General features: G+C 46.9%; 1 protein-coding gene across 1 annotated transcript; it reads left to right on the top strand.

Annotated features, from left to right (window-relative positions):
• The first annotated feature begins 57,082 nt into the window (after positions 1–57,082).
• On the top strand, positions 57,083–135,543 carry ZNF618 (zinc finger protein 618). Its single transcript, XM_086475920.1, has 19 exons — positions 57,083–57,189; positions 58,176–58,261; positions 59,346–59,436; positions 63,155–63,411; positions 67,646–67,741; positions 70,456–70,533; positions 78,815–78,853; positions 91,723–91,806; positions 96,934–97,023; positions 98,443–98,478; positions 99,235–99,312; positions 100,356–100,445; positions 107,600–107,788; positions 111,327–111,410; positions 112,522–112,578; positions 119,931–119,975; positions 127,801–127,878; positions 132,822–132,923; positions 134,030–135,543. Exons 1-19 carry the CDS (start codon positions 57,083–57,085, stop codon positions 135,541–135,543), a joined length of 3,201 nt encoding a protein of 1,066 aa, XP_086332046.1.
• Positions 135,544–142,349: the final 6,806 nt, after the last annotated feature.

Below are 142,349 nucleotides of genomic sequence, written 5' to 3'. Positions count from 1 at the left end.
GGAGATCCTCCTGCCATGCTCCTGGCTACGCTCTTGTGTCTTTTGGCATCCATCGGCAGGACCGTGGCTTTGGCCGGCACTTCAGCCTCATTCCCTGCTTGGCTGCTGCTGCTGGAGCAGCGTAACAACGTGGTGTCAGACTACCAGATCCAACCCATTGACTCGTTGGCTTAACGTACCTTTGCGGCTGCCTGCTGCGTTCATGGTCAGAAGCATCCAGGATTTCCTTTAAAAATAGCTATGTGCTTTTTATGAGAGGTGTTTTCCAAGTGCAATCTGAAGGCAGACCAGCACGTTCAGTCTCCTTAAGTTTGCCGGCAGTGTTACTGAATAACTCGAGGTGTGAACTCCCTTAGCCCTTGTTTGTTGGATGTTGATGACACTGCTAGTCATCCCGTGGAAGGGAGTGGGTGGCAAGCAGAGACTGCGAGATGGGGAAGGAAGCCTGGCCAAGAGCATGCTGTTGCCAAAAGACGGAGGTGCTGGTCCTCTGCCTTCTGTCCATGCTCTTCTGCTGCCTATCTCGTGGGCTAGTGTTTGCTGGAGCCTTCTGTTAGTTGATTTATCTCCCTAACCCAGGAAAAGCACATTAAAAAAAAAAAGCCGTGGAGAGGAGGAAAAGGCAGGGCTTCCTGCCAGGTTGGTGAGTAAGTTGGCTTATGGAGAGGAGCAGTGAGTGGGGAGCATGCACAGGGAGAGGAGGAGGATGGGTGGGAGGAGGAAGACAGCACACTGTACCATTAGACCAGCCACCACAGGCTCACCTCCGGTGTGGTGTAAGGGAGGATTGTGACATTAAAAATAAAGAGAGGATTGAAGTTCAGCAATGGTGTGGATGTGAAGGGAGAAGTTTCCTTCAGCAGCTTTCTCTGCAGTGATCAGCAGATCATGTGGACATGGTTGAACCTACTGTAACGCAGCTCGTGAGATTGCTGTGACCTGACCAGGGATGTCGCCGCAATGTCCTTCAGCAAAAGCCAACGTCTTGTGTCTTAATTATCCTGTTCTCAGGCAGGCTCTGCTGTCCTTGGACTCACTGTCTCTAGGTATGCTGCTGTCAGTGCCTGCAGCCGTTTGGGGATGGCTGCCCTGCCTGCAGCCCGTCCCAGCTGCTATGGCCATGGCCGTGGCCATGGTGCAGAGCAGAGGGCTCAGCTCAATTCCCACCACGTGCTTTAAGGCATGGCATGGTTCAGGCTTGGCACCAAATCTGGAGTCGTCATCCCTCTGTGGTCACACCACTAGGGGTCTGACACCATTTTCTGACATGACTTGATAGCAGTGGCTCTTTAGCTTGTGTTACATCAGCTCCTCAGGGTTGCTGGCTGAGGTCAGGTCTCATGGAGTTGAGCACCGTAGAGTCACACAGTTTCTAATCTGATTACAAATGGTTGAAGAATAGACCATTCCCTGGGTTGCCAGAGCCATGGACAGGAGCAGGACCTGGGTTTCTGAGCCGTGGAGCAGTGCCGCGTTTCTCAGGTCACGGTGCTGCCCTGCCGTGCCCCGCCTCCACCAGGCTTGGACCAGACCCTGTGCAAGTTCCCATCACGCCACATGAATCCTGGGACAAAAACACCTCCAAGCAACACAGTCACCCTTCCAGCTGCTGCTAGGCCTCCACTGGATTTTTAGCGCATTAACTGTTTTTTATGCCCGCAGGCTTCCCCACAGAGTTTGGTAAGCTGCTGCATTGCAGACAGTCAGCTGTAGCCATGCAGTGGCCATTGGAGTCCTTGTTTTACAAAAAGCTGGTGGATCTTACTCTTAAGATGAAGTCAAATGGAGAATTTCAGTTTAGCATGTGCTATGTAAAAATATTTGTGTTTCAGTATCTTCCTGCTCCCTGCAGTCATTCATGTGCCAGGTCTTGACCTGAGCTCCTTTGCAGCCCCAAGCCTGTCCTAGAAGACTCTGAGAAGACACGTGGAAACCCTCAGACTTGCTCACATCGCCCTTTCCAGCCCTCTGCCCTCTCCAGAAATCTTGCAGCCCTGCTGCACCCTTCGGATGTTGGCTTTGAGCAGTTGCACTCGCTTGTGGAAGTGGTTCGTGGGCAGGTTCCTTCAGATGCACCAGCCAGTGTGGTTCACACAGAGCAGAGCTATGGGGTTGGGGGTAAGAGCGGTGGCTTGTGCCGGGCAGCCTGTCCCCGCGGGCAGGAGCCCAGCACCCTTGTGCTCTGGTGGTGGATGCTTGTCCCACAGGGTGATTGCTCTTGGGATGTCACCCACTAACTCGAAGCCCATGGGATGAGGGGGACCTTCTTGTCCTGTGGTCTGACCCATCCTCTCCCAAGGGACTGGGAGACGAGGTGTGCTCTGGGCAGCTCCAGCTCTGCTGATGGTAGAGTATTTCTGTTTCTTCCAACATTGGCAATGATTTCCCAAGCTGTAGCTCGCCAGGGTGTATGAAAGGTTGGTAACAAGAAATGAGGTGAAAACAACCTTCTGTTCCTGACTTCAGAGGAGGCTGGTGCGCTGGACCGTGCTTTCAGTCAGCACCATACCTCAGGAAAAAGGGTAAAATCCCAGAATCGGGGAAATCCAGCAGTTTTCCTGAGACGCTGTTGTTCTTTATGCAAAACCTCTTTATCAGGAGAGTGTCAATGGAGAGCAGCACCTAATTTCACCAGGGACCAAACCCATTTCTGAGCAAACTCTGCTCTGTTTGCTGGTGATACCGCAGGGATGGACGTGAATGAAACAGCTGCGTTTTTCTGTTACGGTAAGAATTTATTACAGTGTTTTACTTAGCCTGGCTTGCAGTGTCAGTATCTGCCTTCCCCTTTCCCCGTAATTCTGGCTGTGCCATGGGGATGGGGACTTCTGATCCCCGAGCGATGGAGACGAAGGTAAAGGGCCTTTTGCCTCCTGAATTTTGAAGTAAGGCACACTCTACTTCTATATTTTAGGGATGTTTTCCCATAAAATGCTGGTAGCCAGAGCTACACATAGCTACCGTAAGCATACGCTCCCTGGAGTGTTGTGTCTGATGGTTTATCGAGACACATTGCACTGCTTAAATTTACATTAAGATTTCACCCTGTTGCTGGGATTCTTTTGAGCGAAACTGAAAAATGTGAAGATAGGTTTTATTGGTTTAAAGTGTTACTATGTAAAAAACCTGTCTTTTTAAAAGTTAAAGAACAAGCTTGAATATTTAAGAACATATATATTGTACTTATGTACCCCATTTCCCAAGTAACATATAATTAAAGCTTCTGCCTGATATGCCATCGCCATGTCCTCCCCTGCCTCTGCACCGGTACCGGCAGAAATCTTGGCACCACAACCGGCAGCGCCGGAGTGATGAAGTAGTGAAACTTGATGGATTTCCGTTCCTGAGGTCAAACAACGCATAATTCATCCCCCACTTCCTTTCCCTCTAACTCAAAGGACATTCCCCAGTGAGCCGTAATGGGGCTGAGTGGTACAAAATACTATGTACCTCCCTCCAAGTGAAACGTCTGCGTGCTGCACGGGGGTCTGCATGGGTGCCGTGGTGCTGGTGCTGCCGTGGGCTCTGCCGTGCACACCAGCTTGGATCTTTGCCATCTTGGTGGTGTCCAGACTGGAGCATGGGAGCGGTGCAACCCTAACCCTCCCGTGCCATCCCGTGCTCACACCTGCAGTGCTGGAGGATGCATTTGAGCATCTTTCACCCATTTGAGGGGTCCCATCTCCTTTCCCCTGTTGCTCCTCTCAGCTGAAAGGTTTTTGTTCTTTTTAGTTCTGCTGCTGATCGTCTTACTCTCTGCCTTCCCCAGAGGTAGCCTTTTTTCGGGACAGGATGGCCAAATCTGCAGGCTGTGTTCAGAATGCAGGTGTGGTAGGGGTGTGTACATGGCACGGTTATGTTTTCTGTTTATTTTCCCTTTCTAAATAATTCCTTACTGTCTCTTTTCCTCTTTGACTGCTAACAAGCACTGAGCTGATGTTTTCCCTGCACATCTAAGACATAAAGGCCACCTGAGGTCAGGTTCGACCCTTTCCTAACGTAAAGCATAGATCTGTTGCTTTTTTTGTAATTCTACTCTGATTTGAGTGGTTTGGTTTTTTCTAGTGGTTTCTGGCCATTCTTGCACTGGTGGTCTTCAGTCCCCCACATCACCACCTGTAGAGCTGTGAGAAGGTCCTCGGGTGGGGTTTGCACCTCCTGTCCTCCCTGTTGGAGCCTGGTCAGCACAGGGGATGCTTCAGCCATTTCATATTTGCCTTCCCTGAGAGGTTTTGTTCAGTCCCATCTGGTCTTGGCAATTTCTTACCTCTCAGTTTATCCAGTTCACTCTGAAACCTTCTCAGCCATGTCATGAAGATCTTTGCTGGTATTTTCATGGGCAAATGTGGTTAATTGTATGTGGGGTTGAGGGGGCAGACGGGGAATGAGCCAGGGGAGCATGAGCCCCAGGAAGACCGAGACCATCAATTCATGGGATGGTTGGGAGGCTGATTTAGTTACGCCCAGGAGAGGTTTGGCTTTCAGACCCTGAAGAGGGCCATGCCTGTGTGGGAAGGAAGCATTTCGTACCTCTTAATGTGGTAATTAGAAATGCCTTTGGAGATTTAAAGTCTGTATCGTGAGCGTGGTCTCCATCCACAGTGGCAATGGCACAGGAGGTGCTCGGTACCCACTGGATGCTCCATGTCACTGCCAGCTGGGAGAGGAGAAACTATGTGTGTGTCCTGGGCACTGCTGGAGGTTCTGCTCACTGCGGCTGTGTTTGGGCTAAGGGAAGATCTGTATGGTGTATTGGAGCCTGTCCCATCATTGAGCTATTGGTGGCTTCTGGGCTGGTAATGACCATATCATGTTGATTAGACAGCACGTGTGGCTGCACATGCTGGCAGCTACTTTGTCAGCTAATAAATTTTTTAAAGGTGGACTCCTCCTGCAGCCCCAGGAGACTAGAGAACCCCCCTATTGATTTTCTGCTCATCCCTGCGTGGCTCAACAAGCTCTAGTTGCAGCCTTCAAAGCTGTTGCTCTCCAGTAACTTGCTGGCTTTGCTCTGTTTAAAGGTGTGGATCATGGGTGATTGCATCAGGTGACATTAAAAATAAAGAGAGAGGATCCATGCCTGTTGGGGAGTTGGTGAGTTTTACTACAGACAAATAGACCATCAGCTTCTTGAAAACCATGTGGCTCCTGGAGTTGTTATTTGGATTTTTGTGAAGTGTTTCTCTTTGAGCAAGCAAGAGGTGGTGTTGGTGTCCTGCTGCCTGAGGACCTGTTCCGTGGGGGTGCAGCCCTGCAGATGTTCCCTGTTTGACTTTTCCCACTTTTGGCACCTCTTGAGTGGGTTTTGAGGCAGCAGCTCACATAGGGTAGGGGATGAAAGCTGGCCTTGGCTGCTGCCTTCATTGCTAGCTGAAGCCACTGAGGCTGTGGATGGACACCTTTCTGGAAGGAGCACTGCTGGAGGAAGAGCTTACTTCACTGAATTTGAGCAAAGTCACCCAGGTTAGCATTTGTGTTTGATTTCTGGTCTAGGCAATTGCATTTTGTTCCCCAGAGCGATTGGGTATGCTGCTGTGGCCATGGTTGGGGTTCAGTGTGACAGTCACCGCTCTGCTCATGTGTGCCTCGAGGACCTTTGGAGGGGGACGCATTGCACATGTCACGTCACAGCCTCGTAGGGCTGAGCTGGCAGGGTCGGTGTTAACCACAGCACAGTGGGAGCAGGAGCTGCTGGCTTGTCCTGCGTGAAATGGGAATGAGCATCCAAAGGAGAAAGCTTACACCAGGTCATCAAACTGCTTCCCCCAGTAACCCCATGGTCCTCTTCCCTGGGCCCTTCTGCTGGTCACGGAGCTGCGGGAGGAGGCAGCAAGCGAGCTCCACAGCATCCCCTATGCAGAAGGGGCTTGTTTGCCCCGTGATGGTCCCACGGCATCCAGAGCTGCTGGCAGCCGTCCGGCTGTGCTTGGCAGACATGGTGGTGTGCGCAACTGCCTTCACGTTAAGCATTAACAGAAAGGCAGCCTTGCCCCCAGCTGCGCGGGTGAGGCAGCGCGAGGCTATTCCTGTTTTCTTGGAAAAGCGGATGCCTGTGCCCGCTCCCCTGCGCTGCCCATGGTTATGTTGCTGCTTGTGGTCTCGTGTTTGCCGGGGCTGGGATGCAGCTTGCGCTGTTCGTAGCTAATGCACCTCTGGTTGCACTCTTCTGCTCGCCTGTAGTGCAGAAAGTGGCTCCTCTGATCTTAGACATCCCCCAGCTGAGAGGAAGGATGGTCTGCCCTGTTGACCAAGACTGGACACGTTGCTCCAGCCGTGCCAGCGCAGCTCGCTGTGTGGCACTGCAACCACTCTCACTTGAGATACAGGAGTCTCAGCTCTGGTCCTGCTGGTGCCAGTGCAGGCAATGGGATGCCGGCAGCGGCCATGGGGCTGGGGGAACCTTTCCCGGTGGGAACCAGGCGCCCATCCTCAATTTGTGCATATACTTTGCAACCCACCCTTTAGCCGTGAGCTCACAGAGGGATTTTTCTTATCTCCTGCTTGCACAGAGGGGCAGTTGATTAGAAATGTGTGGTGGCTGTCTATAGGAACCACCTCTATAGGAACCAGCTTGGGTAGTGGCTGAAAGGCGGCGAATGGGGCAGGGATGCGGGCAGGGGATGCAGGCAGGGAGAGGAGGTGTCTGGCTTTGAGTGGCCGCTGTTTATTTAGGAAGGGAAATGCTCCACATCGGGTCATACCCTTTAGGAGCGTATCCCTGTCTGCATGAAGGAAACTGGTTCAAAGGTTGGATTTTTCTGGGCTGCGCTGTAAGTGGTTTGAAACTGTTCTTGAAGTTTTATTTGACTGGAAAGCATTTAGGAAGTGATTTTGAATCCATTTGGTTGATTCGCTGCTATTCCTGCAGTAGGATGCAGAGCAGTGATTCTGTAATTAATTTAATTGCATGCTTATTCAATCTTTCCTAAACTAGTAAAATTTCAGAATGCTTTTGAATTCAATGAAATGTGATTTTCAGGGACAAGAGGAAGGGAAGGCAGGGAAATTTCAAGTTACAATTTTTTTCTCTTGCTTGGTGTGCCAGCGCTCCCTCCCCAACGTCGCTGCAGCCCCGTGGACCCGCAGCGCCTGCTGCAGTCGCCTCTGCCCCCCGCAGCGATGGGCACCCCCAGCACATTTTGGTTGTTTACCAAATTCCTGCCTCTGCTTGGTGCTTCCCTGCCGAAGGGAAACCTTTTAGAGAAGCTTCATGGATAAAATCATAAAAAGCCTTTTCTTTTTCTCCTGTCCCCCACCTCTTCCATCTTTGCCGTTACCTAACGTTCATTTCTCTCGCTGCTTTTATTGCCTTTGAATTTGGCCAAAACAATCTATTATGTAATTGGGCTAATGAGTTCCAACCCCCTCTCCATCTTCCCATTGCAGCGCAGCAAGCAGCTAATCTCTTCCCAGTTTACCTTTCTCCCCTTTTCGGTTGTTAATTTAAAAGTATCATTTCCAAATCTGCCACTCCTCCTCACTAAGTCTCATTTTTATTTTTTTTTAAACTCTGCAGAAGGCCTTGAATGAATAACCAAATATCTCCTGGGCTCTGGAATTTAACAGTCTTTGCCCTTTGTTCAGCTGGGTCAATGCATGAATTCACAAGTTACTAAATTAAAAAGGAGAAAAAAAGACAAATATCTGATTGTGGATTGGATTCGTATTTTTTTCCCTGAAGAAATGAAATACAAAGAGGAACTAGTATTTTCAAATAGTTTAAAAAGTAGAAGTTTATTTTAAAATCTAGTTCTACCAAGGCTAATTTTGAATACAGAAGTAAACATTGAACTGTTTTTCTAAAGGCAAAGTAGTAAAATCCAACTTCCTATATTTAAGAAGCTAGAAAATTTAAATCTGCTTACAGGATAAGCACAGGTAGACTGGACAAAAGTTTGATAGACACATGTTGTAGCTGGAGCATAAAATTACCACCATGCCAAGATGGTTTCCTTAATTTTGCCTGCTTGAAGAAGAAAATAATGTCAGGCGTGCTGTATAAAAAGTCAGTGTAAAGCAGCAGAGCACCCAGTGCACACAGGTCCTGTTTGCAAGGACACACTGTGACAGCCAGGGCAGCTTGCTGCCTGGTAAGCCTGAACAGACCTCCATTCAAATTTTATGAGTGTGTCTTTATTAAAAGAAAAAAAAAAAAAAAAGCGCGATGTTTCCATTAATAAAAGAATTGAGGGCAGCAGCACTGGCTGGTGTGAGTGGGTCTGGTTTAGACCAGCTGAAGGTTTGACCTGGGCTGTAGCTTTATTCCTCAACTGGAAGCCATTCCCTGGCCAGTATGGCTCCCGATGTGGGAAGCAGTCTAGGCTGATGACCGTGGCAGGAAAACGGGTGTTGGGGTTGCTCCGTCTTTGTGGCTGCTCTTTGTAAATGCGAGGATGCTTTTCCTACGTTTTGATGAAGAGCTGCCCAAGCAGAGCTTCCTTGAGAGGGACGGGAGGGGCTTCAAGGTTTTTGCAGGGATCCTGCAGTTGCACGAGGCGGGCTTTATAGTGCTGTAAATCTCCACAAATGACTTATTTACAAATAACAGGCCTCGTAAATCTCAGCAAGTTGATCATGGGGTTTGGTATTTTTTGGGAGGGATTGCTTGAACTTGGCTTATCTTCTTGCTCGCGTATGGCCACGCAAGGTGGCTGAGCTTTCTGTTTGGGCCATCACGAAGGCTCTGAGTGCTAGTCCGTGCTTTACGGCTTTGCAATATTTTCCGGCTTTGTGGGAGACACCTCCCACCCTCCTCCTGATGGCCTTTGAGTCAATTCTGAAACATGCCTTCCTCTGCTCCAGCTGCTCAAGATGACTTCCATGCTGCTGCCTCCTCCTTCTCCTTGTCTTCATCATCATCTCTCAGTGGTTTTAAATTCTGAATGGAGGATCTCCAGGAGTTGAGCTGGCTGGTGGTGGCAAGCAGAGCTGGTGGTGTTAGTGCCTGGTGCCAGTGTGAGCTCAGATGAGTGGCAGTATGACTTGAGGACTGTTGGGTCTGCCATGGGAGATGGTTCAACTCCGAATTTTAGTTTGTCTTTGTTTCATGGAGCAATGGCCATTGATGTCTGGCAACATGTGGCAAGAAGAGACTTGAAGCTTAGGTTCTCTTAAATGGAAGTGCATTTTACTGTATTAAAATTGGCAGCCATCCCAGATTTGGCTGACTTTGGCTGTTGGCTCCCTCAGCATTGCCTTTGCCTTTGAGAACTTTTTGCATTCAAAGTGCTAAATGCAACTAGAGACCTTAAGTGACCTTAATTTCTCCAAATCAGATGCCTCATACCCAATGTGACAGCCTTAGAGTTAAAATTAATATAAATTTTGTAAATCAGTAGACTGACCTTTTGTTGAACTGGAAAGAAATGTCAAATTTCTGATTTTTCCCCCCCTGTAATCAGCAGTCTGTAATGAATGAATTATTCCTAATTTCAAGATTGTAGCTCAAAAGGGCACTCAAATGGCTGAAATCCCATAAGAAAGGCTGACCTTTTGGTTGTCTCTGATGAAAATTCAAGATTTTCCCCAAACTTAGCAGTCTGTAATGGACTGCACGTGATGCTGCTGTAGCTAGGTGGGAGCAGCTCCCCGTGTCTTTTCTTAATATATTTATGGTAACACTGTATGATCCCTGAAAATGCCTTCACAGTCTCATAGGAGCATTCAAGGCGTGGTTAAGATTCAGTGCCAAAGCTGCTCTTTAGGTACAAAGCAACTGTGAAATAAATGATTCCCCTCCTACTCCATGAAGAATTGATTGTTTGTCATTCCCTGCGTTGGACACAGCGACTGTATTTTCCCTGTCTGCTCCAAGTCACTACTGCAAGTTTGGAGATGCTGGGTACTTCAGCTCTCTTGCTTGAGATGAGAGGACTTTGAGGTCTACAAGGAGCAATAAACCTGTGTTACCTGCAAGATGTTACCAATGACCATAGATCTGTCTTTGCTCAGAAACTGCTGGAGAGAGTTCTGGGTTTGGAAAACTTATTTATGTGATGGTAACTTCATGTACTAGCAGGACCCTGGACCAGCAACCATGTGTTTGGATGCTTCTTGCCAGAGGGAATTTTCTTTGGAGCAGCAGGTGGGAAATATCCATGGAGCTGGGTAATAAATTGTATTTGTATGCAGTATGGCTTACCTGGCTTTTTGGCTTCTGGGTGCTGGTCAGGTTGATGGATGATGGATAGATGAGGAATCACACATGCTTTGACTTCGTAGCTTTTTTCACTGTCTCTGTAGCACAGGCTTTCCTTTAGGTACAGAACCGTGTTTTGTAATAGAAAACAACTGAGTTGAATTTATGGAGAGAAAAAGTTTCATAAAACTCACCCATATTGTGAAATGCTCAGCCAGGCGGGGTTGGAGGAGCTGAGGGTTGGAGGAGCTGAGGGTTGGAGGAGCTGGCCGGCTCCACTGACATTGTCCCTGCGGCGGCGGCGGTCCTGCCGCTGTGTTTCAACACCCCTCAGCTGTGAAACGCCCCCCAGGGCTGAGCCCTCCCTGCAGAGCCCCAGGGCCGCACGCGGGTGTCTGCGCTGCCCAATTTTGGTCCTTCCCGGGTGCTTGGAGCCTGTCCCACGGGCTGGGGAAGCAGCGGGCAGCGCAGAGCCGGGGGCTGTCGTGGCTGGGCATCACTGAACCTTTAAAAAAAGGGATCCAAATTTATTTGGGAAAAAGTCAACAATAAAGTGGACTGGATAACTCCATCCTTATGTTGCTGGCAGAGACAAAGGTTCTTAAAACCCAGTGAAGCAACACAACCATCCTCTAAAACTCCTTTGCATCTTTGCTATCTTAGAGGTGAAAGAAGGCTGAGATCACTTTTGCTTTTCATTTTCTGGTTCTCCACCACAACTACAGCACAGTAGAATTTCAGAGGCAGCGATCTGAAAGCAATATTTAAACCTATGCCCAGTTTTCATTTTAATTTTATTAAATCGTGAAAATATTTGTAATTGTACTGCCAGCAGCCTTAAAGTAATAAATATCAAGTGTTAACTTATTTGGCACTGCTTCTCAGGTGTCCAAGTTCTGGATAATGGTTTAAAACCTGGTCTCCTGTCAGCCTTTTCAGCTCTCCTCTCAGATAATTGAGACTGTGAGCTGTTCAGCAAAGTATTTTGCTAGGTGAAGTGCTATCCCATTAGGATTTAAAAAATAATAGTAAAAAGAAAAAAAGAGCAGAAGGTTTACTGTCCTTAAGTTCGTGTAGTTCATTTAAAAATTAAAAAAAATTGAAGAAATTCTGATGTTACTTTTTTTTGAGCCTACGGTAAGTTGCAGGTGTGTAATAGCGTGAGTACAGGACTGGGACTGCTCAGTGCCTTGGCTTGCACTAAGGGCCGCCAGCCAGCTTGTAATAGTCTCTTGAATCTGAACATTTGGTTCAGAAATGTTGCTTAGCCCACCTTCTCGCACGTCAGGAATGTTTGGTAACAGTCAAGTGTGCCACAAAGTTTTTGTTCTGTTTTTCAAAATATATGCCCCTCTTGCACGGCAAAACAAAACCAAACCCAAACCTGAAGACACCCCTGGCCCTGCAGCGATCTGGCAGTGCAGCGTGTGGCTTGGGAGGTAAAAAAAAATCATCCCGAGATGTGACTGCAGCCTGTTTCTGGTGCTGAGTGTGAATTTAATCGGCGCAGCTGCACATCGTCCCCACAGTTCCCATGCCCCGGCGGAGCAGCGCTGCTGGTACTCGGCCATGCTCGCTGGCATGGCTTCTCACCCCACGCCCACGAACGGGGCCTCCTTGCTCTGCTACTGCTTAAAATTAGTTAATGCTTCTAATTATGGTCCCAACCAGGGGTGAGGGGCTCGTGTGTTGAGCGGGATTTGTCAAGTCATGCACCAAGAAGTGGATTTTGATGGCTCTGCTCTCTCCAAGTCACCTCTCAGTAACTCCTTCTCCGTTACTTATATGTGTGTGGTGTGTTGACACTTCAGTGAGCAAGGCATTTTAAATGGTTTTTATGGGAATACGTCAAGCTTCTTCCGTCCTGTCTGTTTTTGAGAGTCTGGCATTAGGTTTTATATTTATAAAATAGTAAAAAAGCAGCAACTGGATAAATTCATGAAAGAAATTTCTGCCAACAGCAGCCAAGCACAAAGGCAGCACCTCTTGCCCGTGACGCCCCTGAGCTGCAGCTCACTGGAGGATGGGAGACTATTCTGGAGATGTCCCACTTAGGCTTTTCCTGATCTTATATTCCAGAGACATCCCACTTAGGCTTTTCCCAATTTTATATGCTTTCCTAACCCAGCTGCTGTTGGGGACAGAATAGTGGCTTGTACGGACCCAAGGTCTGAGCCTGCTCAGTCTCCTCACATAGTCACTCTAACATAAGAGTGGTCCAGCTGCTTTTCAGACATTTTTTCAAGAGTCCAATAGTGCATGAAGCCGAGTGAGAAACAGGCCACAGGAGCCAGAGCGAGTTTTGCACTCGATGCACGAAGATGTGACAAGTCCGGAGCAAGGCCAGGACTGCTGGCATCTTGCAACGTCGCACTCTGAACCAGGATGTCTACCTGGGCTGTGTAAGCATGATAACAATGCTTTCCTTTCTGAGAAAGGCTCTTTTCTTCTAAAAATGCCTTAACAGCCAGAGAGGCGTTTTGCATTCAAGTGTGCTGGGACATGCAGCTCCCGTTGCTTTTGCTTGCTCCATTCACAGTACTTGGAGAGCACTGCTGGAATAAGGTAAAGAGCCCAAGTCTTCATCTGTATCCAGGAGAGCATAACGATGGGGCTGATGTGTCCACAATCTCAGCTGGGCCCAGCAGCTTTCGTTCTGATGCAGGGTGTCTCCCATTCATCGCAGTCATGAGAGTAAGGTTGGTTATGGATTCAATCCATACACAAAACTCTTTGGTGCTGGCTAGCTGGAAGATTGTATCTTCTTGGAAGTGTAGATGTGGCATAGAGGATGAGATGTGCTCAGAGAGCTGAAGAGGTGGGTGCTGTGCCGGTGGAGCTCTGAGCAGCGGCGGTGGCCTCCGTACACGTTTGGGATGCAGCGTGGCACCTCTCCTCTTCCCTTCCTTGAGATCCCGCTTGCTACAAAAGTAGGAGTTTTGAAAATGGTCTTAAGATGCCTTTATCTTTCGGTTAGTATTGGACGTCACATTTATTCATACATTCAAAATTTGTGTTTCCTTTTTCCGGTGCCTCACCAGGCACAGGGAAGCACGTGTCAGGAAGCTGTTGTTACTGGCAGCTTTCAGACCGATAGCATAAATTTGCAAAGGGAAAATATTCTGTTACCACCCCTGCTTCTCAAAACTTGGGCATGGGTTGGCATGGAAATGTTACTTTGAGCTGTCACCTACTCTGCTGTTCTCAGGTTTCACCAGGCACTGAAATCATCTGAGGACATGGCAGTGAGCGTGTGAATGCAGGATGAGCTCAGGGCTCTGGTTCCCATCCTCCAGGGCTGAATTAAGGGCAAAAAGTCCGAACAGTGTTACTGGTCTTAATGGGTAACTGGTCCTTCTGAGCCAGCGGTGATATGGATGGACCTTTGGCTGTTTCTCAGTTTGTAGCCCAGCAGCCCGGATCATCCATTGCAGGGACAGTGATGTTTGTGCTCTGAGTCCACCCATATCTGATGGGGAGGAAATGTAGTGTCAGCACTGGTTCTCACTGGGATGGGTGTAGGCACCCCTACGGGCTGTACATGGCTGGCAGGTTACCGGGAAAGCAAGCCTGTAGGAGTGCAAACACCTCTGAAATGTTTGAGAAGGCTGAAATACCAAAGATTAAAACCTGGTTGGTTGGAGCAAAGCTTTGTGCATTGAGCAGAGCAACCTGTGATGGGGCTGGGAGGAGCTCTTAGGAAGGAGCAGCCTTGATTTAGCAAGTCCTCCCCTGCCACCCAGCAGCTTTCTGGGCCTGTCTCTTTTGGCACTTCAGTTGGTGTAGTTCCCTCCTGTGCATCAGAAGCTCTCAGTTGGTCTCTATGGGAGGTCCAGGTGAAGCCCCTTGTTACATTACAGTCTCTGTTTCTGCAGAATTTGAGTTGCTAAAACGTCCCGTCCTGACTTTCTCCTACCTCCCGCCTGCCTCATCTCTGGTGTAAGATCCAACTGAAATAACTTGTGTGAGTATCTCAGACTTCTCAGGTATGCCTGAGAGTGATGAGGAGCACCTTCCAGGGACATCTGGAGATCGGGAGCTGAAGCTCTTGCCCTTTCCCGAGAGTGCTCGGCAGTGCAGGCTGGGGCTCTGCAAACGCATGGGTGCCTCCTTCAGATGTTGCTGAACTTTGCTCAGAGGCTTTCGTTCTCTGTAAAGGAGAGAGAATGTCCTGCAAAGCACATGTCCACGTGAGAGCAGGCTTTTCTTCTAAGTGCTGTGAAAGATGAAGGTGCTCCCACATCACACTTGTATTGTCTGTTCCATAAATGATAAAATGCCATTATTTGGTGTCTTCCAAATGTAGCTCCTCATATGGTAAAAAGCTTTTGCCATCCAGCACTTGTGCATAACTGCTGTAATATAGTCAGCCTCTAGTTTTCAAGAAGGCAAAGAACTTTGCCTGGTTGAGGGCCCTGTCTCTTGGCTCTGCAGCTCATCTGTGTATTCTTGCAAGGGGTGTCTGGGCAGTAACAAGGTTACTGGCAGGAGAGCGAGGACCACTGTTGTCCAACAGTCCAGATTCCTCATGGCGGCTGCAGGGTGATAGGTTTGAATGTCAAGAGAGCCAATAAAGGCAAAAGACCTTTGAATCAAAGTGTGCAATTCTGAAAGTACCTTCTGGTTACACAGTCTACGTTGGTGTTTGTAGGCAGCCTCATCGTAGAGTTCCTGGCGGTCTTCATCTGTGTGTCTTAAAATCAGCTGGGTTGGATAGTGTCTCAGCCACCTGAAGTAGGATTTTCTCATCTGATATTCAGAAGCTTTAAAGGCAGGAGCTGTGTAGTGCTAGAAGTTAAATACATAAAAATAAAACATGGAGTAAGTATTTGGCTCTGAAAATAAGTAGGCGGGTAAGATGTTAAAGAGTGCAGGTCTGTGTGGCATGTGTAGTTGCCCTTCAGCTTATTTTGCTTAATTTTTTGTACAGTTCCTTCAAAAATGAGTTAGTGCTCATTCAGACAGACATTACCAAGTGACACCCGGAGTTGTAGGCTCTCAAAGTTTTGAGTAGTCACAGTTAGTGGGAACTGTTTATGGTCTTTAGCAGTGTTTGCCAGTCAGCTCAAGTTAGCTATGGAAGATAGTCAGACAGAAGTAAATCTAGTATCCACTGAACATAAGTGGGTTGAAATTTATGCTTTGCATTCAGATTTCATATTTTCCAACACTTTGCTGGAGGAGAACAGTAGTTGCATTGGCTTTGCAAGGACATAGGTTAGAGCCTTGAGACCAGTAATTGATCTGGCAGTTTGCATACCAAGCCACGTACGTTGGCCAACACTATTTGGTGCCTAGCCATCATGTTTGGGTGCCCAGCCACCTCTGCAAATGTCATTGCCTGCTATTCCTGTAGGAGGTCTGTCACTGCTGGCCATAAAAGCTCTACAGTTGCATTGTATGGCTGGACAGGAATTGAGGAGACCTCCAGTTGCCTGAAGAGGAAATCCACTTGACTGATTACCAGATTGGGGTGGGAAGTGTCACTTCTGTCCCCAGAAGTTACTGTGTCGGGGTAATTTGGAACCTCTGCTCTGGCTGTTTGAAGATTGGGCCTCGGTGGAGAGACAGAGAGTGCTCGGTGGATGGGTTGTGGGGATAGAGTGAGGCCTGGACTCTTGTTTGATGGTTAACAAGGAGATGTCAGAACAGGGTTTTAGGTCTCAGCATTCATGTTTTTTTTTGCCAAGTCTCCAAATGCATGTTTGGGAGAAGCAGGAAGCTGTGGCAACGTTTCGATATTTCTGCTTGTTGTGTTTGTGTTTCTGCTCAGCAGCTGATCACAATGCCTGATTGTATTACCTGCCACACGGGATCGTTTCAGGAAACCTTCATTTTTTTTCTGAGAGAAAACTATCAGCAGACCCCAAAGAGCAGTACCTAGTTGTGTATCATAGTTGCTTGTGTGTCAGTCTGCATAAACGCTCTTTGGATAGTGTTCTCTATCATGGAGTTCACCACCTGGATCCCTCTATCCTGGAACACCCTTCTTAGCTTTGGAAAGCAATCAAATGGCCCTGTTTTCATTTAATAATAATTGCAGTAGCAATAAGGGCTTTGGAGTGCTCTTAATATTTTTCCTTCTACTGGCCAGGTTGTATCTATTGGCTTTTTGATGTTTTGACTACCCAGGAGAGGCTGGGGATGACCCTAGGCACTTATATAACCCCTTCAAAATGAAGGAATAATTTTGTGAATAAAATGCAAGACTGAAATTCAAGAGATAAGTCTCTGGTTCTCACAAAATCTTTTTCTGTGGCTCTGAGCAAATTGTGTAATCTGTCTTAGATTTCCCAGCACAAGAACTGAAGAGAAATTACTTAATCAGCTCACAGTGAAATTGTCAATATTAACTAGTGTTCGGGAGACATTGGGTTGTTTAGACATTTTGGTTGGTGTTTCTTGTAGCTTTGAATAATTAGAGTGATTGAGTGAGGTTTACTTGAGTCTCTGGAGCCCTCTTTGTGTAGAAGCTATCTTCATTTGCCTTGTCCTTGTCCTCTTCAGAGGTAGAAAAAATTACCATCTCATAGCTTCAAGGTGGCTGGTAGACGTGAGCAAATTTTTTGTGGGCCGCACATAAGCAACCAGTTGAGCACCAGCCAGTAGACTTAGCAGAGGTGCTGGGGATTTTATTTTACAAAGAGACCAATTGCTGTGTCATTATAAAGGTGGTTGTTTCCAGGTCAGAGTTGAGATACCCCAACAGTAAATTCCCAACACCTTGAGTGTATTATGCTCAGCCTGTGGATAAACTCCTTCTTTCTTGCTGTCAGTCTGCCATCTTTTGCTGGCATTGAATTTTCCTCCAAAGTAGCAGTAAATAATAATAAAAAAAAGTTGCTTCTATTTTGTTTTTTTGAGCACTGACAATAGCCTTTGGAAAAGTCCCGTTTTCCTTTCCGAGAAGGTCGCCATGGCTACTCTCCGTGCTGCGTTTAACAGCCGTGCTGGCTAATGCAGCAGAAACAGATTTGGCTTTTCCTTTTGGATGTAATGAATAGCAAACTGCTGTGTATTCATTAAGAGAAGCAACTTGCAGAGGTTAAGTGTTTCATTTCTGGAGCTGCTGTCTAGGGCAGTAATAAAAAATAAATTGGGCAGCCAAGGAGAAAAAGGGGTTTATAAGACATAAAATGGGAAGAAAATAATTGCTACCTCACTCCATGGTTCTTTCCTTGGGTTCTGCAACTGGAAGTCAGGATCTCCCAAGTTCAAACTATGGAGATTTTTGTTTGATGTGATCAAATTTGCTGGAGAGTTATCTTTGTTTTTGACAGGAACTCATCTGACTAATTCAGCAAAAATAAACCGGCTCTTGGATGGCAGTCATGTGGTCCAGGAAGGATTGAGGAAAATGGGGCTGGCTTTAATGTCTGAATGGCACTAGTGCGAGTCCAGACAAGGCCCTGTCCACCTTTGGTGGACTTGTAGCTTTCAAGGCTGGAAAGGCTCGTGGTCATCCAGCTGCAACTGCCCATAGCAGTAACTCCAGAGTCAAACCATGGGTTTTAGTTTATCTTTAGAAAAAGGTCTGTAATCCTGATTTCAAGGCTCTGGAAATGGTATTGGTCTCGCCCAGTTTTAGACGGCCATGTCCGTAGTCAACAAGGAGGGATGGGCACGTTTGAGATACCTGCTGTAGGATATGGGGAGTTGGGTGGTGGATGTGCCTCTTTCTCTCCCATCTCTTTTGTGATTGTTGCACAAGAAATGGAAATGGCACAAAATAATGATGTCACTGGTGGTGTTGGTACATTGCACAGCATCGTTACCCTCTTCTGAACACCCCATACCTCTTCCTTTGGTCACCACCGTGAGAACTAAGTGGTTTCCAGCCGTTCTTCCAGGACACTGTCCATCTGCTGCATGTTGTGTTGCGGGTTTTTTTCCTGGTTGTACAACCTTGTGTTTGACTGCTTAAAAATGCATCTTGTTTAAATGAGTCCAGCACACTCATCGATCCAGATGACATTGTATTAGTGACCTGTCCTCTTTAATTATGTGCAACTAATTTTTAATTTTATGTTCTCTGCAAACATGACTGGGAATGATTTTCTGGCTGCTTGTAAATCACTGATAGATATTGAACCCTTTCAGGGATTGCTTTCTCTTGGAAGAAATGAGGATTCCCTCATTACAGTTAGTTTTCAAAATTTATCAAATAGCTATTTTTTAATCCACTTAGTATGTGTTTACATTGATTTCTGTTGTAGGGCTGATTTTTTTTTTTTTTTTTTAAATCAACATATTGTGCAATAGTAAGCCTTGCAAAAATCTAAGTCTTTTATGCTAAAATAGTTATCTTTCTCAACCAAAGCCATAAATCTTACTGGGAAGTAATGCCAAGTCTGTTTGACAAAGCTGGTTTTCTGTCTTCTTTTCCATATGAAGACATACAGGCTGAACATCTTGCTAAGACATTTTTGGCCAGGTTGGTACAGGGTGTTCACACCTGCAGAAGTAGAATTTTGAATCCTTTCCCCATGTTGTTCTGTCTGAGGTGTGGTCGTTGTATCTGCCATGGGTACGGGAGGCTCTTTGGTCTGGCAGCATGACACGGTAACTACCATTTCTTCATAGGTATATTTTTTTCACCTCTTTTCTTAGGGAGGACAATATTACATGGTGCTTATAGAAACAGACTGAACTGTGAGCTGTTTTGAAGCTCCATCTATCTCAAACGTCCATGTTATTGTTTCCTTGTGACCTGACCTGTTGACATTTGATGTGGTAGGACATGGTAGGGATGTCCATCAAAAACCCAGTCCTTGTTTAGGAGTCTGAAAGGAGTCTAATGGGAAGGACCTGGACCTGGGAATAGTCCAAGAGGAATGAAGGGATGGGTGTCCCTCCACCCTGCTCGTGGTCATGGCCATGTTTTCACAGATGGGTCAGCCCCAACTGTTTATTGTCCATGAAATGCCTCGTCATGGCGGTGGCATTGCTGTCCCTAGGGCTCATGGCAGTGGGGATAATCAGAGCATTCACCTACAACTCCCAATTTGGATTGGGTTGAAAGTGGTGTGGAAAGTTTTAGGTGTCTTCATATCTCCTTCCTAGATCCATGTTTTGAAGACCTCTGTTTATAGCTCATCCGAAATGCTGCTGCCAGTGTTGTGGAGGGGACGGTGTGCGTGGGGGTCAGCACTGTGCCTCCGCACGGGTGTGTCTGGGGTGCTTGGTGACAGGGTTTTCGTGGCCGGGAATGAGCTGCCTACCTCCAGCCATGCTGGCAGCACCCACTGGTTGAATGGCTGTGAAAGGCATTAAATTACCTCCCCAATGAATTTTCCCCCCTTAGAGCTGGTGTTTGGGAGTCAGTTGCCTCTCTAGGTAGATCTTGTGGTATTTTCTTGGGGAAGAACCTGGTTGGTGTTGGTGGGTAACATCTGACCCATACAGGTGGAGTCATGCATCCCCCGTGTCAGTCTGCAGTGGACCATGCTTTCGGGCAGAGCTGCCCTGCTCTTGGACCAGCATGTTGTCTACAAAAGGTTTTGTTAGATGACAGCTACACGTGCTGTGGAGCATCATTAAGAGGCTCAGCAAGCCTTTTCCAAGGGCCATTGAAGTCAAATGAAAGACTTGATAAGCTCAAAAGCCTTGAGATGAGATTTAGAGGGGAATAAGAGTTTCTGAGTGTCTGTCTGAGTTTGGGATTGAACAGTGCTGGAGGCTGTGAGACCTATTTACCCTCTTTCCCGAGCTCTGGGGCAGGAGGCTGTGAAAACAGTGGAGGAGAGGGTGGGCAGTGGGGATCCCATGGATGTGGTTGGAAGATGAGAAGCTGAAGAGTGGAGGGACCATATCTATACTATCTGCCTCTTCTGGCATCAAGCTCCTTACTTAACCTGTTTCAGGTGTTTCTCTGATGGTGTTTTGGCAGGTACTATCTATCTGACTGCCCTTGACAAATACACAGCTATAGAAGGGATGGAGAGTTTGGGTCTGCTGGAGGTTTGTAATGTGATATGTGAGGGTTCATGTGCTGGAGCAGGGGTTTGGGTCCTGCGGGGTGTGTGTGTTGTAGGTCCATGGTGAGCAGCTGACCGTGCTGCACACGTTCGATACAGTGCCAGGAATCAGCCTGGGGGCTGATTTCTGGATTGACGTAGGACCCTAAGGCAGCAAAGGTCTTGGCAGCAGAGTGCCCTGCCTAAGCACAGGTCACTTTCTGTGAAGGTCTGTGAACAAACATTTATTTTTCGTGCATTGAGCTGAAATGCTGAGATGTTGCTTTTATGGGTAAAATTAAGTGTGGTGGTGAATCAGTCCTTTAAATTGACCCATAGAGCTGTAGATACGGAGCCTCTTGCTAGAAATCAGTGATGGTAAGAGTGTCAGAATTTTGAAACATCTGTATTTGGATACAGATACAGCCTCCGTGGTTAATACAGCTCGGGTATGAAGGTTTTTATTAGAGAGAGAAACCCCTGTAGTTTAGGGTAAAAGCTGGCCACCAGCTCATCGAATTAAGCAGAAGCATCCTCATGCATGGGACGGTCTGTAATTGCTCACTGCAGAATTTCTTCGCCTCTTTCTGCCCTTCAGCTGACGATGGCACTGCCACAGCCAGGGCATTGCTTCTGCCGCTGCGATTCATCCCGATGGCTGGTTTGTGCTAAGGGGGCAAAGTCTTGGGAAGTGAATTCTGGTGATGCTTTAAAGGAGAAGATAATTGACTCGTGGGCTGGAGAGATGTAACGAAAGAGAGGAGTTTGGGTCTGCGCAGACAAAACCAATGTGTGGTTTGAGGAGAGATACTGCACGCACCCTGAACGAGCTAACACAAAAGCTTAATTGGGCAAAACTTTTATGTGACTCTTCAGAAGGACCAACAGCTCAGAGAGCAGATCCATGTAGAGCAGGGTGCCGTCTCTGTAGAGGTACTGTGTGCTCCTTGGGACATTGCTGGAGAGATGGGCTAGAAGATGAGAAGCTGTGAGAAAGGCTGGAGAAGGCTTTAAAACCAGTCTTTGAGCATTTTGTTGACAAATCAGAGGGAGAAATGCAAAAGAATTTAGGAAAAGGAGAGTTGCAAAATTAGCACGGCATGGTGTGATGCAGGAGAGGGACAGTGGCCTCTTGTGGGGGGTGCTTGGGAAGATGCCGATGCTCAGCAATTTCCAAACTCACAGCTGACATCAGCAATGACGGAACCTGGGAGTCATCTGAACTTACCCATCTCCTACCCGGTCGCGATGGAGATCTGTGCAGACGCCAGTCGTGGTGCTCTTACCAGAGTTGTGAGCAATACTTATGCCCTGTTCAATTTTTACTTTGCTGAAATGAATATCATGGGCTTCTTAATAGTCATAGGAGCATAAAGATCTCAGTGTATCACAATTCATCATCCTTTAAAAATTGAATTTCTGTTGAATTATGCCTTGCTGCTGTACTGCTGTGGAAAAGCTCTTATTATTCATAACTATAAATACAATGATGTCGAGATTTAACTGGTGCCTGAAGGCTTTATGCTATGCTTTCGTATTGACAAAGCAAACAGTCTTATGGATCGGTTTTAAGTTTATGGGACTGGAGGCAGCTGAACCCTTCCCTGCTGTTGGAAGCAGCAATCCTCCTCTCTGGTCCTGAGCCATCTCTGAGTAGGCAGGAGAAGCTTGGGTCATTTTGGTCCTTCAGGACTGAGATAAACAGCCACCAAAAAAAAATAAAAAAAGAAATAAAATCTCCATTGGGTGGGTACTTTTCCTGTCAGGTAGCAGCTTGGTCAGGCTGCTGGAGGACATGTTTTGGGACCAGCACCAGCTTGGAGGGAGTGCTTGTGTTTGTGATAGCGGAGAGCAGGTTGCGTGGGCTGAAGGAGAAGGAGGAAGAGCCAGAGAATGAGATGGATCCCCAGAAACTGCCTGAATCACCCAGGTCTTCATCAGCACAGAGGATTGATTGGACCTTAATTAAAGAGACTTTCTGCAGGAAGGTTCTGACATGCTCTCCTTGGCGGGCATCAATAAATACTTTCTCCTCGTCCCAGCTGAATGTTTAAACAGGTATCGGCCCAATCAGGACAGACCTGGCTGGGCAGAATTTTGCTTGGGTTTATGTTTTGCTTTGTGAGCATCTAATTTGGGCCTGAAATGTGGAAAAGGCCCATAATTTGGTGCTCTGCTGAGGCTGAATTCGAGGCCTTTGCATGGATTTTACTGTAACACAAAAGAGAAGTCAGTTAATCTTTTACAGGAAATAATTAACATATGGAAACAGTTTTTAAAACCATGATTGGGTAAATTTGCTCCCTGGGGACAAGGTGGGAAAGATTCTGATTGGATTTGGAGGGATTTTTTTTTTGGTGTGGTTATAATTAGAAATTTACACATAGGGAAAGAAGTATTGCTGTTGGATGTTGGTTATCATGGCCTGTAGGTTGTTTGGAGTTTTGTTTGTTTTATGATCTCTTTTCTTAATATAGCGATTGGACCTTGCAGAAGTTTGGCAGTGGCATGTTTAACTTTTGACTTAGTTTGGACATTCAATATTTTTGTTACAAAATAACTCAGCTGCTTTTTTTATTTTATTTTTTTTTGTAAAAACAAAAATTAGTAATCTCTTGGGAACTGAAATTCTGTATTTGAGAAATTGCAAAGCCTCCATTTTGGGCTTTCTTCCACTGAAAGCAAGGCAACAAGATTGGTGATTTCACGGTAGTTGTATTTTCTGATGCATTTCAAAACTAGTTTCTGTGTAGGCATACAGAGAGATACAGAAAAGTGTTAAAAATCCGATGCCTAAATGTTTTGCCCTGTAGCAGGTGGAACCAACGGGCTGGCCATTGAGTGATGGTTGACATGTTAAGCTCCTACCAGTGAAGGGGCTCAACACCATTTGTTTGCCTTGGAATTACTTAAAAATCTTGCTGGGTGTGCTGGAGTGTTGCTGCTGTTACAGGACCTGTGAGATGTGGCACAGGGCTCGTCTCTTCATCCGTGTCTGATGTCCTGGGCTCAGTCCCTGCACAGGTCAGGGCTGTTGGGATGTGTTTAGAGTAGGATGAGGATCATGCCAATGGCTGGGCAGGAATTTCTCCCTTTGTTTTTGCAGAAACGTTGGGTTTTTTCATGGAAATGGCAGGTACGTGAACAGAAATCATTACCGTGGAGGAGTTGCTTTCCTAGTGAAGACCTTGAACCTGATGGGTGAAGCAGGAGCAAGGGGTGTCTGTGCCGATGTAATTCCCAATTTAATGTGATGCTGCTCAAACAGAAGGAGACTTGTGCATGTGGAAACCCAGCGTGGCTGAGCACAGCTCGCTGGGCTGGACTGGACCTCCTCTTCCTCTTCCTCCTCCTGCTCTTCCTTCCTGCTACTGCAGCGCTGCCAGGGAACAGCTCCAACCCCCTGCCCAGGAGGACCCTGGAGGGCTGCAGGCACCAATTTGGGGGGGCAACAGGCACTTCCCCAGGGGTGACAGGACATTGGGGCTCCTGGAAGCTGCCTATGTTTGTGTGGGGAGTTGAGGGCTGGCAGTGGCGGGTGCCAGTGGCTGCTCTGGTGTGCCCACTGCGTGGAGGGGAGAGGGAGGTACTGGCGCAGACCTGGAAATTTGGCATCCAGTGCTCCCAAAGGGCAATTTCTGCAGCATTTCCCGGTGCGAATACCCAGGAGATGCTCCACCACGCTGCACTGTGGCGCTTTTTACAAGCACCCAGTGCTGCTTTCCCTTTAGTGGAGACCATTAATTTGAAGGAAAACAGGAAAAACTGGTTCAGTGCACTTAGGAAACTTGAAAATGGGAGGACAAATGTACCCACACCTCTAGAAATGGATGTGGGGAGTGGCCGGGGGGGCCTGGACCTTCCCCGCTCCCCCCACGTTTGCACCCAGGATAATTTGGGCAGTATGTGCACACACTGTGTGCTTCAGCCCCGGGCTCGGCCAAGGCCGCATTTGTAAAATTGAGATCAGCTAAATAGGTATAAACACTGCTGAAAGAGGGGCTCTGGCTGCTCCCAAAACCTCATTCAGACCTTTTTAAAGTTTTTTTTTTTCAGTAACAGACATGGATTTTCTGATTTGCCAACCTTGGAGGACCCCAGAGCTGCAGGGTGCAAATACCAGCGCGGAGGAACAGAGGGTTGATTAATTGAATCCCTAATAAAAGAGGAGATGCAGCTTGTTGTTCTGTGAGCGCGGTTGGTGCTGGGGAAGCCGTGGAGGGGGAACACTCTGGTTCCTGTGGGCAAGACAGGGACAGCTGCTGAGACAGGGACACCTTGGTCACCTCGGTCATGGCAGCGCTCACTTCTTGCTTCCAGTGTGTCTTCTAAAGTTGGGGGAAGGCAACGGCTTTGTGTTTTGCATGCACTGAGCAGGAGTTTTCCATGGGAATGGGCACTTCATCACTAAATCGAAGCCTCTCCAGGATGGCAAGCGGTGCTGGTTCCTTAAGGGTGTTGTTTCACATGACTTTCCCCTGCAAAGCAGGTGCATGGACTCGGTGCCTGTTGGCCTCCCTGGTTAATGATTGCCCCGTGACTGCTCATAACTGGACTCGGTAAATGCCTGGAGCGAGCACGGAGCCGAACCTGGGCAAGGAGACCATGTCCTGGTGCTCCTCCTGCATCCCGACACAGTGAGCAGTGCTCGGGCAGGACCCACACATTTGGGTTTTATCTGGGTTCCTTCCAAAACCCATATAGCGGGTCCAGTGCTCTGCTCGGATTCAGAGAGTCTGAACGTGAAAGGAATTGGAGAAACGTTCCTGCTTTTGAGAGCTGAGCCTTGGGTGGTGGCACCCATGATGGTGCCCTGGTCCCCGGTGCATCTGCAGGCAGATGGAGGGAAGTGCGTGTACGCATTTCTTGCATGCTTCAGGTACTTCGACTTGCTGTACTTAATTTAAAGACAGACTTTACTCATTGCAAGTCTGCTTTTTGCAAGAGAGAGAAACTCTGGCTCGGAGGGCCAGGCCTCCAAACAAATTTTTTTACTTATTAAATAAAATGGTTATCTAAGGAGATGCTAATAATTGTGTCTTTCTCATATATCTGCATCCGTCCTGAGGCTCTCAGAGGGTGCAGATGCGTGTGGTGGGGACCCGGCGCATTGCAGGGCTGAAACTAAACCCGCGGAGCACCCAGCACTGCCTTCAAATTATGTTCACCAAAGGCGATTTTATTTTTATCGATTTACCAACAAACCAGTTATTTCAGAAATGACTGGCTGCTGCTGTTGGTCATTTCTGGATGACCAGTTGGCTCTGTGTCTCGTGGTTTAATGATTGCATACTTTGTGCTGGTTAAATAGGGCTCAACAAGGAAACAGGAGAAAAACCACACTGGGATAATCTAAGAAAAACAAGGATTATAAAAATGGCTCTGAGGCGCTGACTGCTGGAAGCGAAACCTATTTTGTGGGTTTGTTGCTGCACCTTTGCTTGGAAAAAAAAAAAATTGGAGCAGTTGTTCCACTCGTTTTCTCAGCAGATGGGCTACTCCATCGCCGGCACGTTCACCCGTCTGGAAAGTAATTATGTTGCTTGGCCCGGTCTTGATTTGCACTTCTGTTAGCGTGTGCTTAGCTATTACTGCCTTCGAAAGAAAACTTGATAGGTTAGTTCCCCTTTAAAACCAAAAAAGTGAAAACAAAACCAAGCCCATGGTGCACCATAGAAACATTTCTTTAAAAAAAGAAAAAAAAAAAAGAGAAAAAGCCATTTTGATTCAAAATGTTTCTAAAACTGTAGTAAGATGACCTTCAAATTCAGGTTATTGGTGCCAGTGTAAGAGGAAATTTAAAATAGTATTACTGCTTACTGTGCGCTATCCCCACTGCTTTTTTTTACAGCATCGACAGACATGGGAGATTCTCCTTGTGTAGGTCAGGAGATTCACCATTAGTGTTTTATGTTTAATGCTCCTCTCGTTGTAAGGAAGGACACGATTCATGACATTGGCATTCCCGTGCTGCCAGCTAGGGCTGGTGTAAAAAGCTCCGCTCTCAGCTTGCTCGGGGGTCTCCAAAACTGGCCTGGCCTGGGACAGGGGCAGGGACAAGACAGGGACCTCTCTGCTCCCCATCAGGCGGGGCATGCTTTTCTCTCCCAAACAACCCTGCGCTTTTATCTCTCTTGTCAGCCAAAAAGTCAGAATCTGGGTGGCTCAGTAGATGGGTGTACCATGGGAGTGAAGCTCCCAGTCACTTATTTTAGTATATTAGCTAAAACTCTAATAAGAACTACAAAAAAAAAGCCCATATAAAAATAAAAGCTACCAAAAAAAAGCCCATGTAAAGCCCTAAGTGTTTGGGTTGGTTTTTTTTTTTTTTATTTTTGAGTGCAAGACTTTATGAGCTTGAGGTATTAAAGGCTTTCCCAAAATTCAAATGCGCTGGCGTGTGGGATGGGATTTGCAAAGCACCTGCGTGGTGGCTGCCTGCAAGCAGAGCCGGTGCCCCTGGGCACGGCACGGTGGGATGGGCGCCTGCCAGGGTGTGGGTTTGCACTGGGACTGTTTGTTTAAATTCTTCCCTACTTCCTTATTGCCCAAACGTCTTTTCTTTTTGTTCTTCTGACAGTTGTGTGGAGAAGGACATGGGCTAGCGATGCTTTTATATTTATTTCCTAGTTCTCTTTGAAAAAGAAATGAGCAGGAGTTTCTGATGACTCCACAACGTCACCAGGCACATGATGTATTCATGATTCATTAATGTTATTTCTTCTTCACTTCATCAAAAAAAGGAAAAAAAATATACAAACAACCCTGAAAAGACCCTTTTGACCTCAGTTTGCCCGATCTGTGCCGTGTGGCGCCACCAGTTGTTTCGTCCTCACATCCTCGTGTTGCTCTTCCTAGTACAAGTAGTTAAAGTGATTGGAATTAACCTCTCATGTGTGCAGCCCCATTTTGGCGTTAGCTTTGTTTTCCTGGCTAAACTCAAGCGCAGGAGGAGGTGTGGACCAGACTGGGGCTTGGGCCGGGCGCGGGAGGGTCCGTCCTGGCGCTGGGTGCCTGCTGCATCAGGCTGCAGAGAGCCCTGAGCGGGCGGCTGGTGGTGGGAGGGCCCGTCTATTTTTGTGTATAATAAAAATACGACTTTGTTCGTTACTCGGGGAATATAGGCCGTGACTGACAGCCATTTTGCTCATCATTAATAACTCTACTTAATCTCGAAACAAGACTTTTCCTGTGATAGATCTGTACAACAAAGCAAAACAAAACAACCTTTCTTCCTTCACTATCTCTAACATGCCACCCCCCTCCCAAACAAACAAACAAAAAAATCCTGATTCCTCCTCTCCTCTGACGAACAATGAGTCATTCAGCTTTTTTTTTCCTTTTTTTTCCTTTTTTTTTTTTTCTTTTTCATTTTGGCCTTTGCTTCCCTAGGGTGGCTGCGTTGCAGGCGGAGCTGGCAGCGGCGCCGCCGGTGAGGATTGCTCAACTCCAACGAGCCCCTACATTCAACTCTTTATAACTCTGCCAAAACTTTTTAAATGTTTGGGCTGAAATTTTCCAAGCCAGGTGTCTGCCTAAGGGGGGAATTAGTTGGGAGATGTTGCAGGAAAAACTAGCGCTGCCCTGGCTGATGAATGGGTTCAGAGGAAGACGGGGTTGCCCACGGTGAGCCCAACAGTTTGCTGTGGGTGTGGGGGAAAGCACGTTGCGCTGAACCTGGGCAATTCTGAGTCCCTGCCCTTCGAGGGGGCTTTCACCTTTTGCTGATCTTTAGGAATTTTTTGTGAGTTTTGAGATCTTCGCTCCTAAACATGGTTAAATGACCTACTGGGCTGGGGTGGCCAGTTTGGGGCTAATGCAGTCACCAAGCGCTTGGTGCTGGGGAAGGAGGCAAAATCCGCTATTGGGTGATCAGTGGAAAATTGGGAGAACTTTTGTATTTTAGGCATGTGGCACTCATGGAAAAACACCCTGATCTGGCTGAATTATTAACCTTGGAAAGTACTTGAGCTGCAAACATGCAGCCGAGCCTTGAGAGGAAGGGGCAGCTGGGGTGGCATGCTGAGGGGCTGAGCAGAGCATCCCTCCTGCATCCTCGGTGCCCCAGCATTGCCTACACCCAGGTACGGAGGAAAGCACAAATACACAAAAAACAACAACAACAAAAAGGAAAATTCTGATTATTTCTAGAAAATATTCTAAAAATTTTAATTCTAGGTAAAAACAAGTGTTACTCTGTACAAACATTGCAGAATCAATGACCCGATCATCCAGCAGCAGCCCCGGCCAGGCCAGTCTGGCTGCTAGAAATTTTCTTTTTTCCCCCTTTATTTTTTCCTAAACAAAACAGTGCTGGAAGAGTTGAGGGTCCCGTGGAAGATGGGACGTCTGTTCAGGCATCTCGAGGTGGCGTCAGAGCCTGGGGCAGGCTGGCGGCATGTTGCACAGGGTGGATTCCACCAAAATTTTCGCATTTCTGCCTTTTGATTTTGCAACAGTGTTACTTTTCAATGTGGTTTTAATGTAATCCCTGCATGGGGTTAGGTTTTTAGTATGGGCTTTTAAACCTGGATTTTTTTGAAGGTGCTGTTCGTTGCTGCTCGGTGGCCGTGGTCAGTCAAACTTGCCATCGGACTCCCCAGGTTTTACAAGCCTCTCAGTTAATGCATCCCCTTGTTTACTTTCTTTCACTTTATCTGCTAATTTCCAAAGTCTTTCACATTTTTCCTTTCAACCTAATGTCTTAATTCTGGTACTTTATTAATCTATCTAATTATGTTGAGTTCAAGTTGTTTGAAATCCACTTATGTTGGTATAGGAAGTACTTACTGTATTAATCAAACGATTCAAGGTGGCTTCTTCTCTGAAGTCCTTAATTTGTGCTATACATATTCCTCCTAATAATATCGAACTTTGTAACAATACATGTTTCCTCTATGTTCCTAAGGAGACACTGAAATACATTAATTCTGTGATTTTCTTTGAGTTCACTGATAATTCATACAGGAATGTGATGTCAAGTGCCATCAGTCTCCAAAATCCCATCAACGGTCTCTTTGTGGGGTCTGCAAAAGGCTGTAGGGAAACAGCTGCTTATAACATAAAATAATTTTCTTAAAGATGTCAAATATAATAAAATTTGAAATAAAATATTGAGTATTGAGTATTTGAATAGTATAATAAACAAAAAGTTTTCATAAAGATTTCGAAATTTTATTTAAATAAACTTTTCAGAAGGACAGCCTAGGTGAGGGACTCTGGGAGGGCTCTCATTTTGGGTGGAAAGCATCTTTTTTGTGATCACCATTTTGTTTCTCTTTCTGGGAAAACAAGAAGATGGCGGCGCTTGGTTTTGCTCAGTGTGTATTTCTGAGCAAACGCTGTGGGTGAAGATTTGCTCCATCTCTGCAGGAGCAGAACGGTGTTTCCCACATGTATTTACTGAATTTTCATGAGCGTTTCCCCTTGCTGGGTCATATGGGCAATGAAACCTTGTAAAGGTGACGGTGGGGTTTTCCCCCAAATTTTGTGTCCCCCGTGTGCTCCGGCTTTGTGGTGAACGCTGGACAGGGGGAGGGTCATCAAAAACCTGCAGAAACCAAGTTTCTGAGTCAAACTGGAGGTTCAGAGTGGGGAAATTATCTCTGGGTTAGACCCGTACTTTAAATAAAGCAGTTGAGTCGGGGAAGGGAAGGCGGCACGGAGAAGTGCTGAGCTTAATTCTAGGTCTGACAAACCCCAGTGCTGTAGAAGCTACATCTATAGGGTTTACTTAGAGGAGCCCGAAAGTGCTCAAGAAACAGCATCTCTGTTGCTGAGACAGTGGAGATAATACCAGCCACGGCAACTCTCCACGGGAAGAGAGGAGAAACACAGAAATTAGAGTCATTTAGGACCATGAATGAAAAAAAATAACAGTTTTTGCTCATGCTCTCCATCCAGGGCTGTGTGATGCTGTTAGCGACACCAAGGAAGTGGTGGGACCATCGGCAACGCGCGGCTGGCTCTCCAGCCTCCCAAAGTGTCGCGCTGTGCTCTGTCAGCAGGCTTTGCCCTGTGCTTTTTTTGGGTCTGGCATAAAATTAGTTAAACAAGGCAGTGTAAACACAGAAAGCTTTGAAGATTTAGTTTAGTGTTTCTAAATAAATACAAAAGTGCGTGAGTCTGTGTGGCAGAGGATGGGCAGGCTCGTAGGGACAATGAGCATCCTCCTGCCTTTGCATATTGACACCAGTGACTTTTTTAGACCGCAGCTATCAGAATAAGGGCCGGGTACCAACTTTTTTCTCCCCTTGTTCTGTTTGTGCTCATCTGTCTGTGGAAAATGGTTGTTTGTCTGTTGGGTGATTTGGGAGCAAGAGTTTTCCCAGCAGAACTGATCCTTGCAGCATCGGGCACGTACCAGATAAGAGCCCCTATCCTGAGCCTAAGTGTGTCATGCCAATAATAGCATTAAGATTTCAAACTGAAGGAGGGATACTTTTTTTTTGTGGTGGTTAATGATTAATTAGGTCAAATTCTCCAAAATTAGACTGCTGGAGAAGGAATGGACCAACAATTTGCATTTTGACAAAACCTTGCAACAGAAACGGATAGGGGCTGATTCCACCTCCTCCCCCCACACGCTCTGTCCCGTGCCCCAAACTCACTTCTTCCCAGAAGAGGTTCATTTTTAAAATTGTATCCATTAATATCCCAATTTCCCCCCCCCCCCTTTTCAAATCTTGCATTAAACCCCTGTAGATTCTGCTTTAAGTAGGCAATTAAGCTAACAACATAATTATATCCCTTAATGCTCATTTTAACCGGTTTAGAGAAGAAACAAAAGGGGAAAGCAGCTTCAAATATATGGAAATAAAAGCTCCGTTGTAAAGATATTTTTGATACTCGCGATAATTTGTGCGAAGTGCAGAGTTTGCCCATTAGTGGCTGCAGGGAAGCCCGGAGGTCACATTTAAGAGCCTTACAGGCACTGTGGGGTTTTACCTTCTGAATGTCCTTTTTCTGAACCCTTTCCTGGCTGCAAATTTTGGGGAATCCCAGGAGACTCGAGAGTATGTCCACTTCATATTGCCATATAGTGGCTGCAGAGCTATGGCGTGATAAATTTTTATTTTTTTTATTACCTAGGCAATTAGTCACCAGAGACCAATACACTGAGTCTGCAAGCTGCCGCCTTACCATATGTATGAGTGGAAAATAGAGCATTGCAAAGTAACGTTGATGGAGACTTGTTGTCGTGAATCCATGCCGCGGTGGTGAAGCTCCTTTGCTGCCCGTGCAGAGGCAGACCCGAAGGGCAGCCATGCCCTCGTGGTTGCAAGCAGAATAACTTCTGTGGTTTTCTGCAGAGCACACAATGTCCACAAAAAATATGTTTGCAAGGCACAAAGTTTCATGAAGAGCTTAGAGCTGGGAAGCTGCTTTGGCATCTCAGATCTTGCTGGGGAACCCAAATACTTGGCTGGAGTCTGACTTTCTGAGGGTAGCTGGTGACTGACAGACCTGGTGTTGCAGTACAGGCACAAGTAGCTGTAGACACTGCTGTCCTTTGCAGAAGTGTGTGTTCGTTTTCATTCTCCTTTGCCCACACTAATCCCAGTAAGGACATGGAGGTGCTGTTCAAGCAGTTTGGCCCACATTTGTGCATCCTGGGACAAGCACCTCAGGGCTGTAAGGATCCTGTCTCAATGTGCAAATGGCAGTGGTCACCTGGGTCTAGTGAGGAGCACCAGCTTGGTCATCTTCTCTGCATCATTCAGGTGAACATAAAATGATAAATACTTATCTTCCTTAAGATGAAGACCTGAGGATAACCCGACGCTAAAGCAGCTGGGATCCTCGTGCAGAGCCACGTGCATGCCAGCATGGTCGTGTTGTCTATCTGTTCATATTGGCCGAGACGTGTGGGCACCATGGTTTCTGGGGACAGGGAGCTTAGACGGGAAAATATTGAGACAACCACTTCTTCAGGAGCTTTGATTAAACCTGCAAGATGTTTTCTGATGTGTTTACCAGGCCCAGGAGGAGGCATTGTGGGTGATATCAGTAGATACTCCCCTGGACAACTCACTCTTTGGCTTCTCTGCAGACACTGCCCACCAGCAGTGCAGTGAGCATCTCTTGGAGCTGTGGCTTCATGGACTGGAGCTTCTGTTAGCTCGAAGGAGAAGGCAGCTTATGGTTTTTACACCAGTAGATAACCATTAGTTAATAAGAGTTTTACGTTGTTGCTAAGGTAGTCTGGTTTGAAACCACCAATGCCGGAATTAAAAGTTCTATATATCTTTTCTAGTGTCTGGGGAGATGGTGTCCCTTACACATGGGTTTGTTGGGGTTGGCAAAGGGCTACAGTATAATTACCTGGATATTGGCAGCTTGTCTTTAAAATAAGTGGTAGATAAAGAATTGAAGGAATTGGATGGAAGGATGGGTGTTCTCTGGTTTGAATAACATCTATCGCATGACTTGCTAAAGTAGAGGAGGGAATATATTCAGTGTAACGTCCTGGGTTATCTTAGGTCCCAAATCAGTCACCATCCTGCTAGTTGCAAGTGTTCAGCTTGTCTTGGCAAGGTAAAGCTTGTCTGTGGGACACTTCTGGGCTCTTGAGCCTGTGCCCTGACACACTGGAGCAGTTTGACCTTACTTTTCCTCTGAGCCTGGACATGGATTACCTGTTTCTTTCCTCTTCATGGAAAATACAATATCATGGCTCATTGCCAGGTGTCTGCTGGCTCAGAGCAGATCTCTGACCTGCTGCAGCTTTAGCAAATGTCCGTAACTGCATCCTGGGGTTTCTGCTAACACTTTCAGGGATACATTGCAATGAGTGAGGAGATGTATGGCATTTTTGAAGAACCAGACCCAATTAAGCTGCTAGCTTGACAAAGCAGGCAGAGGCTGGAGTGAAGACGCTTTTGAGTATTTGTAATGGTGAAGCTCTCCAAAAGGCTCTCCACACCCTGTCCCGCCCTTGCCTGGAGATGCACATCTCTCTTGTGCCTCTCTCCTTCCAGCCAACCTTCTTCTAGACTCGGGAACATCCTCTGTCCTCCTTTGCATTTAGAACAATGTAGGGGCAAAGTGCATCGAAGTAGAGGTCCCTTACCCAGGATGGAGTTTGGGGATTCAAGTCCCCAGCGTTCACTGGCCTTTTACACAGATGCCCTGAATTGTCACAGTTTCCCATACTTCTGGTCTCGCCCTTGGAGTGTTATGTGCAGAAAACAATTCTTGGGCTGAAGAAATTTTTGAGACGTTCAGTAGAATAATTTATTGGAGATGATGTGCTTTAAGCCAGTTGTGAAGTTTGAGGTATACCATGTTCCTTGGGTGCAAAACAGTTCATATAGAAAATATCCATGGCTGCTGCTGAGGTTATATATGATCTGAGTGGAAAACGATGCACCCAAGGTGTTTGTGGGGCTGCCACAGCACGAAGTGTAGGTGAGCATCATTTTTTGTTGCTTCATGGAAGAGCTTGTGCACAAGCTTTTCCCAGCCCAACTTCTTCTGCAGTTGGTTACTCACGGGAGACTGGAGCAGGCTGGTGGCCGGAGGATTTCTGGTGGCATATTTAGAGGAAACAGCCCTCGGCCTAATATTTTTTTTCAGACCAAGGCCCACAGACCCATTTCAGTGGGTTCATTGCTCCTTTCTCAACTCAGTGGCAGAGCCAGCCCTGTCTGGCTTTGGCAACGGCAGCAGCCTGTGTTGCAGGGAAACCCATTCTTCATTTGGAAAACAGGCTTCAATGCTTGGGCTCGGGGATTTCTCTATAGTTCTTAGACATGAGCCAAGGCTGCGTCTGAATTTTGGGGAGGTGATCACACCTGCTGGCTTTCCTTTTCAAAAGACTTCGCAGCAGCTGCTGGCCTGCAGACTGGCAGAGGACTAATGATGCCGCCTGCAAAATTCGACCCCGACATGGGTCTTGTAAGAGCATTTGTACCTTTTTCACATCACGCTGGTGGTTCTCCCACGCTGCTCTGACAAATCTGTCTGGCGGCAGGGCTGTGCAAATAATAGATTTTTTGGTTTCCTTGAAGCTCTGACAAATTGAAAAATTCCTTTTCAGGATGAGCCAAAAGAAAAATGTATTGATTTTAATTTTTGTTGTTGACCAGAAAATAAAGAGTATCTTTTTGGGTTGTATAGTTTTGAGTTGAACAGAGTCTGGGGCTTCCGAGTGCTTCGTTTAGATTTTGAGCATATCTTACAGTTCTTGCTTTAAAAAATAAATAGGACAGTTATTTTGTCTATATGAATCAGAAAATTTTAAATGTCAGACTGTGTCACTTCCACTTTTTGAAAACGAGTGTCGTATTCTGTTGTATGAATGGTTCAGCAAGAATGACACTAATCCATGCAATGGTTGGCCTTGCTATAGCTACACTTTTGGCTGAAAATAATTTCCCTGCAGCTCTACGCCCTCATTTTTTTCAGCTCCATGAACTGTAGAGAATTGAAGGTCACGCAGGTCAGGTCCGGGTGATGTTTGTCCTGTGCAAACCGCTTGAAAAACGGTTTCTTTAGCCCAGCTGATTGCTCGGGAGTGACAAAAACGAAGGTCAATGGTATAGGGTGACATCACGCTCTTCCCAGTGCCATGCTGGTTTGAAGACTTCTGGGTGAGGGTTGCAGGGTCACTGTCCCCTCTGCCCTTGGGCAATATTTGGGTTATCTCAAGGAGAGAAGCGGGGTCTCAGCAGCATCGCTGCTGCAGCCTTCACAGATTTAAATGTACCCAGGAAGAGCTGGGTTTCCTCCTCCCTTATTTTCCAAGTTGCCATCGTTCTCGGGAAGCTGGCAAGCCCACCCACCCTTGCTGAGAGCAGCTAGGCTTTTCTGTGGTTTTTGGTCTTTTTTTTTTTAAATTTTGGTTTCTTTTTATTTTAATATTGGACATTTGTTTGTTTATTTGTTGATTTATATCTGCTTAGGGGGTTGATCTGGCGATATTTATAGGATTTGTGGTTGACTGATGGGAGTTATTTTGCAAGCAGAATTTCTAAGATTTCTACTTTAACCCTGCTTTTTCTCCAGCTTCCTTCATTTCCCCCTCTTCCTTCTCTTTTTCTTTTTTTTCCTCTTTTCTTTTTTTACTATTTTTTCCTTGTTTTTTCTTTTTTTTTCATTTTTGAGGGAGCTAGGCAGACTAAACTCTTTCTGAATTTTCCTCCTGTAATTACTGCTCTTTTTTAAGTTTGAAAAAATTATCCAGCTTTGTGTGCCTTCCCCCCTTCTTACTTTTAGATCGGTGTGGTTTGACTCTTTTTTTTTTCTTCCCTTTCCAAAGTAAAATTATCACCACTTCATGCTATTAAAAAAACTGGGAGAGAAGGTAACATCCCATAGTTAACTTCCCAACAGTAAATGTTTTAGACTGTCTTTAAATGCTACAAGGGATTTTGTTCATAACGATAAAATCTATATTTTGCAAATAGACAGCCTTCCCCACTAGCATTGGGAAGGGGTCATAAGTGCCAGCCTTGCAGGGGGCTCTTGGCCAGTGCTGGACCTTCTTATGGTCCTGTTCCTAACATCGTCTCACTGCGGTGTTTATCGAATTATGCATTTTTAAATTGTAGATACTGTTTTTCTGCCTTGGATTGTTGTGTATTTGACAAATGTTTAATTTTTCATTATGTACCTGAAATTTAAGTTGAACATTGTCAGTACCTTGCATTTGTGCAGTGCTGTTAATTACGGAGGGACCCAAAGCATTCTCCAAAATTTACCAAAATAGCGGTAAAAACAACTCCAAAATGTACAGTTCTGCCCAGGGATCACATTACTCCCACTGAAACACAGATGACTTAACCATGAGCTAGAGCAGCTCCTCTGGGACATGCTTCACAGCCTCTGCAGATTTAAAAGGCAAAGTTTTAATCTTATGAAAGCTTCTTCCAAGAAGTGCTTCATCATGGGGCTCTTTCTTGGCTCTGAGATCCATGATGCTGTGGCTGGTGGCTGTCCCACAAGTGCGAGCGGTTCTCTGAGGATGTCCTCGACATGAGTTGGTTTTGGTTTTGTTTTTAGTTTTTCATCACATGTTGGGCTGGGGCTTCTTGAAGGTCACAGACTCTTGCAAGAGACCAGCAGGATGATCTGTGTGAATCTCTGTCCTTCTCATGCTGGGAAGCAGCAAGGGGACTTCAGCGTTTCATGGGCGGATGGGAGGTACCCAGTTTGGAGGTAGTTTTTCATCGATACAGGCTTGGCTAACTCTTTCCCAGCATCCTTTGTAATGCTCAGAGAGCAGGATTTGAGCATCTACAGGTGCTCATGATACAGGTGGGCCTGTATCTGGTGGGCCATCTTGCTGACAGGTACTTGTGGTGCTTTGACATGCGTCAGGAGTGCAGACTAGTGATGGCAGAAAATGCTCCAATGTAGTATCCATGTTGCAGCGTTGTACCTGCTGTCTGAGAGCTCGAGGTGTCTCCTGGCTGGTCTTCGCTTTGGCCAAACCGTGCCGAGCTCTACAGCCACCACCTCCACACCAGGACTGCCTGGGAGGCTGTGTTCCCTGCCGCGTGTCTCCAGCCACTGCGAAGCCCTGCTCTCGCTGTGACTGCACAGAGACTTTTGGGGTAGATTAAACTGTTCCTGTTCAACTTCTGCTGAGTTCTTCCACATGCGGTGGAGACAAAACGGTTTCTTGGGTTGCCTCTCATCAGCTGAGCTGCAGTGAGAGCCCATGGACGTCCTTCTGGCCCGCTTCGCTTGCAAAATGGTCCATCTTAAACTCAACTTCCAGGTCTTTCGCATCACTTTGTATCGGCCTCGTGCAGGGAAGGGCTGGATCTCTGCAGGTGGTTCCTGCCGCGAGGGTAGCTCGTGCGGTGGGAAGCTATGGCAGCCCTATCAGATGCAGCATTTCAAAGGCAAGCCTGCCTACGCACAGCCAGGAGATGTGCCTGCTCACAGACGCCTGAACAAGATGTGTTTAACGGCACTTCTGTAGTAAAACGTGTGGGATTCTGTGTATAAATAAGTCCTATTTTAATTAATTTTTTTTTTCCGTGTGCGCTCATAGCTTGTTAGATATGTTTGTTTTATCAACTTGGAAAAATGCCTGTAACAGGATTTTTTTAAAATTTGATTTCCTGAGAGTTTCCTGTGAAACTGGAAACCTGGAAAAATGGGTGGATTTCTGAAATGCTATCGCATGGCTCCTTCTCCCCTCTTTCCCCCCCCCCCCCAAGTAAAAAATAATAATCCCCTCCTCCCCCCCAAGGTTTCATTCCATATACGTTTATTCCTTAAAAATATTTCCAGCTGTTTCTTTTGCTGGGAAACTCATACCATCTGTAAACAACTGCTTGATGCAGATAATTCTGTTGTTTTGCCCGGTCACTCTTATTTTCCAGCTTTTATAATATGAGAGTTCAGAAGTAATCAGTAATGCCTTTTCTCCTCGACTCTCTCAATTTGATTATTTTTCTCGTAAAGAACGGAGTAAGGAGAGCAGTGATCAACAGGAGATGGAAAAAATATTTTGATTACTTTTCAGTTGCTTATAATCAAGGAGTAACTCTTTAAATCCAAACCAATTTGCTGCATTGATTTAATTCATAATTTTAATTTCATGACTGTTCTGGGAAAAAAAAAAGGTATGTCAGGTTGATACTTTTTAAGACTTGTTTGAACATTTGTAGTTTTAGGTTAAAATTTATTTAATGTTCCCTTTCTTCAGTCTACTTCTGCTAGCATGTGCTACTTGAATTACCTTGGGCTGCCACGGGAGAAAAATTGAAATTCAAAGCACAGATTCTGCCAGTACTTTCAGCAAGTTCATAAAATTGCTCATATGAATATTCCCTTGACTCAAAGGCAACTGCTTGCAGCCCTTAAACGTGTCTGCGGCTATCTGAAGCATCGGGAGGAAAGCGAATGGTAGGTGACACGAAAACCTGAAGTCCTTCAAAGACTATTTTTTCCCTACTTCAAGAGGCAAAAGCGCTGGTGTGGTTCAGCACCTGGCCAGGCTGGGGGTGATTTTGTGATGGGATCTTTCACTACCTCGCTGACTTTGGTGTTTGCATGGTGCTCCTGCTTAGCAAAACCCCATGTGTGCCTTTTCCAGCAGGAATTCGACCTTTTCAATTTGAAACTTTTTAAAAGAACTTGTGAGTTACTGAGGAGGCTCGGAGATTGGGTAGATTCAGGCAACACACCCAAGTTATTAAATGAAGATTATAAAATGGGAAGATAATAAACAGTAGGCAAGAAATAAATACAATGAAGCTGAATGAGAATACTTTCTAGATTTTAATTGTGATTTTTTTTTAGTATTATTATTATTTGCCTACTTACAGTTTTTACCTCCATGCTTCAACTTTCTCTGCCCCAGATAAGAGTTTGACGAGAAGTTTGAGCCAACCCAGTCCCACCATTTGCAAGACCAAGCAAAAAAAAACTAAAACAAAAGAAGTTAAAAGAAAAATAATTCTCCTGCCAATACAAAGAGAATTGAAATCAGCGTAGAGAGGGCCCCCGGGTGAAGTCAGAAGTGAAACTACAAGAGCAGAGGGGATCGTTCCCGTCTCAGCTCTTCCAGTAAAATCCTGTGCTCATGCCTGACCTTTGCGTTGGGCAGATCAACCTCCTAGCTGTTTTGTCATTAGTGTTTGTTACTAATTAGTATTTGGGAGGCATCTAGTGGCTTCGCGGCAAGTGGGAACCTGCAGGAAGGCGAGTGGCGAGAAGTACCGTCAGCTGTTAATTATCCCCTGTCCCACAGGGATGGGCACTGGGAGAGGGGGGTCACTCCTCACCTCCGTGGGTGGGACTGGAGGAGACCTGTGGCTTCACCTGGGACAGCCGGACGGGAGGCAAGAGTGTCTCCTCTGCAGCTGTAATGCTCTCTGGTGGTGGAAGGTGCGGTGTGTCCTTGCCTGAGCACTGTGGTCCTACAGTACCATTGCCCTCGGTGACAGTGTTCCCTGCTTTAAGGTCTTCCTTGACATGCGTCCTCTTTGGGAGGTTGGCCACTTTGGGATATGACCAAGGGCCTGGCCAAGCTTGGGTGATGCAGTTTTCCTATCTAGAAACAGCTCTGATTTCTTTTTAGGCTGAGCAACGTGTCTCCAGCAGGCGTTTATTTGCATGTGTAAATGTGGTGGAGGTGCTCGTGTGGGTGAGGTGGCTGCCCAATAAGCCTCGTGAATTTTGGTCTGCTCAGACACGCTCCGACATGGGGCTTCAGAGCAGCCACGTGGGGAATGACGGCTCCCTCTGTGACCAAGCATCGAGCATTGGGATGCTCTGTCTGTCCAACACAGGGGCACTGGGGATGGGCTGCGTCCGAACTGGAGACAACGTTGTGTCCCTGCAAATCACGGTCACCTTGGCACCTTCCCATGCGTGAACGTAGGAAATCTCAATGTTAAAATAACTCTTTCTAAACCTCAGTTTAAGTAATGTGCGTGGCCAGGAGTAACGAGCACCCTCCTCTCACACTGGAGATTTTCCTGTACGCTGTGTTAAGAGCCCAAACGAGGTCATTGGTCTTCATGCTGACGCGTGGTCCATGGGCTTTTGGTACAACTGTGCTCAGATGTCCCCATGCTCCGGCAGTGGAGGTTGTTGAGCATCAGCTGCGTGTGTTCCCAGTGGTTTATACCCATCGTCGGCGCCTCCGTCATCCTTCACGCCTGCTGGAAGGCTCGTCCCTGGCTTGGCAGGAGCCGTGCACACTTCTGTGGCCGGGATGGGCATCACTGGCTTTTTCATCTGATGACTTCAAGTAGAAAACGCTCCTGCTATTCTCATCGTAGAGGGTTCAAAAATCTCAGATTCTTTTTTTTACCGTTGGGTTTTCCCCCTTGCCGCAAGAAGCGGCACTGACCTCAGCCCATCCGTGTGCTGTTTTTGCCCACGGCAAGGCTGCAGCTGAGTAAAAAGGTAAAATTCCCCCGGATGCCTACGGATAATTTTGACTCTACTGGTTTTTAAAGCTGCCGCCTGCATCCCCGACCTACGTCTTGGCAGTTTTGCTCCACAGTCAGGATGGGGGGTGTTTGCAGACCCTGCGATGGGCACGGGGGGACGGGGAGCCCTCGCTCCTGGGGCTTGACTCTGCTGTGGGACCAGAGATGATGCCTCGGGTAGAGCTCAGATTTCCTCCTTGCAGATATTTTTTATTATTATTATTTTGGTTGTTTCTTGAGGGGACGCTGCAGCTGAGGAAATAGGCAGTGCATTCCTCCGGCCCAAGGAACTTACTTGTTCCCTGGTGGAAAATTCATCGCTTTTGGAGGCAGCCCTTACGGATCTGCAAGGCAGAAGATGAGGCCGAGACATGCCCCAGCAACCTAAAGCATCCCTGGCTCTGGGAAGCCCCCAGGCACTGGTCTTGCTCGGGTCACCCGTTGGCTCAACATTGCTCCCTGCTCTTTATAACTCGGGGGGGCATTGCTGTGCTTGAGAAGGACAACATGGGGATGGTGTAGGGACTGTGGTGCCAGGTGAAACCCAGGGTTTGGGTTTCCTTGGTCTCCACTGTCTTGCCAGAAGGAAGCGAAAGTCCAAAAAAAAAAAAAGGAGGCATGGGCGTATTTATGGGTGCTTGTGCTCTGCAGATGTTTTGGTGCAATGCGAGGCTGCTTTTTTTTTTCTTTTTGCTATTTAATGAAAATTAAATAAGAAACTGCCAATGTCTTGCCGTTTGTTTAAAAAAAAAAAAGGAAAGAAAAAAAAATTACTTCCTGCATTTTCTGTTGCTGTGATGTTAATAATAACAGACAGCGCAGGTAGGCAGGCCTGCAGTTATTTTTATGGCGCATTCCTTTGTGAGACCTGTTTGCAGTTGCTTCTCCCATTGCCAGATTTTAATTATTTGGGGTGAGGTTTTCCATGCTGGGTGCTGCTGGCTCGCTTCTAAACTGTATGTGTGTTTTGTGTTTCGCTGAAAATTATTCAGCTGTCTTTGGGAAGGCGTTTCTGGAAAGTAGGTTGTGGGTTTTGGGTTTTTTGTGTTTGTTTTTTTTTTCTTTTCCTTAGGTGAAACAAACAACTCGGCCCCTTTACAAAGCATCTGGAGAGCAAAGCTGACTTTCCCTGCTCTGGGAGAGGAGCTGGGGCGAGTGGCTTCTGCCCCTCCTGCAAACCCCAAGCAGAATTAGAGGCATCTCCCCTCAGCAGTGCTGGGATGAAGTTCAGAGGCAAATCACAGGGGGTGGCTGTGTATGAATAAATAAATGGATTTTGAACCGTTTTTCTCCTGGGGAGGGCTTTGGCGGTGGCGGATGTGGGGGTCCTGGCAACCCCATACCACCCGTGGGGGCAGATCTGAGCGTGGCATACATGGCTGCAAATCCAAGTGATCTGAGTAATTGTTTTTAATCATCATTTAAGTCATCAGACAGAAAGCCCAGGCTTAAATCTTCTGAAATCTCATTTAACATTCTTACGGTTTTTAGTTATTTTTTTGTTTTGCTGGAACTGTTAAAATGTTCGGGGGTTTTCCACATAGAGTGTAGCCCTCTCTATAAACATGGATTTCTCAGGTCAGTTATACATCTGCTTGGACTCCTAATTTTTGACACTTTATCCTGTTAGGAGATGTTGACTGATACGTTTCTTATTTATCACATGATTTACTTTTTGCTTATGACTTGAGTCGAGGAGCATATGGCCAGAAACCACATTCTGCTTTTGTGCATTTTAATTTAGAAGGTATTTATTAGTGTTAGTTAAACAAAACTACCTTAAACGTACCCAATACGTACAAAAACAGCTTTAGGGAATCATATTTTGAATTGTAAATTATTTTATGTGAGAGATTTTGTGACTAATTACCCAGCCTGTGTTTCAGAGCCCCATGTCCGTTCTCTGCTCGCCGACTGGCACGCAGATGCAAACTCTGCTCCTTTGGTTTTTCAATTATAAATGAAGAAGTCACCGAATTAAATTCCCTGGATAATGGTACGCAGAGGATTTCTCTTCGTCCTTCCCAAAGATGCTACTTTGTTGAAAGCTGCTCTGACCCATTTTGGCACATTCGGGTTGCTGGCGGTTAAATGGTGATTTCCAGCAGTTCACCTCTTCAACTTGCTTACGATATTTGTAGTCCTTAGATACCACTTTTTAGCATTTAAATACAACATTTTATTTTAAATGGATTAATAGTGTGGCCTGCAAAAGGCATCATCCCTTCACATTTGATTGCAAATGGGCTTACTGTAAAATAAAAGGAAAAAAGCTTATTTCAGACAGATTTTAAAAAATATGTGTACGCATCTCCCAGTTTTTCCCCATGCTGAAGTGAGCCCCAGGCGGAGCGGGAGAGGAGGAGGTCGCCTTTTGGGCGGGGTGGCAGGCTGGAGGCCGGGGTGGTGCCACCACAGGGTGGAGATGTTCTGCTGAAGCTGGAGGTGGCGGTTGCCCAGCCTGCTCCGGGGGGGTCCAGCCGGGTGCGATGGCAGTTCTTCGGGCAGCCCAACGGGTGCTGCCACCCACCCTTGCACTAAAGACGTGTCCACTGATTCGAGTCCATAGGTCTTTGGTGTTAAGGTTGTTTTTGAGATTTGCTTTGTGATCACTGAGGGTCAGAGCCGCCTAACAGGATCCTGGGCACCGTGCTGTGGTGGCCCTGCCTGTTTCCATGGAGAGCCAAGGGACACCAAAGGGCTCATGTAGGTCAACTTACATTCACTTTGCCGAAATAGTTCCTTTTTTATTAAGCTTGTAATAGTGTTTATTTTGCAAAGTTTGAGGACAACACCATGATCTTTATTGCACTTTTTCGCCTTCTCATACCATGTACGATCGGAGGAAGTTATCTTCCTGCGCTTTGGCTGGACACACCATGGTCTCGGTGGTGCGGGTGCCAGTGATTTATGATTAAATCATCTTGCGGCCTTACGACAGGCCGGGTTTCGCTGTGCTTGGCGCTGCACAAGTGCTGAACTATATAGAGCTGTTCTGAAAGAGTTTGTAACCAAAACAAATTGCTAGCACAGAAAATTTGCCAGTTAATTGTGTGTTTGGAAACTGTAGCAGTGTGTGAAGGTGTCTCCTGGTGGCACCTTTGGTGAGGACAGGCTTATTTAAGCATGCAGAAACCTTTAAGACAGCTAGGTCTGATTTCTTCAGCTTACTGTTCAGGTCTAATGGATCAAACTGAGAAGTCAGCTATGTGCATGCAGCAGCCCAAAACCAGCTGCGCCAGCTCTGCCCATGTCCGTCAGTGGATTTTGAGTGTCTCCCCCATGGGAGATGCCGAGGAAACGCCTGCTCTCCAAGAGCGTCTTGGCTTTTGTGAAACCGTCTAGATTGAGAGCTCTTACCTCTTGTGGTTCCTTTTTTTTCTTTTAAAATAAAGAAGCTTCTTAACGCCGTTGGGGTCACGCCATTGCACCTCCCTTTCTGTGCTCTTCACTCACGTCTTGTCCTTTGCAGTGGTATGTGCTGTGTCCTGAGAGAGGGGAGTCTATGAATTGCTCATGAAAAGAGGTCAAACAGCAAAAAAGTGGCATTATAAAAAATTCTAAAAAGAAGACAGAAAGGGGAAATCAGGCAGGGCAGACACACACAGAATGGGGAAGGTAAGCAAAAATAAAGTAAATAATAAAATTGCATGTTGGCCCCCGAAGGTGCCGTGCAGACAGTTGATGATGGTCAGGAATTGCAGAGGCTGCCGTTGCCATGTCATTTATTTCCAGCAATTCATTTGCTCAACTCCAAATACGAGTATGAAAAGGAACATAAAATGAATTACATGCATGATCCTTCAGAGTAATACTTGTGTTAGGTTGGGCGGTAAATCACACCAGAGGCACCAGCTCACGTGTGCATAACCAGGAATAAAATACGGCATCGGGGCATCAATACGCTTCGTATCGGGAGCATGATCCCTGCAGGACGCATTCCCAAAATGAATTTACATGTAAAGAAATTCTTGGTTGCTTGGAGGATGAATAACTTTGCAATCTCAGACAGTTTTCCAAAGCTGAGGTTGGCTACGTGCTTTCCAAATGGAATTATTTTAATTTTGGTAATATTTAGGTAACACTTGGTGTTGCAACTGGAGTGGTCCCGCAGATGATGTGAAGTCGAGTCGAGGCTGTGCCTTTAGCTTTGGCTTCTGTATTTTGTGGCTTTCACAAGCACTTGTCCAGGTGACCTTTACAGTCAGGGGGCGTTTTTCACGTGGAATTATAATTGCAGGAGCCTGGGCAATTTCTCTGCAATTGGGGAATGTGGCTCGTGCGGTGACTTGTGAGGTTGGGTGTGCAGAGACCTCTTTAAGTGGACGGAAACTGTAGTGTACCCCATCTCCAGGGGATTTTGGATAACATCAATGCCCCAGCACCCCACAAGGTTTCTGTCCTATCTGTATCTTAAGTCTCCTTTTTTCCTTTTTTTTTTTTTGTACACACAGATCTAATCTTCTAGAAAATGCCCCGAAGGTTTGAGCAATCTACCAGTTGCAGGAACCCATAAAGCTTTTTTTTTTTTTTTTTCCATTGTGTAAGCATGACAAATCATTAATTTTTGATTGATTGCTTTGAATTATGGGTGCTCTGACATCCTTTCTGTAGCTGAACAGCTGTATAACAAATGAACATATCAGTGCTCACAAAAGATTGGAGATCTAACAGAAGCAATTACATTGTCAGCTCCTCCCTTCTGGCTTTTCCCAGGCAATGGAGGGAGGAAATTTTTTAACAGAAATTCCTCAAGTGGCTAACAATACTAATACTAATACTAATACTAATACTAATACTAATACGACTAATAAAATACCTTTTTCTAGTTGAATTAGATTTTTATCTCTTCATTTCCAGTGAACTTCTTAAACCTTCAGAAGCCAAGATGTGTTTCTTCTTTGTGTAACTTCGAGAATCCCTTTGAAAAAAATTTCACACGAAGAATTAAAAAAAATAAAACCAAATTGCAATTTTTGGTTGCTATTCCTTTAAGATTTCAGAATTGCACCAGTGCACTAAATGTGACCTCCATAACTTTTAAATTAAGAATTTATGCTGGCTTGAAATTTATGAAATATTTCAGCATGAAAGAAAGCCTTTTTCCCTCAGGAAAATTGAGCAATAAATCACAGCACTCTCGATTTACTGCCCTACAGCCAGCCAAAGATAGGATTTTTTTTTTTCCTTCCCCTCTTCGTTCTGAAAAAAAAAAAAAAAAATGTAATCATATAAGACAGCTTAGCTGCTATCCTCCCACTCTCTAGAATTTTTAATTTCAGCTGTTTCTGCTTGGATTTATTTCCAATATTCCTGCTCGGCTTTTCAATTTCCTCAGTTATTAAATTTTAATTCAGTGCATTAGCATTTAAATTAAAAAAGGGTTTATTTTATCGAAATCGTTGGCTAGCCCCCATCCTGCTGCACATGAATTGCCTGTTTCTGCCATTTGCACAAAATGTGAAATGCAGCTAATATCTTTTAACTTGTGTTTGCACAAATTTAGAAATAAAATTTCTGGGTTTGGAATAATATTGTCTTTCCAAGGAAGCCTCTCATCAGAGAGCTGGGGGAAGGAGAAGAAAAGGAGGAGACTCTGGTTACTCCCTGCTCAGGCCTTTGTAACAGCCCAGAGGGGCTCAATTAGGCAATTCATCGCTAATGAAGGGAAGGGCGCTGGACCTGCCCATCTAATCCAGGGGGGGGCATCTCAGCTTGGACACAGCATGGAATTCGGCTATTTCTACCTTATTTCCTTCCCGCAAATTGTTTTTTTTTTGCATAGGAGGGATCGTTACTTTAAACTTTGATAAAGTGCGATAAAATAATTGCACGAGAGCAACTGGAGAAATTGCTCCAGTTGACCCAGAAAGTCACCTCCGTGATGGGGCTGTGTCTGAAATCCTGCCCTGGCCTCCTGCGGCCCTGGGTTTCAGGGCACGACGTGGCCCACCAACCCTGAGCGTGGGCATGTGTGTAACTCAGAGCGGAAAACCCCCAGGTGTTTGGGGGGCGGTGGTGCTAGCGGGAAGAGTTTGGAGGGCAGTCTTGCCTTTCTTGACCTAAGCAGCCTTTTTTTTTTATGTCTTTTGCCCCCTTAGGCCGACGAGAGCAACAGCAGTGGGCGGAGGAGCTCTTCCAGCAGGTAGGTGGATGGTTTTCTCTCGCGGGGTGGGACGCGGTGGGCAGATGCGAGACTGCTTGGATGCAGCTCTCCGTCTTGGAGAGGGGTTGCGAAGGGCGACTGCACGAGAGGGATGAGTTGGGAGCTGTTAAAGCGCAGTGTCCATACACCCATTTTTGGGTTTTGCTAAATAGAGAGATGCAAGAAGGATCATTTTGGCCTTGGGGGCTGCGAGGAGAGGCAGTTTGTCTGCAGTGTGGGGTGGTACGACTGAGTCCCCCCAGCCCCGTGCCCACACCGTGGTGCAAAGACCATCACAGGACGAGGTTCCTGGATGGAGACTTCGGGCCGTGCTGCGGCGGTTGGGCGCAGATTTTCCTGCTCCTACGCAGGGGGAGTGGAGAGGAATGGCCCGCCACCCCAGCCCCCTCTGATCCCGCTAAGGGGTGTCTCTGCAGCACCCACTCTGGTGGGTAGGACACGTCAGGTCCCATGCAGGGTGCTCTGCTCCAGGTGTCCCATTTGCTGCCACCCCAGGTGTGCAGGGTGGGCAGGGTGCCTGGGGTGAGCAGCGGCTCCCAGGCCGGCGTGTCCCGGCAGCCCTGCGCACTGCGGGAAGGAGGCGCGCAGCCCTGGCGCGAGCAGCGGGAAGAAAGGCCGGCACAAAGGAGAGAGAGATGCTGAGGCTGGGTCTGCCCTGTGCTGTGGCCTCTCCATCTCCTGCTGGTGCCGAAGGGCATCTTACCTTGCTGGGCCTGCTGGGGTCCACTAAAGGTTGGTGCTTCTCAGTCCCTCTCCATCTCTTTCTGGTGGAGTCACTCCGGAGCTGTGGAAGCATGGAAGAAGGACAGCTTTCCTTCTTTGGCCAGGCACAAATTCCTTTTAGCTGGGTTTCCTCTGCAGGACAGCGCTGATGTGCGGGGCAGTGCTGGGGAGGTGGTGGGAGCCAGGAGCAAAGCATTGCTTTGGTGACAGTTGGATTTACCTGGTCCCGTGTGCTCTAAGATGGTTCCTGGTTGTCAGCCATCCATGAGCAAAGTGGCAAACTCACTTCCCAGATTTAAAAGGTTTTTTGGTAAAAAAAGGTGGAGATGCAGGAGATGCCAGGCTGGAAACAGGGACAACGCTGAAGATGCACCAGGGAGGGGAGCACATGGCCCAGGAAGGGGAGCAGGCTGCAGCAGAGCATGGAGTTGGGGGAGGATGGTCAGAGAGTCGGGGAGGTGCCATCATATGGTGGGTCAATGCACAACTTGTTGGGGGGGACCGCCGAGCATCTGAGACATGTTTGTTGGTTAGATCAGCATGGATGGGGGAAGACAGACAACAGAAAACTGGAGCCACTTGGGCTGCCATGGAAAAAAGGGAGCACAGTATGAAAGGCTGCATCCAATTCTGGCATCACCTCCATCAGCATCCCCTGTCCCTTCCTCAGTGAGGGGCCACCATGGCGTGGGCAGCCCCTGAATGCCACCAGCGGTGCTAGCGATGAAGCTGTGATGGTGTAGGAGAAGCCACTCTCTCTGCATCAGTGTGGTCTGCATGGAGCGAGCCCACCACTGGTGCACCAGACAAGCTTTGCCAGGTGCCACTGCTGGGCTTGGTATCTGTCCCCTGCCCAGCACAAGCCACCGGCACTGCGTGGAGCAGACCCCAGTGAGACACGAGGCTTTTCTCTGGGTGCTCACAGCTCTTGGCAGCAAAGCAGCGAGCCCCAGTGCTGCCTGCCCCCTTCACATCCCGAGCTGTGTTTCATGGCTGCCCCTTTGCACTGCCAGTGATACTTGTCCCTCTGCTAACCATACACCAGAGCACCCTCCTGTTCCCTCTGGAGACTTGAAAGCACTGCTGAAGTTTTATCCTTCAGGTGAAACACATCCTTCCACGTTAAAACCTGACTCTGTTCTTCTGATCTCCGAAATGCTGCGGTGCAGGGTCCTCCTCCTGCCTCCCACTGCTGAACGTGCACCGAGTGTTCCCTGCCATGACAGCCGTGGTCCCTGCCCGGCGCCCCGACTCTGCCGCTCGATGTTTCAGAATGAAACACCCTCATTACCGGCAGCTTTTCCGTACAGTGGTGCTGCCTGGCATTGGCTCAGCAGTGGGGAGCAGCACCAGCACTGGTGTCTTACGCAGAGGAAAACGTCTCTTTTCTCAGTTTTGGGCTGGCTCATCAGTGCGGTCCAGCAGCACTCGCTCTCAGGACACTGGGAATTAGCCTGAATGAAGTGCTGGAAAGAAGACTGGGCATAGGCTGAGGAGCAAGGGGAAAGGAGCCAGGCATTGCTTCCTTCCCCTCAATTCTTTATTCTGACTTTTAACTCAGTGTTGTAGCTCTCACCAGAGGGTTTTGGGGAGCAGGTGGGTGAGTGCATTCTCCATCTGGGAGATGACCCTTTGGGGTGTCCCCCGTGGGCATCCTCCCTTCCTGGGTGTGCAGGAGGTGCCCTTGAGGCTGAGCGCCTGGGCATCCTCCTGGGCGGGAGCGATGGCCTTCCCAAAGGCGGGTACCTGAGCGCCCATCGGGACAGCAGAACTTCCTTCTGTTTTCACTATTATTTTGTACGTACGTAGGGAAGAAGCGTGGCGCTGGCCATCACTTTTTGCTTTCATAAAAGCGAGAACAATATCTACTTCAGCATCTGCCTGACTGAACAAAAGGAACATGACCAAGTCTGTTTAAAAGAAATAAAACTGAATAAAAATTTAGTATTTCGAGAAAGCTCTGTCAGTGACTGCAGGTTGAAATGTGGCTTTGACAAAATCTGTGAGGTTGTTAGTGGTTGGAGATACAAGGTAGATTTTTTCCAAAGGTGTTGATGCTTGAAACTCTCACTAATTGCAAACTGTCGAGGAAGCTTTGAACGATACATTTATATCCGTAAAAAATACAAGGAAAATAAGGTTGCCAGGACAACTTGTATCTTTCTGCAACTTTTTTTTTTTTTTTTTTTTTTTACTATAGCATGCTTGATCTTAATGTGGTGACTGTAGTATTGGGTCGATCCTGTTATTATTTATTTATTGTATTGAATTGATTTTATTCTGTTTCAAGTAAATGTTTAAAGCTCTGAAGGCACGGGGTTTTTATGATCTTACCACCCCCACATCTCTGATCGGGCCTGTCTGCTGCCTTTGAAATAACACAGTTCAGTGCGTGCAGCTGTTTGCAGCTGAGAATTGGTGGTGGCAGAAAGACCTCACTGTCCTGCTGCCTTATTAACTTGTGTGTGGATCTTGTACCTCGCTGTATGCTAATTAATGGGAAATCTTAAAAAGTGAAGAGAATTATTAGGAGCATAAAACCCCCTTCCTTTAAGGGATCTAGAAGAGAGATGGCTGTTTGCCTTGGAGAAGATGACAACTAAGAGACAACATGACAAAGTGCGCGTGTTTTTGAACACTCCAGAAAAGGTAGATCAGAGACTTCTTTCTTCCTTTTGCAAGAAAAAAAGAGACAGTCAACAAAATTAAAAGGCAGCAAATTAAAAGCCAATAAAAGGCAGGATGCTTTACTGCATGATGGGCAGTTAGTTGGAGCGTGTTGCCAAGAGTCGGGCACTCAAGGGGGGCTCAGAGGCGACTCAACTGGAAGATGGCATCAGTAGGTGGTGTGGGCTCATGTGGAGGAGGCACGTTGCCTGGGGATCAGTTACCCCCCTGCTGTCTACTGGAAAGTTTCTTGAAGCTTCTTCTGAAGCCTCTTTTGCACGTGGTGGACCAAGTTCGGTATCACCTGTGGGTGTGAGTCTGCTTGACAGACCTGGAGGGCTTGGAGGGACCGGAGGGCAGTGTGGGAACAGTGTTGGGAGCTGCAGACCTCGGGGTAATCGTTGGGAGCCTCCATAACGCTATTGTAAAACTAACTACTTACCAATAATTAATGTCAGCATTCAGATGGTGGGCTCTGGAACTTGACAAGAAATAATTGAAAAACCAAATGTGCAATTATGTCTGACAAGCAGCGTGTGCTTTTCTTGGTCACCAGAGCCTTGTGTAGTCATGTGTTAGACACGGTTTTATATAATTATTATTGTTTATATGGTGGGTGTCAGAGGAAGGAAGAATTTTAGTTTCAAGTCCTCTGTTGGCTATTTATTTTAAAGTCATTAGATTTGTTTTCAGACTTAACTACACTTAATGTGCGAGACTCCTGCTGAATAAATCAGACCCTGATATAGGAACTGCATCTGTTTGCGGAGGGAACGGAGCCAGCTGGAAGCTCAGCCCCCGTCTGCACCAGGGCTGTCACCAGCCGGGAAACCCGCTCACAGCACAGATGTAGCTGTGCAGAAAAGCATGCTCCGCTCCCGAAACAGAGGTAAAATCCCAGGCCTTCTGGGGTTATGAGCTGGCTGTGAGGGCCCAGATGGGTCTCATCTTTATTGCAGTGTTAACAGCACTGTGGTAGAGGTCCTGAAAAGGGTGGGAGGTCTCTTGGAGATAGAGATCCAGTGGAAGGGCTCTGTGGTGCTGGCCTGGAGGGAGGCAGAGTGCTGTGCAGGCAGGAGCATTTCCAGCAGGGACTTTAGGCTGGGGTATGGAGGTCTCCCAGCTCTGACATGGTGCAGTTTTCCCTGGTATGACAGACCAAGCTGTGGTGCTCAGGTAATCTGATTGTTTCAGTCTCTGTCTTAGAAGAGGTGACTTTCCAGCTGGAGGAGAAGGTATTCAGAACTGGTTGCACCTACTTTGCTCCTCAGTTCACCCTTCTCCAGCCTCACTGGTGGCATCTTTCCCTCTCCTCCCCATGTTGCTTACTCTGTCCTTTGCGGACGTGTCCTCCCTAGCAGATCCTGTAACCCAAGGGAGGGTCTGCCCTGGGATGGCACCAGCTCTTCTGCAGGCTCCTCTTCTAGTTGCCAGTCCTCAGCAGGTCCCCAGCATTTGGGGAGGGCAGCCTCCATGTGTGCCCAAGCTGGAAGTTGTGCTCCTCTGAACCTCGGGAGAGGGCTCCACACCCTGTGGAGGGACAGGCCAAGGGCTGAGGGTTTCCAAGAAGCAAAATGATTGAAATTGTTTCCTCTTTCTTTAAAAGGCCACCTGTGGGATTTTCAGTCCCAGAGCGTGAAGAGCTTCAGACTCATCCTGCGTCAGAAAGAGAGAAAACTATTAATAATTAGGCAAGGTATTTAATAAGCTGTGGTGCTCTCTGAAGGGTTCTCACCAGCCATCTTCAAAAAGAAACAAGCCAACCAGCACAAAACCCCCACAAAAGTCCCCTCTGGCAAGTTTAAGAGAAGCGGATAGTTCAGTTCTTGAAACCCGAAAGAAGGTCAAATGTACTCGTAAAAAGAGACGACAGCACTCAGACAGATCCCAGCTCCCACGGGACAGGCGTATTTTCTGGGTAATCCACACGAATTTGCCGAACGCGAGAGCCTTGGAGGGCTTCAGATGGTGTGAGGTTGAGAAACATCCCTTTCTGGAGCCTTAAAGTACTGAGACTTCATAGCTATAATGTCTTCAACAAAGCTGAGTTACCAGGAAATTGTTTTCCTTGGGTCACCCCCTCTCCTGGCCATCTTGGGGTTGTTCTGATAATGGCATAGAGCCTCATAGCTTGTTTACGTTAAGTGCATGTGTATCTCCAGCAGCAGGACATTTACCACCTCATTTGTATCACTCCCCAGCTGGGGAGTTTTTCCAGTCCCAAGATCCTGTCTCCTTTTCTGTCTGACTTTTCCCGTTGCTCATTTTGTCCCATTCATCTTTTGGCCATGCCGTGCTGTGCTGCCGCCAGCGGGTCGGTGGCATGGTCAGGCGTAGGCTCCTCGTGGCTATGTTGGGGGACCTGTGGACATTTGCAGCCAGTTGTCACCCCCTCAGTCATTTCTTAGTCAAGCAACTTAGAGCTCTTTCACCGATATAAATAAACCCTTAATCTATTCTCTTTGTTTTTCCCTGAATTTCTTTGTCTCTGTTGACATTTCCACGCTTGAAAATTTAAAGACGCTGGCAGCTATTCTATTATCATCTTAAATTTAGTTTTTAACCTGCATCATTTGTCGCATTTTTTATCTGACTGAATTCTTTTGCTTTTGGCAAACAGTGCGCGTTTGTTTTTTGTTGGATAAGCCAAATTTTTTTTATATTTGGTTAGACTTTCCCCTTCAAACCATCCTCAAGATATTCCTAATAAGGACCAGAGGGAATTTGTTTTGCTAATACCTTAGGAATTCTTTGTGGCTCTTGACTATTGTTCTGGTTTGTATTTCAGTGTTTAATTTCTAGAGGAGAGGCAGCCTGATTTGGTCCTGTGGTTTACCTTTTCTGCAGGATTGGAGCTGCCGAGCATCTCTTGAGGAATGCACATGTGATTAAATTCCTCGTACACTTACTGAAGCAATATTTGTTGTCAGGAAAGGTTGTTTGGTTTTGTAGACCAAATAGTTGGAAAAATGAAGTATGCTGCTTTGTTTGTTTGTTTTGCCCAGATTTTAGCACTGACACCACACCACACTGTACCACCAGGTGTTGCGTTAGTTAGTTTGGAGTTTTTGAAAGCTGTTATGTCTGGTTTTAAGAGCTGGATGCCCTCAGAGGCAGGTAGCGATCCTACTTGAGGCATCTCTCTTCTAAAAGGCCATTAAGTCCTTCTAAATTTATGAACTCCGTAACAATATTGGTATTTATTGAGCAAATTTCTTCCAGGAAAACCTAAATGGCATTTACAGTTACACTTCTGCCTGCAGAAGGATGTGGTCTCATGCTCCGATTTCAGTTTATTTTGGGGGGAGAAAGCAGAAAACTTAAATGTGTTCCAGATAAGGACAGGGTTTGGGGACTGCTTCCATTGCCTCCGAGGTTTTGCTTGCATGCCCAGTTAGTCTGATTTCCTCAACCCTAATTGCTTCATTTGGAGCATGGGCCTCACAGCCTTTGAGAGTTGAACATTCATCGTGGTTAGCTTCAGCTTCTTTCAGTCAGTTTATAAGTGATCAGTGCGTTCAAGAAAGTCACATATGGCAAAGAGTGGATCCACCAACCTTATGAAGAAAACCAACCAATCAACCAAGGATACAGCCCATAGGACCGTGGACAAAACAAGTACAGAGATTTGAAGTAACACTTGCAATGTAGCAGTGACTTTGAAGTCCTTGGAGCAGGAGGTTCACATGAGCATGTTGCACATGGAAGACACACTGAAGCTCTGACCAGCTTTTTTTTTTTTCTTTTTGAGCAAGTCTTCACTCCTCTACCACTGATGGAGGAGGGAGTTCCCATTCCCTAAAATAACTTCAGAGAAAGAGTGAGCAGGTTTTTCATACAACGTTTGTTTTCAGGGGTTAACCCCACACTTTGAGAATATGCAATGGCATCTTGGAAAGTGGTAGTCGTGAAAAGAACTGAAATCTCCTGGTGGAACACAAGTGACCATGAACTCCTCGTACAACTCTGTGACTAAGAAAAAATTTGGGTTTCAGACACATGCTCCAGCATGTGCTGCCACCATGTGTGTTATTAAGAGTGCTGGTGGCATACATCCTCCTGCTCTGGTATCCGTGCTTCGAAATGTGGACAGGTTCCCAAATGCTCATGGAAAGAGACGAAGAATTAGAAGGCATATTTTAGTGTGTATACAGTGTACATTAAGGAGGTGTGTTTGCTTTGCTTCATTCAAGAGACAGCAGAAGAGGAGGTTCCCTCCTATGGAACCTTGGTTTCCAGCAAACCAAGTGGGTTGTGGCTTAATGGCTGGAGGCAGCAATCCACACTGGACGTATGGTGCCTGTTTTGAAAAGTAATTACTGAGAGGAGGGACCCAGAAATATGATGGTTACTCCAGCACTTTATGCATCAAAATCAAGACAGCCTCTATAAAAGAGGCACTGGCTGAAGCTGCAGATGTAGTTTTGAAAGAGGGACAGCTCTGTGAGCTGTGACACAGGGGCTTGGGTTGGATGAGAAGGTCGGTCTCTTTGGCTATCGAGTCTGCAAGGGAACATCTGAAAGCTGAAGCGGGAGGCATGGAGACTAGAAGCAAACTGCTCAGCTGGAACGCTGGAGATAATAGCTCCCTTCTTTTTCTCTTTTAATCCTGAACTTGAAAATCTTTTTGTATAGTAATATCTGTAAAAGAGATGTCCCTGATGAAGGACACCAGGCTGTTCCTCTGCTTCCTGACCTGCTCCACCTCCCTCCTCCTGGTGTAAGGCATGTTGTCCCTGCGGCAGGGCTGCCCCAGGCAGCAAATAAGAACTATGGGGAAGGGGTAGGAAGACCACCACAGCTAATTTATCAGGCAAGCAGATTTTTAATTTACATCTTTCTTTTTCTTTCTCTGCTTGCATCATCTCCATGTAAAATGAGAGTTTACTTACATCTGTGCTGTCCATTCTACATCCTGTAGCTCCTGTCATGGCAGGAATCTTTTGGGTTTTTTTAAACCATGGCAGATAGCTGTAAATTAAGCCCAGTTTCAGCCTCCCCCATTTTTTCTTTCTTTCCCTTTCTGACAGCTGAGGCCTTTTGATTTGGCATGGGATGAGCCAACTGCACATCGGTCTCCAGAAGACAAGTTGTAACATGATTGTCCTGGTGGGCTTTGCAAAGCGTATTTCTTCAGGTACCCGCCTTACAGTCCTCATTACTGCGCTCTTCTGAACCTCTGCCATCCTGCAGACCAGAAGACCATACCAAGGACCGTACAAGGGTGTGTTTCAGTAGTGTAAATGAGCACATAGCATGCTCAGCCAAGGGGGAGCTGGGTGTCACCATCATTGATATCATCAAGGCATCAGTGATGTGTCTCTGGTTCTTCCAGCTTGAGTCGTGTCCAGGAAAAAACTGAAGATGCTCCCCATTTGCTGCTGGGGCAGAAGAACTTTGTAGGTGTTGATTCAGAGCAGTATGTCCTCCTCCACATTTGTTTCCTTTCCCTCTCCTTTTGAGGAGAAAATACACAGAAGCTGACGTTGAAGACTGCTCCTCCACTGATCTCACTTTGCCCCTCCCCAAAAGCTCAGCAGGATGTGTGCTATAAAAATAGCCTCATTAGAAGCCATCTGAGTACATATGCAATCACAGATCACTCAAAAGGGAGCACAGAGCATGCATGTTTCTGTTGCTGTCTTCAGAGAATTACATGACAAATTATTCCTAGCTGGAAGAAATGTCCTTTTATAATTGGGGTTTTTTTCTCATTCTTTCATAAGGGAGGAGTGTGTGTTTTTTAAGTAGCTTTTAGTCACTTTCATTATTTATGAGAAAGCTACTCCAGATCAGAAAAAGCAAACTGCAAACGCGAGTTTCTTCTGGCTGCAGCAGCTGACAGGCCCCGTTTGCTTTCAGTCATTGCCGGTTCCGCTTATCACATCCAGAAAGAAGCGCTTTCCAAAGATGAAAATGACACCATATTGCACATCTTCGATTTGCACCCTCTTCTCCTTTCTTTCTTCCACAGGAGACTGGCTGGAAGGGGGACCGATAGCTTCACAGGTAGAGTGTTACCATGCAGAGGAGACTGGTCTGAACAGTCAGCCGTTCTCTTTCTGTCCTTCCATCTGTGAGAGCTTCTTGCATTGCATTTGCCTTGCTCCTTGCAGTGATGCTGGTGAGCCATCATCCAGGCTTCTCAGCTTTATAGCCAAAATTGTGCTTCTGGCACAGTCATTTGTCCATATTATCTTGCTGCATCATCCATCCATGCTGAAGCCTACGGCCTTCATGAACTATCATGGGTGTAGGTCCAAGGGAAGCTGCACCTAAATGGGTCCAGGAACCCATTTTTACCCCTGCCTTTCCAGTTCCCCACGATGAGTATTCATCAAGGCCTCCTTAAATCTCTTCTCCCTTCACATGCTTGTATTTGACATGAAAGTGGCCGTAACGTCATCAGAAGATGAAAGTCTGATGATCAAAGCAGGCAGCAATGTTGAAATGAGCATTGTGAGATGGCAGAGCTGGTAATGCAGTAATTGGCTATGTGGCCTACTTAGTCACAGGAGTGATACAGGCAAGTACAATGTTTGTTTGCCTCTCGGTGTTTAAAATCCATAGAGTCTGTTCTGGAAAGTGCAACAGTACCTCACCTGTAGGAGCAACCAGGCACGCCATTGATGGTGTGAGCAGTGTGCGATCCCAAGGCTTCTGCATCCTCTCTTTGGCAAGGAAGAGCCTATTGGATTGCCAAGCTCCACAACTCAGTATCAAGACATTAAACAGTAAAGGCGGTTGGTATACCCCAGGAAAGCTCTAAGACATGGAGTTGTTAGATGCAACCTGTGGAAGGGGGTGGGATTTAAGCCAGGTGTGCCTGTGCACTCTGCTAATCTCTGGTCTGATTTCTCTGAGAAGTTTTTGTCCTATACAAACAGTGCTTTGTGGGAAAAACGTTCTCTTCCCGGGAAACATCACACCATGGATGTTAAACCAGGTTGGACCTGCAGAGGGAACTGCAGCTGATTCCTGGAAGGCCACAGCTGAACACCATAGAATTGCATCGTTTTACCTAGGAAAGTGATGGCATGAGGCTGGGGACTGCATTCAGAGCCAGCAGGAGAGGGAGGGCTGCAGGTACCCAGGAGTGGGTTCTGACTCACGGTAGGTTCTCCTGTAGTTCTTGTGTGCTGCTGTCTCCACCAAGTGGAGGCTCTGACCACATCATGGTACCAGTGTGTTCCAGCAGTGCCCCACAAGAATTCAGAAGATGGGGCTGATCTCTGTGTTAGCACAGTATGAGTTCTGTGCCTCGCGGTCACAGTGCTTGGAGACGTGGTCACCTCATGGTTCGCGTTGGGGAGTACTTCTGCTTCCAGGAACAAGTACCAGTAGTTGACTTAGCTGATGTTGCAGAAGCTGTGTAGTCCTCTTCTCTGTGTGCCCCGACCCAAAACCAGTAAGACTTGCTTCCAGCCTTGGGAACTGCAGAACTGAAAATTCCCTCCTATTCCTACTCATCCTTTTGACATGGTTCTGGCAGTTGTGCATCAGCTCCATTGGTGCTGCAAGCAGGAGGGGAATGGCAGAACCAGGTCTGGACACAGTGGTGCTGGGGCCTAATTTGTTCCTTCCACCAGGCAGCATGTTGTCTGTCACATTGGCTCTCAGGGAATTTCTGGAGAAGAGGTATGTTCTGGATCTGCCACTGTTTTATCCTCACTCTAATTGGAGGCCCTTTGTTGCTCCAAAGCAGGGAAGGCAGAATTTGGCACAACACTGAGCAAGTTCAGCGTCGCTGGCTTGCAGGGGATGCAACATCCAAGGACCGAAAGGGTAGTAAAGAAATTATGCTTTCCTGCGTCATCTCTCTTGGGTCAGCACATGTGTTCCCTCCTGGATTGATGCCATGCTTGATGGAGACTGTGATGAATGCTGTCTTCTAAGTGAAGCCGTTTTTACTGCAGCTGTCTGTGTATCCCTCTCCGTCCCACCGAAAGTTTTCCAGCGTCGGTAATTTCCTTTTCTTTCCTGTTTTGCTCCGTGACGTTGGTACTGTTTCCCCAGCCAAACCAGGAGGCTTCAAACTCTGCTGTCCCATGAGGATTGTTCCTTCAGCTCAACTCCCCCCTGCACCCTGGGGACAGTTATACTCAGGTTGGCACAGCATCACCTCAGCAAATTGGGTAACTAAGCTTCAGACCCAAGAAGCCTGGACTGATCCTAGTTTTGCTGTATCCACAGGAGCACTGGCTGGACTTCACGTGGGACCAGAAGTGATGCTAGTTCTTGCTAGGAGAGCTTTCTTCCGCCATTGCTGCCTTCTTCCCAAACCTGTGTAGCCCGGAGCTGAGGCACTGAGTGAGCTCTTTGAGAGCTCAGACCTGCTGCTGGGAGTTTCAGTGCTGCTCCGTTGGGTGTGCTGCCGTCTGCAGCAGCAGCTCTCTGTCAGCCCTGTGCCTCCTGGCCTGGAAAGGGACCCACCTTCATGCTTGGGGAGCATTTTGGTTGCAGTGTCCAAGCAGAATGAGAGAATGAACTGCCACTGGGCAGTCATCATGCGAGTGGCGATCGCTGTGATGCTGTGCTGTTGGGGACTGGCCTCTGTCACTGCTAGCAAGAGGCTGGTAAGAGTTGATCCATCACCTGTCAGGATCTTGTTTTATAACCTTCAGACAAGTTGTCCTGTTTTGTCTGTCCTTCTGTACTTTGGAGGCTGTAAGGATAGAGGTGAAGGAGCTGCTCTCCACGTGCATGGAAGGTAGGAGGCGTCCATCACCTTCACCTGCTGGTATCAGCAGCTGGTGATGCTCCTCTCATGCATCATACGAAGCAGTCACGGTCTCCTGGCTCCTCTGTCCCCTGTGTAGCACATGCAGAGGGGAAGGAAGGAGGGCTGGGACTGTGATGCTGTTTGATTACATTTATTTTAAGGTATTCTGCAGAGCCATAATGTTCTTCTGGACGTTGAGCCGGAGGAAGTCTGCAGTGGAACTTTGGTTAAAGCTTAATGTCAGCCAGTGGCTAGAAAATCTCTGCGAGATAAGAAATAATAAAAGTGACATAAGAACACAGCTCTACCTTCTTAGGTGACACAGCAGTGAAAAAGGTAGTTACAACTGCTCTCAGGTGGTGTAGGAAGGATTCCCAGCCTCATGCAGGTGAAGAACGAAGCTTGTGTTCAGGGATGGTGTTCCCTGCATTTTGGCTCATGCAGTCTGGATGCTGGGGCCCTCGGTGCTGTGAAACAGGATCTGGCTCCTGCAATAAAACGCCGGCACCTCAGGGTGTCAGCAGAGAATGTGTGTCCTGGGGCTGCCGTGGCAGGAGCGGGGTGCGACAAGGGGATGCTGCCAGAGACACAAGTATCAGCTTTTTGTATGTACACAAACACATTTATATATATATATATTTTAATATATATGTATGTATTTTTATTTTTATAGATAAATATATAATCTGAAAATTCTTAATTCTTATTATTTATTCCATTTTCACCACCTTAAAGCTCTTTCCCTGGGATCTGAGGGGGATGTGGGTCTGCACAGACCTCTCTGCTGGGTCACCGGGCAGTGCCTGGCCTTGCACGTGATGCTGGGGTGCTCAACGGGGAGCGTTGCGGGACTGTGGGTTCACCTCCGTGACACACGCAGTGGGTGTGTCTGTACCCATTCTGTAACCTGGGCTCATTGCTGGCTGCTGTCTTCATCTCTCCTAGAAAGCATCCCAAGGCAGAGAACTGTTTGTTGTAAAATTGTTGTAAGATGATTGTAAAAATCCAGTGGTACTATGTTTTTTATGATTTTGCTTATTTGCCTTTGAGAGCATCTGCATGCTCCTTTCAGGGCTTCAGTACTATGAAATCATGCAGGAGACAGCTGCTAAAATATTTGGGGCTGGAGTCCTTAAGAAGGAGTACAGCGAGCACCTGCTCAGGCTTATAACATATGGGGCGACATCAGAGGAATAGTATTGCTTTCAATTAACATTTGCAGGTTTAGGTCCCACCTAAGAGCAGAGGGCCCAGCCGGGAAGTGACTGTCTTGGCAGAGATGGACCCAGAAAGTCATCAAGCGTGAAGAGCAAAGTTTTTTGAGGGTTCATCACTCTGGTCTAATAATTTATATATTCCTAGAGCCTCAGGCCACCAAGTCTGGACAGCACACATCTGTACTGAGCCCAGTAACTCGGGGCTGGCCAGACTATGGATACTCTGGGTTTGAAGACTTGGAGAGCTTTGTTCTCCCTGAGCACATCCTTTGGAAAATGGTTGTTCCAGTGGACCACCATCCGTGCTAATATTTTATGCCTCATTTCAACTGGTTCCAGCTTCCAGCAATGAGCTTGTGTTCTACTCTTCCCTGCCAAACTAAGGAAAGACAGTGTTTTCTCCCCATGAAGATGATAATCTGCTGCAATCAAATAATCTCTCAGTCTTCCTTTTGGCATGAAAAATAGATTGAAGTTGTTTGGTCTCGCAAAGTCGTAAAGTATCTTTTCCCAGTCTCGAACCATTTCATGCTCTTTTTTGAACCGTCTCCAGCTTTTCTAATCACCTTTTAAAAACAAGGGCGCTCAGTCCATCTGCAGCACGCTGGGACTGGCTTCGTACAGGGAGAAAATTACCTCCTTGTTTGGCCTCAGGCATGTGTAACCAAAAATTCTGTTGGTCCTTTAAGGCCAGAGCATAGCTCTGTGTGGCTGCAGCATGACCTGCCTGCTGGCATCAGGGCTGAGCACCGTGGCTGCTGTTCGTGGGTGCACCCATGTTCCTGGACACGTTTGACTACCCTATGACTGCTCAGCTTGAGCAGAGCCAGCTTGTGGAGTGATGGATTCACTGGTGTTGGTGTCCCTTTCACAGTCATTGCTCTCTACCCCTTCATGGGTCACTTGTAATTTTTAGCAGCGGTGATGTTAAATTTAATTCCAGAGCATTAATAAATCTGTCCCACATCAACCATTTCAGGAGCCCTGTGGAAATGCCTCTACTTGGGAGCAGTACGCATTGAGGACAGCATTTGGCCTTGGAGCACATGGCCCGTTTGTTGTTCCGTGCTGTATACTGTTGATGTGGTTTATATTGGAATGTGACACGAAAAAAAAGCTGCAAAGCTGGGCACCGTCAGAAGGTCTCTTATATTCAAGCTGAAAGGGAGGAGATTTAGATGAGATACTAGGAAGAAGTTCTTCCCTGTGAGGGTGGTGAGACCCTGGCACAGGTTGCCCAGAGAAGCTGTGGCTGCCCCTCCCTGGCAGGGCTCAAGGCCAGGCTGGATGGGGCTGGGAGCAACCTGGTCTGGTGGGAGGTGTCCCTGCCCAGGGCAGGGGGTTGGACTGGATGGTCTTTAAGGTCCCTTCCAACCTAAACCAGTCTGTAATTCTGTGGTTCTTACCCAATTTATAATCTCCTCAGAAAGCTATATCCTTAGCTTCACTGCTAGTTGTATGAGCTTTTGATTCCACATCACTTGGCTCCTGCATTCATTTTTATGTTATTTTGTCCAGGATTGGCAAGTACAGGTTGCTGTACCGTCTATGACCGAGGCATCTGCCTTCACTTTAGGTTTTGCACCTATTTTATTTATATTAATTTATTTATATTAATTTATTTATATTAATGCACCTAAACCGGCTTTCACTGACTGCTTTCCCCTTTCTGCCTGCCGGTGGGAATTGTACTGGATTGATTTTGATCTTCCGCTGTCCTCACCGAAGGAGGGATGTTTTTTCCCTCCACCCCATGGCTTTTGCTGCCTTTATCGGTATTTTGCATTTCACACCTCAGTTTGATTGATTTGCCCCACCGTTCTCTGATTGCTGAATGTTCTGTGCTTCTGCTCCTGGCTGCTCCCTTTCCCTTGGCTGTGGAATGGGTCCCCAGGCACACTGTGGTCGGCTGAGATTGATGGACCTTTTGGACATCCAATAATATTACCATAAAAATCATCCAGTTTTCAACCACATTTTCTCTGTATTAATTCATCTTTCTCACTTGTAAAAGCCCTGTATGATTTTGGGAGCATGGCGGGGGGGAGTATGTGTGAGGAGGATGACAATGAGTGGGGAGGCAGGTCAAGGCTAATTCTCGCTGTTTAGGGGCTATTAATTGTACATTTCATTCCATAATGAGAATGAAGGGATGAATAATAAAATATCTGGTGATATGATGTGACTGACCCATTTTGAAATAGCAACTACGTGTCCGTGTAGGAGGTTGTGCAGTAATTATTGCAGAAGATTGTTCTCTTCGTTCATCTGCTGCTCTCATCTCCATCCTCCCAGGATTACCCACTGGGCACTTTCACCTTCAGTTGCAGCATTTTTATTTCTCTACCAGCTCCATAACCAGTATCAGAAACCATTGCAGGTGTTAGTTTTCTAACATTTTAATTCATACTTTGTTCTGACCTTCTATGATGTTCCATGCAATGGGATTTCCTTCTCTTTCACTATTGCATGGTCTAATAACTCGCATCCATACGTTCAGCCTGTTTTTCACTTAATTTTGTCTATTATTTCTACTTAAAACATTTTCAGACACCTTCAGCTGTTCCCAGTGTTTCCATGACCCTAAATATGTCACAGTCTTTAAAATCTCTGTTTCTGGCTAGTCTGAGCTATTGTTATATATTTAGTTCTTCTGATTTCTGTACAGACTGAACCCGCAATTATTTTATCTTTGCATTGCGTGTCGGAATTTATTAATAACCACTCTTAAAAACAGGGAGCCTATAATGAGTGGTGGGATGGTGCATTTGGAAAAGGCTCTACACTCTGGATTATTACCTGGTCCTCATCTGTCATGCTCAAAATCCTTCTGCCTTTTGCCACCATATCACTTGTTGATGTTGTTTTACAGCTTTGGGGTTCCAGTGTCCTTCTTTTTCTTAAGGGGTTTTGAATTTTGATTGTTTTCTCCCATGAATTTCCAGCTTGCTCTTTCCAAGATGAAAACATACTATTTCCTTCATCTGTTTCTAAATTCTTTGGACCTCTCCTTCCCTTTGCCTTTCCCCATCCATCATGCTTTCTCTGTTGTCTTTGAATCTTGTGTCTGTCCATAATCTAGTAGTCTCCCTAAATATCATTATATTACATATGATCCCTTTGGTCATCACCATATATGTTAAATAAGGCCATACGAATACCATAGGATGAGACTTAGGTTGCTTTGAAGGGTTGAAAGAGAGGATGCGATGGTACATTAACCAAGTGCACAAGGGCGGAGATACCTCCAAATTACAAATGTCAGGAGGATATGATGTTTCCTCTGCATGTATGGACTAGTTTTGGCATAATATTTGATGTCAGGACTGCTGGAGTTGTGCTCCTGGCCTGGTAGGAACCAGGTGAAATTCTGTGCTCTTCTTTAGTGGTTCAGTCTGTTTATGACTGTTACTATTGATTGTGATGAAGAAGATTATTTTCATTACCATTATTTTCATTAGGAAATGGCTTTATTACTTTCATCTGGTTGCATTTTAATTACTTACCGTGTATGATGGACACTCATACCTACCCATACTTATTTTTATAATATTTTTTAAATAAACTGCATTAAACAAAAGTACATTTAATTAGGTCCTAGTGATGAGAAAGTGAGTGCTTGACAACGAGGATTCATATTTTCTCCTCTTTTCCCCCCATTCAGGGAGTGTTTGAAGAGGAGCCCGCGGAGCCCGAAAGCAGAGGGCTCTGATTCAGTGACATCTCAGTCGTCACCCAGTGAAGAGGCTGGAATGATGACTGAGGTGAAAGTGAAAACAGAGGTACCAGATGACTATATCGAAGAAGTGATCTGGCAGGATGACACCAAAGATTCCAAGAAGAACATAAAAGATGGGCCGGGAGATGTGCCCGCGGAGATCTGCGTGGTCATAGGTGGGGTCCGCAACCAGCAGACGCTCGGTAAGCTATGGGATAATGCACCCCATCAGTCAGTTCCCTGAGTCCATGGTGCGGGGAGAGGAACAAAGCTCTGGAGAACTGTTCCTGGAAGCTCTGCTCTGCTAGAGGGACCAGAGCCAAGGTGCACATCAGTCTCAGGGTCCTGGCTCAGGATTATTGACATTCTTTAACTTTTGCTATCTGTTTCCATCTGGTCACCCCTAAAGACTCAACCAAGATCAGGGTAACTGTAAGAAAAAGCTTATTATCTTCTTCCGATGTGTTAAATGACTTGCCCATCAGTCACATGTAAAATTCTTGGCAAACCCAGGGCTGGTGTTATGTTGGGCGTAGATGAGGAGGGAAAGCCTGAGGAACAGTTGAAATGTTTTGAGGAAAGTTGCTTCGAGGAAAGTGGATGCTTTCCGTAAATAATTAGATTTAGCTTAAAAACAGGTTTATAGGTTGCTGTTTGTTTCATTTTGTGATCGCTAGTGACGTTACGGAAATAGTTTTGGCTGGCTGTGGTGTGCCACTTCCAAAAGAGTACTTCCTATCCCCACCCCACCTCAAGCTGTGATGAGAAGAAGCTTTTTCTTTCTTTCTGTGAACATCAGACTGTCCTCTCCTCCTGCTCCAGGGAAAGGGCTTTCTGTGAGATCCTGGAGAGGTACCACTCTTGCTAAAGGGACTCCTATGTTGGCTACAACATGGAGCAGGTCCCAGCGGTGACTCTGAGAGCCAAAGGAAGTTGCTTATAAAAAGAAGAAAGAGCAGTTGGACCGTGTTTCCTTCAAGGGACTCAGGAGAAAGCTAATTTGAGCTGCCCAGTGTTGCTGTTGGGGTTTGTTTGTCTTGCAGGGGGAAAGAAAAGAGGTATCGATGTTAGATTTTCTCATGGTTTTTGCTTGATCATTGTCCACACTGTTGGAAAGAAACCCTGCAGGGTGTCATCAGCTGGCAACTGTATTGGGAGCATCGTTGTCCTGCCTGTCCTCCCTTCCGCTGTAGGACAGCCACTAAGAACGGCAGGGTGGGAGGTGACTGCTGTTTATGCAGGGTCAAAACATCTAGGGAAAGCCTAAGAATCCCGTAACTGGTTCCAACTTAAAGATCTTACAACTGGAGGACATGTTCTGTGTATATTCAGAGCCTTTGTGTCGCCAAAGCTCTTGAGAAGTTGATCACTGCATGAGCAGCCCTGAAATGTGGAAATGACTGTGGCACCTCAGTAGAGGTGGGTGGAGAGGCAATAGGAGCTTCTTCTTCAGCCGTGGTCACCAGGCCTTGATGAAAGCGTCTGCAGATTAGGTGTCTGCTACGTAGGACCCTCTTTTCCCCAAGCTTTCTGGTTGGGTGGCAGCAACTGCTCTGCAGATGATGTCCCCTGGATTGACTACATTGTTGTGCAAAGTGGGGAACGGGCTTTTGCTGTTGGCTAACTTGGATGTACACCATCATGTCATACCTATGGAGAGCATTGGGGACAGGCTGGGCTGAGGGGGGACACTATTCAGCGTGTAGGCACCATGGGGAGAGGGACAGAGACTTACTTACTGGTTAACAAGTGGTGGTTGAAAGCTGTAGAAAGTAAACTGGAGAACTTCTATCTGGAAGGGCCTTTTCAAATGAAATGTGCATCGTATTTGTTATTTTATAGCCTCGTGCTAAAGTTGCTTTAGAAGCAACTTGGTCCTGAGGCGATTGGCTGTTGGTGGCCAATTCCTTTGTGAAAAGAGCCCTGTAAGTACCCCTATTCATCCGCCATTCACATAACTCTTGTTTGTTGGGGAGGTGGCTCTGAATAACTTTTCTGTTTGGCCACCAAATACTGCGCTCTGTGTGGACCGACCGTGGTGCCCCGATATCAGTTCCTTGCGGTTTCTTGAACTGGCTCTCAGTCAATTCTTCTGGTCCCCTCCGTCCCCCCACAGAAACCACAGACAGGCACTATTTCCATCACTGCAGACATTTGTGTAACTCGCACAAGAAACGTCCCACGCCTCCTGCTTTGCCGGCGATTTCGGCTGCTTCTCTGGAACAGCCCAAGATTGTGAACAGTTGAAGACACCGGTGCCTCCTACCTCTGGAGCAAAGGCTTCGTGCTCTCTGCTGCTGCTCGCTGGTACTTCCAGGAGTTTTTCTCCCTGAAGTCTTTCTCGGGATGTGATCTGGTAGCCCTGTATCTAAAACACCTCAGCTGCGCAGAAAGGCAGGGCTTTGGTAGAATTTTATTCACCTTCTATCAGGGAAGCTGAGATTGGAGGTGTGAAAAATGGATGGTTTTGGTAGTAATTCATGATGCAGGGTGAAGGGGTGAGTCAGAAGTAAATGAATCCCTCTCCTTTTCATGGAAATGCCGACCCCCAGACTGTCTCCTTTCACAGTGTGCTGGGGACAGCCAGTTAAGTGGGGGACGTGTTGTCTGAGCCGGGGCCGCAGTGTTGAAGGCTTCAGGGCACACATGGCTCCAGGTGACAGACAGCTTTCCTACAGGGCTCAGCCTCCGGGCTTGGCTGAAACGCGCATTAGAAGATTTATGTCTCTTTCCTGAGTCACACATCTCCTGCAGCAGCATGCTGTATTTATATTTTTAGTTGTTACTTGGAGCAATTTGTAACAGGGATTCCCAGCTCAGTTGCTGCTATTTGCTTGTAGCGTTTTCATCAGATTAGGCTTTGTGTATGCTGCTTCCCGTTTGGGTACACATTCACGTGTCTCTCCCTGCACTTTGGACTACTCCAGACTGTGCTTCCATCCATTTGGAGCAGCCCAAACCCTGTGATGGCTGGAAGCGGATGCAGCGAAGCGGGATGGGTGGTGGCAGTGGCTGCAGTCCCCCAGCCGAAGAGCCAGTGCTGATGTTTGTGGGTTTGGGCCATTTCCCTTTCATCTGCTTTTCCACAGAAGGCTTGCAAGCCCCGTGGGGTTCCCCTTTGGGCACCCCAAGCGAAGAAAGCCAGTGGAGCAGTGGACTGTGTGGGAGGACATTTATGAAATAAGGGACATGTGAACAATCCAGCCTTTCCAGAGAATCTGAGCTGGGACGTACCGGAACTGCTGAAAGCATAAACAACTTCTGGTGCAGGGGGCATGAACATCTTGCAGGTGCAGGAGAAGAGACAGCTGCCAGTAATGACGCAGTTTTAATTTCTTGAAGAAGATGGGTGTGAACATCTGTGAACGTGACTTGAACACGACTCGCAATGTGGCCAGTCGGGTTGGACTGTGGGCTGTTATTTGCGATGAAGCCAATCAGTATTTATTGGGTGTGGTCGAGGGTTATAAATGGCACTGGAAACACGGAAATAAAGGTTCACTTGTTAGATCACATTGATCGTGTCAGTGTCCTCACGCAGCTCCCGCAGGACTGTATCCCTGTGTCTGGTCGGCAGCAGACTGATGCTGCCACTGTGGATCCTGCTGTCCTCCCTGTCCACCAGCCTGTACCCCACCACGGTACCGCTGGGTCTCCCAGCCTCATAGGTGGTGTGGTTTTCACCCTGCACAGCTCTGATATGCAATATTTCCTGTTCTGTTCTTCTTTTTTCTTGCTAGTTTCACATGCTGGCCTTCGGCCAGTGTCATCTGAAGAGCTCCAGCACATGAACATTTCTCAGGGCAGGGGTGTCAGGGCAAAAAGGCAGAGAAGTCCACCATGAAGTATCTAGAAAGGAGAGGAGAAGAAAATGGCACTTACACTGTAAATCAAGAGAAAGGGAGAGAGACTATTTGGCTGATGTGGATGATTTTCTAATGTTGGGAGTACCATCAGGTCAGTACTTGTGTCTTGGAGGACTGAGTTATCTGCAAGTTGATCAGGAGAAGTTTTATACAAGACTGTTTAAGCTCTCAATTTTCTCTGTGTTTTACGAGAAACATTTTGGAGAGGATTTTTCAAGTAATGCATTAAAATCAGAAATGTTTCTGAGTCAAAGTGAAGAGTGAATCCTTCTGCTTTGAGACTATCGATCTTATATGCACATGCTTGATTCATGCCATGATGCTAATCATGTCTCAGTTGCTGAGCTGTTCAGCATACGTAATTCAAGAGCGCTTTGGGTTCTTCCTAGTTACACCAGATAAAATAGTGCTGCAGAAGCCTTAAGAAAGTCTGTGTGACCTCTGACATCTTGTTAGAAAGCCACAGAGACAGATGGGTCATGGAAATTTTTAATAGGTTTCAGCCATCATTATTCTTTGGAAATGCATCCACTTTAAGGGTTTTTTTCTGATTTCTTTTTGCACAATTTAGATGGAAAAGCAGTGGAACGTGGCACTCCCGTTGGATATACACGAAATCGATATTCAGGGACCTGGATTTTTGACCATGCATTGAGATACACGTCCGGTATGTGATGGAAGGGTGTGAAAGTCTAACCAGGGAGCAAGGGAAGGCTCTGGATGCAGCGGGTGTGTTGCCCAAACTGCAGCTGCGAGGCTCAGGAAAAGCCTGGCAAAACTGAATGCACCAACTAACCAAAATCCTTCCCCATCTTCCCTGCCACTACAAACAGTTTTAACCTGCATGACACATCCTAGTGTGGGCAAAGTCCAAGATAAACCGTGACCGTGGTGGCAGTACACAAGGCAACACGGCAGGTTCTTTGTAAGGTTTTGACACGTAATGATGTCTTTCTTTTTTTGCATTTCATCTTCCCTCCACTCTAATAACACATTTATTGTGGCAAGTCATCCCTCCTTTCTCTAATACAAGGATCCGTGCCTTTGCCCCCCAAATCGTGGTGGGCCAAGTACACAGTTGTGGCTGTTGAGTTGTCTCTCGGTGCCTGCAGGACTTCAGATCTGTACTGCACCTTCCTTACACCCTCCACAAACTCACTGTCCTCCTAGGGCACTGCTCTACGTCTGCACATAGGAGGTGGCTAGAGGTGCCCCTCTTGAAGAAGATGACTCCAGCCTTCCCTGGGTTGCACTTGAGACCTGGGTGCTTCAGGACATCCTCACAAAAGCACTGGCTGTAGGATGCGCCGATCCCTGTCCTGCCTTCAGCTCCTGCCCTTTCTTTCCAGGCACAGCCTCTTGCACGAGGGCTGTAGCACTGGTTTGGTTTCGTATTGGAGAGGGAAGGCACTACACAGTTACTTGTACAGGTTTTACTCTTCTTGAAGAAGTTCTACACACCCAAGCGTACTTATGTGCCATAGACTATCTCCAGAGGAAGGGGGAAATACAAGAAAAAAGGGAAAAGAAAGTCAACCTAGAGCCCCTCACTGGTTTTTATCTGTTTTCTCCGTGTTCTGTCTGTACGCAGCGCTGTTTCGGGATATGGGTGGGCATCAGTCGCATTTTGCCGTTGGTAGAGCTGAGCCTCAGCTGTTGCACGGGTTGGTAGGGTCCAAGTGATGGTGAGCGTGCTCGTCTTCTGGCGGTGCAGCTTTGGGGCTCTAGCTGGAATCGTCTTCAGGAAGGAATTTTGGAGGCTGGAGATGAGTATAATCAGTACTTGAGCATGGAAAACGAGGGCTGGCAGATGCTGCTGACTTGCTGATACCCAGGATTTCACTGAGAAAAGCCTGTGTGGAGTGACCGTGGGTGGTGACTGTCCCGTATATGAATATCTGTATAGAAAATCCAACTAGTTATGATAATTAAAAGGCTATGGAGCAGATCAGACATAGTCAACTGACTATAATAGGAGTATTTTAGAGTATTTTTTCAGATGTGTACTCTTGTGTATCGGACTGGAGCGAATTGCCTCTTTCAGCATCAATGACAAAGTAGCCTCCCAAACTCAAAAGACAGTCCCAAGTGATGCTAACAATGATGGACAGGGAATTCAGTGCTGTTACGAACTGGAAGGAGGGTTGTTTTCTTCCCAAGCTCTGAGCAATAGGGCATGGGAAGGGAAAAAAAAGTACATGGATATGTCATGTTCAAAAACCATATTTGGTTTTGTTCCTGGAAAGAGCTCACTTTCGGTAGCGCTGGGTAAGTATTGCTGTAAAATGATGTTTGGGAATATTTATTTGGATGTGTGTGTGGATGTTTTGTTCTTATTTGTGGCTTGTCCCTGAGTTTACTGTTTGGCATGGTCCGGAAAAGATTGTTTCAAGATTGTGTGAGGAAGCATCTATGGAAATGAAATGCTGTGTTCATACAAAATAATACTCAGCCCTTCTTTCTCCCACCTCCTCTTCCAATACGTGCTGCTCTCCCCCTGCTGAAGAGCACCGATAGGATCACAGTTACTTAGCTGCTGATGGACAGCTAAGAAATGCAATACCTTCTGCGAGTGAGAGCTTGAAAGGTGAATTTATAGCCTGTTCACCGAGTTGGAGTGGGGGGAAAAAAGGTTGAGTCAACTTGAATAACAAATGTAAGGAAATTTCTGTCTGCCTGTCCAATAAACAGAAGAGGCTAAATTCATTGCATAATTTCATTGTTACAAATGATTCTCCCAGCTCTTTTTCTCTGGTTTCATTTCAAATGACTGTTTGCAGATGTGTGTTTTCTGGAATTAGAGACACAAATTGAGAAGAGAGACTACTGTGGTCATGTGCTTTTCCTTAAAAAGGTCAAAAGTTCTATTTCTATCTTACTTGGTTTCCTCTGGGTGGATATTTACCAAATCTCTGTGGGTTTCTTGAGAAATTTGTACGTTGTGCATTTCTTGAGAAATTTTGAAAACTCCTTGCCTCAAGATAACATATTGCCGTCTTTTTTCATTTGAAAAGCTTTTTTTCCCATATACTAGGAACTTACTGAAAAGTAATTCAAGGTTATTTCTGTCCATAGGAAATATTAGTCATTATTATAAAATTATAAGTTGGGCTATTTTGAGAGTGGCCCTTTCATGTTAGCAAAGTTAGAAAGATATACTGAAAATGTAAGTTCAGGGTAATATGCCAAGGAATCTTAAATAAGGCTGAAAAAAAAATAGAGTCTGGGATAGTGATTTCCTGCATTTATCTGCATGAACCTTCCAAAAATTACTTTGCTGCAAACTGCATTCTTCTGTCCCCAGTTTATGGATAAGTATGTGGTGCGGCTGTTTTTCCTGATCTAATATGGTGATGTATACGTTTCTGTCTTGTTTTTCAGGGTCTTACGAGTGTGGAATATGTGGGAAGAAATATAAGTATTACAACTGTTTCCAGACCCATGTGCGAGCACACAGAGGTATCTCATTCCTGCTCAAATCTTTGGGAATCCTGGGGTAACATTTAGGTTCAGGGACTGTTTTCAGGAGGGTCTTGAAGATTGCTCTGCTGCTTAGTCTGTTCATCAGTACTGATTCTTTCGGTTGGCCCCTTCATAGGATAAATTTTGGGGCTATCTAAGCTTTTTGGCTCTCCAGTAATATTTCTTCCGAGATCAAGAGCAGCTCTTGCCTTTGGTGCAGTATTTACTGCGTGGGGCTCTCGGGGGTCATCAAAAAGTTTCTCCTGACAGGTACCACATGCCAGCAGTGTAGTTACCACTGCAGGGGCAGGCACCTCCCCGAGGTGCCCCACGCTCCTGCCCAGCTGGGTGGTTTAGTCCATCCCTGTTAAGTCAGGATGGGAGGATATAAAGTCAGATGTTGGCATTGCTAGACTGCTGTATTTTTATGTTCAAATCAAAATGATGCTTGAACTCACCCCCCTGTACACCTTCTGTCAGCTGAGGTCACTTTCCAAATGTACTGTTTGTATGAAGTATCTTGTGCTTAGTCAGGAGTGATTTTATTAGAATTTTCTGTAAGACCGGCCAATGCGAAGTTGCTTAATTGCAGTAATGTAAAAGTTTTGCTCGGTGCTTTGTACAATTAGCATAGTTTATATAATTTGAAGAAATATGTATCTGAAATAACAACAGGGACTTGAAACTAGCTCATGAGCCTTTCAGTGGTTTTATTTTCTTTCACCTGAGTTGAGCACTGAAGTCTGTGTGTCAGACTTGTAGGATCATCTGCTTTAGCTCCTGCTGCTTTGTAACTAGCAGTATCAGTGCATGTGGTCTTCAGTAAAATGATTGACTGGAATGTCTGAAGGCGCATAAAGGAAACTCGCAGGAAGAAGTTTGAAAATCCAGGAATAATGAAGGCTAATGCAACATCAGGTTTTAAATGTGTAAACTCTCAGAAGTCAGGAGAGGTGCCTGAGGACTAGAGAAAAGCCAATGTCACTCCAGTCTTCAAGAAGGGCAGGAAGGAGGACCCAGGAAACTACAGGCCAGTCAGCCTGACCTCCATCCCTGGAAAGGTGATGGAGCAGCTCATTCTGGATGTCATCTCTAGGCATGTGGAGGAAAAGAAGGTTATCAGGAGTGGTCAACATGGATTCACTGAGGGGAAATCATGCTTGACCAACCTGATAGCTTTCTAGGATGGCATGACTGGCTGGGTGGATGAGGGGGGAGCAGTGGATGTTGTCTACCTCAACTTCAGCAAGGCTCCGACACTGTCTCCCATCACATCCTCATAGGTAAGTTTAGGAAGTGTGGGATAGATGAGTGGACAGTGAGGTGGGTTGAGAACTGGCTGAAGGACAGAGCTCGGAGGGTTGTGATCAGCAGCGCAGGGTCCAGTGGGAGGCCTGTGGCTAGTGGTGTTCCCCAGGAGTCAGTACTGGGTCCAGTCTCACTCAATATATTCATCAGTGACCTGGCTGAAGGGACAGAGGGCACCCTCAGCGAGTTTCCTGATGACACTAAACTGGGAGGAGTGGCTGACACGCCAGAAGGCCGTGCTGCCATCCAGCGAGAGCTGGGCAGGCTGGAGAGCTGGGCAGAGAGGAACCTGATGAGGTTCAGCAACGGCAAGTGGAGGGTCCTGCAGCTGGGGAGGAATAACCCCGTGCACCAGTACGGGCTGGGGGTCGATCTGCTGGAGAGTAGCTCTGTGGAGAGCTGGGACCTGGGAGCTGTGGTGGACAGCGAGTTAGCCATGAGCCAGCAATGTGCTCTGGTGGCCAAGAAGGCCAATGGTGTCCTGGGGTGCCTGAAGAAGAGTGTGGCCAGCAGGTCGAGGGAGATTCTTCTCCCCCACTGCTCTGCCCTGGTGAGGCCACATCTGGAGTGCTGTGTCCAGTTCTGGGGCCCCCAGTTCAAGAGGGACAGGGAACTACTGGGGAGAGTCCAGTGGAGGGCTATGAAGATGATGAGGGGACTGGAGCATCTCTCTTGTGAGGAAAGGCTGAGAGACCTGGGGCTCTTTAGCCTGGAGAAGAGAAGGCTGAGAGGGGACCTTACCAACGCTTGTAAATACCTCAAGGGTGGGTGTCAGAGGATGGGGCCAGGCTCTTCTCAGTGGCGCCCAGTGACAGGACAAGGGGCAACGGGCACAAACTGGAGCACAGGGAGTTCCACCTGAACATGAGGAAAAACTTCTTTCCATTAAGGGTGGCAGAGCACTGAACAGGCTGCCCAGGGAGGCTGTGGAGTCTCCTTCCCTGGAGACATTCAAAACCCGCCTGGACACGGTCCTGTGTGACCTGCTGTGGGTGACCCTGCTTTAGCAGGGGGTTGGACTAGATGATCTCCAGAGGTCCCTTCCAACCCCTGACATTCTGTGATTCTGTGAAATGCACAGCTGAAAAGGGAACATGCATCCTTGATTTCTCAAAGTTTTTAAGTCTCATAATACATCCTTTAATTGCATGCTTGTGTATTTGTCGTGTGCTGATCAACACCACAGAGCTTCTTCTGTATCCTTAGATACATGCAGAATTGTTTTTCAATGCTGGTATTCCTTTCCAAACACCAAAAAAATTCCTAAAAGTTCTTTACATGTAACTACAAAGTAGCTTCTCTCTGCAGTTTAAGAAAAAAAAAAATCTCTAAAATAATAGTGAGCAGCAGTTATTTGCTGACATGCAGAATGCTTTACTGTTGCATCATAGCATTGCAATAATTTTGCAATAATAATTGCAGCATTTAGATTTGGGACAAGGATTGCTTTTATTTTACTTCTGTTCCCCAGGCACTATGGGATCCTTAATTCAGCTGGAATTTTAGGAGTTATATTAGTATGAGGTGACCTCCTAGTGTGTGATGCAATTGATTTGTATTTATGCATATATTTGATTTTGATCCTGAAATCAAGCTATATATTAAATGGCCTGGATGCATCAACATACACACGTACAATTGATGTCCATAGTTTTATCATGAACTCAGCGGAGACATGAATTTGGCTTTTGCTTCCAAAGTCTTTTTACTGTGTAGCTGTAGAAGATGGCAATTTTTAAAATTTTGAATGGAAATTTATTAGTAATTTTCACATCAGTGGTGGAGAAGCACAATTTATGTATGTGAAACTTAGAAAATGTTGGTTATGTTGCTGTAGATTGATGCATGTAGTAGTAACATTTAAAGTGCATTTGAATTGCCTTAAAACAATAAAAATCAAAATGAGATATTTATTCATGTACGCTCTTCAACAAGAAATCAAACTGAAAACTCGATGCAACTCTGTAAACGTGTTTCAGAGAAATAACGTGCCATTGAGTGTGCATGTAATGTGTAGTGAGGAAAAAAGGATGATATGGAGGAAAGCCCTGGGGATACTATCCAGTGAGGACTGTACACTGAACTGGACAGTAACAGTGCTGGATATAGCATAAGACCGCAGGACTGAAAGAAATTTTAGTGAAATATGCTTTACTGCCACACGTACCTAAGGTTTCATATAGAAGAAGTGGCCGGTACTGCACCATCATTGCCAACATGAGGTAACCTGGCAGTCACACGTACACTGAGGATGTGTTTCTGTGCTTTGCATGTTCTCCCTGCGTGTCTTCAGTCCTTGTCTCGGCTAAAACCCCAAGGCACTGGCCAGCCAGCTCTCCTAGGTCTGCTTGTCCTTAAAGCACTCAAAATGGAGCTCCCTTGGCCTATTACATGCGATGACCAGCTGCCAGAAACTCAGATCCTGAATCTTCTAGTCATTTCTTTTTGACTGGGCAAGGAAGGAGCCATGTTGCAGCGGCAGGACCTGGCATTCCCTCTTTGCCTGATGCATTTTCTGAGCGTCAGCTGAGGTCTGCCCGAGGTCTGCACCACCCCTCGGTTCTGTAACATCTGCCTTTCCCTGGAGGTTTGACTGATTCTGGGTAAACTCGCCAGCTCAGCATCAGAGTATCTAGAGCAAACTTCGGCTGCTTTTTCTTCTTTTTAGGTGCTCTCTTCCAGGGCTTTTTGGACATTCAAGCAGAAATACATGCTTTTTGTGATGTGCTGAAGGATACTCCTTCCTCTTGAATAGCCCTTTGCTTTTTGCTTTCTTGGGTGGTTCCCGTCTCACTAATGGTCCTTGGCCAAGCTGCGGGTTGGTCCTGCAGCTGGACAGAGCTGGTGGTGCGAAAGGTTCAGCCCATGGGAGGGCAAATAGTCATCAGGTTGATCGGGTTTGGATCTTCGGGGCAGAACAGCTGAAAAAACCCATCTATCGAGCCAGCCCCACTGTCACCGATCAGTGACATAACTTCTGTCCCCGGGATGGGAAGTTTGGAGTCTCAAGTTGTCCTTGCTTTGAACTGGCTTGTTTCTGAGCTGGTTTTTGTACATCTTGGTGTCCAGTTTGGAGCTGTAGCAGGGGAGGCTGGGGCTTGCGGCCAGCACGGGTGGGAGGTCTGTCGCCCTCAGTGCTCTTGCAGTTGGTCCTTCCTTCTCAGCCACTTGTTTTGCCCTGTGCAAAACTTCCATTTCTTCTCATCCTTTGAGTTGTTCATTTCCACATTAAGATTCTCGCACTGGCGACATCACATTTTTCTTTGTAATGATCATTTCTGTCAGAAATTTGCTAGATTTTTTTTTTATAACTGCACCTGCCTCTTTAGATCTCCATGGTAGAGCAGCTGTGTTGGAGGTGACCTGTGTTCTTTAGGCTGATTTTTTTTCTTGTCTGCCTTCAAGAATGGGTGGTTTCTTACTGGAAAACGGGGCATTTTCTTAAGTGTCTTGAGCCTTCCCTGTGGTGCTCAGCATTGGCTAGAGAATTTCAGGGAGCGAGTGATCTGGCAGTTTGCAAGTGCAAAGGGTTGAGGCAGCTCATGTTCAAGACGTGCTGCCTCGCAGGGGCAAGCTGCCTTTCTGCTTTGCTCTGAAAACTGAAGTGCAGGCACGGAAAACCCCGCGTAAAGAGTTCTGCAAAGAGTCAGAAACGTAGGTAAGGAATTTACTCACTATGTTTTATCAAGGAAGAAATGAAAAGGTTGCGTTCCTTCCCGTTTGCCTCCCCGAAACACACAAATGAAATGAAACCCAACAAAAAAAGTTACGTCCTCGAGCTGAAAGGCTCCTTTGTGAGCTGTTGTGCAGCACTGCAGGATCGCGGCTCCTTCCTCCTGCAGAGCTGCTGGAGTTTGGCTGGAGCAGAAAGGCTGCACATTCCTGGTGGAGATGGAAGGCTCTGTCCCAGCGATCGGCGGTGACAAACGTTACTGCTTTGCCTACATGCAGCCCAGGCCTTAAACGTGTTTTGCTCACAGTGCTTTTTGGTTTTGTGGGGTTTTTCAAGTCGTTTAAAGGTTTGGATTGCCTTCAGGAGTTAGTCAGCTAGAAAGTTTTGGTTTGTACAGTTGGGTCGTATTTAAGCAACACGAGCAGCAAAACATCTGCATGTTTTGAGTCAGGAAAATTATTTCACTTTTAGATAACTCAAAAAAATGGCTGAAATCACTTTATTAGACTTTCAAACAGTAAATTTAAAACCTCTGGTCTGAGGCCAAGCAAGGGAGATTACCCAAAGGAGAATTCTTCAGAAAGCAAATGAAAGAAAATAGCAAGGCTCAAGTTTAACCCTCGCAGGATATATTGCCTCTGTCCTAATAATTGGTGGAAGTTCACTGTTTTCAGATAAGCTTTTCTGGGCTGAATGATGATTTTGCTCAAGTTGTTTTTCTTTGTAATTTATTTACATTATTTAGTTGCTGCATTGCCTCCATCTGAACCGATCAGCCCTCCGTTACCCTCCCGCATGGGTGTGCCAGCCAAGGGGCTGATCCACCGTCATCAGAGCAGACGCTGAATGCGCTAAAGTAGAATTGTTTTCTTCAGGCAAAGTTTCTAGTTTAACCAGTTGTTAAAAAACTTCTCAAAGCTTTTAAGGTTTGGGCTTAATATTTTCCAAGAATGGGTTCTGCTCGATTCCAAAAATACAAAAAAGAAGATGACTCGTTCATATTGTGAATATGGAAAAACGCGTTTTTCCAAAGTGCACATTTTTGGAGTCTGAGTTGGAGCAGTTCTGTGGCTGAAAGGATTTTGAGGTGAGAGGTTGAAAATTCATAGTGAAATAACCATTCCTGAGGAGAGATGGTGTTTCTGGGCTGAAGAAAGTTTGGTTTCATTTGTATGATTATCTGCTACTGAAATACCATAGGATTGGGGCACGGGTCCTCTGCGCTCTGTGCTGCATCCCAAGCAGCCATTTTTTACACTTCCCAGTCTGGAGCAGATTTTTATAGAAGATGCAGAAATTTCCTTGAGACACAGGAGTTAACGTGCCTATTTTCCAGCTTTCCCGCCGACTCCCTACTCTCACTTACTTTTGCAACTTTCTCAGAAATTGGTCTTTTGTTTTAAAGCTGTAATTACTTGGTCTCAGCCCAAAGGTGATTTAGAGTGGGCTGTTAGGGGATTTTTAGGGGTTTTTTTGAATTCATGGAGACTTAGTCTGTCTTATGACTAAGAGTAACAACATTTCTTAACACAGTTCAGAAATGGCTGCTCTTTAAACCTTTGTGTGTTGCTTGATTCTTGTTAAGTTTGGCTAAAGTACTTTCTAAAGCTATTTAAATGACAGAAATGGCCTGGCGCATGCATAGTACATCTCTTTTATGGTTTATTTATGCCGTTGTCTGTGAACACCAGGACAGCATTTTCCTGAACTCCATTGTGCCATAGCTAGCTTTTTCCTTGAGTGATAGGTGGTAATTCAAACAAGTAGCAGCTGTGGAAAAATACAGGGCTTCAACTGTCGAGGTTTTGCATATGATACTGAGGGTTTCTGATCTGGCCCCTCAGTTTATGATATTGTGCCAAATTAATATCGTTGCCTAGAAAAGTGCCTAATCAGGCAGGTTAATCAAGTAGAAATGTACAAATTCACAAATCCACAATCATTTGTTTTTATTATTTTTAAGAAATAAGGAAATTAAATGCAAACAGTGTTCCATTACTTAAGGTTGCAAATTTTAAATTCAAAAATGCTGTGACGTTCTGCAGCTGTGGTTTTCAGAGCAATGCAAGCATGATTCCAAGAGACATACGGAATACTTTGAAACGGAGTTATGTTTTTAGATGATGTGACATACAGTATATGCAATTTAGGATGAATATGAAACACTTCAAAATGGCTTGGAAACCCTAATCATTCATGATACTCGAATTGCAACATTGGGGTTTGTTTTCCAGCTTGCAGCTTTGCCTATTGCATTCATTTAGGGCTTGAATGTCATCTTTGCTGTGTGCTTCTTGCAGTCCCTCATGTTACAGCGGAGGGAGCTTTTTCTCCCATCTTTTTCATGTCTGACTTCAGTAAGACCCAGATAGAATAGACCCTGGGGGGGATTCTTGTGGCCCATCTCTTGTAGGGGCTTTGCCATTGCTCTCTCTGAAGGGGAGGCACGGGCACGGCAGTGGAGCAGGCTGTGCTGTCTCCCGTGGGAGGCTGAGCTGGGTGCGCTGTTCACTGCTTGCTTTCCTGGGTTGACAGCATTTGCCCAGGAATTAATTTCAACAAACCTTCAGTAGAAATTATGAAACTCATCCTCATGCCCTCAGTTAATGGCAGTGGGACTGTTGGGATGCGTCAGTCCAGTCTGTGCACACCTCAGCCGTGGCCCCTCCGCCTGGAGAGACAACAGCAGCCGGCCCAAGGGGCAAGGAGGGGTGGTGGCGGCGGTTTTCCCTGGGCAGAGATGCAGGGGCATGGTGGGGAGGCGACTGCTCCGAGCCGTGCTGCTGGGCAGTCTCTCGCACCCCATGCCTCTCCAGAGCCCACTTGGGGCTCCCTGAAGCTCCTCAGAGCAGGCTTCCTGCGTGAAGGACCAGGGTAGGGGCGTCCCTTCTAGCCACCCCGTTTTGAATCCAGGCCCCTGTGACAGCTTGGGAAAGAAGCCCCGGGTTTGGAGGCTCTTCCAAAGGACTGCGGGCAGGTGCGTTTTAACCAACAGCCCTTGGGGTGGCCCGGTTCATCCTGCAGCCCACCCCCAGTAAGAGCCACCGGCCTTCCGCAGCCTGCTCCGTCAGCAGCTGCCGGGAGCCCGCACCTTTCGGCAGAGGCAGCCGCTGCAATGGTGGTGCTCTCGGCCGGGCGTCATGGGCTGCAATGGCGGGGTGCCGAGGCAGAGTAGAGCGTCAGCCGGAGGAGAGTCCCCCGAGCGAGGTGTCGGGGACGGCCGAGGCGCAGCCCCACGCTGTCAGACGTGGGGCAGGGTCGGCAGTCAGATCTAAGCGCAGCTCTTTCTCTTTGCAGACACTGAAGCTGCCTCAGGTGAAGGAGCCTCACAAGGCAGTAAGTACTCATGGCGCTGTGGGTGCGTAAGGGGGGACCGGGGCCCGGCGTGTGTGAGCCCCGCGGGTGCGTCGCGGCGCACAGGGCCCTTGTGCGGGCGCTCTCCCCTCGGGGGTACGGCCAAGCCTGCTGACCGCAGCTCCCCGGCATCCCTTGCCCCCCTCGGGGGCTGGTGCGGCCGAAACGCTGGGGGATGTGGCGGGGGGGAGCGGGGGCGGCGGGCGGTTTGAGGGGCCGGGGCAGGCGGCGGAGGGACCGGCGGGGCCCGTCCCCGCAGGCCGGGGCTGCGGCGCGGCGGCGCGGCCGGCAGAGGGCGGCCCGCGCCGCGGAGATGGCGGCGGAGGCGGGCGGGAGCCGGCCGAGCAGGGCTGGCGGGGCGGCCGCCCGAAGGCACGGCGTCTGCGAGGAGGGGACGCGGCGGAGCCCGCGACAGGCGGCTGTCGTCTTCCTCCCGCCGTGAGGGCAGCGTCTGCCCGCGGCTGGGCGGGCTCGGCCTCGGGGAGCTGGGCAGTGTGAGGAGAGGGAGGGAGGGCGGCCATGAGGGAGCTCCCGCCGCCGTGCTGCCTCAGGCCCCACCGGGGAGATGCTGGGTGCTGCCAGCCTCTCTAGTGTGATCAAGTCTTGCAGGATTTTTAAACCTTAAACCTAAATCTGGGGGCGGGAGGTGTGTGTGGTGGTTTCCCTGCCCCAGGAAGGACGTTCAGCACAGGCCCCCGGGCTGCCGAGGTGAGGAGGGGCTGAGGCAGCGGGGCCTGTGCGCCAGGGGAAGAGGTGGCATCAGGGGGACCTGGTGGCAGATTGACAGCCCCTGTGAGGGGGTGGTCGGGAAGATGGAGCCAGGCAGTTCACAGTGGCAGGAGAATGAGAGACAGCGGGCATGAAGTGGAAAGAAGAGAGATTGAGGCTGTGTTGAAGGAAAAGCTTTTCCTCATGCTGTGGCGCAGGTTGTCCAGAGAGGTTGTGTCTTCTGCAGCCTTGGAGGTTTAAAAGACCAGCTTGGATAAAGTCCTGAGTAACCATCTCTGAGCTCAGAGCAGGCCTTGCTTCGAGCAGGAGGTCAGACCAGAGACCTCCTGAGGTCTCTGCTGACCTGGATTTTGCAATGATCATGTTAGGTGAGAGGCATGGTTTCCATTGGAAAGGTAAGTTACCAACCTTGGTGGTTACAGAGCACACCTTGGAAGCACTAAACTTACCCTGAGTGGGTATAAAAATGTTAGATAAATAATAAACACGAAAATAATTAAAAAGTACAACCATGCCACCTTTTTTGAACTGTGTTTCTGCAGGCTCCTGTGATAGGTGAAGAGTTGGGGTTAGCATGGGGGAGTCTTGGCTTTCTATCTGCAGAAGGAAGCAGGACTGACTTCAGTGCAGGTCGGGGATGAAGATCCTCATCCCTGAGCCACATCATCTCAGTAGCAACCAGCCATCACACAGTGTGTGCCCACTCCTGGTGCCCACTGGAGGGGAGGTGGGCTCTGCACCTGGTCCCTTTCTCTTTCCATTGACCCCGTGACATGTGTCAAGCTCCATGCAGGGGACAGAGACTCTTTCTCAGGCTCCCGTCACCCCCTTTGTTGTCTCCTGCTGTCCATTGGTGTTTTACTTATCCTGAGCCTTTCCAGGCTCATCTCCTGGCCCCCTTCCTCTCAATTTTGACACTGGGCCCTACTGTGTTCTGGCCTAGGCTGTGCACACCCTGGGCTTGTTATTCAGGTATAGGACATAGTATCCCTTTTGTCAAGCCTTGGGAACTACTTTGTGCAAAGAGATGCTTTTTTCTGTAAGTCAGCTTTTCCTCTTGTTACCTGTCACGGGTATTTTTTTTGGCTGAGAAGGACAGGGCAGAGTGAGGTACAGAGAGTAAAAGGGGAAGAACGTGAGGGTTCATGCCCCTGCTGTGTGGGCAAACCCCTTGCTGTTTGAGCCATAGAAGGGTTTCTGTGGACATAACTGCCTCTTTATGTGGACATAACTCCCTTTTTACCTGCCACACTCATTGCTATCCCAAAATAGTCTCACCTAGCTGAAGGAGCTGGAGGCAAGATCAAGCCACCAGTGCAGGGAAACAGTGAGTGGTGGGCTAGGGGATGGAGAAGGAAGATCCACCGCAGCCATCCACCCTGGTGGCAGAACAGGCTGTGCATGTCACCTGTCTTACAGAGTGAATATGAAACTGCTCGGCTGGTGCTGCTGTTTCTAACTGCAGATGGGTGTACTTTCTGGACAAAGTCATCTTCCTCTCCCCCTCCTTACTTCTGCAGTGAAATAGTTCGGCTGTCTTCTTTCCTCCCTGTGCCTTCCCCTCTGGGGCTGGATTAAATCCCTGGCCTACCCTGGTTGCCTCTGCACAGCTCTTCTTTTTCTGCTCAATGGCCCTCTTGTTTCCTTGTCGGTCTGTTTGCTCCTCATATATTTTAGGAATTTTTTATTTATCTTTCCTTTCCTGCTATTTTTGTTTTGCCTGCTGCTCCACTGCGATTACTCTGTGACCCGATTTGGCTGTTTACACCCTTTCTGTTACAGACGTCTGTATTGTTCAAATCTTTCTCTGCTATTTCTATCTCATTGAGAACCTATAGATTCATGGTCTCTGCAGGCATGGTTTCCTGCCTTCCTCTAAGACTTCTCAGTATTTAAAGGACACAGCAAATGTTTTCTCTCGTGTGCTTCTCTCTGGGGCACAGATTGCATCCATCCCAAACTGATGTGGATGAGCAGCTCCCTTGACCAGCACTGGGTCCTTAGCAGTAGTTCAGGTAGCTAGAACTGCAGATTTTTAAAACCTGTTCAAGTTTTCTCCATGGTGACTTTTTGGAGGCAGCTGTTAATCACAGCCACAGCAGGCACCTGAAAAGTTTTGGTGGCGGCAACCTTCTGTGCCACGTGAGGAGGGACATCTCAGCGGCTGCCTCTGCAGAACACTGCAAGGGCACCTTGGCTTGGTCCCAGAATAATCGAGTGCTGGTGGCAGGTAGCTGCATTGTGCTCTCTGGACGTACCCTGAGAGCAACGAGTTGTGTTTGTTCTTGGGAGGCAACATCTGCATCTTGCCATCCTGGGTGTGAGAGTGAGCTGTGCTTGGCCTGTTGGGAGGTTGAGCTGTTGACACGGTGGGTGAAGCTGTGTTGTAACGTGCCCCTGCCTTTGGGTCTGCAGGACTGTGGTAAGAAAGGGCTGCTGCTGGAGGGCTGCGCTGGCTTGTTCTCCTTGGGAAGAAGGGAGCCGTGGGGCAAGCCGGGATGCAGCTGAGGCCAGTTGTTTATTTGCTGCCTGCTTAAGGAGGAGACAGTGGTGTTTAGACTTTCCAGCTGGGAAGGCACATTGAAGACTCCCTTGAGGAAAAACTGTTGCACTTGGTTGGTTATTTTCAGCCTTTGGGGTTTTTAGTCTATAGATTGTGTCTCTGGGACTCCCCCTCTTTTTTTTTTTTTTTTAATTCTTGAAGGGACACAGATCAGTGGTATTGAAGATGTGCTCATGGGGGCATAGTTGCATGGCTTTGGGAGCTACTTTTCTAGCCTTGGCTCAGGGTCCAAGACCAGAATTCCCACATGTGGAGAGGAGAAAACAATGCAACCCACAGTGCTAATGCGTTAATAAAAAGGCTTGTGTAACTGCTACCAACTTTGACTGGCAGGGAGGAGGAAGGGAGCAGAGAGATTTTGAAAAAAACTTCCTGTTTGATATTTTTTCCTAGGCAGGCATGGGCAGTTTGACATCTAGGTCACTGCCTGGTCCTGTAGAAGAGCCTGGCACTCTTTTCTGAGATACTCATACACCTCTGTGGTTTGCTCCAGACTTTTGGAAGCCCTCAGGAAGAAGGTGTTTGGGCTAGATCTGCACCATCATTCTCCATGGAAATTCCAGTCATGTTTAGAGGAGTTACAAACTTTGTAAAAACAGTCTCCCCCTGGTGCTCACATACCACCGGAAATTCTTGGCAACCTGACAGCTAGCTAAATAAACCCGCTGGCAAGTAGGGGTCCACAGGTCCTGCACCAGGAGGGAAGGGTGCCAGAGGCACGGCTGTGGGAAGCTTCACCTCTGACATGAACAGCTGTTTGCACCATGCTGGGTCATGAAGCAGGTTGTGTTCAGTGCTCACATCACAGTTGGGGGGCGATGGTTTTAAGAGCTAGGCTGGCACCAGCAGTCCTGCCCATGGCCATGCCTATACCTGGGAGCTGTGGTTGGGTTAGGAAGATGGTCTCCACGCTGACAGCTTGTTTCTGGGCTCATCCCCAGGAGGTGGAGGGGAGTATGAGCTTCCACCAGCCCAGCCATGGTCTCCAGAGCATGGTAGCCATCACTGTTTCCAGATCTGTAACTCTCCTGCACATTATGGATTGTAATATTCAGGCTATTGGATTTTGGTATTATTCTTTTCTGTAGGAAATAGGAAGAGCATCTCCAAAATAATCATAAGTCTTGAAGAGCTCAAAGTTAGACTCTGAGTTGTATGATTGCCCATGAAACCTTAATTCATCTGGGAGCGCGTAAGCACCTACGTTTTTGTCTGTATGTGCACTACTCCTTTTTCTAATAGTGTCTCTGCCTCTTTGGACCAGCCTAGGGCAGAATTCAGGTTGCTCTGGCGGCTGTTAATATGGCAATTCCCTAATTTCAACTTACTGATGGCCTTTTAATACCTGCTTTCAAAATGCCAAATGTTAACAAATACAGCAAATAGTGCTACTGGTCCATAGTATTTCTAAGCCTTTTGCCTGGATGAGCCTTGGATCGCTTTGCAGAGGAGTTTGGTATTCTGCAGGCAGGCGGGGAAGCAGCAGGACAGAGAGAAAGTGACTTGCCAGAGGCAACCAGCAGGCGAATGGCAAAGGAAAAGAGGGCAAGTCCCTGGGCTTGCAGCCTGGTCCCTGTCTGCTGGGCATGGCCTTACACTATTGGATTGCTTTTCTGTGCCTTGTGAAAGAAAGCAGAACAACAAATGCACAGAGAAATGGGAGGGGAAGAATTGCTAAAAGCTGAAAGTTTCTTAAACTATAGCAGGTTCATTCACTTGATGTATGTCTGGTTTAGCTACTGGAGACTTAGTAGGTGTTCTTCTTAGGAAGAAGTCCTGAGTCTGATGGAGCAATGCTGATTAATATTATGGGGAAGAGTCTTAACATTCATGGAATCTTTTAATAAAATGGCTGTTAAAAGTGGGAAGAATCAGGTGATTTCAGGAGCCTTGAATTAACCTCTGGTATATCAGTCAGGTTGGCTGAGTTCAGGGGAGCTGATAGTGCAGTTTGCTCTGTTCCCTTGCCCTGGTAACAACTTTTTTGAGGACCACGGCAAGCAAGTGGTAGTTGAAAAGCAGGTAGTGCTCACAGGCAGGACTAGCCGTGTGTGTGAAGGTTGCTCTCAGACTGCCAGCATGCCACCAGCCAGTCATTCTGTGGTGTGCCGGAAAACAACGTGAGAAAGCAGCTCTGCAAAAACAACCCAGTTCAAATGCTCTGCTTGCTTTCATTCCTAGTGGTGTTCCAGTTTGTTACTATGGCAATTCAATGACATTTGCTGGAGGGTGGAAGACCACTAATGCTTGTTTTCTGGTAGATCCTGTTCTTTCTGTCTCCGTCTCCTCCTTTTGCATATATGCAATTCTGTTTAAGAGGCAAAGCTGGATTTTGTGCTGTTTTTCAGAGAAAATCAGATCCCTGTGCTCATGCTGCCAGCAGGTTAGTCCTGCGCAGCTCTTCAGTGGACTCCAGTATTTGGGAGATGCCTGAGAACACACAATGTGCAAATCCTGTCTGTAAGCCCAGCCCATCCTTTGCCTGGCAGCACCTGACAGCCTCCTTCACTCATGCTTTAAATTCTAGTAGAAATGGGAGGGACTTTCTTAGGACATTTGTACTTGCTGTGGCCAGCCCCATAGGTTCAAAGCTCCTAGGCCAGATCCCACAAAATCCTAACTAACACATCCTGCTTTTTCTTTGTGTCTGTTAGCGTTTCTGTTGTGTTGGTGTCCTTTTTTTCCTGTTTGGAGATAATTTTGGGATATTGGTATTACCGTCTCACAGACTACACTATTTACCAGGTATTTCAGGCTGTCATGTTGAGTTACCAGGTTGCAGGAGGGGCAAAAAGTGGTCTTTGGATGTTCTGTGATAATGCCACCTCCACACACCCCAATGAGCAACTCTTCTCAGACCGTTGTGGTATGAAGTTTTCCTGGGGTAGGTGAGAAGTTCTGGCATTAGAGAGAGTGTCCCACCAGAATCTCTCCTGGAAGGAGACAGGAGTCTCTCCATGTTGCCCTTTGAAGGGGACAGACAAGTGACTGTATTTACAGGGGAAAAAGGGGGTTGCTGGAGCCCTTAATGGTCCTGTGACTGGATGTTGTGGAGGAAGGTCTATGGGAACTGGAGGAACCAGGGACGAGCAGCAGCCCCTGCGTGCCTGAGGCAAGGCTGAGGGCAGCAGCAATACACATGGGACAGTGGCTATGTCCAAGCCACGGCCAGCAGAGCTGGTGGGAGGCACTGGCTGACCTGAAGTAGTGTCTCACCCCCACCCAGGCTGGAGCACCCTGTGGAGCAGGAGGCGGTGGCAGCTGGCAGAGCATGGCTGCAGCAGAGCAGTAACTCCTGCGCCCTGCACAGCAGCAGCCTGTAGCCTCGCCCTTGTCTCCCACAGAGGAGGAGGGTTTGAGCTGTGCTTTCCCGAGGGAGGAAAAGCTGTTCCCCTGTGGTCAGGTAAACATGGCATGTGCTGGAGTCAGGAATGGGTCTTCCTGGAGGAGGACCCTGCTGTGAGAAGCGCTGGAAAGCCTGTGCAAGAGACCAGCTCGTAGCCTGCTGCTGCAAGGCACCGAGTTAGCTGGCATTCATCAGACGGTATGGGAGGGCAGTGAGTGTCTTCGTTAGGAGTAGCTGCTCATTGCTTCTGGAACTAGAGTTCATGACTCTGAGCTCGCATTTGAATGCACTTTTCCTTCTAGTCATCTCAAGAGACCTCCTTCCCCTTGCACAAAGGCAGGGTAAAAATGACTAGATGCAATTGGTGATTGTCACTGAAAAAGTTTGGTCTGGTATTGATAGCTGTGGGCTTGCAAGAATTTTACAGGTAGGTTTGGGCTCCAGAAAGTTTCATTGCTTCATAGATAGAACATCCTCAAGGTTGTTTTTCTGATGTGTTCTTCAGAAATTTGCTGTGCAGACAGTTCCTCTCAGATGTGAGGCATTTCCCAGTGCTTTCCATGCTAGCCCCGGGTGGGCCTTTTGGCCAGTAGGCAATCTTAGCTGCTCTTTGCTGCAGTTAAACTGAAGACTCAATCACCCTTCCCCGTTTATAGCAACTTTTTAATGTATTATGCATTGCTTTCCCTATTGAAGTGAGTTGTGTTACTGCCTTGGGGGTTCAAAGTTTGTGAAATTGAAGGTTCACACAGATACTGGTGTCCTGCAGAGAGAAGAACACAGATATGTCTTTCAGGGGAGACAGGGCGCAGCTGGTGATACAAAGAGTTCTTGAACTCTTTTGCTACAGTCCAGTCTTTAGCATCCTCTCCAGCTCGTAACTGGCCCTCAAGAAGGGTCTGAGAAATGGATAGACTACACCGTCCACTCCTCTCAAGTGACAGACTGCTGTAGTACAGACAGTCCTATTGCAAGCTCCAGTTCTATAATGCTGAGAAGCGTTTCATTTCCAAGACTACCAGTTCTACCAGTGCAATCTAGGGAAGGAAAAGCCAGTCGGCACGTTTTCCTTGTGCGTTGTCATGTAAGAGCTAATACCAAGGAAGACAGGGATGCACAGTGTCTGCTGCAGTGTCACAGAGTTAGAAATAACTGCCTTTAAGGACAGATATCTGTATAATACAAGAGGTACCAAAATGATCTGCAGAGGAGGTACTCCAGTCCCAGCCATGTACATGACGAAGCAGGCAGGACAACCCAGTATCTTTTGGTTCAGAGCTGTCTCCAAGCTTGGCTTTGCCATAGCCTGGAGAGAGGCACATGGCTTGGTACGGTGGAGCTGGCTGCTGGGGACATTGCCAGTCTGTTCAGCTCCCTCATGCTGAAGCTTCCACATTGTGGCAGTTTTTAGTGGGTGCCTTATGCTGTCTGCGTCATTTCTCTTTGCCATTTCTCTTTGTCATTTCTCTTCAGTCCCTCTTATCAAGTACCTAGATGTAGCAAAGCATTTGTGCCTCAATGCGAGATATGTTTCAGTTTGTGATTATATCCCAGCTCCTGGTAGCTGTCTGTAATTCTCATCAGACTGATGGTGGGTCAGGAGGCGTGTCTTCTGAAATGAAGTATAGCTCTGCTGTCGTCTGTGGACTTTATTTTCTCCTTCCTCATTCATAGTAGCGTCATACTTGCTTAGTGTGTGCTAGGTGGTGCTGGGGTGCTGGGCTAAGACAGGACATTCGGTGGGGGGTGACACACACTGCCTTTCATCTGGATCTGAGGATGTTGTAGGCTGCAAACAGCATCTTTTTCTTTGCAGTTTCTTAGCCAAATGCATCCAAACCTGTCATCTGCGTACGGGACAGCATCCATGAGGAGTGTGTGTCTCCACTGTGTGACATTATTTAGTTACAAAGAAAGAAGATTGCAGATTTTTTTTTTTCCAAAATGGAATACATAGTAAATATTTCACAACCCCATAAATAAAAAATGATTGGCCTGATCTTTTAAAAACGTATTTCCCTTCGGGCTCTGACTAAGCATGAGAAAGTTCAGCCTAAGAGGGAATTTATTTGAAAAAGCAGTGAAAGGTTAGAAGCAAGGATGTGGGCTGTGTGCCTCGCAGACGTTAACTGTGGAGGCAGAGTGCTAATGCCTTGCGTGTGCAAAAACATTTTGAGGGTTGTGAATTTAAACCATGAAATTAATATATTCAAAATGAAGGTTTTCTTGCCCAGGCTTTACGCATACAGGGTATGGGGATTTTAATGTTCTGACTAGTGATGGAAAGATACCTGAGTGGTTTGCTGGTGTTAATTTAAAGGTTAAGGAAGAACCTTTGGCATCTCCGTTTCTTGATTAACTTTAAATACTCAGATTTGCAACCTTACTGTTTCCTTAAAGTAAATTTCAGCTTTTGATTTCCTTTTACTTTTTGGGGGTACCAGAGCAAAAAATGGGAAGTTCCACTGTTGTGCTTGGTAAAACTTCCTAATGCCTTACACAATTAAAAGCGTAATGCAAATGATGTGTGTGTGCGTGCACACCCACGTGCACATGCCAAAGTGAACGGTTAGTCATTTACAACCTTGTGATTAATTTTTCCAATGTTCTTACTTAACAATTCTTCCGCTCCTTGGGGAGAGCTATGAAAATGGATTTTATTTTTCTAATGTGTTTGCATTTTAAGTAGGTAAAGTCTCTTTAGATTCCCATTTGCCTAACAAGTAGATGAATAGTTCACCTTCGAATGTAAATGACCAACGGGCTGAGACCAAGAATGAGAAGTTGCAGCGCAGGAGGAGGAAGTTAATAAAATAGTAAGGAACTTAGTTCTGAGATATACAGTGTGAAGAAATTTTGGCCTTAAGGCCTGAGACACGTTCCTTCAGTGCTGTAGTTGCTACTTTTCACAAAAGCGTATTTCTTTGCAGCCCTGGGGCTGGGATCATTCATTCTGCCCTGGAACAAGATTCTTTTGGCAAGGTGCAGTGCTGTCCATTGCACCTTAAGGCAGGTTGCTCCTGTCTTGCTCTTACAGTCTCCTTCTCTGCGTATGTTGCAGGACTGGAATGAGAGAGAGTTTGTCACTGCAGTTTCTCAGGTTTTCAGTAACGTGGGAGATCCCCTTCCCTTTGCCTTTCTCTGCTGCTTTGCTAGTTCTGACCCAGTGCCTTCCCATTACAGCACCAAGGTCTTTTTTGAGGCTGGGTGAAATAGGTAACAGTTCCTGGAGCTGTTTTTTAGTAGGGTAAATTTGAAGTTGCTCTTCTGAGCATGCCTGTTATGCTAAGGGTTCTTTTTGGATATTCTCACTTTGGGTATCCTCTTGGGTGTCTTGCCTTATAACCACGTAAGGTGTGCTCAGGAGCACGACACCCATGCAGTCATGCTGGAGGTTTTGATGTTCATGCAAGTCCTGCAGTTCCCCAGCTCTAGAGAGGACCAGTTTCTCTGTGTGTAGTTTCAATCTAAGGTTTTAGAAAAGGAGGCTTTCAGGTTTTGTGTAAATCCGTGATCTTCACATGATCTTACACAGAAAATTGCTAATATACCCATAAAAATTAAATTTCTGCCCCTTTCTCAGATACTGACTAAATAGACTATGTTTACAGAAATTCGAATGTTAATACTTTGCAACAAATGTCTTACAGAGTTCCTTGGCGGCAAAATTGATGGAGAAATATATTTATTCTAATAAAAAAGGATGAGAATTTTACTGATCCCAGACTGTTCTGATCGTCTATCAGTTTGTCCTGAAAATGCCAGGAGAGCTTTGTTGAAGACAGAAATACATAGCTCCACCGTTCCTTAAGAAGGGATACTCTTTCCATCTTCCAACATGGGTTGAAATTTGGCAACAGAAAAGGTGTACAAACAGCAGTGCCGTTAATTATTCCAAATTCTTCTTTCAGCCTGTGAGCTGCTTGTTGGCTTGTTGGACCTGAGTAGCACACAAAAAACCAAACCACTTTAAGTATTTAAGTTCTCGGTATTTTCACTCATGAGGGTGTCCATAACTAGGAAAGGCAAAGCAACACAAGGATTACCTTTTTAAGACCTCTTCCTTTCAATCTGAGCAAAAACGTTAGAGTTCTTGATTATCTTGGGTGATTGCATCCTTCCTAGCTTATTTTAATTTGATTTTGTTCTTTATGGAGCCAGGATCTCTTCTTCAGTGCTGCTCAATCATTTAAGTATCACTTTCCCTTTACCACTTTGGAAACTCGGCAGTGATACTCCGTGTGAATTCCCACCTGGAAATCACAGTAAGAACAAAATTTACAGTCACGCAAAAATGAGTAGGAAAAAGTCAAGATGAGGTTTCTTTTCCTTTATGAAACTCCCAGTGCTACATCATTTAATCTGACCAGTTGTGAAGTAGCTAAGTAGTGTGTTCCCAGACAAACCATTTTGATTCCAAAAGGAGGTTAAAAAGAAATGGCCTTTATTGTGTGTTGTGCATAACTCCACAATGTGGGCCGAATTGAGTTTTTCACTTAAGATGGAGATTCAGCATCCTTATTGATAAAAAAGATAAATATTCCTGCATTAAAAAGTTAGGTATGTACAAGTACACCTGGTTTTTTTAATTATGCAAGATTGAGGCTGTTCATTGTCAAATTGCTGGTAGTAGCACCTTCACACACTCTCTTCAACATTCTTTATCTTACGCTTAGTTACAATTTGAATAAAAAAGAATCCAGCACTGCCCTGAAGTGACGCTGGAATGAAGAAGTTTGAAACTAGATCTACTGGGATTAATTATGTTGTCCGGTGTGTCTGAATTTTGTCAGGGAGTCTGAATATCCTGGTTCATATGCTGATGTTGGGGGTAATCATAAAAAGCCGTCATATTGTCACATTAAATTGTTGATATTTGCTGTCTGTTTGTATCCAACTTTGACGTACTTTTAACTCTGGGAGAAGGAAATTCATTGATGTGTAAGATCCTGAGAATGCCTGGGAAGTCTTTTCTCTCTCAACATCCAGTGAGTAGTACCCAGAACACCTTTTCCCCAAATTCTTTAAAAAAAAATTACAGTACATGACTATCAGACTATTACGAACAAGGGGGCTGTCCTTCAGAAATTAATTCAGGATTTTCCCCTCTGGATGGAATTTCCTGCTAGTCTGGCATCAAGTTTCCGAACTGGAGGGATTACATAGAGCCCTGGATGGCCTGCATTTAAATCTCCCTCGTGCTAATACATTCAGCTGACACGTGGCTTGGATAAAGTGTCACAGAATTCATAGAATTCACTGGCCACCTACGTGAAAGCAGCTTAAAAAATACTGTAAGGTGAAGTCAGTCTTGTAGCTACTGAATACATCTGCAACAGCTCTTCTTAGGAGCTGGGACTAAGCTCTGAAATGCTTCAGCGAGAAACCGAGCACAAATCGGTGGCTCCAGCCCTCTCATGTGTCATTTAGCCCCTTTCCAGCTTGAAGGTGAGCTAACGTCTTGCACAGTTATTTGGTAATTTCAAGGGGTTTGTCCCCTCTGTGGGAGGCTTTGGGATTACCTTTTTCTTGGCTTGGTCGTTTGCAGCCTGAGGACCCCCCTTTGCGGAGCCTGGGAAGCACCGTGCTAGGTTAAGCCAGTGTATGTGTAGATGTCTCCTGTGTTCCTGACAAAGGCCAAATGTTTGTGGGAAAGAAGTAAATGATCATGAAATGAGTGATCCTGGAATGGTTTGCCCACAAGGAAAGTTTTTTCCTAACCCCCACTTAGGAGCTGGCTTGTGCCTTTGTGTGTGAGGGTTTCTGTCCTTTCCAAATTTCTGGATTTTATTATTATTTAATACTTAACTAATGTAACTGTGGATACTTTAATCCTCTTATGGGTTTGCTGCTGACATTGGGCTCAGTCCTGCTCCCTTTTCAAGGAATTTTGCCATTAGACACCTTCAAGTTGAGCTCTGATGTAGATTGCATCTGATTTTACTGGCAACTATCTGCTTGACTGTAAAATGCAGTTGTAAAGCTCGTAACTTCTGTGCAAGAACACGGTTTGAGTGAGGAGTAGATGGAGGTCTGCAAGCAGTAAGCTCTGTGCCTGCCAGCTTGCATTCTACTTCTCCCTGCTGCCAGTCCAGCATCTAGAAGGAAGCCCCTAAAGATGCCGAAGGGTTAGGTCAAAGGAATCGGGTGCGAACCTGCGCGGGGAATATCCTGCTAGTTTAGGAAGCCATAAATGTGTTCCTTTCCATCTAGGTGCCCCTCTGGCTGCGGAAAGGGAGAAGAAGCCTCTCTCCAGAGCTGTCTTTGTGCTGCCCTGGGTGGAATCCACAGAAACAAGTGAGGGTCCTAGACATTTTTTCTCCCTGCTGTGTTGTAAGGAAGCAGTAGCTGCACTCTGGATCTTCTTGTGGGGAGGCTGTGCGGGTAGTCTGTGCTCTGGACACAGCTTGGAAAGGTGTTTCCCAATGGCAAGCATGCAGCACATACCTCAGAAAATGCCAGCCTTTCCTGTTCCTTTGCGTCAGGTGGTTTAGTTATGGTGGCTTTGGCTCTTAGTGAAGAGTGTTCCTTCCAGTGAGGCAGACATCCCAGGAAAAGTGATGCTTTTTTCAGGTGCTGCTAGACAGCCGTTCACCAGCTCCAGCCCTCTGTGTTTATCACCAGCAGGACTCGTAAGGAGTCCAGCATCTGCCAGCAGATTTTCAGGAAGCGGTTAAGGAATGTGAAACAGCATCAGAACATCTCATGGACTGTCCTGATCCACTGGCCGTGGCTGGAGGGACAACGCCAATACTTCATTGTCACATAAGTCTCACTCAGCCTATCTTGGGGGAGAAACAGCACAACCTCAAATAGAGAGGTGACAGATAAATGTATTGCAGCGGGCTTAACTGTAAGAAATCCAGCCCCCCTCTCCTTTCAGAGGTGCTGCTGGACTCTATGAACTGTTTGGAAACCTTATTTCCCAACGTGAACCAGGAATATGGAGTTCCTGGAGTTTGCTGCTTCCTTTGCCGTTCTGAAACCTTCTGGTGTAAAGGTGCCACCCTGGCCATGGAGCAGGGCAAGTAGTGCTGTCTCTTCTTTTGTAATTTTGCTGCTTTTTTCCTGACTGGGACTTGGAACACTGCTGGATTTTAGAATAATTCAGCAGGCTGTTGCGGTCCATTGACATTCAGCAGTTTTGCCCTTCCACATTTGGAGGCTGTCCCTACTGGACAGCTATTTCTGCAGTGCTCTATAAGAGTAGGATCACTTGGGCTTCAAGAGTATCTGCCAAGTGCCTAGTTGCCGTGAGGTCCTCTGTCAAGTAGCTTTTGTGGCTTCTCCCATTTGAAAGGTCAGTATGAATTCTGGGGCAGGTGAAAATTGTTCTTTACCTCGGAGAAGTCCTTAAGAAGCCCCTGCAGCCTGCTGTGTGGAGCTCCCGTCATTCTGGACCCTTAATGGGATGTTGCAGGGGTGTCATCTGGATGATGTATGTAACTATTTCCAGCCTGGGTTTCTGTGATGAGCTCTTTGAGCCCAGTGGAAACTAGTTTGTACGCAGTTTTTGTGGTCTCAGATTCCTGCACTTAGAAGAGTGGGTTAAGTGATATGTATTTTTAGCTTGTGATACAGAAGTCCTGACCTTTCAACGAATTTCTGATTGCTGTCGTTCCCTTCCTGGGTTTCTAGAGCAAAATCCACTGAGGCCCTGGGCCAAGTGCCCTAAGGAAGAAGCCACTTGTTCTGCTTGCCACTGTTGGGCACGTGTTCTCTGCCTTCCTTCTTCCCTGCCAAAATTAAATGGATGCTTGCTTCTCTGCTGAATATTTGAAGCAAAACAACAACAAAAAAATCACAAAATATTTAGTGCAACATCTGGGAAGAAAGAGGACCTGGCTGATCATCCCTAGAGCAGGGTATTTCAGCAGCTACGAGTCATTGCTGAACGCAGCCCGCACGACAGGAGCCAGGCGGCAGCAGCCCTGGAGATGGGCAGAAAAGAGCAGCACATGCCCTGGCTTTCACTGGAAGTGCACTTGCCAGCAGTGGTCAAAAATGCTCTCAGGTCCTATGGAGTTGTTTCTTGGGGTACTCAAAAAACCTGCCTGTTCGCGTCATCTCAGTACGTCGGTCCTTTGTATCTGAGGAACTGCCTTGTATCAAGGCGGTCGTTTACGTTTTTTTCTGGTAAGATGTGATGCTGTATTTTGGTGTGTGTATTTCACAAGATTAAATGTGGGCTGACTGAGTATATAAGACCATTCCTCCTTAGACTGCCTTTCTGGAATCACTGCTCCCCTTGGAAAGACTCAAGAGCCTGAAAGAGGAATGGTATTTGCTGGAAATGTGGTTTCTAACTAGATGGCTTCTAAGCATTTTCAAACTCCACATTTGCAGCAGTGTAATAAGGTGATTGCTCAGCTTGCAGCCAGGATGGGTTCTGCAGGACTGTTGCCTGAATACCAATAAGGGACAGCACTGAACCACTGTGCTAGTGGGCTAATTGGTATCTTTCCCTGTATTTTTCCTCAAGTCCTTATAGTGCCTGTTGGTGTGGTTTTGCTTTTGGTGGAGCTGCACTGTGTTAAGGTCTACCTCGGGATAGGAGAGCTTGAATCTGAACAGACTTGCTTAAGCAGCATTAGTTTGGCCGTGTCTGGTACTGTCTCTTCAGAGCTTTAGGGATGGGGGTCTCAGGATGGGCTTGTGAGTGCAGCTGGGCGCTCGGAGTCCCCGGCCGCTCTTCCTGCTGAAAGCTCTGTTGCTGCGTGTATTGGGTGTGGTGCCCCAGCTGGAGTCTGCCTTGGTGCAGCAGTAAGAACCCAGAGCAGGAAAAGTGGTAGCGCAGAGGCTAATTCTACTCAGTGAGTTTCTTGCCAAGAAAGCTGTCGCTGCTGGGAACAGCACTGGAAGTATTTGTTGGCTGTCAGCAAAGACATCTTCATCGGGTAAGGAAGGAAGAAGGGCGCAGCCCTGGAAGAGTGACCGTTGTTCAGAGAGGGTGAAGCTGCACATTGGTGGTCTCTTGCTGCTTTCTGAATTCTCTGTAAACCTCCTCGCCTCTGAGACTTAGTACCGTTTGCTGGGTGTTATCTCCTTTAAAGAGTGGAGGAAGAGATTAGTACCAAGACCAGTTGGAACAAATTCTTCCTGCTCATAGTGATTTGTTTCACTATAATCTCTGGAGGTCATTCTTCCTTAGGGAAAACAGTCCCCTAACAAAACAAGCAAAACCCTATCCTTTTGGGGTGCACTGTTATACTTTTTATCATTTTCCCCACAGTCTGATGAAGGAAGTGGTTGTACCCAGCGTGTGCCACTCAAGTCTCCGCTGTTGACGGCGAGATCCCCACAATCTTTCCTAGCTTACAGAGGCTACAACTAGCCATGCCTGTTAGAGTCTGTGAAATGATGTGCCTCTAGCATTTAGTTTCATTCTGTTCTGACAAGTCTCCTTATTTATTGAGCACTTCTCTTACAAACTAGGGCCATAATAGTTTTCTTCCTCCAAATGAAGGTATTGAAAGCGCTTGGTAGTTGGTACCCCTCTGAAGAATTAGTCCCCAGTTCATCTACTGAATGGCTCATTACACTTCAAAAAGGAGATTGGTTTCTTGTCTTGGGGCTGCCCAGTGATGTAGGGCTGATTACTGATACACATCATGAATTTTCTCTGTTAATAATTGCATTTTTTGTAACAGCTATACAGATATTCACTAGAAATCATTAGATACTCTTTGTTGTTGGAAAGGGTCCAGGGTAGACTGAGACCCTCAGTGCTACTGTATGGCCACAGAATCAGACTGCATAAGGTCATACAATGAAACATAGTTGAATGGGACCCACCAGTGCTTTTATCACTTGAATGTTCTCGCAGTTGTGTTTTGCTCCTTCTTCTCTTCCTTAAGCAGTGCACAGTATGAAGCAGTGAATCCTTTTCATCTCAGTGTATACACCTGGGCTCTGCCTCGCTTGTTCAGCCTAGGCGGTTAAAAATCCCTTAGATCCAGCTTAGTGTTGCTGTGCTGATTCAGGTACAAATATTTTTGGTAGCAGGGGTGAAGTTCCAGTGCCCAGCTGCTTAACACCTTTTATATTTGGCATTTTTCTCTTATAGATCGCCATAGCTTCTGCTTTCATTCTGCCAAACGGAATAAAGGGCAGAAGGTGGGTCTTCATTTAGTGTTGCAGCCCCATGTGCTGATGGACTGCGGTAGTGAACCCAAGTGAGCGATTAGACTGTACCAGTGCATACTGGCTTAAAATACTTACCTGTTTTAAAAATAAAATTACTGAGAAGTAAAATAAAAGCTTACTTAATGTGCATATTCTGGTGTGTTTGAACATGGTATGGAGGAGGTAAAAAAAAGGAGGCTTTAACTTTGCTAATCATATGGATACATGAATACAAACAAGGGAGCTACTGCAGGGAGGCTTAGTGAATGGCAGCTCGTCTGTGGAGCCGCGGTAGCTGATGGCTACACGCCTAGCTCGCTCCTGTTGTGAAGTAAAACACATTAATGTCAAGGTCCTTTGAGGCTGCACAAGCCGGTGTGTTTTACTTTGTTTGCCATGGGCTCGTAGCACACAACCCCTCGGCTACTGTGGTCGGCTGACGAGTGCAGTGCTGCGAGTTGCAGTGGGGTCACTACTTGTGGATGTCAGTCTGTACCCCGAGGTGTATGTCAGACATCAGAAGACGGAAAAATGCCACCAAGTTGATCTGATAGCTGAGCCAAAGACGTGCATTGTCCCCAGTCAGACCAAAACAAATTCAAAAGCATCTTTAGCTTTTTTGCAGATATCTGTCTTTCTTCCCCACACAGCCGTGGTGAAGGGGGCCTGTGGTTGCTGGGATGAAAGGAGGGGATCTAGGGTACAAACATAGATGAAACCAGGCTCCATCAGTCCTCCTGTCCATTGGGCACCTCAGTGTCCTGCGTGTTCTGGATTGCTGGCTCTCTTTTGTTTGTTGTAACGTGCCCATATTGGATCTTGGATGCAGTTAGTAACCAGTAAGCAGCAGTGGTGAGAACCACCTGTGGTACGAGCGCGTAGGTACGTCCCTCCATGTTGTAGTTGGCATATTAAAACTTTAACTTCTGACAGCTCATACGTTGACTCTGTGTTTAGTTCTGCCGGTTTGTCCCTGCCCTGACCAGTACTTGCGTACTGTAACCCTGAACTTCCAAAGGAGATTTCAGCAGGGGCTGCTGCTCTGCGTCTTCATTGCTGTGAGGTCTTCTGGAGGCTGTGCTGGAGAGCAGAGCTGCCTGAATAGCAAATAACAAATGAGAATATGCCCCGAGCCATACAGCGTGGGGCACGCGGGGGACATTGTGAAGCAGTGGGTTTTGTGTCTTAGAGATTTGACAGAGCAAGTGGGAGGAGTGTAACACGTGGGGGAGCAGCGTTCGCTGGAGTGCTTGCCTTACCTCACAGTTTCTAAAGTGGCCTGTTTTCTTCTTCCTACAGACAATTTTAGGTACACATGTGACATTTGTGGGAAAAAATATAAATACTATAGCTGCTTCCAAGAACACAGAGACCTACATGCCGTGGATGGTGAGTACTGTTTTGACACTCAGACACCCAAACTAGAACGAGGAGTCATTGGGGAAGGCAGAATGTGGTTCTGCAGGACCGTGTGGCCCATGACGTACAGGACATTGCACAGCATGGCTCGCTTGCCATTGTCAGTGGAGGCACAGTCCACAGGCACTGCAGGAAGAAGTTTGCTGCGCTTGATTCTCTTTGCGTGCTTCAGAATAACACCCTCTGCTGGGACCCGTGGTCCTTGCACTCCTGTTGTGTTGAGGTTCGTGGTTAGGATGGATATGCTAGAACTGCCTCAAGGTAAATTGTCAGTCTGACTACTTCCTGGGCAAGAGTTTGTTGCCTTTCGGTTTCTGACGTCAGAGGTTCGTTCCCAGCATGCTCCTCTGTGAGAAACCTCATTTCAGAGTTGAGAAATGTTGTTTCGTTCTTATTAATCACTGTGGTGGTGAACTAATGCCGTTGTCAGTGGACCTTACAGGCCGATTTTTCCTCTGTGAATGTAGATGTGGCCTAGGCTGGTGACACTTGGACAGGAGCAGACACCTTCCTTCAGAAGCAGTGTTCTTTTTTCTACATTGGGGGAAATAGAAGCAACAGCAGACCCTTTGGCTTGCCTGCTACTTACTGGGCATCTAAAGGTCCTTGACCCAGAGCCCACAGCTACTCCCTACCCTCACTGTGTACGCTGCAAGCCTGTCGGTACTGCTCCTCATTTGGCCAAGGAGGGAGCCCTGGCAGAGTTTTAGAAAGAGGCTGCTTGGAAAGCAGAAGGTTTTGAATGGCTGGACTGTGTCAGAAAAGCAAGTGATTTTTCACAGTATGTGGTGTCCAAAATAATTGCTGTTTTTAACTGGAATGTGTGGGCATCTGAATGTGCTCCAAGAACAGCCAGCGTTCCTTTGCAGTGCACCACTGCAAGCTCCCTTCCTCCCATGGGAGACAAAATCAAATTATATTTGATATGCTGGGACTGAAAGTCACTGTGAGATGGACGTGTCTGCTTCTGTCAGAAATGTGTCTTCATAGCTATGGTTCAGGGAGCTCTGCCTAGGGTTACGAGAGGGCTTTGGAAGCGGCTTCCACTTGTGTCTTGCAGGGACACTGTTTGTCTCAGTTCCTCCGAGGGGCTGATTGTGTTTTAGCAAACACAAGTGTGAGGCAGCTGTGCATCTGAACTTCACGTGGGGCTGTGTCGGTGTCAGAACAAAGGCCTTGAGAATCTGTGTACGTTAGGGCTGGGCATACTTCAGTAGTTCCTGTGTGGATGCTGCTGGGAAGAGGAGGGACTGGGGCACAAAGCCTGGTTTATTCTGTGGGGCTGAAATATGCTGAAGCGGTGTGTGAAATACAGGAGGAAAACAAGGCCATTTAAGAGGATTTAATTTCTGTTTTGTTTCTTCCCCTCCTTCTTCTATTCTGTGTTAGTTTTTAGTGTGGAAGGGGCCCCAGAAAACCGGGCAGGTAAGCTGAGATCCTTCGTGTGCTTCATTTCACAAACCTTTCCAAGCAGTCAGTGGTTCAGACACAGCAGGTCCGATTCTACACTTGTAAGAGTCAAGGGAGTTTGTCACTGATTGGAGTGGGAGAGGGAGCATCCTCTCTCCCTCCCCCAATGTCTACAGCCAGTAGGTTGATGCCCAGCCCTAGTAGATACCAGGCTTTTGTTGTACATACAATTGATCAGGCTCCTGAAAATCGAAGAAGCAGGTGTTTCATGTCTTTGGTGGTTTAGTGAATTGTTCAAGGCATAAATTAAATTATTTTATAAAATGGGTTGGGTTCTGATTTGTTGCTAGCTGTGCTGTTAGATGGTAGAAAGTCACCGGTCAGTATTTGTTAGCTGACTTGCTTGCAGACTGCATTACCATGCCCACTTGCAGACAGTGTAACATCATTAGCTAGGAGATGCACTGGCAGGAGATCAGAAAATGTGAATCAGGCTTTGCAATGTGTTTGTTCAGTCTTTCTCTGTGTTTTTTAAACATTATTTACCTGCAAGGCATGTTACTGGGCTGGAAGCGAGGGAAATCCTGGGACACCAGAGGAGGAGGAGGGGCAAGTCAGACAGAGGGGTCATTGGGTTTATAATTACTGTCTTGAAACCTTGTTACAGATTGAAATGTCGTTACAGATGCAGGAGCATTCAGTGCCCATGCAGCTGTAGAAGGAAATCCTGAGGGTGTTGTCAGCTCTCTTGCTGGTTCTGTTCTCTTGCAGACCCCTATGACCAGGCCGTCATAGCAGCAGATGAAGTGAAGGAGGAGGAGCCGGAACCGTTCCAGAAGATTGGTCCAAGTATGAGTTATTACACAGCTTCTAATGTGAAAGGGGAGAGCACAAGGGTTTCAAATCTGGCCTTAGCTGGAGTACCTCTAAGAAAACCAGAAAGCACTGCGTTACACAGTGGGTTTGGGCCTTTAAGGGGGCTGAAAGATACATTTAGGTTCAAATGAACACCAAACACCAACAGCCCTGGCCCTAAGAAATGCAGCTTTGTGATGTTTTCTGCTCAAGAGCTCTGCAAAGAGAAGCAGAAAGAGGTTCAGGAGAAGAGCAAACTACCGGCAGCGATTAGAGAGGGTCTTAAGGTGTCTTGACAATGTTGCAGGTGATTGTTTTCACTGCCTTTTTGGTGGGTTCATCAAACAGATCAGAGTGAAACAAAGAGAGGACCAGACTTTGACGAAGCATTTCTCTGGAATCTCCGTTTTGGAAACAGTTGCTTAACCCTGGGATTTCCTTTGGCTTGCAGCTTGCTGTCAGTCAGTACTTCCCAGCACTGGCAGGAGGGGGAGGTGTCAGTGTGTGGTTATGCTGCTTCATTATTTCAAGTACCCACAAAGCAGGAATTAGCATGGTTATTGCAGAAAAGGCCCTCCTCCTGCAAGAGAAATCTACAATCCAAATACAAAAGTTCTGTAGTTAAGACTTAAACTTGAGAACTTGTTTCCTAGTTTGACTGTTCCTGTTGTCCCCACATCACAGACTGTGTGTAACCAGGAGACAAAACTGTGTTGACTGTACTACAGACTTCAGAAATGGATTGTCTCCTTTGTTTTGCACACTTACTTGCCATAATTTTGCGATGATCTCCTGTAGCTTGTTCACTTCTGCTGGACTTTTTATGGATGGTCCATCACTCTGGACTCTGGCTTAAACTGTTCCCTTTGGTGGAGGAAAGAATGTGTGAGTTACAGGACAGATAAGTTCCAAGTGCAGGAGGAGTGTGCTCTAGTTTTTGTCAGCTGGCCAGTTTCTATTGAAAAAGTCAGGAAGTCAGTGGTTGTGTGAGGGCGCTGCACTCCTTTCTGATCGTTGCGTTTGTTTCATCTTCACAGAAACTGGCAATTACACCTGTGAATTCTGTGGCAAGCAGTACAAATACTACACTCCCTACCAAGAACATGTGGCACTGCATGCACCTATTAGTGAGTATCCTGCTGGAGATCTGTGTCATTACAGACTGTGATTTACAGTGGTTGGTGGTAAACACGAGGGTTGCAGGAGAGAGTATCATTCTTGTGGATCCTTCCACTGGACCTGTGGGATTGCAGCTGGCAGGACAGAGATCATGTGCTGACCAGGGCACCTTAAAGCTGAGCTGGAACCTCCTTCAGAGGGACACTGTTACTGTTAGGTCTGTAAAGTCGCTGAACTTTTACCAAAGTCCACGCAATTCTACCTGTGTTCCTTGGGGGTTTGATATTTTATTTTGTTGTTTAACTGAAGTGATGCACAGAACTTTTAGACTCCCCTAAATGATAAGTGAACGTACGTGCTAGGGAAAAAGCATCTTTTTAGAAGCTTCTGAGAAATTATTTCAGACAGTGAGTTAAAACTGCTTTTCAAAATCATGTGAATTACCTTGACAGCTTGCTACTAAATCACAGGCAATAAAATATTTATTTCAGGGAGCTCGGGAAAAGGCAGTTCTCAGCATACTACACGACACTACGATCTGCACTCTGGAGGGACACTACGATCTGCACTCCCCAGACAAAGGGGAGGTTTTAATGAGCAATTAAGTGTAATTCAGTGCAAAATTTTAGTAAAATAGTTGAGAGAAATTTTGCTACTTGCTGATTTTGGATGCTTTAAAAGTATGCAGAGAAGTTCTTTACGCCTGAACTTCATGTTTCTTTCATAGCATTACCCTGTGCTTTACTGCGATTTTAATGCTGTGAGCCAGCGTCGCTGTTCTTTGCCCGTGTCTGTCCTGCTGCCAGCGTTTTGGCTGGTGATGAGGGTGGATGAGCTGAGCTCATTAGCTTAGCGGGTTTCTTTAGCTGCTCATCAGCTGCCAGCAGAGGGAGCGCACACTCCTTCCTCACCAGATTCAGCTTTCCTTGGGTTTTAAAGTTACTATAATAAGGCAGGTTTTGTTTTAGACATACATAGAAATGAATTGGGAGCACAGTCCACCAGACTATCACTTTTAAGGTGGATCAAAGCTTGGTGGCTCTTGACAGCTCCTATGCAGGTTCTCTGAAGTGTGGAGGTGGACCAAGATCATGGTAGAAGGTGTAGGGCATAAAATACCCGTACAGCCGTCATCACAAAGTTAAGTCTTATTATTTCCCATCTGCCTGAAGGAACTAGTCCGGTGCTTATGACTGCACACGTAACAGTTACTCTTAAACATCCCTGCACCCCCAAACTTCACCTCTTAATTCAGGTGTTTTCAGGTCCTCAAAAAAGCCTTGGTGGTGATCAGCAGTAGGTCAGTCTCCTAGTGTGTAGATGGGCCCTCAGCCCCCAAGGCTTTGGTGTCTCTAGTCCACCCCTGTACAGAGAGCTAAGGAGCAGTGTAAGGACTGTGCATCTTCCCAGTACTTTCGCATTGCAAGGGGATTTATTGCTATGGCTGTCTCTCCACCCTCCCAGCCATCTGTAGGAATAGGCTGCAGTTGCTGGTTCCAGTCCAGGCTATCCAGCATAAAATCAAAACACAACTGGTCTTCTCTGAGGGGTGTTTCCCTGAAGGGGGCCCAGAAGTCAGAGATGTGCAGATGGGTTTCGAGTCCTTTCAGCAAATATCTTTAGCTGTGAAGACACTTAAGATCAGATCAGGATAATATTTCCGTAAAGTTTAACCCCGTCCCCGTAAACTTTTCTTTTTCCTTTTTTTTTTTTTTTAACCTTTTTTTTTCCCTCTCCTAGTTCCCATGACCAGTAAGATTTGTGATTTACATTGACAAATAACTAACCCTGATGAGCATACAGGAGAGGGCATGATTAGCTCCCAAGGCATCCACCCACCTTTCTACTCCTCAGGCTGTGCTTCTCTTATAAACCAAGGTCCTGTGAGGCAGCTGTAAACACATGACTGTTGAAAAGCTCAGCTGGCTTTTCTTGGGCCCTAGCAGTCAGAAGAAGTAGAGCTGAGACTGTATCTTTACCCTGATCTTGTTCTTCTGCTTATAAGGTAAATGCTGAAAAATTAGCTGTAGTGGGAGCAGGTAAGGAAAACACTTCAGCGTTACCAATTCAGCTTCCTGGGTCTCTCTGCTTGAGTGCAAGCTTCCCTTCCGGAGCCTGTCTTTCTGTTATAATGGGTAAAAATTCATTGAAAATGGGTTAAAACAAGGACTCATATCCTCCAGGGTCAATAGGACCTTGCAGAATAATTTTTGGTCAGTGCTGCTGGATACCTGCTGTCTGGAAAAGAGCTTTGCTGTGGCGTTCCCTGGAATTGTTAATGCCAAATGTCTCCTTCGAAAGTTGCCTTTTGTTAGAGGAGCAGGGGCTTTTTTATGTGCTTAGAACTGGGCTGTTACTCTTTTAAAATACATATTCTTATGCTGTTTCTGTTAGCCTATTTCCTCTTTCTAAGTGGAGTGTCAGAGGCTGTTTCCAAAAAAAGTGGATTGTAGGCATGTTCGTTGTCCCAGTTTTAGAAATGTCGCTGAACGGAGGTGCACAGGGGGAGGGTTCAGAGATTTCTTTCTGTCCTCCTCCAGGCTCTGTCTGCTCTATAAGGTGGAACTGATTTAACCACATTTGCAGGTGGCTGGGCTATAGTGGTTGCTCTTAGATCATGTGTTTATAGTGCAGAGAAAACCTAGTGCATTTGGGATGTGGACTGGCTAGGAAAGCCACCAGGAGTGGGTTTTACCTTGGTAAGTCCAGTCTCAAGAGTGTGCACTCATCACATCTTCTAGTAACTGCAGATAAGGCAACAGACTCCCTGGTCATAAAAATATGTGGCGAGAGCACAAAAATCTGCACTGCTATCCATGTTTATTGCTTCCAGGATGAAAATCTAAAGTGATATCAGGGTCCTGAGTGCACTCATAGGTTGTAATGGCCCTGCTCAGCCTCACGTGGGCCTCTGCCCACATTCAAACCCCCTGTTTCAGCTCAACTGTGGACCATCAGTCCCTGCATGAGCTACACTGTGGGATGTTGGTCTCGAGCTCAGTTGTAGACATGCCCATGCCTGGCTGTGGGTCCCATTGGTCTGTACCCCAACCTGTAGACTTCCCAGCTTGACATCAACCCTGTCTTATCACACTGGATCTCCCTGAGGATCGCTGGTATGTGTCTGGCCCTGGTTATCCTCACCAGAGCTGATCCTGCCACTGACATGTAGATTGACTTCCCAGCTTGACCATAGACCTGTCTCATCGCCATGAACTTCTTGATGATCCGGACTCTTGGTTGAACCTGACTATTGTCTCTGATCCTGCCTTGCTCACCTCTGTCAGGGGCTGTGGGATGGGCCCTGGCTCTCAAAGACCCCACTGTGCCAGATTGTACTTGGGTCCATAGGGGACAGACCGACCTACATCCACTCTGACACCTGAGATGCTCAAGGAAGTTCATCAAGCCTCTCTGCTCAGTTACTTTTCTGACCGTAAAGAACACCAGATAAAATTTGTTCATCAAAAGTGCTTAAAAACAGTGTTTGTTTCTTAAAGGCAGCTGCCATCATGGCTTTTTCTCTTAGGGAAAGGGATCCTTTTTGGTAGCATCTCTAGTTTCCACACACGTCCTGCCTAACCAAGAAAAAAACAGATCCAGATTCTGGTTGAATGGTGTGTCTTTGCTTCCTCAGTGAGTGAAATCTGTGAGTTCAGGTGTTTTTCCTGCTCTCTGATCCCACAGTGCCTTAGCAACAGGCTCCACTGGCAGTATTTCTTTGTGTGTTTAAAGAAGCACATTAAGAATTTTATAGGTTTGAGCACAGAGTTTTTCCTGTGGAAAGGCCTGGTTCCGATAGCAGAGGTTTCCACTCAGTATATTGAATTTCAGGCCATTGTTAAGGAATCACTTTCCATCATATTCATTAAAGATAGGCTGTTCTTCAGAACTGATCGTAAAATTCCATCTGAACCAACTGAATGGTTCCTTACCCATCCTGACAAGATCCTTCTGAAAAAAGGTGATACACAAATTATTAGCCAGAATTTGTACCTGGAAAAAGTGAAGTTACTGGGATAATCTGATCTCAGTTCTATTGTGGTGGTGCATCATGGTAGTGTGTGGATATATGTATTTTTCGAGGACACATCTTGAAATTGAAATATCTGCCCGATTTTCTACTTACTGCCAGAGCTTGCCTTTCATGGGGCTTGAAGGTCTTACTAAAAACTGGAAAGCCAGGAGGGGCCACTGTGACCTCTGGACTGACGGAGTAATGCATGCTATAGGGTTGCTCACATACGTGTTTTACAGAGACATCTAATCTTGCTTTTAAGAGTGACAGAAAACACAGCAACCTCTTATGGTAATTATTTTGATGAATTATTACCCTCATGAAATTAAGACTAAAATTATCCAGCTATAGCTTTCAGACGCTGCTATTTATAACTTCATCTGCTAGGTGAAGGAGGACTAAATTACCAAATTTCTGTCCATTCTAGACCTTTGTCTAGCCTGCTGTCAAGTCACTTGATAGTGACTAACCTCCCAGTTAAGTTGAAGGAGTGACCTGGTGTTTCCATTGTGAGGTATGCTGTCCTTGTCCTTCATTTATCCTCTTGCCATCTCATCTGAATTTTCTCAAGTCTGTTAGTCACCTTCATGAAGGGCATGCGCCAGCACTGAGTCTAGTGAAGGAACTGAGAGCTAACACTGTCTTCCTTCTTGCCTTTGAAAGTGCCCTGATTGCAAACCCAAAGAGTACCTCGGTCCTTTTAGCTACATCATTGCCCTGGGAGCTCCTCTACAGCCATCATGACTGAGCACGTCAGTGAACGAGCTCTTTGTCCTGCTGCCAAGGCAGAGTCCCCCATCTTTTAAGTATCACCTGTATCATCTGTACTCTTTAAAGAGCACACCATGTGCCGTTCTGTGCAGCTGTAGCACAGTGCACTCAGTTTACCAAGTGACTGGAGATCATTCAGTGCGACTTACCCTCTCTATCACTTCTCTCCTGCCCTTCCTTCTCCAGTAGCTTCTCCTTCTCAGCTTCAACTGGGGCATATCTTTCTGAGAAAGTTTAGAAAACTTCATAGCAGCAGTTATGGGATTATCTGTCCACAATGCTGCCCCCAGTCTTGCTGCCTAGCTGCAGGTTTTGAGGCAGAAGGTTTTTTGTAACCATTCAGCAACTCAGTATTTTCATTTTTGGAAATATCTTGAACTTGACCTTTTTGTCAGCCTGAGGCAGTGGGTTCCACAGTGAAGATGACTTTTCAAGAGCAGAACAGAGGAGCTATGTGATTGTGTCTACCTGTGTGGCTTAGTCTTCAGAGGGAATTTGTCATCTGATGACCTAAAGTCTAAAACTTTTTTTTCGATGGATTACTGGCATCCTCCAAACTGCTAGAACTAATACCCTTTTGTCTGTCTTCCCTTGCTGGTTCAAACTCTTTCTGCCTAGTGTCAGATGAAGCAGCGTTCTCTCTGGGATCTGAATTTGAAGACATACTATTTGTTGGGAGGAAAAAGAAGTGATTTTGGAGGTCTTCATAGCACTGAGACCTTTTTCTTGAGATGTCAGAGAGCATTATTGGACTACAGAGGGTTTGCAATGATACTTTTTGTTTCAGACACTGAGTAGTTGGCTGATTGCTAATTCTCCTGGTATGGACAGGAATTGGTGGGAAGGGGCCTCCTGGGAAACTAGATGGCACATAAGCAAGGAATTGTCATATCTGACTACATCCTTGCTGGCAGTTTGGCAGCAACTGGAGGAGGATTATCCATGGTGGTTGAAAGGAAGTATAGGAAGGAAAAGCGAGCCTCCTGCCTATTCATCTGGCCAGAGACCAAGCAGAGGAGAAGTATTGTGACCTAAACTATGAGAAAACCTAGTGCAGAATCTCCTGCAGAAGTACACTAACATTTACAAGAAACGTCATCTTGGATCTGTGTATCAGATCAAGTGAAATAAAAAACTGTGTCCTTTGAATATCTTTTTGCAAGCTGCTTTGAATGTACAATCCTCACTTTCCAGTGCTGCTGACAGGGAAGATGAGAGCAGTTCACATTCGAGGTCTGTAATGTCTCATGAAATTTTGGAAATGAGCATCCAGTCCCAGTTCGGGTGACTTTTCTCCTCACCTGTTTCAGAGTCAGGCTGTTGTTCTGCCATGGCAGTCCATGACGGAGTACTGCTCAATGTGGATAAGTATTTCTGAATTACACTGTATAGGATGAACAGGTGCTAGAGTTGTCCATCCAACTTCAGGCTTCCTAAAATACCGCTCTGTAGAAATTGCTGGTAGTGAGCTTGGGCTGTGGGTTATGTGAACCTTGTTTCTTAGTTGTTCTTCATGGAGGATGGTTGAAGTGGGACTTGGGCTTCAAAAGCCGTGTCCAGATTTCCATGGAAGAAGCCACTGAGTAAGGAAGGAGGTGGTTGGGTTGTTTCTCTATTTTTTGTAATTGTTTTTTTAATCCATGTGGCCTAGACAAAGGGCTGTCCTCCTGAAGGTTTTTCACATGACTTTTGGCATTGAAAATTCCTGGTGATCCTCCGGTGCATTGCAGAGACCAAAACGTAGATACATCCAAAGAGCATATCCCAGTAACACTAGAATTTCTCCACATGTCACCAGTACTTGTCTGGAGATGGAGGCCAAAAGGCTTTTTGTGACTTGCAGGATGAGAACTCTGCCTCCCAATTCCCTTCCATTACCAACAGCCCCCTTCCCTTTGTATTTTGTTAATGAGACAAAGAATGTAGCTGGAGATCTCTAGGACTTATGCAAGGCTCAAGTAACAAACATGTAAACTTCTCCCTATTCAGAGCTCTGAGTGTCACATTAGAAACCTGGTCTCAAAATTCAAACTCTTACATATACAGAAAGGGAGGACAGAGATGCAGGTACACCCAGCCAGTCCATGGCAATCCAATAGCGCTCCTGGATGGATGGGGTCATTCCTGCTGGAGGAGGAATGGGTTGGTCATGTGGCAGTTAAAGTTGTGGAAGGGAACTAACAAGCTCCAAGAATCTGTCCCCTCAGGTGAGCGGGGAAACCAGTTTTGTTACATGGGATCAGTGGATCCACAGTTGCTGCAGGTCCCCATGCAAGGGATTCGTGAGCATGGCTGTTAGAAAGCAACGCTCCCAGAAGGCTCACGGTCTGGGAGCTGACTGTCCAGGCACTAGTTCTGAGTGTTCATATCCAGAGTTCTCTCGATCTCCACTCTTCGTGGCAGTGAAGACGCAGGCGAGCCAATCCAGCAAAAAAACACCGGCTTCAATAAACCGATGTTCTACCCTCCTGCACCGCACCCCCTCCGGTGTCGCACCGGCATCCCAATCCCAGATGTTCCGCGCTCCAAATTCTGGATCCCCAGGAAGCAAGGCCATCACAGGTACCGATTGCCTTTCTACCATCAACTTTCTTAACTGCTTAGTGTCCAATCCTGCCCTGGGTTGGCTTTTGACCCTTCCTGGACTCAGTCTGCTCCACCCATGATGTCCCAGAAAAGCTACTCCCAAAAGCAGTTGAGGGGATTAGATCCTTTGGCACATTATAAATAAAAATTTACATCAGTAGTAGGTCGTTATAACCTCTTCCCAGTGATGAGTTGGGGTTTTTTTAAGCATCGTACTAACCATGAGGTACAAAAGACCCTGTTTCAAATCCTGGTGTCACAAACTGAGGAGAGCTTCCTGACAAGGATTGGCATAGTGGCTTGTCAGGAATGGGGATTTTTGTTTGGTTTTCAGCTTTGTTTGGGATTTAGTGTTTGTTTCCCTCAAGGTGATATTTTCAGGGCTAGGCCTGTGCCTAAGGAAGTGAAATGAAGTACAGGTGTTTTCGCAGTGCTCCACTCCCCACAGGAACCACTGAGAGATAAGCCGGGCTCCAGCAGCAAAATTAATGGTACAGAATTATTACAGAGGTGTTAGAAGGCTCAGGTTAAGATTGGTCCTCCCATAGTCCCCGCTTCCTCCTTCCAAACAAGATCAAACCTTTAAAAAAAGAAAGGATAAAAAAAAAAAGAAAGCAAAGAGCACTGAAAAATACCTATTAATAGCAGGATGTGAGACATAGTGTTCACATGTCCAGGCAGCAGGGAAGCACTCTCTTAAATCTATGGGACTGATAGATACGTACTTCATCTCACTGCAGAAGGAGGGCTGGTTAGTCAGCTGGTGTTTAAACACCTCTGAAATGTCTGGCATGGACAGATGCTGAGTAGCAGAGGTGGCTGTGGTGGGAGAGGCCATGGGATGCTGAACAAGGATGCTTTTTGTTAGCTAATACACACAACTGCAGCTACCAGTGTTGCAGTGAGTGACCTGTCTTCTTACAGCTTGTGAGTCCTGAGATTTCGTATTGTTATTGCACCTCCTAAACATTTATATGATTTCGTTACTAATTTGAAGTCCATCCAGTTCAACCAAGTTAGGAGTTAAAACCTGAGAAACCTTTTTCATTATTTACTTAAACTTGCGACAACTTCTTCCAGTTTCACGTCTCTCACAAAAGCTGAGAAACTGGGAGCCTTCCTGGGTCAGAGGCCAGCTTCATCAGAGCAGTAGCTGGGAAATGTTTTTTGTAAAGGCACTTTTTTCCCCCCGCTTCTCTAATCCAAAAGTTTATCAGTACACTGGGTAAAAACTTTGAGCTGTTCTCTTCCTGTATGGAGGAAGGAATTGCATGATGCTTGAGCCTGGTAGATTGATCTTCAAGAAACTAATATTAGTCTGGGAGTCCTACCCTGTCTATCTGGTGCTGTCATTTCCATGGTGTCTTTCAAGGCAGTGTCTTGTACAAATGCAGCCTGAGCAGCTTCTTGAAGTTCTAGTACAAACGCATTGACCATAACCCCTGGCAGGAAGACAGCCTCCAGAAGGGATGCCTTACGAGGGCTGTGGTTAGAGACGTTCCACGTGGGCCTGGGTAATAGCAGGGACAGTGAAGTACAGCTCCACTGACAGTGTTTGCACAGACCTTAGTGGTGTGGCACTTTCTTTGTCTGCACAGGTAATTTTGCTTTGCTTACAAAAGGTTCAGGTATGAGGAAAGAAAGAGAGACAACTTGTGTCAGCTGCCCTCTCCTGTGTGGGAAGGACACAGTAAGTCCAAGGAGATGCATTAAACTGTTTTTTTCTTATTGCCAGACTTGAGGGGGAAAAAAAAAAGGAAAAAAAAAAAAAAAAGAAAAGGATAGGGGATAAGGACAAAACTACCATGCAGATTTTTTCCAAACATTTTTTAGAGCTCCAACTCACTTCCACTTGTGACATAAGCCAGGATTTGAACCTGGGTCTCTTGAGGGGATAGGCTGGCCTAATCCGTTTTGTTGTGGTCACTTTTTCCCACCGTGCCATCTAATTTTCTACTTACTTTAGGCATCTCATTCCTCTTATTTTTCTGTCAAGGGGGGTGGACTAGGTAATGTCTGCAGTTCCTTTTCAGCCCTATTTCATGTGATTCTGTTTTAACTGTTTTGACTACCAAGTTTTCCTGTTCTCCTGCATTTTAGAAAGAGTCAGGAATGTAGTAGATTTAGAATTTGAGAAGTCTGCTCAGGACTTGGAAGGGTCCACTAGGGACTGGCTGGATCGGAATTCATGGGCTGGGAGCTTCATGCACAGGTCTTTTCTAGCCACATCAGACATAAATTATGCCCATGTGTCTGAGCCTGCTTCAGCACAGGGAGTCTGGGAGGCTGCAGGGAGCTGGGGCCTCTTTTTGAAAGTCATGACAGCAGTTCTGACCGCTCCAATGGTCTGCAGAAATATGTCATGAAATAATGTTCTGATACCAATTTTCAACAGTCCCTATCACTCCTGAATAGAAAGACTTCTGTCCCCCAAGTCCCTCCCTATACAATTTGCATGCTGCTGGGCCCAGCAGAGCCTTGCTAAGCCACATTCAGATGAACCTGTTAGGTGACAGTGGACTCCACATATGGGAGGAGTCCATACAGCATAGTCCCTACATACTAGTTTGGCCAGTTCACCTTCAATTTATTGATTTCTAGTTTATCCTTTGAGTCGCTACAGTAAATGCATTTGCCCAGACATTGCAAACCCAGTTGAAGTGAGACGAGGCCTCACACCACTTGTGCTGTTGAACTTGTGCTAGGGCACACCACCTTGGGAAGGATGGGAGGCGCCTCAGCTGTGCTGTACAGTGACGTTTCGGGACACTGCGGCTACTGCCAGGGTCAGGAACCACCTCTGCCCACTGGAGGAGTCCTCCCATTACAGTTACTGGGAAATGCCCTGCGCCATTGCCAAGAGCACTGGCTGGCAGCACGCTGCGGAGGAGCAGGGCCTGCCTGCTTGGCCTTGGGAGGGCTGCAGTAGCAAGTTCACTGTTGGAAAGCACAGAGGGCCAGAGGATCTACTGCAGCTTTTCCAGACATCGTGGACAGGCTCTGAGACAGCCCTTCAGTCCTCCACTTGAACGCTTCAGGGGTGGTGTTCAGGAAGGAAGGCAGATTACTGGGAAGCACAGGGAGAGCTGGCATAGTGCTTCTGTAGGTGACGTGCTACATGTTGTGATGAGGACCTGAGTTCAGTCTGGAAACCCGGTCACCTGTGCCAGAGGCTTTAAGGGCTACTTATTGCCTTAAGGAAGAGTAAGATAAGGGTTGGGTTTTTTTGCAGGGGAGGAAGCCATGACCCTTCTGGTTCAGTCAGGACTGGTGTTCATGGGCTCCCTAAGAGCCAATCCAGGCCACCTCAGCCAGAAGGCATTCAAGAAAAATATCTACCTGTTATCCCTTCAGTGAATCTGGCCCATTTGCCTCCAAAACGAGGTATTTCACCTTTCTGCTGTATTCAGGGTATGCGATTATGTGGCACAGGAGCATGTTGTCTTGCCTCCTGTCTGTGTGGTTCTGCCTCCAGTATTGACCAGTCACCATCTCTGCTTTGTTCTCCACCCAGCAGAAAGTGCTTTCAGCAGGAGAGTGGAAGGCAAAGCGCAGAACAACTTTGAAGAAACAAACAGCAATTCTCAGAACTCCAGTGGTAAGTGTGTTCACTCCCTCCTGCTGTTGCTTACCACGTCCCTCTCCAGAGCAGGATTCAACTGTGATTGGTGATTGTTTATATATTTGGGGTACCTTCTTTAAGCTTGCAGGCAGCTAGCCTTCCTGGGGTAGTGCCCTCTTCTCACTCCTCCCCAGATTCCTGGCACTCCAAGCCTGTAAAAAAGGTGATATGGGGATCCTGCTCCCAAGGTCCAGGTACTTTAGCATAGATTTTTCAGTGGGAAACAAAGATGTAGAGAAAGGGGGATATGGATGGAGATAAAGCTGTCCTTTGTGCATCAGTGAAGTCCTTGTGAAGCAAAGCCATTTGCAACAAGTAAGAGAAGTTGAGGACTATGAATGGAACAGCAGTTTGCATCTTACAGTGATGCGAAATGTGGCAGTTTATTTACGTGTTGCTGTAAGCAGAGTCCAGCTGCTTGTGAGTTCACTGCATGGAGGCCAAGTGTACCGGGTGTGTAGATGTGGAACCAACATATATGTACTAGAAGGAGTTAAAATTCACTCCACTTCTGGAGTTCTCTTTGAGTTTTAAGTCTGAGTGGTAGTAAATAAACAGAACCACTGGCCTAGACAATTTTGTTTAGGTGTACCATTTATGGAGTTTTCTTTGCAAGATTTTTATCCCGCCCATGTATCCCCCTGCCTTCAAGTGGGACACTGCCGTTCTCTTATGCTCCCTAACTGAAGCATAACAGACAGACCAGATGAAATGAAATTTCGGCATCTTGATGCAGGGATAAGTAACATGCCGGCAGAAAAGGCTGGCCTCCCTCCATTCCCCATTCAGGAGTACCAAAGCACGTGGTGTTCACAACACCACTAGCTGTAATGGACGGGTACGGGAAGGGATTTCTCCCTGGAGCAGGTTACACAGCGTCTTTTGTGGGGGTTTATGTGTGCCTCTGAAGCAAGTAAGGGGCTTTCTGGAAGCATGTTGAAAAGGAGTGAAGTAGTGTTGGAAAACCCATGTGTGGTAGCAGAGTGGGTGATAGTGAATGGGAAAAACATTGTTTGTTGTTAAAATACTGCATATTATGTTTTGGGGAACAATCCTGTACTAATCCAAGCATTCACCACAATTACAGCTGTTCATTCGGGGACAGAAAAACCTAAAGAAAAGAGGTGTAAGCAGAACCCATCAGGTGAGCTTGTCTCTGTGTTTCAGGCCCTTGCACGCCTTAGTCCTGTTCCACTTGAGTAGCAGCAGTCAGGATTCCTTAGAGGCTGCCCAGTCTGTCTTCAGTCAGCCCAGCCAGGCTGTTAGACATGACACAGAACAGCTTAGTTCACTGACTGCCAAGAGCTGCTAGCCTGACTTGCTGCTCTGAAAGTGGCCACTTGCCTCTCAGCACGTCTGCTCCTCGTGTCTTGTCTTCTGTGGGTAGTGGTGAGTGGTTTGTCAGAAGGGTTTCAAAGCCTTTGAGTGCACATCTTTAAATGCCAATATACTGTTTGGGTTCCTAACTCGTCTGGGGCCCTTTGAAAGCAGCAGCCTTAGGTTATTTCTTTTTTATTCCTGTCAAGCCCTATATGGCCTACAGAGGAAGGACAGAAGTATCTTCCTTCATGTCAAACAGCTCATCCCCACAGCCAAGAAAGCTGCATTATAAAACCTTCTGGCTGTAAACCTCCTCTTGTTAAGCTTTGCAGGAGGGGAAATGAGCCTGTAGCGTGGGAGGGGGTCCAGGAACCACTGACAAGAAGCACACACCAAGAAAGAGTGGCTGTATTGAATAGCCCAAGACTTTAGTTCTGTCTGAACTGCTGTTAAATACTGACCCATTGTTGCTGTGACACATCTCACAGATTCTCCCTGCCATCTCCTTGTACCAGCTCACATCACACTCATCCTTCTGAATCTGTTTCTATCTGAACTGCAACATTTAAAGCACATGAGTAAAAACTTGACAGTAAAAATCAAAACAAAGCCAGAAATTCTTACAAATTGAGTAGTGGGTTTCATATGATTTGCTTGTCTTTTTTCATTGTAAGAAGTCTTTCTGTCTGCACCACATGTATGGTCAGTTTATTTTAGTGGCTTACTCTAGGGCCTGGCTGGCTGCAGGGAAGTTGCAAGGTGCTCACCTGAACTTTTGTTTGAGCCAGGAAGCCTGAGGAATTGAGTGAGCTGCTCAGGACTGGTTTGAGGGTAGTTGGGCTCTGGCTGGAAGCAGTTCTTTTCTACATTAAGCAGCTGACACACTCCTCAAATCCAGACTGGTGCATGGGGATGTATAAACTTCTTCCCTTTTCCCCTTTCCCTTATCTGTCCCGCATCCTCTTTTCTTCCCCAGCCCTGTTTTCCCCTCCTTGACTCCGTCTTTGCGCTGATTCCAATGTCTCCCATTCTGTGCTCTTTTCCAGCTCTTGCACCAAGCCACTTCTTCTCTTTTATTGCTTCACATTCGCAGGAATCAGTCTAAATGTTCTCACCGATAGCAGCCTGAGTGAGCATCCCCCTGTCACACTGTGAATGGCACTGGTGATTAGAGAGGCCACGGAAAGCTCTGCGGTCATCTGCATGCGTGGGTGTCCAAGCAGAGCTCTCGCTAACTTCTTGTTTGAAGAGCTGACATGTCCTTACCTCCCCATTTTCTTTCTTTCCTTGGCTGTGTTTCAGTAGGTGGGACAAACTCTGTGTGGCTGTGTTCATATGTAAGATGCGAACTCTTGGGAATAATTCTGTCATTGTTGGCTTGTCCTCTCTTGTGCCCCAGCCAGCAGATTTCTCATAGGCGGGGAAGCAGCTGGTGATAATGTGGTTGAGAATGACAGAAGGACAGACAATTCCGTCCTCCCTGCTCCCATCTGCTGCTTATCATCAAACTCCTGCTGCTGAAAAGAACAGTCCTCAGGTTTGGGAAGTAAATGTAGGTCCCAGCTGAGCAGCCTGAGAGCTGTGTCGCTTGGCTTTGTTAAATGTTTGAGTCGCTGTACCACTTGCTCTTCGTGGACCTGAGTTTCATATCACAGGCTCAGTTATAGTGGTATCAAGCAGAGCAGCAGGATTTTTTAGACCACTCAGTCGAGTACATTATGCTCTTTCCCTGTGTCACCATCCTGACTTGCCGTGCCACGGGCCGCTCCATGTCTCGAGTGAGGGGGAGGACAAGCGGAGAAGGAAGGTCAGCAACTAAATCCACCTAAAATAGACTTGGATGCCATGCTGTAGGGAGTCCTAAGTGGGGAGAAGACAACTAGAATAGAAAATGTTGGATTTCAGATGTCTCTTCCCTGTGCACAGCCCCAGTCCTTGTCATAGTGAATGCGGGTACTAGGTATTGTTATCTGAGTAACCTGGCGTCTTACTGCCCATAAAACAACAATTCCTGTTCTGCATGGCAAACACCACTTTGTGGCTGCATTTGGGTACTGTCTATAGCAGAAGGTCCGTTCCCAGCAGGGCACGATGGAGCCACAGAGTGGATACAGAAGGACTGTTTGGCTGCCATCCACCTCATGACTGCGAGCGTATCCTTTGTATTAATGGGAAAGGGTCTCCATAGCCCCTTAAACCTGCTTTTTGATGAAACCTGGAAGTTTCACAGTGCTTTAAAAATAGTATCTGCTAAAACGTGCAGTTTACTTCCTTGTGCCACCTCTGGAGCACAGGCAGCCAACACAGAGGTCCCAAGTCTCATGAAGCTTGTGATTATTCACTGCTGAACTAAGCAAGGTCCAGAAAACAATGACATGCCCTGATCCTGAAAGTTAGAATTGGCTCGTGGCAATGCGTAAGCTGTTAATCATCTAAGATGCTGTACAGCTGCTTTCAAGAAAACATTCCTTGGTGGTGGTCATTTTGGTGAGTCTTGACATGTGCAGGGGGTTTCTGTGCTGAATTCTTAAGAGGCCAAACATTATTTGAAGGCCAGCTTGTGAAAGACTCTTCTTGCAACAGCTCGTGATTATCAGCCTGAGCAAGGGAAGGAAAACGCCCCAGAAAGGGGCAAATACGTGCATTGAGTTCAACAGTGAAAGCTTCCTGCCTTCCTCGTCTTCTGTGCGCAGCTGGAGTGGGTCGAGCAGCGTTTGGCTGGGAGTCTGCAGACTGGGCCCTGCAGTGATGTGGTGTGTAACCACACGTGTTACTTCCCAAGCTTTTGGATCTCCGTTGTCTCACTTTTTGTCTGACTTTGAAAAGCCTCAGGGGCAACAACCATCTCTAACTCAGTGTTTACAGCATAATCCAGCCTTGATGTGTCGTTTTGGACGCTATGGGCAACTCGTTAGTAAAATGAAGAATTGACAGTTACACCACCTGTGGGCCAAGACGGATGAAGGAAATTGTGAGACTTCAAGAAGATACAAAAACAAAGCAAAAAGGAAAAAAAAAAGTTCTTTAGTTTAGATACCTTAAAATACAGCCATCAAAAGGAAAAAACTCATTGAAATTGGCAGTGTTTGTTGATGTCTAAACTTGCTAGACATTATGGATGTGAAAGAGACATTTTAAATTATGTAGGGAATTGGGAAATATTTTTAACTTTGATTTGAGCTGAATAAATATGTCGCAATTTCATCTGCTGCATTAGGTAACTATGACTGTCATAAGTTCCAGTGGAACAAATTTTAGCATTTACAGTTTTTGAAATGTTAGTGCTTTTCATTCATATTTACATAGGGAAGGTTTTCTTTCCAGCAGTGTTTTTTCAGACTGGGTAGAGGGGCAAGGGAAATATCTTTTTGGAATCAGTTCATGCCAAGCTGAGGTGAGATTGAGACCAAAAATTTCCTCCTTTCAATTTAGAAGGAAAAATTTTTGGAAAAGACTGAGAAGTGCCAGTTCTCAAAATTTAAAGGACATGGGACCAAATTCTAACGTGCGCTTAGTGGGATTTTCAGAAATTACAGACTTGTTAGTCTGTCATTTCCTGATCTTGTATGTTATATTTCTGTTTAGTGAATCGGTTCTAAGTGCAAAACATTTTTCAGTACTGCACTCGTATTTTCCTGTGTATGCAGCACACTTAAGATAGTTATATTTAGCCAGTGAAAATGTACATAAGCAGCATCCTACAATATATTATGGTTCCTAATTGCCATCCATTTGTAGCATGGAGCTATTTCAAGCAGAAGGATAATTCGAAATGTCTCAATCACCACTTGCCACATAAACCCAGTATTTTTAGCTTGTGTTAAAGAGGATAGTCTCTTAAACAGAAATAGGTAGTATGTCTGTCTGTCTTAGCAACTGAGCAGAATTAACCTTTAGTTTTATGGAAAGCAGCAAAAAGGCAAAGTGCGAATCAGCGTTAAACTCGTGATTTAAATCTCTTCTGAAGCTTTGTTTGGTGGTGATGGGAGCAGACACGATTGCTGGAGTCCCCCGTGCAGCTTCTGTTGCAGTAACAGCAGTTCCATTCCCACTCTTGTCCTTACAACGCCAGGTCCTCTAGAGCGCCTGAATGGAAGGCCAAACTAAGACACTCAGCAGTGGCTACTGCCAAACTTCTGTCCAGAAAAGCTGTTTTGTACTGAAAGTGTGTGTGGTCATGGTGCACGTGTAGGAGGAGTCAGCTGGGTGTGTTACAAGCCCAGGGATCTTCCTTCTCTCTGTTGTCAGCCATACATCCTCTTCTGCTCTTTCTCTGTAGTCCAGTGATCGTATAGCCCATCTGGTTGGGTTTCTTCTGGGAAGACATGACTTTTAGGCTACGATTTTTGGTGGATGAGTGCAGCTTTAATGCTTGGGGCATAATAATTCCTGATTATTGATTACAGTCTGACGTTAGCACAGCCAGCCCCTTACGCGTCTGCTTCCTGAGCCGCACCCAACTGTCATACAGGTTATGTCAGCTGCACCAAAGCACAAAATACAAATCCCATTCAAGTGGTTCATCTTTCTCATCTGTTGGTTGGTTTGTGAACGGTACAAGCCTGCTCCTGCTGCCCTCCCGTTGAGGTGGGAGGTCCGAGCCTGCTAATGACCAAGTTTAAGGAGTGAGGAAAAGGGGAGAGTTGTTGTTACGTGAGCTCCCCGTTGTTGTAACGAAGCTGTGCAGAGCACAGGTAATGCTGATGGGGGGGCAACACAATTGCGCGTGCACAGAACTGTATTTTCCAAAGAAGCCTAAAAGTGATGTGCCCAGATGAAGGATTACCATCTGAGGGCGATTCTTACCCTTAGAGTAAGAGTAGCATAGGGAGAGGCTTCAGTTAAGAAAGTGTTGCTTTGCTCTGTTGCATAAAAAAGAGCCGCTGTGTCTACTGGGCTTTTGTGTGGAGTTGAGGTTTCTGGCAATGAACTGTTTGTTTCTGGTGCCACATTCATTTTAAGTTGTTCCAGACTTGTCATGTCGAAGAGGCAACTTGTAGACAGGAATTAAGATAACTGGGTTAAAATAACCACTCAGAAACAAGTCTCTGTGGGTATAGCCTGCCAATTGCTCAAGAGCCCTGGGATGCGAGGAGGGACATTGAGACAATACATGTGAAAGACATTGAGGCAAGAGTGTCAGCAGTCAGAAAAATTGGGGATAAACAGCCAGTGATGCGGGCTGTGGATTGCAGTCTTCAAGCACAGATGTTGTGCTGGGCTGGGGCTGGACAAAAAGAGTCGCTGAGAGATGAATGTGTGAGCAGAAAAACATGAACTCCTGTTTCAGTTTTGCCTGGAGAATCTATGGAGTGAAAGTTGAGCAAATCCCCAGAGCAAGCTGAATTATCATTAATCATGCAAACTATGACGCTTCTGTGACTATTCTCTGAGTAGGTGGCTTTAGTGGAATTGGCTGTGCTGAGGCAGGGGCATTCCAGTGCATAGATAACAAAATGGCCCATCATACAAAGACCAGAAAACTCCCAACAGTCTTTCTTCACTTAAAATACCGTAGTAGCCATATTTAGCAACTGGCCTGAACTCCTAGCGCAGGCTGACAGTGGTTTTCATGTGTATAGGAAGTCAGGCGTAACGAGGAGACTACGTTAGCACTTCTGGATGGAAAGCTGGCAGAGAGTATGGTGAGAATTCACTGCGGTGTATTAAGTGGTGTGTGGCGCTGCTGTGTGCTGTGTGCCTCTTCCAGATCATGATTGCTTCTGGGGGGACAGTAGAATATTGGATTTTGGCCCTCAAAAGCTTACTTTCCTCTGGGGTGCTGAAAGAGCCATTTAAAGCCTGAAGCCGTAGGACAGTCCAGTGAGCATCCATATGTTCCCTGAGTAAGCACAACACTTCCCAAAGCAGAGGCAGAGAGCACAAATAGTGAAGGAATGGTACCTAGAGGAGCCTGACCTGTTCAGCTGCTCAGTAGGACCAGGTTAGGGACCTGTTCCAGTGGAGATCTTCCTCCAGATACAGACCTCATCAGCTGCAAATGTCTGGGAATGAATTGTTTATTTCTGGTGCAAACAGCAAATCTTCCATCCCGTAATCTTAGTGCAGTGTAGGGTAATAGCAGTGTGTGAAGCGATCAGCAGTGTTCTGCATCCAGCCGGTGCCTTCCATGCATACCCTTTCCATAGCACTGTCTAGTCATGTCTTTGCCAAGCATCATCCATGCCTTCATCGTCATTCCTTGCTGGCTGGCCCTGCCAGCTGAGCCCTCTTCAACAGCTCAGGTCCTCGTCGTGTTGAGATATTGAGCACAAAGGCTCACTGGGCTTGGTCTGTGCAGTTAGTGAGTGACGTTTTCCTCCCAAGCAACCAAGTCCAAGTCCATCAGCCCTGAGATCCTCATTCACTGACGTGTCAATGCGTAGCTTTGGACCTGAGACCATTCTGAAAATGCACTGAATCGATGACTGAGTATTTTACACTAATGGTTTCTTCCCCTCTGCAGGGGTTTGACATTAAAAGGACCTCACCTGGAAACCGTAGGAAACTGCACAGGGCCTGAGGTGCTGAGAATCACTGCTTCTACCCCGTGTACCGTGGGGTGGATGGAGACAGCCCCTGGTTGACCAAGGGCTCGCTGAGCATCCGGGGTTTCCATCCCTCAGTCACACCTTAGGGAGAGGCAATCTGCAAGGTGTGCTCTGCAGAAAATGTGTATTCTCAGCCTGAAGTAACGTGCACTTCTTAGATACTCTCTCCTTTGGCGTAGCATCCAGTGAAGCTAAAACACTCTGGTTTTCCTTCCCAGCTTCAGTTTGAGCAAACCGCACGGTGAATCTGGGAGTTTGCATCTGGGGCCCCAAAAAAAAGCATTTGTAAAGGGATCCTTGCCCCCTTAGCTTTTCTTCTGCTGGCCCTCCCCACTTGACTGTATCCATTACTGTAGCATAGGATATATTTTTAAATCTCTGGACATCTTAAAATGGGAAGGAAAGACACAGATTCCTAGCCATGAGAAACTTAGCAAGACGCTGGAGAGAAAATTCACAGCTGGATGTGTCGTAATTAGCACTAAAAGGAGACCCCCCATCCTGCCACAGTTAAATCTGGAAGTGCGGGGTAAGGATGAGGATCAGTGAGCAGATAGGCAGAGCTGTGTAGCATGCAGCAAGGTCTCTGCCAGTCTCAATATTTAAATCTCTTTCTTTTTTGCAGAAACCGCAAGTCCCCTGATTTCAAATCCTTTCCCGCTTTTACAAAGTAAGTGTGATGGATGTCTGTGGTGTGCAAAGGCGGGGACTTCCACTCTGCGGCCGTGCTGGGCTGCCCTCTTAGCGTTTTTCATTAATAAGTGGTTTTTTAATTATGAGTCCAGGTGTCAAAGAACAAAATGCCTCACCTCTGTGGCTCTGGTTTCAGTTCTAAATGCAACAGAAATCCTTCGGGGTGTTTCTGTGCGTACGCGGCTGCTAGACCATTTAGACTCACTTAACAGCCTTCTGGGAGTTTTGTGAAATATGCCAATAGTACGTGTTCTGAGAGCTTTGAAGAGTGAAAATGAACCCGCGTTGAAGTTACCTTTAAGCACAGGAAAACTTGTCTTCGTGGCTCTGCTCACTAAACACCTTTGCAGAGACAATTCCCTTTGGCCTGAGAGCACAGATGAGAAATGGAAGCCCAGGGCACAGTGGTGAGGAAGCAGGAGGGGAAGGAGAGCAGCTTTGGGATGGGTGGACACAGGTGGTCTCTGCTTGAGATTCTGCCCCGTGTCCTTGATGCTTTCAACTGGCGGAGCTTCTCCCTTTGCCGTACAGTGCGTTTGGTTACTGCTTGGCTTGCGTCTGGATTTTAAGGCTGATCCTATCTGCGCCAACCTCGTACTCCAGGACTGCTGCCCCTTGGTGTAGGACAGCCCTGAGTGCTGCACCTTGAGCATGGCCACAGTGACAGGGGAAGCTTGTTCTTTTTCCACTCACAAATCTGAGCAAGAAGCAAGAGCTTTATTCAGAACATGAGAGTTCGCGTTGGAAGAGAAATCAAATTAGTGCCAACAAATTTAACAACCGTGATGGATTTGGGACTCCCCTTTTTAAAGCGTGCTTCATCGCACCTTTTTTCATAGCACCTCTTTTATTGTCTGAGGTGGGTAGAAGTGACAGCATTTCTGTTTTCAAGAAACTTCCACTTACTTTGGTGTGTGGTGGCGTTTTTCTAGAAGACTGCTGCTGATCCTGATGCGTTGTTTTAGCGGTTTGTGTCAAAGGTACAGGAAGATGCAGTTACACTGTTATTAAAGCTAAAGCCAATGGGAACATTGGGTGAAAACACTGAGAATTTTCCCTTACAGTTCTGCATTTGTTTTTCATCAAAATGTGGATGGAAGTGTTGAAATGTGGGTCTTTTGTGTTGAGGAGGGAGCTGCCTGGGGGCCTGCTCACTGCACTGCCATCAGCCGTTGAGCTGGCTGATGGGTTTCACTCGTGCGCAAGCAGCTCAGGGCGTTTTCTGTTGAAACTTTCTGTTAAAAGCTCTCAACTCATGTTCGCTCCTGGCCTCAAACCAGGCTCTGCTATTTTCTCTGGCTTAGATGTGGCAATGAGACTTAACATGGGAATTAGAGTGATTTATTTAACCTGAGCACAAATGCTGGTTTTTTTCTATCTTGGCTTATACAGCCTGCTGCCTTACTCTGGAGCCTTGTTCACTGGGTGTATATAAAGCACTAATAAAAGTGTCTAATAATAGCCTTGGGGAAAGATGTTTTAAATTGTGCAACCAACTGTGAGTGTTAGTTCTGCGTGGCTCAAGAGACTGAAGAGGCTTCAGCAGCTGCTGGTGCTTTAGGTTTCTGTAAAGGTGTTTTCAGAGAGTGTCTGGGCCACCACTAAGGGTGACGTGAGAGTGTGTCTTGTTCAGAGCAGAGAGGGACCTGGCTCACAAAGGTTTTTTCTGGGGGAGGATGCTTTTGGGGAGAAGGACTGCTTTGTGCTCAACAGCCACCACCCAGTGCAGCACAGACAAATGTCTCTTCTTTTTGGGAAGAAAAGCTCTTTGGTGCTTGATACGAGAAGGGAACACCATTGCTTGGGGATGCTGCGCTGCTTGAGTTTCGACCTTGCAAGAGACTGTTAGAAGTGCCCTGGCATGGGTGTTTGCAGTTCCAATGGCACTGCTTGCTTGCAGCCAGTTTTCTTGTGCTCTCCACAACGCAACCCCTACACAATTCCCTTTTTGTGGGAAAACTCAGGAACGAGAGTCAGGCTCCACTGAGATCAGTTGGCTGTAGAGTAGCCCTTTTTGCTGGCAGACAGGACATGTTCAGAGTGATTTCCTCCTTCTTCCAAATTTTCGAATATTTTGCCTCAGAGTCAGGATCGTGGCTCAGCACAGAGCGATCCTCAAGTTGCTGGAGAGAGGAGAGCACTGCTGCTTCAGAGATGGCCGTCTCTGAGCCTGGGCTCTGCTCCTCTGCATGGCTGGCAGCGGAAGGAGCGAGTAGCACAGCAGCAGCTAGCATGGCTTGAGAGAAAAACCTGCTGTGTCTGCTGCGAGCTCTGGGTGGAAGGGGACGGGCAGTGAGGAGGGAGGGACTGGAGGAGGAAGGAGATGGGAGAAGGTGGTGGGTGGACAGATAATGGAGGAGCAGCGTAAGGCGCTGTGCGGCCAGTTGCCTGTCATGTACTCAGTGTTGTACCCTCTCCCCTTCTCCGATGCCGTGTGGACAGGGCCGGCCCACGCGGTGTTTGCCATTTCATGCACAGACTTCCTGCTGCCAGGTCTAGGCTACAGGTTTGCAGGAGCTTCTGGATGTGCAGCAACAGCACAGAGCCAGAGAGGCAACAGGGCTAATGCGGCATCCTGAACTCTCTGAGGGTCTAATTCAGGATTTCTTATCCTTTTGTGAAGACTTAGAGCCTGTGTCCACCCCTTCTGCAGCAAAGCCTCTTTGCGTGCAGCTCAGCCATGTGGCAGGACATGGAGAACTGGAGATGCCTGAAGCCTTGCTTTGCAAGGCACGCTGCACGGCAGCATGTGGCAGGGGTCAGGCCGAGCCACTTCCCTGTTGCTGCACAGGCTCTCCAGCTTTTTCTGCTACTGCAGGAAAGTGCATCGTAGCTGCGGCTGAATGTGAACCTATGGGAGAGCTCCAGATGTGTCTCAAAGGCCTGCAGAAAATGCAGCATCTCTGACCACTGCCCCAGCTTCACAGCTCTGGTCTTGGCTATGTGAAAAGCTTGCTTTCTGGAGGTGGGTAGAGGAACAATAGCAGCATGGCATTCGATCTTCTGAGAGGTTTAGTGAAGTGTGAGAATGCTGGGCTACAGGTTTAGAGTTGAGCATTGCAGGACTTTGATGGCTTGTTTGTTAATGCGGGATTTTTGTAGGATGCATTAGTGGCAGTCAGTCGCAGAGAGGCCACCGTCTGCTGCATGCAAACTGCGGGACCTTGTGCCTGTGTCACAGCTTGGCCAACACAGCAAGAGCAGCCAAAGCTCGGGATTTCAGACCATAAAGGGGGAGTGCTCTGAAGGCAGCCTCGGTGAGCTCTCTGCCTGTCTCCTTCCACCTTTCCTGTCTGTGCAAGGTGAGCTTCGGGCTGTTTTCACACCCTCCCTTCCCATCACCCGGCTGCTTGAGGTTGAGCAGTGGTTCCTAGGAGTGAGCTGTGGAAGCAAGGAGAGGAAGGGAAAGCTTCTCACACAGCCTGGTGAATTTGTGCTCCACTCCCTTGAGATACAAGTGTGAAGGAAGGTTGTGTGAGTGCGGCAGCCCTTCTGGCCCACTGGGAATTGGTGGAGTCTTGGGATGTTGTAGCCCACGTCCTGCACCAGCCCCAGAGGGCTCAGGGCTCTGAGAGCTGTGGTTACAGGTATGAACTGGAGTCCCAACCTGCAGCCTGAACAAGACAAGTACACAGCAAGAGAGGAGCTGGCACCAGCATGTGTTTAGTACCTGCCCAGGGGAATGCAAACAGAAGGAGCAGGAAGCTTGGAGAAAGCAGAGCACCATCCTCCCCAGCCCATGCCAAGGGAACAGCTAGAAAGTTCACAGCAGCCGGCATTGCGAAGAGGCCCATGGGCCCAAGTGGGAGCCAGGAGCCTGTCTGAGCACGTGGGGTAGATGACTGGTTGTTCCTCGTCAAAAGGGGCTACTGTTGCTCCTGCCGCAACTCCCATCCCCTCAGATGTGGAGCGGCAAGAGGAATTGGTTCCTGAGAAGTGGTGAAGGGTTTGAGGAGGTGAGGGAGAGGCTTTCCAGCAACATGAGACAGGCTGTCTGGGCGGTCCTGCTGCAGCTTGGAAGTCTCTGAGCCATTTCTGAGCTGACTGCACAGCTGCTCTTTCTGCTTTGCTTGTACATAAGGCCTGTCTTGGCCACCCAAAACAATTGAGGCTGTTGGGGAGCACAGGTCTTCTCAGGGGGTTGGTGCGGGCGGCACAGATGGGTGCCACCACCAGCAAAGCCGAGAGGGAAAGGGGAGGTTCGTCGATTGGAGCAGTCATGGCAGGACCTGCGGGCGCCTTGCTGAGTTCAGACCAGCTGGTGGAGAACAGATCCCTTCTGGATGCTGTAAACCTCAGTCTGAGCAAGGAAGAGGAGAGCTGAAATTGCCCCTGGGAAAGGAAAAGCAGAGGTCCTGCAGTGGCGTGAAGGGGACTGTGCTCCTAGGGAGGAGAAAGGGGCACGAGTGTGGCTCACAGGGGTCTTCAGAGCAGTTTTGAGAACTTTTCCAGTTAACTCTACCTTTCAGTTGCAAGCAGAAATCAAAGGGAGAGGGGGTTTACTCGCTGTGCGTACCAGCCCGGATGAGCAGTTCTTTTCCAGTGGTGGCTTTTGCCTGGTTTCAGATACAGATTGCCTCTTTCTTCTCTCCACCTTGCAGATCCCTCTCCCTCTTCTAGCACTGAGGACACATCCCCCCTCCTTCCAGCTGGCCTGACCGTTTCCAGCTCTCTGCACTGTGGAGCATAAGGGGCTTAGAATCTGAAATCGCAGAAGTGTGAGGGTTGAGAAAGCCCTGGGAAGTAAAGCAAATTCATTCATTTCCCACAGGGTTTCTGCACATCCTCCCAAGCGTCCCTTCCATCCTCCCCAGGAAAGAGTTTTGAATTGTGGATGAATTTAAATTTTATCCCTAGTTTTAACTCATTTTTATTTGTGGCAAACTGTAGACTTCTATGGCTCTTTGTCTCAAAAATATTTAGAAAACGTTTTGGCATTTTCAGAATGCAAGATTGGTTTTTGAAAGTGGGCAGTGATTTTGTTTCCAGAGGTGAACGTTTCTGTAGTAGAACAGAAGGGCAGGGTTTTGGAAATGGCATGAAATTCAACAGGATTTTTCTGAGAAGAATCACAAATGAGAGACCTTTCAGAGTCACTGAGTGTACGGTATGTTGTAGTGGCAGAGGGAGGAGCTTGAGATGAAGAACTGTGGAGACCCTGATGGTCACTGCATGGTGGATGTAGATGGGGAGGACCCAGAAAAGACGGGTCGGGAGTGAAGAGGAGAGCTAGAGGAAAGACAGCACAGGTTTATGGTGTTAATACAAGCTGAGAATGTAACTGCAGGAAGGTAAAGCAGCTCAGTGAGACAAAATAAGGTAAGAAGGAAATAAGACGTAGTGAAACAGGAGAGAAATGAAACGTGAGAAATGTGCTGCTTGGAGAGTGCTGGATGTATGTGAGTGATTTGCTTCCCAGCAAGGCGCCCTGTAACTGAGCTTAGGGGAAGAGTTGTTCTGGTAGCTGCTTGGAAACCTAATTCTAGGGGAATTGTGGAGTTTGTACTTGTTGGGAGCAGAGAAGAGTCTTGGACTGCAGCAGTGAAGATTGCTCTGCCACCGCTTTCTCTGGACAAGGTTACTACAGGCAGATGGCAGAAGGGAACGTATGTGGCTGCCTGTGTTTAAATGGCACACGGAGACCTGAAGGTGTCCCAGGGAACTGCAGTGTGACATCTCTACATTTCAGACTTCCTGGAGCACCTGAGATGTACGGCATGTTCTGTTCTCCCCAGCCCGTTGTAGGGGAAGGGGCTGCAGCAAAGCAATAGGGCAAAGAACAGGGGTGGTGGCTTTGTAAGCTACCCTGGCTGCAGCACCACAGCTCTTCTGACCCTGCCAGGAACCTGTCAGCACCATTCAGCAGGCTCTTTGAAGTGTGATTAACCGAATGTTAATTTTGACACTTGAAGGAGGAGTCAACCTACTTTGTTTGAGACATTGCCATCTGAGCAGTCTGGGCTCCGTAAGCAGTGGGGGCAAATAGGTGCATCTGTAACACAAGTCATCTGACACTGAAACGTGTATCTAAGAGGGATGGTTCGCACCCATCTGGGGTCTTCTCTTCTCCTCTAAACAATTAGATTACATTGCACCTCCTATGGCATTTTACCACAACTGACTATTTCACTAATCACTGATGATTTCAACAGAAACAGCCAGTCTGTGTTAATTCCGCTGCTTCTGAAAGTCCTAAGTGTGCCACTCAGCTGCCAGTGTCTTCCCTTTTTTTCACAAGCACAGTTACTTAAGTACAGTGTTTCCAGACTTCCTCTCTACAGCAAAGCACAGGAGTAGCATCACAAGTAAACACAGTAAGTTAAATAAAGTGTTGAGCACAACTCCTCCAGATGGAGCTGGCTCCAGTGTTTCAGAGGGCTGTAGGTTCTGTGGGGCAGGCACAGCAGGGTGTTGAGCCTTACCGTGTGTAAGTGTAGCTTATACGAACCGCTCATGGTCACATATTATGTTTGTCCTCGCAGCTTCCTGTAGCCATCTGATGAATTCTGGGTTTTGCTACCTGAGGTAGATTTCTTGCAAATTATAGCCAAGTCAGGCTTGTGCTTTCCTCTGTTTTGGTTCTTCCATCCTGGATGCTGGTGCTTTTGCTTGGTCATTGATACAGAATGTGTTTTTCTTTTCGAGCATAGATACAGATTTCTGGTATATTGTAGCGATAGACCTTGCTCTGTGTGTGTGCCAGGTGTTTATACGCAAAGCTGTTTGTATGCCACATGCTTGCATTTGTCCAGTCTGCTGTTGCAAAATAAAATGCCACAGCGTAAGTGGTGACAGTGTGCTGGTATATGTGGAGGTATAGAAGCAAACTGCAATGTTAACATACTTCAGCCACCGTAGTTCTATGTACCATCTGTCAACTAAAGCACTCAACTAATACTGTTTAAACAAGCAACTGCAAACATTTGCTATTAGGTTAATTCAGTGGAAAAAATGCACTTTTGACATACTTGTTAGGACAGAACTAAACATATCTTTCAGCTCATGAGGGAGCTCTGCACCCAGCTCTTTCCTGTCTCCAGCTCATCCATATTACTCTGGCAACACGGCTCTCCTGCTCTGCTCTCAGCCTTCTGGCACAGCTCTGATTTCTGTGCTTCTTCCCCTCCACCTCTGCTTACCCCGGCGACTTGCTGCTGCCGAGCCCAGTGGCACTCACCATGCCCCAGTCTCGCTGCACTTGTTGACAGCCATAAAAAAACCCCCAAGCTGAGTTCCCCCGTGGCACTTCTCCAAGCCCCAACTTCTGAGCAACCGGATGCTCCTTGTCTTACTCAGGAGAGGCAGCAGAGGCTGGCATTTGGCAGAACTGGATATAAATGAATTCACCATGCTTTGCTTTCAGGCTTAAGACCAACAAGGATAGGCTTAAAGCAGCCTGCAGCAGGCATGAGCTAGTGAAGCCCAGGCAGTGTGTAGCCTCGCAGATCTTTGTGCAAACTCACCGAGACCCCGTGCACGCACACGCACCGGCAGGTGCTTCGCTTCGGTGCACGAGCTGCCCCTCTGCTCTCCCCGGCCTTCTCGTGGCAGTAAAGTGAAGCGTGTGGAAGAGTGCCCGACCCAGCCCAAGGAAGCAGTGACGTGCCCCAGCTCTTCCCAAATCTCAGCCCGAGCCCTGCAGGTTCGGTTCTAAGGAGCTGCTGTGACGTGCACACGTGGGCTGAGGTGACAAGGACCGGGCCCTAAGGCACTGCCCCACTACTGTACAAACTGAAGTATGCACGTGTGCTGCTTCCCTGCATACTCTGTATAATTCTTCTGAACTGATTTCTCCCAAACAGAGCCTTACACCTGTGGAGCTTGTGGAATCCAGTTCCAGTTTTATAACAATCTCCTGGAGCACATGCAGTCCCATGCAGGTAAGCTGGGCACTTCGACTCGCTTAAAGCGGAGAATTAAATTCTGCGCTGATGCCTGGTGTTGACCCCGTTGTGTGTCAATCGAGCGTTCTGTGCTCACGGTTTCCAAAGCCCCAGTAATTTCACCTGCAGCAAAAAAAAGATACTCAAAGGCTGGAGCACATAGCAGTGGCTGAAAGAATGCAAGGCTCACCGGTGTACCATAAATACTGCTCCTTTCCCTAGGAAGAGAGGAAACATGCCATGCTAGCACAGAGCACATCAAACTACTCGTTCCCTTTATCCAAAAGTATCTAGGGAATGCTTGTTGTGTAAGCATTAACGGGTCACTCCTACAGCAGATGAAATCCCTCCTGCAAAAAAGAGTAGTTCTCACTGAAGCAAACAAAGCAAAAATGCTTGCAGGGCAGCAGAGCCTTTGCCCACACAAGTCTTTTTCTGTGCTTGTGTCTTCGGGAGTTCTGCAAAGGACTGAAATGTGTTCTCAGAAGAGGAATTTGCTCTATCAGCAGTTGTGTTCGTTTCCTTTTCAGCTCTCTTCAAAAGAAAATTCTGAGGAGTAGTTCCACTACTTTGTTTCTAAGCCACCTTTTTTGTTTTCTATCTCAGTACATAAGAGACGTTTTTAAAATTTCAAAGCCGAAGCTGTTTCAAAGACAGCATTCAGAATATTCAAAAACGTAGACATTTTTGCAGGATGTGTAGATTTTTTTGATATTGGCAGAATTTTTTTCTTTTTTTCCTCTTGAATGAAAATTCAAGTGAATTAACACAGGCGTACAAATTAATTCACCCTTGACAGACCCGTGTTCTCCAACAGACAGCTGCTCTGTTGAGACACATGTTCAGTGCTTATGTTTGCCCTCACTTAGCAGGTAAGCCCTGAGTAGAGCGGCACAGAAGGACAAGTGACTTGAGGAAAAGCATATTTTCCATTCTGTAACAGTAATTCTACTTGAAGTTCTTACCTTGTTCTGTGTTTTAGTTTTAGATGTGATTTTAGTGAGTGTCCCATGAGTTCCTTAGCTACGTGGTTCCTTGGCTACTGTTCAGTTCTCCTTGGTGAATCTTAGTGCAGGCTTTGTGTGTTGTTCAGCAGCTACTTTATCTATCATCTATGTAATGTTATGAAGAGGCATTTAGGGTGATTCATGGTGAGGTGGTATGAGTTTTGTGGATGTTATTTTCTGTTAAGAGCGTAAGCTGGTTAATGTGGAATAATTTGACTTCATGTTACACGGAGGAATGGGGAAGCTCCGCTCAGGGGAGCGGCTGCCGTCAGTCCATGGTGTTGGGGTCTGGTCTCGCTGTTTGTAATGGCGGTTTCTGCTTGCTTCCATGCTGCATCCTGACCATCCTGATCCTGGCTCTGGTCTCTGGTACTGAAATGCAACATTTTGAGTTACAGCTCTTGGCGACACTGAGGAGCTGCAAAGGAGGGACCAAGGCTAAAATGTCAAAGGGGAGAATGGCAGTTCACTGCCAAGGTGTGAGCTGTTGAAAATTTTAACCTAGTGCTGTCTGCAGCTTCTTCCTTCTCTCTTCTTTACAAATGACCCCTGGCTTCTGGGCTTGTTCACCTGGGTTACTTTGGACACAGAACAGGGCTGGAGGGAACAGGTATCTGTCATCTGACTCATGTAATGGCAGCAGAGATAATAATAAATAAATAATAAATGGATAAATGCCTTCTCCCCAACTCAGGATTGCTCCTATTAAACTCTGTATTTTCTCATCTCTCTCTGCTCTGTTTGTAAGTCACTGTCTTCTGCTTGGCTGCTTCCCCCTGAATGTCTCACTGGTACAGTGACAGCAAGCTTGTCCCTGTCTTCTCTACGTGCTTTCTCCAGGCATCACCAAGGCTGCCGCCTGCAAAAGCAGCTGTCCCTTGCTCTGGCATCTCTGCACGTGTGGCTTGCCGATCCTGTGCTCCTGCCTCTTCCTCTGGAGGGAACAGCAGCCTTTCCTCCAGATCTAGGCATGTGGGGGCAAGTGGTGTGGTATTTGCTACTGTGGGATGAGAGCAGAACAAAGTAAGAGGTGTGAAAGCTGCGGGCAGCTTTGGGGGATGTCCGGTCCTGGGTACTGGGCTCGAGCAGAGCAGCAGTGGAGCTTGCACAGGGCTTGCAGTCGCCGTTTGTTGCCTTTTTGCCTGTCAGAGCTTGGGGATTTCCATATCCAAGAAGCAGCATCAGTGCGACATCTCTGAAGCCTGGGAGCGCAAAGACCTTGCAGCAGTGAGCGGAACTGGTGGCACAGGATCCACATACTGGGGACACTGGCATAGTAGCAGTTTGTACCAGTCCATATGCCTGGCTCAAGGAATGTTTCATTATGGGGATGCAGAGATACAAGAAGCCCACGTGGGGCAGATACTCCCTCAGTGAATGTGTTCAGGAGTCCAGTTTGGCTTATCATGTCTGATGCAAAGGGCTGATCTCTTCTAACTAAATGTGAAGCATCCACTGAGACCCTTTCGCAAGTGACTGAAGGCGGGGAATGAAGTTGGGGGCCTCAAGGAGCAAAAGCAGGGACATACTGGTTCTTGAGTCGTTCAGAGGGCTGAAACTTCTAGAAGGCTAGAGGGTAATAAGGAGAGATTATAGCTCCATAAAGCAGCTACACAATGAGAAGAAGCAATTAGAATGTAAATTGGATGCTGAAAGGCAGAAATAGAACAGCAGAACACCAGGCAAAGGAATTTGCTCTGTAATTACACCGTACAATATACAGCTTTGACTCCCTTTAGAGTACTTTGTTCAGGTCGACTGCCACCATATAATGCCCTTCCTACAATCTAGAGCTAAAAAAATAAAAGGACAGCTAGGCTGAACCTAGATTAAAGGTTTGGAGGCATGAAGAGAAATTAAAGAACCATGATCTGTGTAGTTCACAGACTGCCTGATAAGGAAGGTGAGGCTGAAATGCACATATCTCATTAATGCCATATCAAATGCCAGCAAATATTCGTATATAAGTCCCTTATTAGGAAATAGATAAAGAGTTGGGGGGAGGAAATACAGAGGATTTCTCCCCCTACCCACCCCTCACCAAGACAAGGAGGGCCTGAACCATCAATAAAGTTTGCCTACCTGCAGATTTTTGGAGTTGAGGACACTGGTGGCATTAGCTCCGGAGCAATTAGTCTAGGCAAATACGGGGGGGAACAGTGATGTGTTATATCTGATCACTGGCATTCACTGGAGCACCAGACTCTTCACGTCTCTTCCATACGTTCACATACAGTCCTCGAGGCAGTCCCAGAGTCTACCCTGGTTGTGTCATATCCTGGATTGCTCTTAGGTATTGATCCAGTCTGTGGCTGTTCATCAGCAAGGTTTGTGAATGCCCCAGCAGTTAACATGCAGAGCTGCTCAAATTTGAGAGGACTTGCTTGTAAGGAAAAGAGCACTGGAGTTTCATCACATCATTGCTTTTCTCTAGGTCCTTGCTGATCTCCCTTCTGTCCCAGGTCATTGCCACACACGAAGGAGAGCAACTTTGCCCTCTCCTGATTGTTCTGATGGGCAGCCCACTGCTCTGCCCAGCGCCAGATCAACCTGGGCTGCAGAGCAGAGCCCCTGTGTGTGCCTCAGGAAGGCATTCCTGTGGTTCGCTCTGCTGGCTGGAGCGCTGGGGCAGGACCCGTTTCACAGCACGCTGGCGTGCCTGGGCTATAGATACTGCCGCCTGAGCTGATCAGCTTGGACTGCCTTTATAATGAGTGGAGAAGTCAGTGCCTCCAGGTGAGTTCAGAGCGTGATGGATCTTACACTACAAGAGGCATATAGTTCTGTCTGAGTGAATGAATCACACTCTTAAGCCTCTTGCACCACTGAGTGTAAGAGGAGCCCTAAACGGTCACTTTGAAGAGAGGTGTGTCTAACAGAGATGTCCAAAATTAGGTGAGATGAGTTCATCTGTGATGAGTAAAGGATCTGTTTTGTCTTTGTTGTTTTTAATTCCATCCTTCTGTTCAGCCTGGTCATCGGTCTCTCCCATCTTTCTCCTTCCTCTTCCTCCTCTCTTCATTTTGCACTTAATTGTTGCTTCACAGCCTATTTCAGAGCACAATTTCGTAGTGAAGCATAGTAAGAGCTAGAAGATTTCCTCTAAAGAGTGGGGAGAAGTTTTTGGGGCACAGGAGAGGAAAGAACGTGGATTTGATACAGAATTTACTGATCTTGACTGCATTTCCTTGAAAGATCCCATCAGATGAGCAGCCAAAGTGTTCAGCCCAGTTACATACACAGAAACAGGAGCATGAACACAAAGACCCCTAGGGCAGTTGGTATCTCTGCAGCCGTAGGGAGGAACAATCTTTGGTCATACTCCAGAAACTTGGCTTTTTTTCTTTTTGTTTCCAGTCTGAGGTAGCAGTGAGCAGCTCAAGAGGAGACTGGCCCTCTCTACAGTGGGAGGAAACCATGTATGAAGATTGTAATAATATCCTTAGATACAGAGGAGTTGAGCATAGCTCGGAAAACAAAGTACTTAACAGCAAAGAAGAGGGAAGCCACTTGCAGTGCAGAAAGAAGCAGTAAGGCAAACGAAGGATAAATGTTTGTTACACCTCTTTTCATTTCGAAAGCTAGCAAATTGCACAAGTCAGGCTGTACAAGGAACATCTATTCCTCCTGGTGTGCAGCTTCAGGTGACTGGGAGACATTTCTCAAGGTGTTTTGAGGGCATCAATGTCACCGATGCACAGAAAAAGCCATTGTCATTTCGGCCACATTTTGGGAGGTGATAGGTTACAAGTCCAAAGACAGTTTCGAGGTTCCTGACGATACTGTGCCCTCACTGAAAACTGCTTAAGAGCTCCAGAGAATGTAGTAGATTGTTGTTACCTTAGTTAAGGGAACCATAAGTAAATGCTAAGCAGATGGGCACTGTTTCCCTTTGTTTGTGCTTCTAACACCTCCCTGTCTCTTGCCCCACAGCTGACAACGAGAACAATATTGCCTCTAGCCAGCCCAGATCACCTCTGGCTGTTGTTGAAGAAAAGTGGAAACCACAGCTCCAAAGAAATAACGCCAACAATAGTACGTAGCAGCGTTTGCTCTTCCATTCTGGGCTTACCTGTCCGCTTTGAACAAGTGACTGCCAGAGGGGGTGCAGCAGTGATGGGCATTGCACAAGACCCTTGTCCTCACCTAACTGCAGTTGGTTTCATCCAGAGCAGAGCACCCCTTCCCATTGCAGGAGCGCTGGAACCCTGCAGGGGCGGTTGGAAAAGATTGTAAGGAAGATGTGTTTGGGAATTCCTGGAAAAAGTTAACTTCTGATCCAAGCTCAGGCTTTCCAGCCTGGGGTTAAAAACCTGATCCAGTTGTCATGGTGTGACATAGGCATAACCTGTCACTCCCTCTGCTGGCAGGCAGCCAGCGTCTGGCTTTATCCCCGGCTCATCCTGTGAGCTTGTGCTTTACCACGGGCAAAGGTAAAATACAGCCCTGTGGGAAATCAGTTCCACAGCAGCAGGGAAATCAGCAGCCTAGGGGAAGGGTGATAGAAAAACATGGTGCTTGTGTGTTCTGGCCAAAAATGACATTCACGTTGCCCAAAATCAGCCACAAAAAGTGAGGTTGCCTCAGTTCGGAGGAAGAAGTGGAAACTTGGGCTTCAGCACTGTTTGAGATGGTGGAGGAAGTTGTATGCTTCACTGAAGGAACTCCTTAAAATAACTGTCTCAAAGAAAAGGTTCAAGTCACAAAAATGGAAAGATGTCCAGCTTTCCAGCTGGGCTAAGCTGTGACCAGCAGCCTGTAGACATGGGTAGCAAACGGCACACAGGTGACCATGTAACGTACCTAGGCAGTTCCTCAGTGAGCACCACCGAGATGCCATTGGTTTAGGCTCTGGATTGTGAGTAGATAACGTGTGCTCTGTCTCACTCCCCACCGCAGGGAAAGCATGCAGATAAACTCCTTGCTGCTGTAATTGAGTGCAAGGCCTGTCCGTGGAGGTTCCTCTGTCCAGAAACCCCTTGGGGAAGAAAGCCAGGGTTGGAGATGTCTCTTCCATCATCTGGGCATGTTCCACCTCTTTGGGTCTCTCTCGGAATTATTCTGTGACTTCCTCCTCTCTCCTGTTGCAGAGGAGCAATGCTCATACAGTGCTTTCTCTCCCTCCTTGTATTTCACTGCAGCATCCACAAGCGGTTCAGTAGGGAACAGCGCGATCCCAGAGAAGGAGCGGCAGAACATTGCCGAGAGGCTCCTGAGGGTGATGTGCACTGACCTTGGGGCTCTGAGCGTGGTGAGTGGGAAGGAATTCATCAAGCTCGCCCAGACCCTGGTGGATAGTGGAGCTCGCTATGGTGCCTTCTCTGTCACCGAAATCCTTGGCAATTTCAACACACTGGCTCTGAAGCATTTGCCTCGGATGTACAACCAAGTGAAGGTGAAAGTCACCTGCGCCCTGGGCAGCAACGCCTGCCTTGGCATCGGTGTCACGTGCCACTCGCAGAGCATCGGCCCCGATTCTTGCTACATCCTGACAGCTTATCAGGTGGAGGGCAACCACATCAAGAGTTACGTCCTGGGAATTAAGGGCGTAGACATTCGAGATAATGGTGATTTTATCCACCACTGGGTACAGAATGTGCTCTCGGAGTTTGTGATGTCAGAGATCAGGACGGTGTACGTCACAGACTGCAAGGTCAATTCCTCTGCGTTCTCCAAGGCAGGCATGTGCTTGCGTTGTTCGGCCTGTGCCTTGAACTCAGTAGTGCAGAGTGTGCTGAACAAGCGAACACTACAGGCTCGCAATATGCACGAAGTGATCGAGCTCCTGAATGTCTGTGAAGATCTGGCAGGATCCACGGGCCTCTCAAAGGAGACCTTTGGCTCCCTGGAAGAGACCTCTCCCCCACCCTGCTGGAACTCAGTCACCGACTCCCTCCTGCTCGTCCATGAGCGCTACGAGCAGATCTGCGAGTTCTACAGCAGGGCCAAGAAGATGAACCTCATCCAAAACCTGAACAAACACCTGCTCAGCAACCTGGCGGCCATTTTGGCGCCAGTGAAACAGGCAGTGATTGAGCTGAGCAACGAGAGCCGGCCCACCTTGCAGCTGGTACTGCCCACCTACGTCAAACTGGAGAAACTGTTCACTTCCAAAGCTAACGATGCTGGTGTGGTCAGCAAACTCTGCCACCTCTTCTTGGAGGCACTGAAGGAGAACTTCAAAGTTCATTCGGCACACAAGGTAGCCATGATCTTAGACCCTCAGCAGAAGCTGCGGCCCGTCCCACCATACCAGCATGAAGAGATCATTGGCAAGGTCTGTGAGCTGATCAATGAGGTGAAAGAGTCCTGGGCAGAAGAAACAGAATTTGAACCTTCAACCAAGAAGCCTCGGGCAGCAGGGGAAGCCACAGCAGCTCAGGAAGAAGATTGGTTCGGGAAAAATGAAGTCTATGATTATTTGCAAGAACCTCTCTTCCAGGCCACCCCTGACCTGTTTCAGTACTGGTCGTGTGTTACCCAAAAGCATACAAAACTAGCCAAGCTAGCCTTTTGGCTCTTAGCAGTGCCTGCTGTTGGTGCCAGAAGCGAATGTGTAAATATGTGTGAGCAGGCTCTCTTAATCAAAAGGAGACGGCTACTCAGTCCAGAAGACATGAACAAACTCATGTTTTTGAAGTCCAACATGCTTTAAGACTGTCTTTTAATTAAAACAAAACTTTAAAACACTGTTCCAAACAAAGAAAAAGAATTTTAAGTTCTAAACACTGTGGACCTCATTATGAATGCCCCTGGAAACCAAGTGCTTTTTTATATATATATAAAAATATAAATATATATAAAATTAAGTTTGAAAGGAAAGCTGAGCACGTGAGAGAGACAGCCCTCTGCCAGGAACGTGCTCCTTTCCATAGATAGTGTGTGGACTTGACAGACTTTCTAATGTTTTCAAGTGGGCAGACGAATGGGAGGCTGATGTTCTAAAGTCTTCAGGCAGCTGAGATCTAAAGTGACTTGAAGTTTCTTTTGTTTCTCCTCCACCCCACCTTTCCTCTTGTCCCCTGGGCCATCTTGCCATGGATAATCAGACTACATTGAACAGACCAGTTCTGCACTGGACTTTGCTCCTTTGAATAACTGTACACCTTGAGGGCATTTGTCTGCAGCCTTCTTGACATACGGTGCATGTTATCAGGGCAGCTGTGTTTTATGAACACCAGTATCTTTAGAAATCAGGAAGGGAGACTCAAAGGGTTTTTTTAATTTTATTTTTAACTTTTTCATATACGTTTTTTCCAAAAAACAAAAGTTACTCTTCTGTCTCCGCTCCTAGTTTTGAGTTTAACATGTTAGCTAGTGATTATGAGTTTGATTTAAAACTAAGAGAAATGGTTCATGGCAGAAAATGTCTGTAATTGTTATGTTTCTTGGATTTATTTTTTTACAGCATAATTTCTTTTCTGAATTCCCAGTGTTAAGTAGCTTCTCTGTGAATTTTGTACATCAGGGTTTCTCAGACTTGTTCTAGAGTAGCCCATTTGCGAGTAAATACTATCCTTATAGGAACCACAGCAGTTGCTTATATGTAAAAGCTAGAAACCAGGAAAAGCGAGCAAGTGGTGACAGCACAGGTGTCTGCGGGCCACCAGCAAGCTTGCCGGGGTCTGCCAGCTGCCATTGAGAACCCTTGTACCGAAACTTTTTGTAAAAAAGTTTCTCAGTACCCACACTCAAAATAACCTTCACAAGGCCGAGGACAAACCAAGGTGTATGATTTTTCAGGGGAACAAAGATCATCAGTTTTGTCAAACCGGGGTTTGAAGGAAGCTTAGAGAAGTGCATGGGCTCAAAGATCCTTCTGAATGTAAGTGCTCCTGATTGAGTGCAAAGAATATCTTCCCATTTTATTTAGAATGGTTTCCTCTAGTAGCACGAATGTCTTTTGAATACCTACAGTGCATTACACTACTTGTTATGTTGCCGAATTGTTCTGGCTAGGAAGGCCACGGGCCCGTAAACGTTCACACTTACAGGCACACCCCAAATGCAATTAGAGATCACCATAATGCAACAACATCTCAGTCACTCTGCTGTCCTCCAAGACCAGTGCTCTGCTGTGTCCAGTGACCGGAGGCACAGTTCACGGGCTGCTGGATGGGATCTCTGCAGGCTGTCAGGTTTGGTGCCTCTTGGACCATTCCCAGCTTCTGGTGCCAAACTGTTAATTTTTCATCGCTGAGACTTGTGTCCCGGAGGCAAATTGAAGCAAATTGTTATTTTTGAAGTAGTCTCTCCTGCTTCCAGTCGTGTGCTCTGGAGCTGCAGTCATGGTGGCAGCAGAGCATCACCAGAGGTTCAGGAGGATGGACTTGCTCAGCTCCACACGGGCAGGCTGGAGGCTGAAGCCCTTCAACAGTGCGGGGGTGTTCTCTGGTGGCTGACAATGCAGTGGTGAGACTGGGGGCCCTCTTTGGAGCGCTGCTGTGGAACAGATTTTAAACCGAGATCCCACCTGCCCGTCTCTGGTTGTCATAGACATTGCAAGTCCCAAGACATGAGAAATGGCAAACCCAATCTGTCAGGCTTTGTGTGCAGATGCCTGGAACCTGGCAGGCACTAACTGACAGCTTCTCTGCCACGGGGCTCGGACAGGGGAACAGTTTGCATGCCAGAGACCTTCCCTAGGTCAGGGTCACTGAGGATAGCTCTTTGCACCCAGCTGTCTTGCCCTTTTCAGCCTAGAAACAGGACCTGCTGTTAGCTCGAGTCTAGCGTTTGCATTGACCTCTCAGCACTGTGACTGGCTTTGGGGCAAAACTAGTTGTATCCTAAATGTAAGTCTTGCAGATGGCTGTCCCGGCGCAGTCTGCAACCCCACTGACAGCGGCAGGGCCAGCAGCACTTGAAGATGAGCTGCCAAGGCAGAGGCACTTGGACATCTTATTTCTCTGGCAGTGGCTTTTGCAAGTGGAGGTGTTGGTTGTAGGGCCAACTTTTCTTCTTGCTGGTTTTGTTTTCTCCCGTACAAATCCCGCCTGCCCAGCCATCAGCTGGCCCCGTGGTAGCACATCTGTTTGCATTGGCAGTGCAGGAGAAACCCCTAACAAACAATAACTAAGCCTCAAACTACAAACAAAAAACCTAAGTGAGATGTATGCCAATTAGAAAGCATTTGTGCTGCGCTGCTGTTCCCATTGAAAAGCACAAGGTACCCTGCAGCAAGAAAACTTGGCTGGAGGATGGAATCCAAAGCAAGATTGGCTTTTGAGGGTACAGAGTGTGTACTGTGCAGCTCAGCTAATGGGCAGAACTGGGGACAGGTTTTGTAGGTCTTTCTCCTGATGGCACATTACACCTTTTGGATTGGTTTGCCTGAGAGCCACTAACAGGCTCTTCAATGCTCAGGCAAATGTGCAAACCCCTTGTGTTCCTTTGAAAAGAAAGCTCCAAACGCCAACACTGCTTTGCTGAGGGACAGGCTGATAACTTCTGTGGGATTTGCCAACTTGGGCTCATTGTGTTGTCTGTCTGCAAGGGCAGGGAAGTGGACAAAGCAGAGTTAGCACAGGTTTAAAGCCCTGGAATTGGGAATGAGGTAAAATTGCAGTCATTTGTGCAACCATTTGATGCCAGGCTGTGCACAGCCAGGCTGAGCTGGACCGTGGCTGCACAGCCAGGGTGTGCAAACAGGAAAGCCACAGCCACCCTTAACTGCCAGCCCGTTCTCCCCTTCTCCTTTTTACAGTGTGGTTTTGGCACCAGATCTGGAGCTTTCTTGCTGTGACAACCAAAGAGGGGGATTGACTGGCCCTCTCCACCATCCGAGTAACTGTCCCCTCCAAGGCAGCTTTGGTTGTAGTTGCACTAATGGTGGATGTTAAGCACACATGCAGCAATGTCTGGCAGATGAGATTCTCCCAAAGACTTAAAAACTCAACTTCACAGCTGAAAAAGCAAAATAAAACGTAAAGCCCTAAAATGGAGCAATCTGGGAAGTTGGTGAGAAGAGGAGCTGGTTGGCCAGCCCCCTTCTCCAGCGACTCAGTGGAAGAAGCCACAGCTTTTTGTGGTCACAGGGTGTTCTGCTCAGAGGAGCTGTTCATGCTGTGTCTGCTCACAGGCTGACTTTTGTCTGATACGCCTCATTGAGAGGAGAGAAGCACGTCTGGAGCACCTAAATGCCAAGATTTTGCTCCTGTTTCTCCTTCCCTCCTCAAGACTTGGATTTGCATTCTAGGGAGCACAGATACTTTACCAAGGTCTGAATTTTGGAAGCTCTTAATTTGCCAGGTTACTCCAACCCAAACTATTCTATGATTCTGTTCTATGATTGGCTTGGCGATGTGGAGCAGCACTTGTGCTGTGATGAGCACTGCCCATCCTGGGGTGGGAGACCGGAGAGGAGTCTCCTTGTTTGGCCAGAGTTGTCATGACATTCTGCTCCCTTTGAGCTGGGAGGAGAAGTCTTCAGAATTGGGATCATCCTCTGGTAGGTCATGTTGGGAATTTGCCTTCTTGTTTGTTTGTTTTCTTTACTCGCACTTGAGAAATGTTTTGGGATACGAAAACAGCATATGCGTCCTCCAGGCATTCGTTTCTGCTGCTTGCTCTGTGCCTGACCTCACAAACTTCTCTTTCTGACTTCACAGTTTGCTTTGGGAGGGGTTACGATCTTCAGGTGGGGAGCAAGCACCAACAGAAGATGAACTGTAAAGAATGAAGGGCCTTCCAGGCCTGTCTGAAGATCCTTGTTAGTAGAAAACTGAGAAAGTGGGATGCGAAGGCAGAGCTCTTCAAAACAGAAGGTTGTTTCCATGTGAGTAGTATCGGCCAGGGGGTCAGTGGAGAACATGGAGCCCAGATGTCTCCTGTGTGTCTCTTCTCCCTCTGTCTCTAGCAGTACAGAGTAGTTGTGTTCTGGCTTGCAGGGTGGGCTCAGTGTCTTGCACCTGGGTCGGTTTCAGGTGGAAGTAAGCTTCCTTTCTGTCAAAGCTGTGTGTCTGTTCTGAGAAAACTGATTTGGTGGTATTTGAACTAGTGCAATCTGGAAAACTTTCTGTGAAAGCCAACTGTGGGCTCAGGTTTTGTCTAATTCAATTGTCTGTTAATTGCTGGTTAAACCAGTTTAACTTTGAGGTGAATTGATTTAAGCATCCACGTGAACCACCTGCACTGGTTTAACTGCGCTTGCTGGGTGTTCTCCCCTGCTCATCAGAGAATACGTCCAGAAGCAGCTCAGGGAGTCATGACCCTTACGTGAATTTTGCAAATGACGTTCTGGCAGATGCTCTTAAAGCTCGGGAATGACTGAAAACAGAGGGGAGACACTTCTGAACGTCGCTTGAGCTCTAAATTGTGATATCTGAGTTAATAGAGTATTCAGTGGAGTTGTCTCAGGTTGGTTGATTTGTTTTTCTCCAACTGCTTGCAATAACGTGGAAGGTTTAGCGTGAGAAGACATTACCACATATGTTTGTATTGTTGGGTGACTCTGCTCAGCCTTACCCAGTCTGAGAGACCGTTTCCACTTGCTGGATCCCGCGGTAGGCAAGCCAGGACGAGGAGTTGCACAGGAGCAGGGTGACTGAGACACTGTGCTACTCAGTGCTGTGTGCATTTCTAGACGGCACCAAGTTACTGAGAAATCAAAAGACAGTAGAAGAGCAGCCAAGAAGTTACTCAAAGGCTGGGAGTGCTGCTCCGTTCTGAAGAAAGACTCGGATCTCTAATTGCATCTCTCTGGCTAAAGGAGGTGGAGAGGAGCTCCTGTGAGCATTCAGAGGGAGCACACGCAGGAAGGGACAAGTTGTTCCCTATGGAATAATTAGGATTAAGAGGATGGAAATGAACAAAAAAGACACTAAAGGCAGATTCTGGGAAGCCTTTTCAGGGAGGAGAAACGTGTTGGTCTGGGAGGAGTCTGTTACAGGGATGTTTTCTGAGCCCTATGATTTAACACAAGGCCGTACAGGTACACGGCGCACGCTCCGTCAGGCACAGGGCTGCTTTGGACTGTGCCGAGGAAAGAGACTGGACGTAGAGGTGGGAAATGCCCGTCCTGCCCGATAGGTCTAGGAGGGTTCACACAGCATCTTCCTCGGCATCCTCCCCTTCCCCACTGGTACCAAACCCTTCCCAGCACTCCAGTATATGTGTTAGCCAGGTGTCCTAAAGGAGCGAGGTCGCTGACCGGCAGGAGGGGCAGAGGAGAAAACACCAGTTGAGGAGCAAATGTCTTGTCAACCCTTCCACTGCCAAGGTGAAGGAATCGGGGTAGAGGAGAGTATTAAATGTTTTGCTGCTTCTGCTGTGCATTTTCTGTGCTACACCGTGGTCTTGAATCCGTGGGAGATTCGGCTGAGACGCCCCGTCCTGTGTCAGATACTTGTGAAGATGTCGCTCTGTAGCAATAAGAACTCCCTTTGACAGTGCGTGGGCCCCGTCCCCGTGCCACGGGTTATCATCTTCCTGGGGCTTCTGGAAATGTCACTGAACGAAACAATAAAATACAGAGAGGTAAACCCAAGCACAGCTCCAAGGTGAACGCCTCGGTAGTCCTGTGGGGTAGTTTGCTTATGCTAGGCCAGAAATGGTAAACCAATGAGAGTGTATTGCCCTGAAATTTAATTTTATATATTGAATGTTTGGGGGATTTCTGTTTAATTTTGGGTTTTGTTTGGCTGGTTAGTTGGGTTTTTTACTACTCCTGTTAAGAGTCCTTTGTTTTATAACTTGATGGAAGACTTTTGCTCACGTCAGATAACGGTGTCTCCAGTTGACCCTTTGGGGTTTAACGGTCTGTAGGCAGCTGAGTTGGAATTTTTTAGAATAGCTTCTGAAATGAGTCAGGGAAATGGCTCATTGATGCACGACATCGACCACTGACTGAAAGGGGTTTCTTCCTTGCTGTCGTTCTGGCATCATTGGCAGTGGTCAGCATGTCTTGGTCCCTGGGTGAGCAGCGCAGCCTTAACAGTAGGAATATTTTAGAGTGGAGTTGATGAGTACAGGCACATCAAACCCTTGCTTTTTACAACCAAAGTTCCTTAAAAAGACACTTCCAGCCTCACCAGCCTTGAATGCTTGCTTTCAGGCTGCTGGGGGTTCTTGTGGCGGTCTCTGCAACATGGGTGGATAGGATGGTATTTTTATTCCAGTGGGCTGGGGGGCGGGAGGAGGGATTTGGGGTTTTTTTCCTTTCTGTCTATCTATGGAGAAGGACCTTTCCGCTCAAGGAAGGAGGCATGTATTCTGGAAGGAGCAACAGTCTTAGGAGCTATTTTCCATGGTCCCTTTAAACTTACTGGGACTTCAATTTTTAGGGTTTTTTAATTATTTAAAAGGAAAACTGATAGCGGATGAACTGAAACGTTCGTGACAGGTGACTAGCCAAGGCTGTAAGCCCAGGAGGAACGCACATCATCCGGACCGTCAGGATTCTGGTCCACGCCGTAGCTAGGAAGTGTCATACCAAGAAACCAAACCATCAGGAAAACCTTG

Source organism: Leptosomus discolor, chromosome 19, assembly GCF_034619465.1.
Source record: "Leptosomus discolor isolate bLepDis1 chromosome 19, bLepDis1.hap2, whole genome shotgun sequence".
NCBI lineage: Eukaryota > Metazoa > Chordata > Aves > Leptosomiformes > Leptosomidae > Leptosomus > Leptosomus discolor.
The sequence above is the reverse complement of the archived record's forward strand: the minus strand, read 5'-3'. Positions and strand labels throughout refer to the sequence as shown.

Coding starts and splice junctions, on each gene's coding strand:
- ZNF618 (XM_086475920.1), top strand. CDS start 57,083: ATGGCAGAACCAGGTCTGGACACAGTGGTGCTGGGGCCTAATTTGTTC. Junction 63,412..67,645: donor CCGCAACCAGCAGACGCTCG/GTAAGCTATGGG, acceptor TGCACAATTTAG/ATGGAAAAGCAGTGGAACGT. Junction 67,742..70,455: donor TGCATTGAGATACACGTCCG/GTATGTGATGGA, acceptor CTTGTTTTTCAG/GGTCTTACGAGTGTGGAATA.